We start from the raw sequence: 144179 nt of genomic DNA on the forward strand, positions 1-144179 counted from the left end.
TCAAATTCATTAGCTAAAAGATTCTGATGGCTATTAATTTCTCAAGAAGCAGTTTATACATAAACTAAACAGTAAGCATGAAGATTAATTTCCTCTTCAAACATGAATAACAACTTATGGCTCCCCTAAATTCATATGTTGAAGCCCTAACCTCCAACGCAATAATCTGCAGATGGGGCCTCTGGGAGGTAATTAAGGTTAGATGAGGTGATGAGGGTAGGGCCCTCATAATGGAATTAGTGCCTTTATAAGACAAAACACCAGAGAGTTTATCCTCTCTCTCCCTGCATGCATGCACAAAGAACAGTTTATGTGAGCACACAGCGAAATGGCAGTGCCTATAAGCCAAAAAAGGACTCAGAATGAAACCTACCTTGCTGGCACCTTGATCTTAGACTTCCCAGGCTCCAGAACTGTGAGAAATAAATTTCTATTGTTTAAGCCTCCCAGTTTATGGTATTTTGTTATGGCAGCCAAAGCAGGCTAAGACATAGTGGAAACTAAAAGCAATTCTAATGGCTTGCCCCAATTAGAGCCTGATCCAAACCAATGACTCAGGCCCAATACTTCCAGATTTATACCCATTAATTTTTTTTTAATTTTTTAATTTATTTTTGGCTGCGTTGGGTCTTCATTGCTGCGCGTGGACTTTTTTCTCTAGTTGCAGCAAGTGGGGGTTACTCTTCGTTGTGGTGCGTGGGCTTCTCATTGTGGTGGCTTCTCTTGTTGTGGAGCACTGACTCTAGGCATGTGGGCTTCAGTAGTTGTGGCTCTCAGGCTCTAGGGCGCAGGCTCAATAGTTGTGGCACACAGGCTTAGTTGCTACACGGCATGTGGGTTCTTCCCAGATCAGGGCTCAAACCCATGTCCCCTGCATTGGCAGGCAGATTCTTAACCACTGAGCCACCAGGAAATCCCCCCATTAATTTTTTTTTTTGGCGGTAAGCGGGTCTCTCACTGTTGTGGCCTCTCCCGTTGCAGAGCACAGGCTCCGGACGCGCAGGCTCAGCAGCCATGGCTCACGAACCTAGCTGCTCCGCAGCATGTGGGATCTTCCCAGACCGGGGCACAAACCCGTGTCCCCTGCATCAGGGGATTAAAATAAAATAAATAAACACTTCAATTCTGATTAACATAAATACTTCAATTCTGCATTACCTGTCATCCAGTCTACCTGGATTTATGACTATGACTATGACTATGACTTATTTATGACTATGACTAACCTGATGGAGTGTTAAAGGGTTTACAATTTAATAATGAAAAAATATTGACAGATATTCTATGAAAAGTGGTGTTTTCTGTTTCAAATCTACTAATCAAGCCAGCTTTCAAATCTTAATATTCTAAATGCCTGAAAGAACAGCCTAGTATCTGCTTCTGCAAAGATCTCTTGAGGCTAGCTATCTTGGAAGCAATTTGCTGCTTTCTATATTACCCTAGTCTAATTTCAGAATATTATATTAGGATTATATTAAATTACACTGTTACTCAACAAAAAGATCTACAATTTTAGTGATTCTGGAACAAATTAAGATGGTTAATTCAGAAATCATGCAAAGTCAATAGTGGTTCTATGAATTTGATTCTAATCATTTTCCTCCAAACAGATGTTTACCCCCACCTTAACCTTCTCCTACATAGGTAATATACAATCTTTGGCCAGATGTCTATATGGGATCTTTAAAAGTAATTATAGTTAATAGTATCTCTGGAATTGCTCCACATTTGTTTATTTTAATCAAATTCAAGTTGCATAAAACTGCAAAAGGGGAAAAAATTAAACTTCACAAACTTTTGAAAGATAATAAAATAGCCACAAAGCTACAAAAAATAGGAGGGAAACAGAACCAAAAAAACAGACTAAGAATTTAAGATTCTGTCTTCAGGCCAAATCTTTAGAATACTTCCTGCATTGGCCCAGATTCCTCCAAAAAAAAAATCCCATGTCATTGTTAAACACCAAAAATTACCAAGTTTTCTAATGTCATAATATGAAACATTATAAGCCAAGACCTGGTCATTTTCTGTATTAAAAAGGCTATAGGGACTTCTCTGGTGGCGCAGTGGATAAGATTCCACACTCCCAATGCAGGAGGCCCAGGTTCAATCCCTGGTCAGTGAACTAGTTACCACATGCATGCCGAAACTAAGAGTTCGCATGCCACAACTAAGGAGCCCACGAGCTGCAACTAAGGAGCCCACCTGCCACAACAAAGACCCGGCAAAACCAAATAAATAAATATATTTTTTAAAGGCTATAAACTTAATTATTATCTCCTACATTTCTTCTTGTGCAGTCTGTTATTAAAGTGGTAACAGATATAATTTTCAAGTCCAAACACTCTACAGAACACATTATAAGAAAAAAATTGTAAAGTTAAATAAGGGTTCAAAAAAACCTAATTTTCCAGTTTGTACCTATATAATGAGGAAAACATAGTAAGTTAATAAAAGAAACAAAGGAAGCAGTAGCACTGCCAATTTTGGACAGCTTCTTAGATACCAAGATGAAAAAAATTCATGCAAAACAGGTAAGTAAACCAATGTTCACAGCAGCATTATTTATAATTGGCAAGGTATGGAACCTAAGTGCCCACCAACAGATGAATGGATAAAGAAGATGTGGTATATACATATGTGTGTGTGTATACACACACACACATACACTGCAATACCACTCAGCCATAAAAAAGAATGAAATTTTGCCATTTACAGCAACACAGATGGACTTGGAGGGCATCATGCTAAGTGAAATAAGTCAGACAGAGAAAGACAAATACTGTATGATATCACTTATATGTGGAATCTAAAAAATAGAACAAACTAGTGAATAAAACAAAAAAGAAGCAGATTCACAAATACAGAGAATAAACTAGTTGTTACCAGTGATGTGGGGGAGAAGGGGCAAAATTAGGGTAGTGGGGAAAAAAGGGGGGTATTATGGGATTATATGAAATCGTGTGTGAAACTTTTGAAAACTGTAAAGAACTACAGAATTACAGGGCTTCCCTGGTGGCGCAGTGGTTGAGAATCTGCCTGCCAATGCAGGGACACGGGTTCGAGCCCTGGTCTGGGAAGATCCCACATGCCGCAGAGCAACTGGGCCCGTGAGCCACAACTACTGAGCCTGTGCGTCTAGAGCCTGTGCTCCGCAACAAGAGAGGCCGCGACAGTGAGAGGCCTGTGCACCGTGATGAAGAGTGGCCCCCGCTCGCTGCAACTAGAGAAAGTCCTCACACAGAAACGAAGACCCAACACAGCCAAAAATAAATTAATTAATTTTAAAAAAAGAACTATAGAATTGAAAGAATCTTTCATTCAATAAAAGAAAAACAAAAAACAATGTGTGTGCACGCACACACACACACACACACACACACACACAAATCAGGTAGGTAAAGAAAGGTAAAGCAAATTCATCAATCACCCCTCCCCTCAAAATAAGGCTAGGTTGGTTTAATACTAAGAAACAATGACCAACTGGATATATTTACGTAACACTTTAATGCTTCTATAAATGACTAAACTCAAGAATTTAACACATTTTAAACGATTACAAATGTTTATCTCGAGTATTATAATTAAAGATAGAAAATATATTTCTGAGTAAACCCAGGATTTTCTCTACTAAAAATCTTTTAGGCTGAGGATTTCCTCTATTCAATGGAGAAGCAAAGAGTGATTCAGATCTGTTGTTAAGTGGCTATTTATGCCACAAGGAGAGCACCTAACGTTCAGGGTGCTTCCAAATTACACTCTTTACTACTAGAAGTTCATGGTTACTAACTGGCTTTCATTCTGCCAAGTTACTTTTACCCGATAACTTACTCATCTTCTATGTTTTTCCCGTTTGGGGTAAGACTTCTGTCTCTGTCAGCAAGTGGAAAAAAAAAAATCCATGATGAGGTACAATGAAAGTTTCCTCCTATTAAACACTCCCAGCAAGACATTAGCCTCTAACTTCATGGAGAAAGAATTTTGCCTTTTCAAAAAGAACATTTTGTGGCCGGCTCAGGGATGTAAGTGTGGGAAAGTCTCCAGAAGCAATTACAAAATTTAAAAAATACCCCTTCTTCCCTTTCTCTTGACAGACCATAAAGCCTTCTCTTGGGAAAGAGCACATGATTAGTGTAGTATCCAAACCAAGTGCTTAAATTAATATTTATGTAAAAAAAATACTGTACAAATTATTATTTATGTAAAAAAAAATACTGTGGGACTTCCCTGGTGGTGCAGTGATTAAGAATCCACCTGCCAATGCATCAAACACAGGTTTGATCCCTGGTCCAGGAAGATCCCACGTGCCACAGAGTAACTAAGCCTGTGCGCAACAACTACTGAACCTGCGCTCCAGAGCCCGTGAGACACAACTACTGAGCCCGCGTGCCACATCTACTGAAGCCTGCACGCTCTAGGGCCTGCGTGCCGCAACTGCTGAGCCCACGTGCTGCAACTACTGAAGCCTGCATGCCTAAGTCTGTGCTTGCAACAAGAGAAGCCACCACAATGAGAAGCCTGTGCACCACAACAAACAGTAGCCCTTGCTCACTGCAACTAGAAAAAGCCCATGTGCAGCAACAAAGACCCAATGCAGCCAAAAAAAAAAAAAAGAAACAAACAAACAAAATTGCTTAGAGGTCAACTTTTATTATAACCAGAGCCCCACTACCAGATGAAGTTCATAGGTCTGCAATAGGAGACACAGTCCTGACCCTGTGGAAATATAAATGACTTAATAATAAAGGAAAAAAAAGAACAAGAGAAAAGAGATAGGTTCAAGATGGTGGAGTAGAAGGACATGCACTCACTCCCTCTTGCGAGAGCACTGGAGTCACAGCTAACTGCTGAACAATCATCAACAGGAAGACACTGGAACTCACCAAAAAAGATCCCCACATCCAAAGACAGAGGAGAAGCCGCAATGAAAAGAAAGGAGGGGTGCAATCACAGTAAAATCAAATCCTATAGCTGCTGGGTGGGTGACTCACAAACTGGAGAACACTTATACCATAGAAGTCCATCCACTGGAGTGAAGGTCCTGAGCCCCACGTCAGGCTTCCCAACCTGGGGGTCTGGCAACGGGAGAAGGAATTCCTAGAGAGCCAGACTTTGAAGGCTAGAGGGATTTGATTGCTGGACTTCAACAGGACTGGGGGAAACAGAGACTCCACTCTTAGAGGACACACACAAAATAGTGTGTACATTGGGACCCAGGGGAAGGAGCAGTGACCCCATAGGAGATTGAACCAGACCTACCTGCTAGTGTTGGAGGGCCACCTACAGAGGCAGGGGGTGGCTGTGGCTCACTGTGGGGACAAGGACACTGGCAGCAGAAGTTCTGGGATGTACTCCTTGGTGTGAGCCCTCCCAGAGTCCGCCATTAGCCCACCAAAGAGAAGCAAAGGCTCCAGTGCTAGGTCGCCTCAGGTCAAACAACCAACAAGGAGGGAGCCTAGCCCCACCCATCAGCAGACAAGTGGATAACAGTTTTACTGAGCTCTGCCCACCAGAGCAACACCCAGCCTTATCCACCAAGAGTCCCTTCCATCAGAAGCTTGCACAAGCCTCTTAGATAGCCTCATCCACTAGAGGACAGACAGCAGAAGCAAGAAAAACTACAATTCTGCAGCCTGTGGAAGGAAAACCACATTCACAGAAATACAGACAAAATGAAAAGGCAGAGGACTTTGTACCAGATGAAGGAACAAGATAAAACCCCAGAAAAACAACTAGATGAAGTGGAGATAGGTAACTTCCCAGAAAAAGAATTCAGAAATAATTATAGTGAAGATGATCCAGGACCTCGGAGAAAGAATGGAGACAAAGATCAGGATGCAAGAAATGTTAAACAAACACCTAGAAGAATTAAAGAACAAACACCTAGAAGGATTAAAGAGCAAACAGAGATAAACAATACAATAACAGAAATGAAAAATACACTAGAAGGAATCAATAGCAGAATGACTGAGGCAGAAGAACAGGTAAGTGACCTTGAAGACAGAATGGTGGAATTCACTGCTGTGGAACAGAATAAAGGAAAAAGAATGAAAAGAAATGAAAACAGCCTAAGAGACCTCTGGGACAACATTAAACACAACAACATTTGCCTTATAGGGGTCCCAGAAGGAGAAGAGAGAGAGAAAGGACCCGAGAAAATATCTGAAGAGATTATAGTCGAAAACTTCCCTAACATGGGAAAGGAAATAGCCACCCAAGTCCAGGAAGCACAGAGAGTCCCATACAGGATAAACCCAAGGAGAAACATGCCAAGACACACAGTAATCAAATTGTAAAAAATTAAGGACAAGGAAAAATTACTGAAAGCAGCAAGGGAAAAATGACAAATAACATACAAGGGAACTCCCATAAAGTTAACAGCTGATTTCTCAGCAGAAACTCTACAAGCCAGAAGGGAGTGGCAGGACATATTTAAAGTGATGAAAGGGAAGGACCTACAACCAAGATTACTCTACCCAGCAAGGATCTCATTCAGATTCGACAGAGAAATCAAAAGCTTTACAGACAAGCAAAAGCTAAGAGAATTGAGCACCACCAAACCAGTTCTACAACAAATGCTAAAGGAATATCTCTAAGTGGGAAACACAAGAGAAGAAAAGGACCTCCAAAAACAAACCCATAACAATTGAGAAAATGGTAACAGGAACATACATATTGATAATTACCTTACATGTGAATGGATTAATTGCTCCAACCAAAAGACACAGGCTCGCTGAATGGATACAAAAACAAGACCCATATATATGCTGTCTACAAGAGACCCACTTCAGACCTAGGGACACATACAGACTGAAAAGTGAGGGGATATAAAAAGATATTCCATGCAAATGGAAATCAAAAGATAGCTGGAGTGGCAACAATCATATCAGATAATATAGACTTTAAAATAAAGAATGTTACAAGAGACAAGGAAGGACACTACATAATGATCAAGGGATCAACCCAAGAAGAAGATATAACAATTATAAATATATATGCACCCAACACAGGAGCACCTCTATACAAAAGGCAACTGCTAACAGCTATAAAAGAGGAAATCAACAGTAACACAATAATAGTGGGGGACTTTAACACCTCACTTACACAAGTGGACAGATCATCCAAACAGAAAATTAATAAGGAAACACAAGCTTTAAATGACACAATAGACCAGATAGATTTAATTGATATTTATAGGACATTCCATCCAAAAGCAGCAGATTACACTTCCTTCTCAAATGCACACAGAACATTCTCCAGGATAGATCACATCTTGGGTCACAAATCAAGACTCAGTAAATTTAAGAAAAGTGAAATCATATCAAGCATCTTTTCCGACCATAACACTATGAGATTAGAAATCAATTACAGGGGAAAAAATGTGAAAAACACAAACACACGGAGGCTAAACAATTCATTACTAAAAAGCCAAGAGATCACTGAAGAAATCAAAGAGGAAATCAAAAAATACCTAGACAAAAATTAAAACGAAAACACGATGATCCAAAACCTATGAGATGCAGCAAAAGCAGTTCTAAGAGGGAAGTTTATAGCAATATAAGCCTACCTCAAGAAACAAGAAAAATCTCAAATAAACAACCTAACCTTACACCTAAGCAACTAGAGAAAGAAGAACAAACAAAACCCAAAGTTAGTAGAAGGAAAGAAATCATAAAGATCAGAGCAGAAATAAAAGAAATATAAATCAATGAAATAAAAGCTGGTTCTTTGAGAAGATAAAATTGATAAACCTTTAACCAGACTCATCAAGAAAAAAAGGGAGAGGACTCAAATCAATGAAGTTAGAAATGAAAAAGGAGAAATTACAACTGACACTGCAGAAATACGAAGGATCATAAGAGACTACTACAAGCAACTCTATGCTAATAAAATGGACAACCTGGAAGAAATGGACAAATTCTTAGAAAGGAATAACCTTCCAAGACTGAACCAGGAAGAACCAGAAAATATGAACAGACCAATCACAAGTAATGAAATCAAAACTGTGATTAAAAATCGTCCAACACGGCTTCCCTGGTGGCGCAGTGGTTGAGAGTCCGCCTGCCGATGCAGGGGACACGGGTTCGTGCCCTAGTCCGGGGGGATCCCACGTGCCGCAGAGCGGCTGGGCCTGTGTGCCATGGCTGCTGGGCCTGCGCGTCCAGAGCCTGTGCTCCGCAGCGGGAGAGGCCACAACAATGAGAGGCCCACATACAGCAAAAAAAAAAAAAAGAAAAGAAAAAATCGTCCAACAAACAAAAGTCCAGGACCAGATGGCTTCACAGGTGAATTCTATCAAACATTTAGAGAAGAGCTAATACCCATCCTTCTCAAACTCTTCCAAAAAACTGCAGAGGAAGGAACACTCCCAAACTCATTCTATGAGGCCACCATCACCCTGATACCAAAACCAGACAGAGATACTACAAAAAAAGAAAACTACAGACCAATATCACTGATGAATATGGATGCAAAAATCCTCAACAAAATACTAGCAAACAGAATCCAACAACACATTAAAAGGATCATACACCATGATCAAATGGGATTTACCCCAGGGATGCAAGGATTCTTCAATATACTCAAATCAATCAAAGTGATACACCATATTAACAAATTGAAGAATAAAAACCATATGATCATCTCAATAGATACAGAAACAGCTTTTGACAAAATTCAACACCCATTTATGATAAAAACTCTCCAGAAAGTGGGCATAGAGGGAACCTACCTCAACATAATAAAGGCCATATACGACAAACCCACAGGAAACATCATTCTCAATGGTGAAAAACTGAATGCATTTCCTCTAAGATTAGGAACAAGACAAGGATGTCCACTCTCACCACTATTATTCAACATAGTTTTGGAAGTCCTAGCCACAGCAATCAGAGAAGAAAAAGAAATAAAAGGAATACAAAATGGAAAAGAGGAAGTAAAACTGTCACTGCACATGGCATGATACTACACATAAAGAATCCTAAAGATGCCACCAGAAAACTACTAGAGCTAATCATTGAATTTGGTAAAGTTGCAGGATACAAAATAAAGGCACAGAAATCTCTTGCATTTGTATACACTAACAACGAAAGATCAGAAAGAGAAGTTAAGGAAACAATCCCATCCACCATTGCAACAAAAAGAATACAATACATAGGAATAAACCTACCTAAGGAGGTAAAAGACCTGTACTCCGAAAACTGTAAGACACTGATGAAAGAAATCAAAGGTGACGCAAACAGATGGAGAGATATACCACGTTCTTGGATTGGAAGAATCAATATGGTGAAAATGACTATACTACCCAAAGCAATCTACAGATTCAATGCTATCCCTATCAAATTACCAGTGGCATTTTTTCAGAATTAGAACAAAAAAATCTTAAAATTTGTATGGAGACACAAAAGACCCCAAATAGGGGCTTCCCTGGTGGTGCAGTGGTTGGGAGTCCACCTGCCAATGCAGGCGACACGGGTTCGTGCCCCGATCCGGGAAGATCCCACATGCCGCGGAGCAGCTGGGCCCGTGAGCCATGGCCGCTGAGCCTGCGTGTCTGGAACCTGTGCTCCGCAATGGGAGAGGCCACAACAGTGAGAGGCCCGCATACCATACACACACAAAAAAAAGATCCCAAATATGCAAAGCATTCTTTTTTTTTTTTTTTTTTTTTTGCCAAAGCATTCTTGAGGGAAAAAAGTGGAGCTGCAGGAATCAGACTCCCTGACCTAATACTATACTACAAAGCTACAGTAATCAAGACAATATGGTACTGGCACAAAAAAAAAGAAATATAGATCAATGGAACAGGATAGAAAGCCCAGAGATAAAGCCACACACCTATGGTCAACTAATCTATGACAAAGGAGGCAAGGATATACAATGGAGAAAAGACAGTCTCTTCAATAAGTGGTGCTGGGAAAACTGGACAGCTACACGTAAAAGAATGAAATTAGAACACACCCTAACACCATACACAAAAATAAACTCAAAATGGCTTAGAGACCTAAATGTAAGACCAGACACTATAAAACTCTTAGAGGAGAGCATAGGTAGAACACTCTCTGACATAAACCACAGCAAGATCTTTTTTGATCCACCTCCTAGAGTAATGGAAATAAAAACAAAAATAAACAAATGGGACCTAATGAAACTTAAAAGCTTTTGCAAAGCAAAGAAAACTACAAACAAGACGAAAAGACAGCCCTCAGAATGGGAGAAAATATTTGCAATGAATCAACGGACAAAGGATTAATCTGCAAAATATATAAACAACTCATGCAGCTCAATACTAAAAAAACAAACAACCCAATCCAAAAATGGGCAGAAGACCTAAATAGACATTTCTCCAAAGAAGACATACAGATGGCCAAGAGGCACATGAAAAGCTGCTCAACATCACTAATTATTAGAGAAATGCAAACCAAAACTACAATGAGGTATCACCTCACACCAGTTAGAATGGGCATCATCAGAAAATCTACAAACAACAAATGCTGGAGAGGGTGTGGAGAAAGGAGACCCCTCTTGCACTGCTGGTGGGAATGTAAATTGATACAGCCACTATGGAGAACAGTATGGAGGTTCCTTAAGAAGTAAAAGTAGAATTATCATATGACCCAGCAATCCCACTACTGGGCATTTATCCAGAGAAAACCATATTCCAAAAAGATACATGCACCCCAATGTTCATTGCAGCACTATTTACAATAGCCAGGTCATGGAAGCAACCTAAATGCCCATCGACAGATGAATGGATAAAGAAGATGTGGTACCTATATACAATGGAATATTACCCAGCCATAAAAAGGAACGAAATTGGGTCATTTGTAGAGACATGGATGGATCTAGAGACTGTCATACAGAGTGAAGTAAGTCAGAAAGAGAAAAACAAATATCATATATTAATGCATATATGTGGAACCTAGAAAAATGGTACAGATGAACCTGTTTGCAGGGCAGAAATAGAGATACAGATGTAGAGAACAAACATATGGACACTAAGTGGGGGAGAATGGTGGGAGTGGTGGTGGTGGTGGGATGAATTGGGAAATTGGGATTGCCATATATACACTAATATGTATAAAATAGATAATAAGAACCTGCTATATAAAAAAATAAATTAAATAAAATTCAAAAAGAATGAGAGAAAAGATAAATACTGCACTAGCTATACTAGGTCATAAGACCATTAAAGAACTATTGGAAAGGCTGTAAAATGTACGATGAGAGATAACAGAGTTATAAAAGTTGAGGAAAAGAATATACAAACATATTTAATTATTTGCAGCTTCAAAGCAGAGCACATTTCAGTTATATAGGTGTTCAAAAGAAATACAACTCAGGGACTTCCCTGGTGGTGCAGTGGTTAAGACTCCACTTGCCACTGCATTGAACACGGGTTCGAACCCTGGTCTGGGAAGATCCGACATGCCGCGGAGCAACTAAGCCCGCGCGCCACAACTCCTGAGCCTGGGCTCTAGAGCCAGCAGCCACAACTGCTGAGGCCCATGAGCCTAGAGCCTGTGCTCCGCAACAAGAGAAGCCACCGCAATGAGAAGCCTGCCCACAGCAAAGGAGAGTGGCCCCCGCTCGCCGCAGCTAGAGAAAGCCCGCGTGCAGCAACAAAGATCCAACACAGCCAAAGATAAAAATAAAATAAATAATTAAACTTATAAAAAGAAAAGTAGTATCTTCTATCCATAATAAGGCAAAAACTAGAAACTTCTCAAATCCCTAACAACAGTAGAATGGATAAGCATATTGTGATATATTCAAACACTGGTGTATTCAGCAGGAGTTGGCAAATTTTTCCTATAAAGGGCAGACAGTAAGTATTTTAGGCTTTGCCAATCATCCCGTCTCTATTGCAGTTACTTAATGCTGCCCTTGTAGAGCAAAAGCAACCACACACTTTATTATGGACACTGAAACTTGAATTTCATATAATTTTCGTGTGCCACAAAAAAATTCTTTTTCTTAAACCATTAAAAAAAAAGTAGAAACTATTCTTAGCTCACTGGCTATACAAAAAGAGGCAGGAGACCAGATTTAGCCTATGGGGCATAGTTTAGTGACCCGTCCTCTACAGCAATAAGAATGAATGACTCTACAACTATATGCAATAATGCTGAATCTCATAAACATGTTGAGTGAAAGAAACCAGACACAAAAGTATGTACTATAAGATTCCATTTATATAAAGTTCACAAACAGGCAAAACTAAACTATGGTATTACAAGTTAGGAAAGTGCTTCCCTTGGAGGTGGGTGCCTAGTGACAGGAAGAGGGCATAAGGAGGGCTCCAGAGTGCTAGGAGTATTTGGTTTCTTGATCAGGGTGCTGGTTATATGGGTATGTTCAGTTTGTGAAAATTCATTAAGCTGCACACATGTGATTTGTATACCTTTCTTTATGTATGCTATATTCAATTAACAAGTGTCTAAAAATAAAATTTAAGTGTTCTTTCTAGGGAACTAGCTGAAAAGCCAGAAAAGATACAAAGGTCCACTGACTTTAGGGACAGATAATTAAAGAGATCTAAAGAAGAGTACATCTCATGTATGATATATGTATAGGAGTGGAATCCTCAATAGAAAAATTAAGTCACTTTATATCTCTATACCAAGAAATTTATTATATACCAAGCAAATCTGGATGGTAAAAAAATAACATACTAGGAGATTTCGTTCTAAACATGAAATTTATATAAGATTAATATGTTAACATCTATCACCTTGATTTTAAGTAAAATCTAGTGGTTTTCTTAAAAGAAAATCAAAGATACTAATGACTTAAGATTCATTATCCCAGGGAAGTGTCTGTCATTGACTTTAATGGATCAAAAAAGATTATTAGAGGTGAAGGGGAGGAAGTACATAAAAAATGAATACATTTTCTGCCACCATTCCTTTATGCACATATTCTTGTTTACTGTCAGGAAATCACAGCCCCTCTTCAGTGTAAGGTTCAGGAGGCAGGAAAATTGTCAGTTTGGTTCATTCATATTTCCAGTGCCAGGCACAGGACCTGGGACATAGCAGGTACTCAATAAATGTTTGTTTGAATAAACAAACATATTTTAAATAAATGATAAATGATTTGTAAATGTTTGATTATTTCTTAATTATCAAATATAATATATGCTATGTAATATATGCTCAGGAAAAACATATCGGAAATTTAAGGATTTCATAAATGGTAGCTTCTTTGTATAGAAATAGGTCTATAGGGACTTCCCTGGTGGTCCCTTGGTAAAGAATCCACCTTCCAATGCAGGGGACGCGGGTTCGATCCCTGGTCAGGGAACTAAGATCCCACATGCCACGGGGAAACTAAGCCCGTGAGCCACAACTACTGAGCTCGTGTACCTCAACTACAGAGCCCACACGCTCTGGACACCACATGCCACAATTAGAGAGAATCCCGCACGCTGCAATGAAGAGTCCGTGCGTGGCAACAAAGATCCCAACTAAGTCCCAACTAAGACCCGAAAGGAAGGAAGGAAGGAAGGGAAGGAAGGAAGGGAAGGAAGGAAGGAAGGAAGGAAGGAAGGAAGGAAGGAAGGAAGGGAGGGAGGGAGGGAGGGAGGGAGGGAGGGAGGGAGGGGGCAGGGAGGGGGGAGGGAGGGGGAGGGAGGGGGGAGGGAGGGGGAGGGGGGAGGGAGGGGGAGGGAGGGGGAGGGAGGAGGAGGGAGGGAGGGAGGGAAGGAAGGAAGGAAGGAAGGAAGGAAGGAAGGGAGGAAGGAAGGAAGGGAGGGAGGGAGGAAGGAAGGAAGGGAGGAAGGAAGAACTCTATAGAAAATTGTGGAAGAAATCAGATGTCATGACAGAGGACAGTATCTTTCAGAGATAATCCCATACTGGCATATAAAAACATTAAATTTAATCATGCACACATAACACAACCCATACCAAAATTTCTACAATTTAGTATCATATGGCTTTCTTTTTTTTTTTTTTTTTTTTTTTTGCGGTACGCGGGCCTCTCACTGTTGTGACCCCTCCCATTGCGGAGCACAGCCTCCGGACGCGCAGGCTCAGCGGCCATGGCTCACGGGCCCAGCCGCTCCGTGGTATGTGGGATCCTCCCGGACCGGGGCACGAACCCGTATCCCCTGCATCGGCAGGCGGACTCTCAACCACTGTGCCACCAGGGAAGCCCTATGGCTTTCTTTTTTAAAAAAGGAACTAGTTGAAACATAAATTTTTATTAAAGATGAACCTTAAAGGAAGTTAAAATTTATAAAAATTACATTCTAAATTAAAACAAAGCCAAAAGAAGGAGGTGTTTTATTATGACCAAAAGCCCCTGACTTTTTATATTTCTGTAGTTTATAAGGATTATAAACTAGGATCCATTCTAGCAGAACACATTATTTATGCCTTTCTTAAGGCATTTACCATATAATACAGGATTCTTTAAGACATGGACTATCACATTCACCTTTGTGTACAGAGCAGGGTATAGCACATTAGGGACTCAATAAATACAGTTGTCCCTTGGTGTCCACAGATCACAGATGCTCAAGTCTCTTATATGAAATGGCATAGTACAGTTGTGCTTCTGTATCCTCTGATGCAGAAGCCATGAATAAGCAGGACTGACTGTATTTGATAGGTAAATCAAAGATAGAAATTTTCTTTAAAAATATTCCTACCCAGGAACTCCTTCAACCCAAGTCAAGTTTTCAGACCTAGAATAGTTGCTTTGAGATAGGAGAACCAAAAAAAGGTCTTCAATTAATATGCATTTTACTCTAAACAAAGAAAGAAAGGAAAAAAACTTACAGAACACCTCATTACAGGTCATTTGAACCTATTCACATAATCTGCAAATTCTAGCTGGTAATGTGCAGTTGCTGCTTTATCATGTGATGTCCAGTGACATAAAAAATATAACATCAAATAGTTGTTTGCCAATCCTTCAGAGATCTCATGAGTTATTATCTTAATTCCCAAAAGTGAGGGAGGGGCAAGATAGGGGTTGGGGATTAATAGGTACAAACTATTATGTATAAAATAAATAAGTTACAGGATATATTGTACAACACAGGGAATATAGCCAATATTTTATAATAACTATAAATAGAGTATAACCTTTAAAAATTGTGAATCACTGTGTTGTACACCTGTAACTTATATAATACTGTACATCAACTATATCTCAGTTAAAAATATATTATAAAATTAAATTTTTAAAAATCATCAATGAAATTAGTAAAATTTACTTACACAAAACCTAAAGAACTGTAGCAAAAGGAATCTGTTTACAAAGCTTTAAGTTTTCCAGAAAATGATATTACTAAATTCAGTATATCAAACAAAATATTTAGACTTCTTTTGGATAAGAAATTCTTATTGTTGAGTGGCCAACTTTGTTTTCTGAACTAGAACAATTCAAGAGAAAGAACATTTTAAACATTACGTTGTTTCCAACATATCTTATGAGCGTGACTAGCAAGCCAATATTCTACTGCCATCTAAAGTAGAAAAAGAGAATTACTGCTTATAGTTAAGACAGAAAACAAATGAATCCTGAAAATATGATAGAATAAGTCAAATGTTTTCAGTCTATCCTATTCATGTCTCCTGATCTAAACATTTTAAGACCAGATATTTTGCATCCATTTTTTATACTCAAGTTAATTTCTTATTACTTAATATTTACTGTCCAAAACGTATACAGGTGAAGTTCGTTCTTAAACTGACTCAAGTATCAAAAAGATACTACTTTACATACTTTTCTCCATTTGTAAAGAAAGGCCAATACCAGATTTTAAAATATCTTACACAGTAAAATTTTTTATCATTATATAATAAATCCAAAAACTCTACTTCAGAGACAAGAAAGCTCGATATTTAAAAGCATTATGGCTTTTTCACAACTGGCTTCTCCACTGCGTATATGCCACAAGAGAAATTTCAAAAGAAAAGCTGGTAAAACCATTCTTTGACAACAATAACAAAATCACTAATGGGCAGTGACCTCGAGTCATTTTGTGAACTTGATACCAAATTCACTTTTAAGCCTCTGCTTTTACCATATGTACTTTCCACAAAAGTTTCCAGGTTATTGGGGCTTCCCTGGTGGCACACTGGTTAAGAACCCGCCTGCCAATGCAGGAGACACGGGTTCGAGCCCTGGTCCGGGAAAATCCCAGATGCTGTGGTGCAAATAAGCCCATGCACCACAACTACTGAGCCTGCGCTCTAGAGCCTACGAGCCACAATTACTGAAGCCTGCACCACAACTACTGAAGCCCACACTGCCTAGAGCCCTCACACTGCAACTACTGAGCCCATGCGCCACAACTACTGAAGCCCACGCACTCTAGGGCCCGTGTGTCACAACTACTGAGCCAGTGTGCTGCAACTACTGTATGCCTAGATCCTGTGCTCCACAATAAGAGAAGCCACCGCAATCAGATGCCCGCTCACCACAACGAAGAGTAGCCCACGCTCACTGCCACTAGAGAAAGTCTGTGCGCAGCAGCGAAGACCTAACACAGCCAGAAGAAAAAAATACATTTTCAGAAATATAGAGTCAAATTTTTTAAAAGCCAAATGCAGAAAATTATGTATTGTATGCTCCCCCTTGTTTTTGTTTTTTGTTTTTTGCGGTACGCGGGCCTCTCACTGTTGTGGCCCCTCCCGTTGCGGAGCACAGGCTCCGGATGCGCAGGCTCAGCGGCCATGGCTCACGGGCCCAGCCACTCCGCGGCATGTGGGATCCTCCCGGACCGGAGCACGAACCCGTGCCCCCTGCATCGGCAGGCGGACTCTCAACCACTGCCTCACCAGGGAAGCCCCTCCTCCTTGTATTTTAAAAAAGAGAGGAGAGGCTGATGGTGATGGGGTTGTGGACATTCTACCCCAAATTATGGCACCTTGGCATACTGAGTATCTTAAGGTGAAGTAATTTAAGAAAAGGAAGAGGAGGAAAGTCACCCTGACCTCCTCACCAACCTTCTCCCCAAAATAGGTCATAAAACCCTCATGTGAGAGGTGCCCTCACTATACACAGAGGAATGGAACGTCCATTCTTATCTCGCAAAACAAAGGAATGCCAAGAAGAAGCCTACAAACAGGCCTTGCTAAATTCCCTCAGTTTACTACAATTACTTCATATTCCTTAACCTATCCTATTTCTCCATGAACTGTCCACTCTTCATCAAACATATCATAAAATACTCAGGTCTGTTTCTTTGGGTTTTCATTTCCTCCTGAAGGCTCCCTTGTCACATAAAACTTATATTAAACAAATTTGGACACTTCTCGGGGCTTCCCTGGTGGCACAGTGGTTAAGAATCTGCCTGCCAATGCAGGGGATACGGGTTCTAGCCCTGGTCCGGGAAGATCCCACATGCCACGGAGCAATTAAGCCCGTGCGCCACAACTACTCAGCCTGTGCTATAGAGCCCACAAGCCACAACTACGGAAGCCCACGCACCTAGAGCCCATGCTCTGCAACAAGAGAAGCCACTGCAATGAAAAGCCCGTGCACCGCAACGAAGAGTAGCCCCCACTCACCGCAACTAGAGAAAGCCCACACGTAGCAACAAAGGCAGCCAAAAATAATAAATTAATTAAATAAATTTATTTTTTAAAAAATTTGTACACTTCTCTCCTGTCAATCTGTCTTTGTCAGTTTAAATTTCAGACCTGGCCAGGAATCCCAAGAGAGTCAAGGAAAAACTTCTTCCTTTCCTACATTGGCTAAATATAGGATATTGTCCATATCAAAACAAAACTCTTGGAAATTAAAAACATGATCTAATGAAAAATTCAATTAAAAGGCTAGAAAGGGGACTTCCCTGGCGGTCCAGTGGTTAAGACTCCACGCTTCCACTGCGGGGGGTGTGGGTTCAATCCCTGGCCGGGGAACTAAGATCCTGTATGATGTGTGGTGCAGCCAAAAAAGAAAAGGCTAGAAGGCAAAGTTGAGAAATCTACCAAACAGTAGAAGAAAAAACAAATAAACGAAAAATAGAGAAAATAAAATTTGAGGATTCAGTCTAGAAGGTCTAACATTTGAAAAATCAGAGTGCTAGAAAGAGAATAGAGAAAAAAAGAGATAAGAAAATAACCAACCTAAATGTCCACTGACAGATGAATAGATAAAGAAAATATGGTACATGAAGAAGATATGATACAACGGAATACTACTCAGCCATAAAAAAAGAACAAAATAATGCCATTTGCATCAACATGGATGCAACTAGAGATTATCATACTAAGTGAAGTAAGTCAGAAAGAGAAAGACAAATACCATATGATATCACTTATATGTAGCATCTAATATGACACAAATGAACCTATCTATGAAGCAGAAACACACTCATAGAGAACAGACTTGTGGTTGGCAAGGGGGAGGGGAGGTGGGGGAGGGATGGACTGGGAGTTTGGGGTTAGTAGATGCAAACCATTACATATAGAATGGGTGGATACCAAGGTCCTACTGCATAGCACAGGGAACTATATTCAATGTCCTGGGATAAACCATAATGGAAAAGAATATAAAAGAGAATGTAGGGCTTCCCTCGTGGTGCAGTGGTTAAGAATCCACCTGCCAATGCACAGGACACGGGTTCGAGCCCTCGTCCAGGAAGATCCCACATGCTGCAGAGCAACTAAGCCCGTGCGCCACAACTATGAGCCTGCACTCTAGAGCCCATGAGCCGCAACTACTGGGCCCATGTGCCACAACTACTGAAGCCTACGCACCTAGAGCCCATGCTCTGCAACAAGAGAAGCCACCACAATGAGAAGCACGCACATCGCAATGAAGAGTAGCCCCAGCTCACCACAGCTAGAGAAAGCCCGCGCGCAGCAACGAAGACCCAAAGCAGCTAAAAATAAAATAAATAAATTTATTTTAAAAAAGAATGTATAGGGCTTCCCTGGTGGCGCAGTGGTTGAGAGTCCGCCTGCCGATGCAGGGGACACGGGTTCGTGCCCCGGTCTGGGAAGATCCCACATGCCGCGGAGCGGCTGGGCCCATGAGCCGTGGCCACTGAGCCTGCGCGTCCGGAGCCTGTGCTCCGCAACGGGAGAGGCCACGACAGTGAGAGGCCCGTGTACCACAAAAAAAAAAAAAAAAAAAAAAAAAGAATGTATATATATATACACACACACATATATATGTATGTATAACTGAGTCACTTTGCTGTACAGCAGAAATTAACACAACATTGTAAAACAACTATACTTCAATTTAAGAAAAAGAAAATAAAGTAGAAATACAACTTTTCCCAGAACTAAAGGGTCATGAGTCTCCAGAGTGAAAGGGCACACAGTAGCCCAAAGAATGAAATGAAAATCATACATCAGTGACATTCGAGGAAATAAAGGATAAAGAGAAAATCCTAAAAGCTTCCAGAGAGAGAAAAAGACAAGTCACATTCAATGAAACAATGCCTTCAAAACTGTGACTCAATTATTCACAACCTAGAAATATCTTCTCAGCCAAACTAGCAATTAAGTGTGAGACTAGAATAAATATATCTGTTATGACTTAAAAAGAAAAAAATTACCTCTCATATATCCTTTCTTAAGGAGCTACTTGAGAACATGCTTCAGGATCTGAGAAGAGGCACAGTAAGTAAGCTGAGCCCCAGTGAGAAGTTGGAGCTACTACAGCACACATCTTGGTCTGGTCAAGAGACACTCTGACAGCCAATATGGTCCCAAAGATCAAGGCAAGAAACTGAAAATGAGGTCCCAGAGCAGCCATATACTCATCTAGGAAAGACATTATCATGACTTTCATCAGCCATATTCATGAGAAACCTCAACCTTGGGACCAGGGCTAGACAACTAGGGGAAGTTAGTTCTGTGCTGTTTCTTCTTTTCTTTTTAGTCCACTATATCTAAAAAGTATGACTGGGACTTCCCTGGTTTTCCAATGGTTAAGAATCCGTCTTGCAATGAAGGGGATGCCAGTTCAATCCCTGGTCAGGGAACTAAGATCCCACATACCGCGGGGCAACTAAGCCCACGTGCCACAACTAGAGAGCCCGAGAGCCGCAACTACAGAGCCCACGCACTCTGGACCCCATGTGCCACAACTAGAAAGGAGCCTGCACACCACAACGAAGAGCCCACATGCCACAACTAAGTCCCAATGCAGCCAAAAAATTTTTTAAAGTAGGACTTTTCCCCCCTTTTCTCTTTCTTTGTTCACACTGTCAAGTGGGCTAGGAGCTACTCTAAACTGCCTATAATTTACTTAAGTTGACACAGAGTACTCTGTGACTGCCTTTTCCAAATACCCCTAACCATTAGCTTAATGCCTATATTCTCCTGGAGTTATCTGATCCACTGGGGCAGGGACTACAGCTGTGATGCTTATTGCTGTATCCCAAGCATAGTGCATGGTATATAATTAAGATGCTTAGGGAAGCCAGGTGGTGCCCGGGTTGGGCACCCACCCACCCCCACCCCCATCTCCCAGAGGCCACTGAATCCCATCAAGTCTAAATTTGTTGAAATTTCTTGTTGGCCAATGACCAACTCTTTCCAAGCTGAGTTTTCTTCACTGTTACACAGGCCTAAGTATCTGTACGCTGTCTTTTATTTTACGTTTTAGGAGTCAGGTGAAGTAAATATAGAATATCTTCAATTAGTACCTCTAACAGAATTTCAATTATTTTTTAATACTTGCTGCTTAATGAAGATGGATTTACTACTGCCCACCACGGGCCAAGCATTTCGTGAGGTTCTGGAGGATTTGTAAAAAGGACAACCAAGATGTACTGAAAATTTTACTACACTGGAGGAGTAACGTAAACCATTTAGTTGGTGACGTTCCTTTCGTGGACTTGCTTACCGGCTCTAAATTAAATGAACACATTAAACACAATGGTGAAAATACCAATTAAAAAAGTCTACTCTCGGGCTTCCCTGGTGGTGCAGTGGTTGAGAGTCTGCCTGCCGATGCAGGGGACACGGGTTCATGCCCCGGTCCGGGAAGATCCCACATGCCGCTGAGCGGCTGGGCCTGTGAGCCATGGCCGCTCAGCCTGCGCGTCCAGAGCCTATGCTCCGCAGCGGGAGAGGCCGCAACAGTGAGAGGCCTGCGTACCGAAAAAAAAAAAAAAAAAAGTCTACTCTCCATTAAAAACATATGTATGCTTAATAAATATTTGTTGGATGAATAAATGTACAAAAATATTAATAATGGTCATATCAGCAGATGATAGTGTATGTTTTTACACATTTCAAATTTCTATACTTTCTTTAATAAAGTTAAAAAATATTTACAATACAAATTATTAAGAGAAAGCATATAGGTAGCTGAATGTTTGCAAAATTAAAAATTAAATTAAATCCAGCATACGTCACATGATCTATCCCCATTATAAGATATACAAAAACTGTATTACCACAGGTCTTTCCTTTCCAGTCAATCTAATTCTCAAAAAAATTATAAATTTTCATAGCTTCAAGAGAAGAGACAAAACCAGGTATTTAAAATACAAATATTTCAGGACTTCCGTGGTGGCGCAGTGGTTAAGAATCCTCCTGCCAATGCAGGGGACATGGGTTCGAGCCCTGGCAGAGGACATGGGTTCGAGCCCTGGTTCGAGCCCATGCCGCGAAGCAACTAAGTCCGTGCACCACAACTACTGAGCCTGCGCTCTAGAGCCCATGAGCCACAACTACTGAGACCGCATGCCACAACCACTGAAGCCCGCGTGCCTAGAGCCCGTGCTCCACAACAAGAGAAGCCACTGCAATGATAAGCCCACGCACCACAATGAAGAGTAGCCCCCACTTGCCACAACTAGAGAAAGCCCACGCGGAGCAATGAAGACCCAATGCAGCCAAATATAAATAAAATAAATATTTAAAATAAATAAAATACAAATATTTCTTAGTCTTTTACTACTTTAAATCTTAATATATGTTACTGATATTATTTTCTCAAATAAATTTAAACCAGTTTTCATATGTTGACAGTAAAAACTCGATTCTCAAGTTTACATTAAATTTTATATTTTAAATTATATTAATAAACAAAAATTTTACATCCTCTGAATATGAAGAAAAATTCCAAGTTCAAATTATAACCATGTTTTACCAAGAACACACACTGAGTACTACAGAATTATTAAAGCTTTTTTTTTTTTTTTTTGCGGTACTAGGGCCTCTCACTGCTGTGGCCTCTCCCGTTGCGGAGCACAGGCTCCGGACGCGCAGGCACAGCAGCCATGGCTCACGGGCGCAGCCGCTCCGCGGCATGTGGGATCCTCCGGGACCGGAGCACAAACCCACATCCCCTGCATCGGCAGGCGGACTCTCAACCACTGCGCCACCAGGGAAGCCCAAAGCTTATTTTTAATTTACCACAAACCTCATGAGCATAAAGAACAAACTAGTGAAATTCCTCAAGAGGACATAAGAGCAAATAATCCCTATTTCCTAAATATTCCTATTTTAGATTTGAGTCAAGTAACCAACTTATAATTTACATACAATGTTGTTTGCAAATACCAAACATTATGAATTTAAGAACATTCTGAAACAGGGGTCGGCAAACTTTTTGTGTAAAGGTTCAGACAGTAAATATCTTAGGCTTTGAAGGCCACAAGATCTTTGTCACAACCACTCAACTCTGTTATTATAGTGGTGAAAGCTGTCATAGGCAAGATGAAAATGAATGAGCATGTGGCCATGTTCCAATAAAAATGTATTTATAAAAAACGGAAAAAAAAAAAAAAAAACGGATTGCAGGCCAGATTCTCCCAGGGGCCATAGCTCGCTGACCCCCTGATCATGCCTTCCAGAGTATTATACCTTCCAGCTCTCCCCATACAGAAGTAGTGTTGGTTTTCTCTCTGTGCTTACCTTTTCAATGGCAATCTCCACATTTAAGCACTATCCATTCATTCACATTTTCTACAGATTTTTACTAAGTGCATATCACATGCCAGAAACAGTTTTAGGTGTTAGTGATAAAAAAGGAAAAAATAATAATAAAGTCCTGCCTTCTTAATGCTTACATTATAATAGGGGAGTCAACAAATAAACAAGCTAATAAGTACATAACTTCAGTTAGTGCTAAGTATGAAGATAAGCAAAGCAGGGCAAAAAGAGTGGGGAGGAAGGGTGAGGCTCTTTGTATAGATCAGGGAAGACCTCATAGGAAATCACTTTTAAGTAGAAAATGAATGAAGTAAATGAACAATCCATGTGAATATCTGGGGGAAGAGCACCGCAGGCATATGGACAACTACCTGCAAAGGTCCTAAAGAAATTCAGACAGCACCTACCAGGTTTAAATAAAGACAAGATTAGTGTGGCTGGAATAAGACAATGAGATCAGAGAAATAGGTAAGGGGGAGATCACAAGGACTTGAAGGCTATGGTAAAAGGACTGGATCTTATTTGAAGTTTGAGGTGAAGCCATGAATATGGAATGGTTGAAAGCATGAGAGTTAGTAGGTATGATGTATGTTTTAAAAAGATCACTGGTTTATTTGTCAATTATATCTCAATAAAGTTGGGGGAAAAAAGAGGTTCACTGGTAGCTGTGCTGAGAATAGACTAGGAGGCAGAAGTGGAATAGGAAGGCCAATCCATAGGCTGTCACATGTATTTGTAGACTTCTAAAACAGGATCTAGGGACTTCCCTGGTGGTCCAGTGGGTAAGACTCCACGCTCCCAATGCAGGGGGCCCGGGTTCAATCCCTGGTCAGGGAACTAGATCCCACATGCATGCTGCCACTAAGAATTCACATGTTGCAACTAAAGATCCCGCACGCTGCAATGAAGATCCCGCGTGCTGCAACGAAGACCCGGCACAGCCTAAATAAATAAATAATAAATAAATATAAATAAATAAATAAATAAAATAAGATCTAAACATTTTAAAATTTTAAATTATAGAGAAAATAAAATAAGCAACAAGGATAGATTATACAGCACAGGGAAATACAGCCATTATTTTGTACTAACTTTAAACGGAGTATAATCTATAAAAATATTGAATTGCTATGCTGTATACCTGAAACATATATTGTAAATCAACTATAGTTCAATTAAAAAAAAAAAAGGAGGGCTTCCCTGGTGGCGCACTGGTTAAGAATCCATGGGTTCGATCCCTGGTCTGGGAAGATCCCACATGCTGCGGAGCAACTAAGCCCGTGTGCCACAACTACTGAGCCTGTGCTCTAGAGCCCGCAAGCCACAACTACTGAAGCCTGTGCACCTAGAGCCTGTGTTCCACAACAAGAGAAGCCACCGCAATAAGAAGCCCACGCACTGCAACGAAGAGTAGCCCCTGCTCACTGCAACTAGAAAAAGCCTGCGTGCCAGCAACAAGGACCCAATGCAGCCAAAAGTAAGATAAATAAAATAAAATTTTTAAAAAAGGAAAAAAAATTATAGAGGGAAAGAGAAATGGAAAAATTAACATTTGATTGACAGAACTGAATAAAGAATTATATCAACAATAGACCAAAAAAATTCAATAGAATTTTCATCAAAATTTTTGTTTAGGGACTTCCCTGGTGGTCCAGTAGGTAAGACTCTGCGCTCCCAATACAGGGGCCCGAGTTCGAACCCTGGTCGGGGAACTAGATCCCGCATGCATGTTGCAACTAAAGAGCCCGCATGCCACAACTAAGACCCGGCGGAGCCTAAATAAATAAATAAATTTTTTTAAAAAAATTTTTTGTTTAACATGAGATTTCAGTGATGAAATATAATATCATCACCAACAGAGGGCAGTAGTGAATACAGAACACAAGTGTACGAACTGTGATCCAGCTTCATAGTTAAAGATCCTTCCTAGAATTCTAGTAAACTAGAATTAAGGAGCATACCCGCGAGGTTAACAGCAGGAGCAAGAAATAGAGAGTATGCAAACACATATCTATGAGAAGTTGAAATTACAAATGTGAGCAAAAAAAAATTAGCTAAAAACGGCAGAGTAGGACTTCCCTGGTGGACCAGTGGGTAAGACTTCCAGCTTCCAACGCAGGGGGCCTGGGTTCGATCCCTGGTTGGGGAATTAGATTCCACATGCATGCCACAACTAAAAAGAGCCCACATGCCACAACTAAAGATCCTTCATGCCGCAGCTAAAGATCCCACATGCCGTGATCCCGCAACTAAAGGTCACACGTGCCCCAACTAAAACCTGGCACAGACTAAATAAATAAATAAATTTTTTTAAAAAAAGGCAGAGTATTTATATAGGATGTCATTTCCCTAACTAAACACACCACTCTCAATTCACTGATTTCACTGCTTCACAGGAGATACCAAAAAATAAAACTAAAGCAAGTGAACAGTCATCTTCACGTATCTACGAGCAGATGAAGGCTTTGTCCTTTTGTGATCAACAGGCAAAGCTACAGAGGGTCAATATCCCAGCAAAGTAAGGTAGAAAAGCTCCATTTCAAGTGGAAAACAGGGACCAGTACAAATGTGAGCAATCAGTACACTACACCCAGGCAAGGAACGTGAAGATTAGAGGGAAAGGCTACAGCTCAGGAAGCACCTGAATTTGAAACACGGGCTATGAATAAATGAATGCAGGCAGCTGGCAATAAGGAGATTATTAATGTGTACCCACTGCCCATTCCCTGCCGGGAGTTACACATCCCTCCTTCCCTTTCCTCCTATCCCTGTTGTCCCTTTTCATTTTCATTCTCTTTATAGAACTTGATGGTCTATAGATGATTGAAAGGTATGGCCACCAAATGACAATTGAGGTACTACTCCATTTTTATCCTCAGTTTTTTTCCCTCTGCTTAGACTCCTACATTTTTTTCTTTAGTATTTTTCCTCACTGCTTTTATTCTAGCCTGCATGTTGAATTCAAGACTGTTGAGACTCCACAGACAAAAGAAAAACTGTTTTGACCTGTGCTCTCATCAATACGTAAAAACACATACCCTGCTCACTTCATACTCATTAGTATGACTACTATCAAAACACACACACATACACACACACACACACACAGAAAATAACTGGTAAGGATGTGAAGAAATTGGAATTCTTGTACACTGTTGGTGGGAATGTAAAATGACACAGCTGCTGTTGAAAACAGAATGGCAGTTCCTCAAAAAATTAAAAACAGAATTACCATATGATCCAGCAATCCCACTTCTGGGTATATACCCAAAAGAACTGAAAGCAGGGTTTCAAAGCAGTATTTGTACACCCATGTTCATAGCAACATTATTCACAATAGCTAAAACAAGGAAGCAACCCAAGTGTCCACTGACAGGTGAATGGATAAGCAAAATGTGGTATATACATACAATGGACTATTATTCAGCCTTAAAAAGTAAGGAATTTCTGACATATACCACAACATGGATGAACCTTAAAGGCATTATGCTGGATGAAATAAGACAGTCACCATAAAGACAAATACTGTATGATTCCACCTATATGAGATACTTAGAGTAGTCAAAATCATAGAGACAGAAAGTAGAAGGATAGGGGAGTGGTTTATAGGGAGTCACTGTTTAATGGTACAGAGTTTCAGTTTTACAAGATGAAAAGAGTTATAGATACAGATGGTTGTGATGGATGCACAATATTATGAATGTATTTAATACCAATGAACTGCATACTTTAAAATGGTTAGGGTGATAAATTTTATGTTTTATGTACTTTACCAAAATTTTTTTAATTGAAGGGAAAAAAAATACCCTGCTAAAAATGCAGGAGTAAAGGTTAGTAGGAATAAAAAAGTTGTTTCACTTTTTCTTGCCTCCTACACCAATACTCTACATTGGGTATGGCCATGCATTGGTCAGATTGGGCTATTCACCATTTCTTGAAGCTGCTCCACATTTTCCTGCCCCACCTCAGCTATATTCTTAGCCTAAATGCCCTATGTGGCTGCCCTTCATTTCAGTCTAAAATACTCTACACGTTCTTCAAGCACAACAAAAATGGGTCTTCCCTGGTAGCGCAGTGGTTAAGAATCTGCCTGCCAATGCAGGGGACACGGGTTTGAGCCCTAGTCCGGGAAGATCCCACATACCACAGAGCAACTAAGCCCGTGCGCCACAACTACTGAGCCTGTGCTCTAGAGCCTGCACACCACAAATACTGAAGCCGACTCGCCTAGAGCCCGTACTCCGCAACAAGAGAAGCCACCGCAGCGAGAAGCCCGCGCACCGCAATGAAGCATAGACCCCGCTCACCGCAACTAGAGAAAGCCTGCATGCAGCAACAAAGACCCAATGCAGCTTTAAAAAAATAATTAATTATTTGGGGGAAAAAACCCAACAAAAATGGCATCTCCATCTGCCAGAAGGAACTAATATCTTTTTTCTGTCCACAGCAGTCCACTCAGACCTCTATTTCCAAATGCTACAGCATCCTTGCATCATGTTTATTTGTGTATGTTCTCTTTTATTGCAGCTAGACATTCCATCTCTGCTCAAAGTCTTTTTGTTTAAAAATCATGTTTGCTTTTTATGTTTCCATAAGAATTAGAGAGATGTTTTATCCCTCAGTGTTGCTTATAAGGTAAATGAAGATTGGAACTAGATGTTATCCTGAGCCCATAGTTTCAGCCTTAAGTCGAACAATCAAAGGCTATTTCCCTTGGTACTTCAGACCAGCAGCTGTGCAGAAGCTGTGCTGCCAGGCACAGGCAAATCTTCTTTTCTACTCCCAATACCAAAAGAACCATGCTACTCAAAAACCACTCAGAAAACTTAAGTATTCTAGCCTTGGGCAGAGGACTGAGAATAGTGAGAGCAAGACCTAGATATTATTTAGCAATGTATTTTAAAGAAAATAAGAGAGAGAGTTTCTAGACAATCTTTTCTCACAGTATACTGCAATTTTTATCTCATAACAAAACAAAAGAATCAAAATACGGGCCACCTAGAGAGAAGTAGCCCCCAATATTTAGAAATCCTAAGACATTGCCTACACAAGTGCTGTTCTTACTTTTTGGCCTGCAGTCCCTTATCCTCAACCCCTGTAGACCTAGCAAACACTTCAGAAACTCAGGTAAGATGTCAAATTCTCTAGGAAACCTTTTCTGACCACTCAAAGGGTAATATTTGATAGAAATACAAGGTATTCACTAGTGATTTATGATATCAACTAAAATTACTTAGAATGTCTAGAATCACATATGAGATGCTACTCCTTACATTTCTATGAGACAATCCATTTACTTTCTGTGAAATAATTGCTTTGTTTTTTTGTCCAGATTCAAATCCTCTAAGCAAAAGCAGTCTTAAAAAGAGAAACATAGGGGACTTCCCTGGTGGTCCAGTGGTTAAGACTTCACCTTCTAATGCAGGGGGTGAGGGTTCAATCCCTGGTTAGGAGCTAAGATCCCACATGCCTCGTGGACAAAAAACCAAAACATAAAACAGAAGCAATATTGTAACAAATTAATAACCATAATTCAAAACGAGTCATGTACTACAATGTTCACTGCAGCACTATTTACAATAGCCAGGACATGGAAGCAACCTAAGTGTCCACTGACAGATGAATGGATAAAGTAGATGTGGCACATGTATACAATGGAATATTACTCACCCTTAAAAAAGAAACAAAACTGAGTTATTTGTAGTGAGGTGGATGGACCTAGAATCTGTCATACAGAATGAAGTAAGTCAGAAAGAGAAAAACAAATACTGTATGCTAACACATATATATGGAATCTAAAAAAAAAATTGTTCTGATGAACCTAAGGGCAGGACAGGAATAAAGACGCAGACGTAGAGAATGGACTTGAGGACTAGGGGGTGGGGGGCTGGGGGGAAGGGGAAGCTGGGACAAAGTGAAAGAGTGGCATGGACATATATACACTACCAAATGTAAAATAGCCCGTGGGAAGCAGCCGCATAGTACAGGGAGATCAGCTCGGTGCTTTGTGACCAACTAGAGGGGTGGAATAGGGAGGATGAGGGGGAGGTTCAAGACGGAGGGGATATGGGGATATATGTATACATATAGCTGATTCACTTTGTTATACAGCAGGAACTAACACAGCATTGTAAAGCAATTATACTCCAATAAAGATGTAAAAATATACATATATTGTAACAAATTTAATAAAGACTTTAAAAATGGTCCATAACAACAAAATCTTTAAAAAAAAATAAATAACTGCCTTTTTAAGGTATCATAAGCAATTCTGAAACACAGTAACTGCAAAAGGATAACAGATGAAATATCAACACTGACTTTAATCAAAGTGTAATGCTTAGGCTAAATGCTTAGACTCCTTGAGCCTGTTTCCTAATCTTTAAAATGGGTGTACACCACATAAGGTTTTTGCAAGAAACGAATTAAATAAAATATAACATGTCTAACAGAGTTCCTAACACATAGGAGGCCCACAAAAATAATTTTTACAGGTTATCTCTAGAGTACACTTAATTACTAGATTCAGTCCTATCACTAGTTCTTAGTCTAAACCAGTGTTGTCCAATATGGTAGCCATTAGCCACAAGTGACTGTTGAGCACTTGGAATGTGACTAGTCCAAACTGACATGTGCTTTAAGTGTAAAATACTCACCAGATTTCAAAGACTTAGTGAAAAAAGTAATCTAAAACATCTCATTAATATTTTGTATATTGATTACACGTGAAGAGATAATACTTTGGATATACTAGGTTAAACAAAATGTTAAAATTAATTTCACTTTTTTCTTTTTACTTTTTTAATGTGGCTACTAGAAATGGTAAAAATTGCATGTCTGGCTCTCACTACATTTCTATTGGACAGGCTGAGCTACTCTTTGACTTCAAGCTGGTGAACGTGCTCTCTTAACCATACAGTGGACTGCTTGGCTGGGGTTCACTCCGGCTAACCCACCCCTTATCCGGCATACACATGATCACTTTAACATTATTGAACACTTCCACGGCCTGGGAAAGCTGATAGCTTGATCGCTCTTAATTTTAAAAAGTATGGAGCGCACAGATCCGCCGAGGCAACTCGAAATCGTAACCTACACAAGAGAGAAGTGTCTGGAGACAAAACCCAAGTTTTCTCCGGTGAGTGTCGGTCAGCACTGCTGCGGGGAGCCCTAAGAAAGTGAAAAAAGGGACAGAGCGAGTGCAGGGGATCTGAAGGAATGCAGGGGATCCAGGAGCCCCTAGAGCGGAGGTCTGAGGAGGGAAGCCTTTCAGCTTCTGGGGTGACGAGTCGGAGGGCGGCGGGGAAGAGATTCGACTCCGCGGCGGAGGCTGCAGGGAGTAGCGGTACCTTAAGAATCCCCTTCATTTTCGCCATAAAGGGGCGGAACTCCTCAGGTGGCACTTCCGGATAGAGCTGACTCCGCAGCAGCTCCTCCGTGATGCCCGGGTACCCATGGAAAGCGTCCTGAGCCAGGCCGCTCAGCAACCCGCTCAGCGGCTTAGCACCCTCAAGCTCGCCCGCCATAGTTGGCGGAGGCCCCGCCCCCCAACAGCTGAGCGTGGCCCCCGCCACGGCAGCCGATATGGGCCTAAATAGCTGGACAAAGGCGCGCGAGGAAAGTGGCGGCGGAGTTCCAGCAGGGGTCGGTGTTGACCCCTCCCAGCTCTGCAAAACCCAACCCTTAGGTTTGCCACCGCGGAGCTATCAATCCATTAAGTTCCATACCGCTCACTTTACTTCCGCTAATTTCCTTCATCACTCCAGGGGCTTGTCGAAGAAGAAAATTGCTCAATGGAGATTACTTTAGACGGAGTAGCATCCTATGCGGGTGGCAGTTTAACTTTCGGATGGCTGTATCTCACTGCAAGCTTTGCCAATCCATTAACTGAATAGCATCTATCACTCAAATCTGACCTCTGCCTAATCCTTACCTGTGCACCTTTGTCCACGAAAAATTTAACTATACCCTGGTAATATGTTTTTTTGGGTTGTTAATTGCCTTTTTACATACATGTGTGTTGTCTTTCCAGCTAGATTAGTGGCTCTGATCCAATGTTCCTTTCTATAACATATTTTGTTAACACTTTCTTTACTATCCTAAAATAAAGTGCATAGATAATATAACTTCTTACCCGTATAATTAACAAAAATCAATATATTATTCACCAATAAAAAGGAATGAGTTACTGATACATGCTGCAGCATGGATGAGCCTTAAAAACATGCTAAGTGAAAGAAGACAAACATAAAGGGCCAGATATTGTATGATCCCATTGATATGATATGTGCAGAACAGTCAAATCTATATACACAGAAAGTAGATTAATGGTTGCCAGCAACTGGAGGAGTGGGGAATGGAGAATGACTGTTAATGGGTTTCTTTTGGGGATGATGAAAGTGTTCTAGAATTAGATAGTGGCTATGATTGTACAACTTTGTGAATATACTAAATTCACTGAATTGTACACTTTAAAAGAAAATGAACATCACAGTATGTGAATTATATCTCAATTTAAAAATCAATATAAAGATCTAACTGTAATTTAGGATAAAAATAAAAGGAAAGAAAGTTATAATATATGCATTTCAATGTATAAATGTTACGTTTCAGGCTCAGACGATAATAAAGAGGTAGGTTTTTCACCTATACGAATGTCCCCTGCATGGCAAGATGTCTTGTATCCTTGGTGCCTGTCCAGCCCCGGCCATTCCTCCCCCTCCATTATTGTGACAACTGAAATACCCCTTTCGAAGTAGTGCCACACTGCTGAGAATCACTGATCTAGACTACTTTAACTAATATTTATCCAGCATTTGCCTGAAGTCAGGAGGTATTCTTTATACTAGAAAAGATATAAGATAGTTCTTTCCCTAAAGGAATTAATTTTCTAAAAAGCAAATTCAGAGATGATTTCAGGACTCCAAGAAAAACAAACCTAGAGATAAACTATACATCCTGTTAATTGTGCCTGCAGGAGTTGCAGAGAATGGGCCATGTAAGGGAAAAAGTAAAATAAGGGTGGTGAGTGGATAGAAAGCACTATTAAGTACATGACTTCCAAATTACCCACCAGAAAGGCTGTACTCATTTATTTCCATGAAACCTTACTAACACTGACTGGTATTATTCTTTAGAATCTTTGCTATCTGATACATGAGAAATACAATCTTATTGTTTTAATATGTATTTCTTAAATTTTGAGAGTGAATTTTTTTATTTATATAATTGACAATATAACATTATGTTAGTTTCAAGTGTACAGCATAATGATTCCATATTTGTATATATTGCAAAATGATCGCTACAATAAGTCTAGTTAACATCCATCACCACACAGCTACATTTTTTCCTTGTGGTGACAGCTTTTAAGATTAACTCTCTTAGCAACTTTCAGGAATTCCCTGGCGGTCCGGTGGTTAGGACTCCTCGCTTTCACTGCGAGGGCCTTGGGGAACTAAGATCCCACAAGCCACACAGCTCGGCCAAAAAAAAAAAAGACAATACACTATTATTAACTATAATTAACATGCTGTACATTACATCCCCAGGACTTATTTAAAAATGGAATTTGTACCTTTTGAACTGTTAAAAAAACAAAATTCAACTTTGTAAATTGTAAAGGTCTTATTGGCTTTATTCAACAATTCATGAATAGGGAAGCATTCAATCTCAGCTAGAAAGGTGCTCCAAGGAGCTGTACAAAATGAAAGACTTTTATAGGCAGAAGGGAGTGAGAATAAGGAAGTTGTACCTCAAAACAAAAAAGCAGGTTGGTTATTACAAGGTCACCTTCCTTTAGGGGACGTCAGGGATCTATCAGGCAGATTACCTAACTAGTGCTGATTAGGCGGTTCCTGATTGGCTGGTTTAAGATTCCATTTCTGGGAAAGGTGAAACTGTAATTCTCGGTTTGGTGATGTGGGGCTGGTTTAGCATAAGTGACTCCATTTGGGGCCTGCTGTCTTGTTTTAAACAACCACCTTTACGTGAGGACTTTTTTTTTTTTTTTTTTTTTTTTGCGGTACGCGGGCCTCTCACTGTTGTGGCCTCTCCCGTTGCGGAGCACAGGTTCCGGACACGCAGGCTCAGCGGCCATGGCTCACGGGCCCGGCCGCTCCGCGGCATGTGGGATCTTCCCGGACCGGGGCACAAACCCATGTCCCCTGCATCGGCAGGCGGACTCTCAACCACTGCACCGCCAGGGAAGCCCGACGTGAGGACTTTTTTATATATAGTTATTGACTGCTTGTATTTCTTCCCATTTCCTTGTCCACCTTCTACAGAGGTTTGTCACTTCAGTGATTTCTAACAGCTCTTTACACATTAGTAATATTAATGTTTGTCACTTACATTGCAATGTGTTCCTTAGGTTTATATAGTTGAATCCATCAACCCGCCTAAAAAAAGTCTGGAAAGTTATTTACCAACATGGTTATGAAGTATATCTCTAAGCAGATGGCTTTTATTTGCTTCTTTCTGCTTACCTGATTTTTCTAAATGTCTACAGTGTACATATAATATTGTTGTAATAAAAAGTTATTTAATGAAAAGATAAAGTGCCCATCAGGAGTTGCCTGGTGGCCTAGTGGTTAGGATTCTGGGCTTTCACTGACATGGCCCGGGGTTCAATCCCTGGTGGGGGAACTGAGTGAGATCCCATAAGCCGCACTGCGCAGCCAATAAAAATAAATAAATAAAGTGCCCATCAACAGACAATTGGTTTAAGGAGATGTGGTATATATATGTACATATATATATACATATATATGTATACAGACACACATATTGGAATATTATTGGAATAATGGAATATTACTCAGCCATAAAAAATGAAATATTGCCATTTACAGCAACACAGATGGACCTAGAGAATATCATACTAAGTAAAGTAAGCCAGACAGAGAAAGACAAATATCATATGGTATTGCTTATATGTGAATCTAAAAAAAAAAAAGATACAAATGAACTTATATACAAAACAGAAACAGACCCACAGACATAGAAAACAAACTTATGGTTACCAAAGAGGAAAGGAAGGGAGAGATAAATTAGAAATATAGGATTAACAGGTACAAACTACTATACATAAAATAGATAAGCAACAAAGATTTACTGTATAGCACAGGGAACCATATTCAATATCTCATAATAACCTATAATAGAAAATAATCTGGAAAAATATATATATATATATCTGAATCACTTTGTTATATACCTGAAACTAACACAATACTGTAAATCAACTGTATTTCAGTTTTAAAAAAAGATGTGTGTCCTAAAATCAGAATTCTTTTAATGAAAAGCTTTAAAGAACATGTGTTCTGCATTACTGAGAAAAGCCACACACCTTACATAGTGTTTCATAACCATTTTGATAAAATTAGATGCTTTCAGAATCTTATAGAAGCCTCAGATATTTTCTCCCCAAAATGCAAGTACACACCAAATGTAGTCTACAATATCTAGGGGTTAATTTACCCCTCTGAAGTTTCTGTAAGCCTGCTAGTTTTCCACTGGTTCTAAGAACTTTCTCTTAGTACTCCCAGTTCTAATTAATCCTTACAATAAATAGATTGATCTTTTATTAGAAGCAGGGGGAAATTCTGCATATCACTATCATTATTCAACTTTTATTCCAATGTATGTTATACCTGGACATATCACTTGTTAAAAATAAGGAAGGAGGCCCAAAATGGAGTCACTTACGCTAGGCTCCACATCACCAAACTGAGACTTAATTACCAACTGGGAATCTCCTAATCAACACCAGTTAGGTAAACTGATAGATCCCTGTCATCCGCTAAACGAAGGTGACCTTGTAATAACCAACCTTCTTTTTTGTCTAGTATAACTTCCATGTTCCCGCTCCCTTCTGTCTATAAAAGTCTTTCATTTTGTACAGCTCCTTGGAGCTACTTTCTACTTGCTAGATTGGATGTTGCCTGATTCATGAATCACTGAATAAAGCCAGTAAAATCTTTAAAATTTACTCAGTTGAATTTTGTTTTTTAACACAGGGCCTGCTTGAGCCTACAAGTTTCAAAACACCAAGATGACCAATAAAAAAAATCATCCCTGTGCCACCAGGGGCTGCTATTGCTAACGTAACTGTTCAAGGCTGGTAACAGCCGCATTTTTAGAATGCGTTTCAAACAAAAGGATCAAAGCACAAGCTTTATTTTATTAAATTTCAAAACACAACCTGTTTCGCAGATGATAAACCTGGACGCAAGCCTATTAAAAGAATTGCCTAATTGCTGTGAGACAACAGCAAGGAAAATACCCTGAGCCTTGGCTCAAAGGAAATTATAAGCATCTAACTAGCGGCCCTTCTGCTAAACAGGTTTCCTTTTCATTGTGGTCAGATAGGTTCCCATTCTAAGTCTCATTAAGCAACTAGTCGCTTCCCCTATTAAACTGCTCCTATTATGGCTTACAGGCTGTTTGGTCTCAGGCCAGCAATACATGTTTTTATAAGATTTTCCAGCTCTGCAAAATGTTAAAATTTAAAATGTGAACTGAAATAATGTGGAAATACAGGGGCCCCTAAGTTTTGCAATAAACTCTCCTTGCTCCCTGTCTCTCCTCTGCCTTTTCCAGTTCTACTTTAATCTCCATTCACTCTCCACTCAACAGATATTGGTTGAGAGCTTTGTGCCAATCATTCTGCTAGGCTCCCGGGGATACAGAATGAATAAGACACTCTGCTCTAAAATCTTACATTCTGGTAAAGGAAAATAATATGTAAATGAAGGGTAGCAGAATATGCCACCCCAAAATATACCACGTTGGCATAAGGATTCTTTTGAGCTGAAGGCAACTGAGAATAAGCAGATACAAGGAAAGCTCACAGCCCTTCTCCTATTCACCTAAAAACAGGACATACATTTTCAAAGGTGTCCCTCCTTCCCTGTCTACCAGAAAGTACAAAAACCAATCCCAGAAGACAACTTTAGACCCTTATCAATGGAGAATGCACCGACTTAAATCTGCGATAACTTACTCTTGTTTACCATGCTTTTCCCTGTCATCTCTCCATAAATGAGCTCCTGGACATGGTCCTTTCCTTTGTCTTTGGCTGAAGATGGTAATATAAACAGGTGTTCTAAGCCACTGCTTTGAGTTACTCATTTTTCCCTGGGTATGTCACATGTATACATGAGGTATACACGTTAATAAACCTCTGTTTTTCTCATTAATCTGTCTTTTGATACAGGGGTCCCAGCCAGAACAGAAAAGTGGAAGGGAAAATTAATTTTTCCTCCTCTGTATCAATAAATTATTTAAATGCAATGAACTAAGGGTTGTTACTACTTAGTGCCTAGAAGTAGCTATCAGAATTGGTGGAGAAAGAAAGAAAATAATTATTAACTCAGTTTGAATCAGTCAAAGAAAGGCTTAATGTGAATAGCCAGGTATGTTGCGGGTGAACTAGCACGTCCCTATACATGCAAGCACAAAACATAGTGGTGTGTTGAGGTACACTAGGAACCCAATAGTGTAATGGTAGGATTCAGGACACACTACCCCAAAATATGGCATCTTGGCACACTGAATATTTGAAGGAACCTGAGAAATGACAGGTGCAAGGATTCTCTGACTTCCCCCTTCTCCCTGAAGCAGGTCATAAGACCCTCATGTGAGAGGTACCCTCCCTATACCCAGAGCATTCTTACTTCCAAAGACAGAGAGAAGAACAGGCTTTACTAAGTTTTCCCAGTTGACTACCCTTAGCTCATATCCTTTTGTCCCGTCACATTTTCCCACAACTTTCCACTCTTCATCAAATCACAGCAACACTCAGTTTTAACCACTTCTTCAAAGTCTTAATTTCCTTATCAAGGCTCTCCTGCCACATAAAACTTACATTAAATAAATCTGTATGCTTTTCTCTTGTTATCTATCTTTTGTTACAGAGCCCCAGCCAAGCACCTAGAAGGGTAGAAAGAAAAAGATATAGCTTCCGCCCCTACAGTAGCAAAGTGGAACCAGGATCCTAGGATAATAAACCTGGAAAGATAGACAGGGCCTCGGTCATAGAGATGGAAATTTCCATGTAATGCTGATTTTTATATCTGGTCCTTGAAGAGTCACTGAAAGGTTTTAAGCAGAAGAGTAATAACAAGATCAGATTTGAGCTTTGTGGTAGTGGTGTGGCAATGAACTTAAGGAGCAAAGGAGGCCAAAAGCTAGACTATCACTAGTAATCAAATTGATGATGATGTGGGTCTGATCTAAGGGAGCTGCACTTAGGATGGAGAATATGAGATGGATTTTTGACATAAAGGAGGTAAAATTAGCAGAGTTTGGATGAGGGGAGAGGGAAAGGAATGACTCCCAGGTTTCTGGTTTAGGTGACAGAGTAGATGATGGTTCAGAGCATACGGGTGCTCATTTATTTGTGGGCTACCTCTCTATGTATCTTGTGTGGTATTTTATCCTTTAATGAGCTGTGTTAATCAAGATAACTATCACAGCAAGCATTTGGAATGAAACTGCCACAGAACAAAACTCTCATTCTGCATTTTAAAGTATTTTTAATTCAAATTCAGACTCAAAGATTTAAATGGGATTGAATTTAGAAAGATGGAAAATACATGGAGAAATCTAGTCTTGTTTTCTTTTTGAACAGCCAAACATTTTTAAAAAACATTTTCTCATGGAAAATTTCAAACACATAAAAAGTAAAAACAATAGTATAATGAGCTCCCATGTCCCCATCACCAACTTCAATGAATACCAACACACTGCCTATCTTGTTTCCTTTCTACTCCCATCCACTTCACCCTTCTCTTTTATTTGGAAAATCCCAGATATCATAGCAGTTTATCTGTAAATATTTCAGTATGCTTCTCTTAAAAGATAAAAGCTCTTAAAATAACCATAATACATTTTTCCATATTCTAATTAAAAAAATACTTTCTTAATAATCAATCGTTGAATATCAATCAGTATTCAAATTTCTGATAGTCTTACAAACTTCATATTTTTTAACTGTTTGTCTGAATATTTAAGTAGTTGATTAGTCAGCCAAATGCAATTACCTATAGGTTCCCCTTCCAACTTCATTGTTTTTTGTTTTCATTTTCTTGCAATTCATTTGTAGGTCATTTGTCCTACTGAGTTTCCCACAATTTAGATTTTATTGATTATACCCTCATGGTATCATTTTTTAAAAATATATTCTTCTATCCTTGTATGTCCTACAAATCTGTAAATTAGTAGTTAGATCTAGGAACTTTATTAGACTCAGGTTCAGCTTGTTTCGTGTTCCATCAGGAGGTATCTAGTGTCTGCTGCCTCTCTTTTTGTGTTGTGTCCCTCCACACCCTAGACCTCCAAAATAACAGTCATCAATTTTGTCCACAAATTTGCAACTTCTATGACTCTGGATAGTACTACAATAATTAAATATTAGTTCACTTCTGTTTTTAGATAGGACATCTGGTTACTTGCTTACTTATAATAGATCACAAAACTTCTAAGTTTTCCAGCACCCCCCTTTGGTTTTTCCTTCTCCCATTTTCAGATAGAAATCTTATAAGTGGGAGGGTTAGAAAGTAATAAAAATGTGAACTAGAAAACTTTCAGAGAAAATTAGAAAAATCAAAATGTATTTAAGGAAAACAGGCCCCTGCTTCATGTTAACATATTGCAAGCCAACTTTTAAAAAGAATGATGCAAACAATACGGTTTAGGAAAACAGAGCTTAATGGTGGTCTCAACAACATAAACTGATTCGGAAGAGAAGAAATATGGATAATAAAAATAACAATTAAAAATTGTCTTTGAGATGGAGTGAAAACCTAAGAGAAAAGTTAAACACATTCCTGCCTCCTTTTCCAATCCAAAATGGTGCCTGGCTTGGTCTTATTATTGAGGGCTTAGCACATGGTTCAGCATCCATCCTAGAGAGGAGAACCCTCAATTGGATGGTTGGCCAAATATTATCGTTTTATAAAAACTGTTTTACAAATCATTAGAGAACTTCTATAAGGCTACTGTTATTGCCAACATTCCCACATATGTCTTAACTATGCTTGGATCTGATACAATAGGAATTTTTCCAACATGTCTATCCTTCACTAGCAACAGTGCTTTGTATCTATAAAGTATCCTACAAAAGTTGTATGTTTTAATACTTATTGAAATTCCATTCTTAAAGAGAATTAGTGTACACCAATACTTTTAAGCAATCAAATGTTCAGCATTATTGCTTAATCCTAGGAAGAAAAATAATTCCAATATCAGTTGTCACAGAAAAAGAATATGTATTTATAACTTGAAACCTCTCAGCTAATTAAAGCAATTGTCATACCTATGGAGACTGTCCCCAAAAGCCAATAATGGCATCTTCCAAATTCTGCTTTGTCCTTTCTGGCTGACAGGTCTATTCCTCACACTAATAAAACTAGTAGTTTAATAAGCCTTTAGAAACCATCTAATTCAACCCTCCTATTTAAAGATGAGGAAAATGAGACCCAAAGAACTTAAATGACTCACCCAAGATTACACAGCTAATACGTAGCAGAAGTGGAACTCAAGCCAGAACTTTGAGCCCCCAAATTAATGCTATTTCCATCATCATCACACTTGTTTCCATCATACTACACCAGTTGTTTTAACAAATAATCATAGCATGTTTGTGGGCTGCATAGAAGTAATCTGCTCCTTTAAAGAGAAATCAGCCCTAGATTTACGGATCTCAGAGCACCTAAGAAGCTTCATCTTCTACGGCCAGTAACCTGAGTGAGTGTAAAAGCTCCTAAAGATCACAGGATTAAGTACTATGAACAATTGTCCTTGAACTTATCCCAGGCATCCATCATTTTATGGATGCTAAGTAACTATTTGTGAACAAATATCGAAAGAATCTCACCTGCGTTATTTTCATATTAAAATATAGAAGTAAAAAAAGCCCAGCAGTTTAGCTCATGACCTCTGAAGTCGTTGCTCTATTGGAATACTTCTTCCATCTATTTACAGGTTTACCTTGGGCTTCAGTTCTCTCTGTGCTTCGTTCCCTTATCTCCTACCAAAAAAGATAGACACCTACTTCATAGGATTGTTGAGAGTATTAAATGAGATGAAACGTGTAAAAGGCTTAGCACTGCAACTAGCACATAACTGAACTAAATGATTGTTATGAAAATGTTCAGGCTCCCTAAGAGTCAGTGGCTATGTTATGCAGGAGAAAATACTGTAAAACTAAAGCACTGTACTAACTGGACAGGCAGTCCTGATTTGGTAGGCAATCACAGGTGCAAAACTTTTAAGATTCTCTGGTATTTAACCAGTGTATATTTAAATTTCTAACTACCACCTAGTATCAATCAATATTCAACAACCAACTCCAACATCTAAATCAAAGAAAAGCAGTCACAAGGAAACAAAAGCAAAAATAAACAAATGGGACCTAATTAAACTTAAAAACTTTTTTGCACAGCAAAGGAAACCATTGACAAAATGAAAAGATCTATTGAACGGAAGAAAATATTTGCAAATGATATGATATGACCAATATGGGGTTAATATCAAAAATTATAATATAAATGGCTGATACAATTCAGTACCAAAAAAAAAAAGGAACCCAATTAAAAAATGGGCTGAAGACCTGAATAGAGGACATTCTTCTTGTGAAAAGATGCTCAACATCGCAAATCATCAGAGAAATGCAAATCAAAACCACAATGAGGGCTTCCCTGGTGGCGCAGTGGTTGAGAGTCCGCCTGCCAATGCAGGAGATACGGGTTCGTGCCCCGGTCTGGGAAGATCCCACACGCCGCGGAGCGGCTGGACCCGTGAGCCATGGCCGCTGAGCCTAGGCGTCCGGAGCCTGTGCTCCGAAACGGGAGAGGCCACAACAGTAAGAGGCCCGCGTACCGCAAAAAAAACCCCAAAAAAACCCACAATGAGGTATCACCTCACACCTGTCAGAACGGCTAGCATCAAAAAGAACACAAATATTGGCAGGCATGTTGGTGGGAATGTAAATTGGTGCAGCCACTGTGGAAGGCTGCATTGAGGTTTCTCAAAAGAATAGAACTACCACATGACTCAGCAATTCCATTTCTCCGCATGTATCTGAAGAAAATGAAAACACTAATTCCAAAAGATACATGCACCCCAATGTTCATAGCAGCATTATTTACATTAGTCAAGATATCGGGCTTCCCTGGTGGAACAGTGCTTAAGAATCTGCCTGCCAATGCAGGGGACACAGGTTCTATCCCTGGTCCAGGAAGATCCCACATGCCGCGGAGCAAACAACGTGCGCCACAACTACTGAGTCTGTGCTCTAGAGCCCATGAGCCACAACTACGGACGCCCAGAAGCCCACGCACCTAGAGCCCGTGCTCCGCAACAAGAGAAGCCACTGCAATGGAAGCCGGCGCACCGCAATGAAGAGTAGCCCCAGCTCCCGCAACTAGAGAAAGCCCACGTGGAGCAACGAAGACCCAACATAGCCCAAAAAAATGAAATAAAATAAATGTTCTTAAATATATATATATATATATATATATATATATATATATGGAAGCAACGTAAGTGTCCATCAACAGATGAATGGATTAAGAAGATGTGGTATATACACACAATGGAATACTACCCAGCCATAGAAAGAATGAAATTCTGCCATCTGCAACAACATGCATTGGACCTAGAGGATATTATGCTAAGTAAAATGAGTCAGAGAAAGACAAATACTGTATGTTATCATTTATATGTGGAATCTAAAAATTGAAACAAATGAATGAATATAACAAGAAAAACAGACTCACAGATACATAATTTAAAAAAACTAGTGGGCTTCCCTGGTGGCGCAGTGGTTGAGAATCTCCCTGCCAATGCAGGGGACACGGGTTTGAATCCTGGTCTGGGAAGATCCCACATGCCGCGGAGCAACTAGGCCCGTGAGCCACAACTACTGAGCCTGAGCGTCTGGAGCCTGTGCTCCTCAACAAGAGAGGCCGCGATAGTGAGAGGCCCGCGCACCGCGAAGAGTGGCCCCCGCTTGCTGCAACTAGAGAAAGCCCTCGCACAGAAACGAAGACCCAACACAGCCAAAAATAAATAAATAAATAAATATTTAAAAAAACAAACAAAAAAAACTAGTGTTTACCAGTGGAGACAGGGAAGGGTGGGAGAGGCAAAACAGGGATAGGGGATTAAGAGGCAGAAGCTAGGACATATAAGATAAATAAGCTACAGGGATATATGTATTGTACAGTCCAGGAAATATAGTCAATATTTTATAGTTTTTTTTTTTTTTTTTTTTTTGTCTGCGCCACACGGCTTGCAGGTTCTCAGTTCCCAGAATAGGGATGTAACCCGTGCCCCCTCAAGTGGAAGCACTGCGTCCTAACCACTGGAACACCAGGGAATTCCCTATAATAACTTTAAACGGAGTACAATCCATGAAAAATTTTAATCACTGAGTTGTACACCTGAGACTAATACAATGTTGTAAATCAACTATACCTCAATTAAAACAAGAAAGGGGGGGAAAGAAGTCACCCCTTCCAACCTCTCTTCCAACTCGCTTTCAAAATATATAAAACTGAATAAAATACACGTCTACCGCCAGTAAAAACCGACTCAGCCCTGCCCCACCCACCTAGGAGTAACTCCCGGCTGCTACAACACCTAGCGGACAGGTCCAGCTTGAGTTAACAGAAGGGACCTCAGGGCCAAGGAGATGAGACGTCCCAACTCCAGCCTTTTCAATCGCAGGTGATCCTTTTTGCCTCCCAGGAGCCCGCCCACCGCCCACTGGGCCGCAGGCCAACAGCTCCCAACAGCCCCAAGATCCGCGGCGCGAACCCCGCACCCGGCATGCAGCGGGCAGCCTTCTACGTCACGGCGGCGCCGGGCCTCCAAGGAGGCCCCTTTCCCCGCCTCCTCCTCCCGGCGCCGGCGTAGTTTTCCGGAAGCTTCGAGAAGACGGTGGGCGCTTACCGTTAGTCCCGGGCCAGCCGGAATCCGCGTCCATCCGCCCTCCCAGAGCTCACGCAGACCCGTCCAAGCTTGCCATGCCGGAAAACATAGTCCCCCGGAGCGGGCCGCACGCCGGGGCTGCCGGCGGCCGTGGGAAGAGCGCTTATCAGGACCGCGATAAGCCGGCCCAGATCCGCTTCAGCAACATCTCCGCGGCCAAAGGTATCGCTGCCCGGCCTAAGCCGTGGCCCTCCGGGCTTAGCTGTGCATTCTCACTCCCAGTCTTGGGTGGGCATGATTCGTTTTCTCTTCCTTCGGATGATCCCCTGTGGGCCTCCCATAGAATAAGCTCAGTGCAGGGATCCTCCTGTCTGTTTTCTGCCCATGATTTCCGACCCCGAGTATGGAGGCCTTTGGACTTGCCCTATTCTGCGTCTTAGACGCCCATAGTTTTTCTTGCCAGGCCGTGCTGCATTCATTCATCCTATTTAAGAAAGGGGCCGAGGCCCGCATGCAGCGGTCCACTGGTAGAATGTTTGAACAATACTTTTCAGTTTTCTTGTTCTTATTAAAAAGCTTCTTTCGTTACAGCTATTGAAACGAATTCGGGTAAACTCTCTGCGCCTTAGATTGGGGCGGGGCCCATTGTACTGGGATGTGGGGAACCAACCGACCCATCTTGTTTGAGAATAATTATGAGGCCGCATTGTGCTTTGATGTCCTCTCTGCACGTGCAACGAGCAAATAGAGAACAGTTTGGCCTTTGGTGGAATTTAAGAAGTCCTGGATTTCATTCAGTTACGTTACTTCGTGGCTTTGTGACCTTTAACCAAGGTTTCCTTACTTATAAAATCGGGGAGGGAAAGTTGCCCTTTTTTTCAAAAAGGGAGTTGTGAGGATTAAGATAAGTCGGGTTGAGGTGGAAGAGTCTGGAAGGAAAAGTGAGAACAAATGCTTAGAGATCTTGCTGTTATGTGTATTTGCTACAGTGAGTATTTCATTCGGGTTAGAGCATAAGGTGCATGAAGAAATGAGAGGTGAGATCGGAAAGGTAAAGTCGGTCCGAATCTGGAAGGGCCTGGTGTCTTGGAAAGGGTTTTAAAACAACTCGCGCAGCTACAGATTGTTCTTCAGTGTAGTGAGATAGTACCTAACTTGGAGGGTTGCTGTGAGGATTAAATGAGAAAGCATATGAAGAGCCAGATGTATATAAAGTACAGCCTTACAAATATTTGAGGTTATTTGTCTAGGTGACTGAGGGTGTGATGCTGCTGCTGAAAGAAGCAGGTGCGCTGAAGGGAGGATGGTGGAAGAAGAAAGAATAGGTTCTCGTTTGAGCCTAAATGAGTTGAGGAGGTCAGAATGACCAGATGGGTAAATTTAGGAGTCATTTGGAAGTTCAAGAGAGAATATTTACCTGGAAATAAAAGTTGGTGGATAGTTATCTAGGGAGCATAGTTGAAACTTAGATTTATTACATTAGAAACAAGATGTTAGATAAATTCTGGGGCTGTTGGAGGGGGGTGGGCAAGAATGCTATATAATATGGTAGATTTTCAACGAACAAGGAGGATACAAGATGGGACGTTTACTTTGGTAGCTTTTGAAACATCAGTGCACAGAGAATTAAAACTGGTCGAGGGAGGTATGCATATAGGAAGAAAAGGCCATCTATTTACCTATAAACATGACCCTTACATCTTAAGTGAGGAGAGCTTGTGGAACTAAGGGCCACTCGTAGTCTGTCCAAGTCAGGCAAAACCCTACAAACTGGTTGAGAAAAGCTTTTGCCAGATGCATCTTTAGCATAATTCATGGAGCCAGTTTTTTATTTTGCTAATAACCAAAAAGTATATTAAGTACCATTGGTTGATGATATCAAAACCACACACACAAAAGTAGTAGTGGTCGTTTAGTACTATTCAGCACAAGTCATTTAACATATAATTGTGTACTACAGTGTGTTAAACTTCAAACACTTTCAGAGAGGTAATCAGTCTAGAATTTTTTTATTTTTTGCACAATGTGTGTCTTTCTGGAGTCTTCACATAGATGAATATAAGGACGCATTCTTAAAATGAATTGGTCTGCTTGTAGAATTGTGGCCATGTGGGTCCGCTAAAATCACCTGCAAGGGTAAGGATGGCTGTATAATTAGGAAATGCAGCCCCAAATTATGAAATAATTAAGTAGAATATAATTCTTAAACTATACCAAATATTTTCTCTTACCCTCTTTAAGATTATGTATTTTTTAAATTATTACTATTATTTTTTGTTTTGGATGCATTAGGCCTTCGTTGCTGTGCGCAGGCTTTTCTGGCTTTTCTCTAGTTGCAGCGAGCCAGGGCTACTCGTCATTGCATTGCGCAGGCTTCTCATTGCGGTGGCTTGTCTTTGTTGCAGAGCACGAGCTCTAGGCACGCGGGCTTCAGTAGTTGCGGTGAGCAGGCTCTAGGGTGTGTGGGCTTCAGTTGTTGTGGCGCACGGGCTTAGTTGCTCCGCGGCATGTGGGATCTTGCTGGACCAGGGATAGAACCCATTTACCCTGCATTGGCAGGTGGATTCTTTACCACTGCACCACCAGGGAAGTCCAGATTATGCATTGTTTACACAATGAAGGGGAAGCATTATGCTAGTTGTGGAGTATACAAAAATAGGGCACTATCTTAGCCCTTTGTATATGGGGTGAAATGGTATATGAGAAAGGGGAAGGCAGACTTTCCTGGTGGCGCAGTGGTTAAGAATCCACCTGCCAGTGCAGGGGACATGGGTTGAATCCCTGGTCTGGGAAGATCCCACGTGCTGCGGAGCAACTAAGCCTGTGTGCCACAGCTACTGAGCCCGCGTACCTAGAGCCCATGTGCCGCAACAAAGAGAAGGCACCACAACAAGAAGCCCGCGCACCACAACAAGAAGCCCGCGCACCACAACAAAGTGTGGCCCCCGCTTGCCACAACTAGAGAACCCCACGCGCAGCGATGAAAACCCAAAGTAGCCAAAAATAAATAAAATTAAATCTTTTTTTTAAAAAGGGTGGGGAGATTTAATCGTTTGTCCTGGACCTGTCGCAGTAAAGGGGATCAAGTACATCAATTACAATTTCTCTTAGAAAATAATAAGTGGATCAATAAAATAGAAACATGCTCATGGACACGTAATAAGAAGAATGGAGTGGTAGACTGTATATCCAGAGATGGTTCATAACATAGTAATGATGTCTAAAGACTGATTTTAGGGGCTTCCCTGATGGTCCAGTGGTTAAGATTCTGTGCTCCCACTGCAGGGAGCGCAGGTTCAATCCCTGCTCAGACAACTAAGATCTGCATGCCACACGGTGTGGCCAAAAGTTTTTAAATAAATAAAAATTTTAAAAAATACTATGATTTTAGATTTGGTTTTTTAGTTAAGGTTTTGAGGTTTTGTTTTTTTGTGGGGTTTTTGTTTGATTCGGTTTTGGGTTCAAAGAGGGTTTTTGTTACTGTTTTTTAAACTGTGGTCCATCCATATACCAGCTTCACATTAGTAAACAAAAGTCTTTGCCCTCAGAAATTATACTATAGTTGGGAGAGACAGAGTAAACAAATAAGCAAATTATATAGTTGTCCTATTATCGCGGCTTGTTTTAAGGAATGGAGAAAATAATATAGTCCTCATTCAGAGCGCATAAGTAGGTTATACCATTTTGATACTTAAAGGAAGATTAGGTGAACCCTCAAAATTTATTTTACCACATGCAGAGTACAAGTGCTATGTATAGTGATTTTAACAACAAAAAGTGAAGCGTCGTACAATTAAAGGAGTAAAAAAATCACTCTGTTTTCAGTAGATTATTATTAGACATTGAATTTTCTTCAGTGAACATGGTGAATTGTCCACCATATTCTAATAAGTCCAAAATGATTATTTGAGGGTAGAAATGCTCTTTAAAGGGTCTTGATTTATTTTTTTCTTCTGTTTACAGCCGTTGCTGATGCTATTAGAACAAGCCTTGGACCGAAAGGAATGGATAAAATGGTGAAAGGCTCAATCATTCATTACTTACTGAGTGCTGCTGTTCATACTGCAAGTGCTCTATAGAGGGTTAAGATGTGCTGTTTAAAAAGTAAAGTGTTAGAAAGGCTTTGAGAGTTCAGAAAGGGATAGATTACTTTGGGATGAATGGGACCTAACTATAATTCATATTTTATTTATGATAATGATTCTTTATAATATCGTTTCTATCCCTTTTTTGGTGTCTCAGTTCCTTCACTTTTATGTAGGAAAAAACCCAGCTGTTTCATTTGCAAAGCTGGACTATTACTGTGTTTTCTTAAATCATTATACCAATGTAAGGGAAAACAATTTGAAGTTAAGCACTATGCAAACATAAGTTAACTTCTGTACAAGAAGTGTTCAAATTAGTAGAGCTTTTAGGATTTCACATCAATACTGGATGAAGAAAACAAAATTTTTGAAATATATAACTTTCTTTTAAAAAAACCAAACTTTGTAGATTCAAGATGGAAAAGGTGATGTGACCATTACAAATGATGGTGCCACCATTCTGAAACAAATGCAGGTGTTACATCCAGCAGCCAGAATGGTAAGTATAATTTTTAGGTGAGGGTTTTGTGGGGGTTTTTTAAGTGTATTGTTTGATATTTGGTAAACAGTTAAATTTTTCTTATTTGATCACATGATATTGCTTAAAACATGGTGAAAATTTTTCCTTTTATATGCTAAACAGGCATATTTTTAGGATACATTGTATGTCTAGCATTATATTCTCCATTGCAAGTTGTAATAAAACATGACTGTCCTTGTCTTTGTTCACAGCAGTGTGCCACACATATGAGGAAGGGAGAAAAACATGAAGTTGTACAAATTATTAGTTCAATGGGTATTAACTGAAAGAGAGCAAAATCATTTTAATTGTTTGCAAAATAAATCTTGTGTTTAAACTTGCACTGACATTTATTTTTAAAAACAGTTTCTAATTCAACTACAGATCATAATAGTGATTGCAGTGTCAAGTGAGAAGTCACCATTTCAGCAAAAACAAATTCCTTAGAAGTTCCTATCTGTTAAAAAGTCTCTTTTACTTAGTTAAAGATGACTGAAAATGAATCAGATTATGCTTCATGCAGGGTCAGTTTAGATAAACTTGGCCAGGGATTTCAAACTGACAATATTCTCTCATCTGAATGCTGCATTTCATAGCTTCTGAGTCTACAGGGTACCCATAGTTCTCTTAAGTACTGGGAAGAAAAAATTTACAACCCTTAGTCTGAACTGGAAATCATAATATAGCTTGTTAGAAAGTATGTAAGTAGAATTTTGCATGCCACAACTATATAGGTCGTCATTTTTAAATGAGACCAAGGTGGACAGCGAATCAGAAGTCAAGTATATTGAATCTTACAGTTTTGATAATAATCAAATTCTATATGTGAACCTCATGGTGAAGGTCATTGATGTTATATTTGAATTAGATGTTACTGGGTTCTCATAGTTCTCATTGAGCAATTTGGCATGTTCTGTTCACTTAGCTGGTGGAGCTTTCTAAGGCTCAGGATATAGAAGCAGGAGATGGCACGACATCAGTGGTCATTATTGCTGGCTCTCTCTTAGATTCCTGTACCAAGCTTCTTCAGAAAGGTGGGTAGAACATAGGACATGCTTTATTACTGAATAAAGGCAAAAAAATATTAAGTAATATGAGATTTACAATTTAATTTGGAGCAGAATTTTTTAAGCAGGAATTTTTAGATTAAATTTTGGTACATTTACCATATGAATTAGAAATTTTTTTCTTTTTGCTTCTGGGTTTGGTTTTGGGGGGTGTTGTTTGTTCTTATTTGTTTTTGTTTTGGCTAGGTTTCCTTTTGAATGGAACTTGATAAAATTTTCCTTTTCAAAAATGACTGGTTGGTGGTATACTAAACTTAAGATATAAATGAGAACTGTGATTTAGGAGAAAAAGTATGGGTTCCTGCTTTGGTAAATGGTGCCCAAATGTCATAGTGACTCGCCAGTCACTTATTCTAATTATTATGTAGATTTGTAGAGTTTTGAAAAGTGAAAAATTGGTTTTAGTCTTAAATATCATAGGAGTATGTAATTGATCTATTCCAAATTAAATGGAAACTTAAAAAATATTAGACATATTAGTGGTTAAGGTTATTCAAACCATTATTATTTAAGATTAATTTAAAATTTATGACTACTTTGAAATTTTAATGAACAGAGAAATTTTAAGTTTATCTGTTACAATTAAATAACTCACCTTTCACAAATGGCAGGGATTCATCCCACCATCATTTCTGAGTCATTCCAGAAGGCTTTGGAAAAGGGTATTGAAATCTTGACTGACATGTCTCGACCTGTGGAACTGAGTGACAGAGAAACTTTGTTAAATAGTGCAGCCACTTCATTGAACTCAAAGGTGAGACAAGCACTATGGGATCATTGTAAAATTACAGTTTAAGGTTCATTAAGAAGCACAACTGTGATTTTTATTTTTATTTATTTATTTTGCGTTGGGTTGTCACTGCTGCCTGCTGGCTTTCTCTAGTTGCGGCGAGCAGGGGCTACTCTTCGTTGCAGTGCGTGGGCTTCTTATTACGTTGGCTTCTCTTGTTGAGGAGAGCGGGCTCTAGGCACGTAGGCTTCAATAGTTGCAGCACGTGGGCTCAGTTAACCACTGCGCCACCAGGGAAGTCCCTACACTGTGATTTTTGATGCTGTACAGTTCATAAATGTTAACTCTCAAGAGTGACTAGGTAGCTAATTTGTGTAACTGAATTAGTTCAAGTAAAATTTACTCCTTCAAGGCTTTCAGGTAAGTTGTAGTATCTTCATTTTACAGATGGGAAAAGAGGTCTAGTGAAGTTATATAACTTACCCAAGACCCACTAATAAGAGGTAGAGCTGTGATTTGAACCCAAGATAGGGCTGCCCATCATGGTCCATCTCTTACTAATATCTATGCTGCTTTTCTTACCAAACTTAAAGAAGTGATGTAAGTTTAAATTTCTTGGGAACTCATGTCACCTGTTTTCTGTTATGTTGTGTGTCACACCCCCACCCCGTTCTTTTTCCTTTCCATCAGCATTATTTATATATTAAGTGGAAAGCTAGATAGTATTAGTGATGTTAAGTAATATTATTGATAAATGTCCCCAGAACTAATATAGACAGAATATCATAGTGGTTACAAGCATTGGTCATAGAACCTAGACTGCTTGGGTTTAATGCTGGCTCCACTTAATTAAGCTGTTTCAGGTTTTTCATCTGAAGGTTGAATGAATATATGAATGTACAGTGCTAAAACCACTGCCTGACATATAATACATGCTCAATAAATGTTAACCATTAGCTATTTTTGTCAGCCCCTCAGTAATAGGGGTGCACATATATAACATCTGATCATAAATTCATTTTAGATAGGAAACCTCAGCAGAAAATTAACTTGTTCTTTTGGATTTCCTGTAGAATTACTAGTAATCTAGCCAGTCCTGACTACTATATTAATAAAAGAGGAACACAGGCATATGTTTTTATATGGTGACTGACAAACCTGAGTGGAAAAGACAGTTTATATGGAATGTTTTCTCATATGCTCTCCACCCCAGCCAAAAAAATGATTGAGATTACTTCTTGAATACCTTTATCATTAAAAAATTAGGACTTTTTGTGTTACGACACTGACTTTATTTTCTTTTTTAATAATTCTAGGTTGTCTCTCAATATTCAAGTCTCCTTTCTCCAATGACTGTAAATGCAGTGATGAAAGTGATTGACCCAGCCACAGCTACTAGTGTAGATCTTAGAGATGTTAAAATAGTTAAAAAACTTGGGTAAGCATCTCTAATTATAACTTTAATAAAAATTAATTTTGAAAGTAAACATAAGCTCTTGCCAAAAATAAATAAGTTAAATGAAAAGTACATAGGTGAAAGTCACATACATTTGGTTGTTTTGTTTTCATGACAACTTGTGTTAATGTGGGAATTTCAAGAATTTGTTTATATTCCCTGATGATGGCAGGGCAGTGGTGTGATTGGAGAGGTTCAGGAATGGAGCACTAATAAATGTGAGTGAGGCTGAAGCACATTTTATCAGACTGATGATTTTTAATCTGTTAGTAATCTATTAAACTTGAAGACTTCCGCTCCTTCATAACTATTTCGTTTTCTTTTTTCTTAGTGGGACAATTGATGACTGTGAGTTGGTGGAAGGTCTGGTTCTTACTCAAAAGGTGGCAAATTCTGGTATAACCAGGGTTGAAAAGGCTAAGATTGGGCTTATTCAGTTCTGCTTATCTGCTCCCAAAACAGATGTAAGTAAAACCAAATGAAATGATTCCTTAGGTGTTTGACTTTTTAATAATGAAATTTTTCTTTTTATAAAAATAGAAAATGCTGATACCAGTGATAAAAAGCAAGGATCTAAAAATAATTAGTAAATTTTAGATAAAAGTAGAAAATGTTGGATGCCACACACGATAAATCTATAATCTCAGTTGGCTATTTACTGAAATTGAGCATTCACTTCACAAATGAAGACAAATAATGATAGGGATGTCTATGAAACAATAAAAATAGGTTATGTGAAAGTGATAGTATAAATGGACTTTCCAGATTCTTTCTAGCTTTCTGAGAACAGAAACCTTTACCCATCCTTCCCTAGCAGACAGATCTTTTGTCTTTATGTTTGCACAATGGAACTTTAAAACCAGTTTATTACCCATACTCCGAAAACCACCATTTTTTATTATTCCCATATCTATCAGTCATAAGTACCATCCCCTGAAGGAGTGGTTGATCTTTGTCATCTCATTCAGGTTTGCTCTCATTTTAGATTGTGTTGGCATACAAGTTTCCTGTTGAGTCGTTTGTTTCCCAGATTTTAAGCCACATAAAAACGTTGTTTTGTAGGTCTTTGTATAACAGTATTTGTCCTTCGTAGTTCCTTTCAGCACACCAGTTTTTTTAACAATTCATAGAGTAAAAAGGTTGCAACTGAAATTATTGATATTTCAGTAATGCGTAAATTCATATGAAAAGAACTGACATTCATGAAATAGGATAATCATTCTTATGTTTTATGATCACCAAAAATGGACTTGTAAAAAATAAGACAGCAATTTGTATAGATGAAAGTAAAAAACCTGAGTTAAGTTTTGTGTATACTCCTTTTTCTGAATTTTTTCTGTGCGTGTCTATAATTTCTTGTATGATTTTGGTTGAATTTATACTATACATAATATTTTCATTCAAAGTCTCACTTTTTTGCTTAAGGACTCTTAAAATGCAAATTACTAATACGTCCTTTTCCTGAACAGATGGACAATCAAATAGTAGTTTCTGACTACGTCCAGATGGACCGAGTACTTCGAGAGGAGAGAGCCTATATTCTAAATTTAGTGAAGCAAATTAAGAAAACAGGATGTAATGTTCTTCTCATACAGAAGTCTATTCTAAGGTGTGGGGCTATTTATTTTGTTCACCTCTTAATGATAATTGATTTTGAATCCCTTCTAGCAATTTTTTAAGAAACATTCGAGGTGGGTAAACCACTAGAAATCTGGAATGAATCTGCATTTTAGGGTATTGTTGTATTCTGGTAAATGATCTAAAGTGAGTTCTCTTCCTGTTATGATCATTTAAATGTGGGATATATTATCCTTCTAGACCAAGATCCTCACTCTCAAGTAAAAACCTAACTTTAGTCTAAAATTAATTAGCTAGCTAAAATTTTAGAGGCATTTATTTAAAGGTCCATGCAATAGCTTGCCTTGAAATTTTAGAAGTTCTTTTGGGGGGAATGCTGGATAGTCCATGGATTGGAAGAATTCTCCAAAGTTTGAACTGATCCCTTTTTTGTTTGTTTTCAGTGTTTTCTTGTAATAGGTAGACACATTCTCATGTACTATATTAATATGTTATGCCAGAAAGTATTATGGATGCTCTTGATATAGAAACCTTGATGAAAAGTTGGAATACCTGGTTCTAAATACAAGTTATGTAATAGCTAGTAACCTTGAATAAACTGCTCTCAAAGCTCAGTGTGCTTATTTGGAAAACAAGGATAGTAATATCTGCCCTTCAGTATCAAGGGTTGTCAGGAGGATCATTGCAGGTAATTTGTGTAAAAGTGTATAAATTTGTGGAGTCTTGAATTACATCATACTTAATTTCTAAATTCATAAAGCATCGATTGTTAATTATCAGTTATACTTATTTAGTATTAAGAAAAATGATGACATAATGTTTATTGTGTGTTTTACAAATGGTGTCGTTGGGATATGTTTTAAATATTCATTAGAAATCTTATTTAAGAATTTTGAGGTCATAAACTTGGTAAGCTGTTTAAAGCATCTTCCTTCACAAATAATTTTTTAAATCATTGGCTATTTAAACAACAGTAAAATTACTAAAACCGTAAAAAAGGAGTTGAACAGCAAAGTTTTTTTCTAACCTAGTATTGACATAATCACTGATTTTGTATTTTAGAGATGCTCTTAGTGATCTTGCATTACATTTCCTGAACAAAATGAAGATTATGGTGGTTAAGGATATTGAAAGAGAAGACATTGAATTCATTTGTAAGGTAAAATATTCTTAGTATCTGTATGTGTGAAAATGTTCACTATTCAGACTTCTCAATTTGTGTATACCACTATTTTTCTCAGACTATTGGAACCAAACCAGTTGCTCATGTTGACCAGTTCACTGCTGACATGCTGGGATCGGCTGAGTTAGCTGAGGAGGTCAGCTTAAATGGTTCTGGCAAACTGATCAAGGTAACAATATTAAAATTAAGCTTCTATTTGCCTTTTTTTTTTAATTTGTTTTAATCCTTCAAATACCTAATTAGGAGTTTGTTTACTAAAGATTACAGGCTGTGCAAGCCCTGGAAAAACAGTTACAATCGTTGTTCGTGGTTCTAACAAATTGGTGATTGAAGAAGCTGAGCGTTCCATTCATGATGCCCTATGTGTTATTCGCTGTTTAGTGAAGAAGAGGTAATATTAAATTACTGTGTAACATTTTGAACATAAAAACTTGGGTATTTTTATTATTAAGGTATAAATACTAAGTTATTACTTTTAAAAAATAGCTTTCTGTTGGATAAAATAAGCTAAAAATATATTTGTGAATTTCAGGGCTCTTATTGCAGGAGGTGGTGCTCCAGAAATAGAATTGGCCCTGCGGTTAACTGAATACTCACGGACATTGAGTGGTATGGAATCCTACTGCGTTCGTGCTTTTGCAGATGCTATGGAGGTCATTCCATCTACACTAGCTGAAAATGCTGGCCTGAATCCCATTTCTACAGTAACAGAACTAAGAAACAGGCATGCCCAAGGAGAAAAAACTACAGGCATTAATGTCCGAAAGGTAATAATTTAATCTTTAGTTACTGCAGAAAATGTTGATTATTATAAAATACTAAAAGCTTCATAATTGTCAAATGAAAGGCTTTGTAATTAAAAATAGAGTTAACCTTGGATTTAAGTATAAGACCTGCAGGTTAATTAATGTATGCCATCTAGTGAGAATGAAGATGATGCCTTAAGTGAGAAGTATTGTTCATTAAGTCTGCCAGCTAATGGTTGTACAATTTTTAACAAGTTACGTAGTCTGTGCTTCAGTTTTCTTGGTTGTAAAAACAGGGACTATTAATAGTTCCCTCATAGGCCTGTGAGGATTAAATGGATTACTAATTAGAAAGTTCTTACAAAGATGCCTGGTGTGTAGTCAACCATTGCTGCTGTTGTGAGCACCAGCCTAGTGTAGTTGTATAGGGTAAACACATAGAACAATAATAATTTCCCCTTTTGTATTAATGTTTTATGTCTCCTTTTATTGAGATGACAAATAATATGTAATGGAAAAAAATTGACAACCCAAGATGATATTTTTGGAATGGTTACAGAACTCAAAGGAGGGCACTACCTGGTTAGGGAAAGTTTCATGAAGCTGCAGCCTTGGTTGGTAGGGAATGAAAAAGTTTCAGATGGGGAAGCAGTGGTTTACAGGTAAGAGGGACCAAGAAGTTACTCATTTTGTCTAGAGCAGAGGTTATATGATGGTCATACAGTGGACTTTAAGATTGGAAAGATCAGATAAAAGCTAGAATGAGGAGTCCTTTAAGTTGTTGAGACAGGCGTGGGTGTTCGTGTTTTTTTGTGTTTTAATTCCAGTAGTTGGGAGCCACTAAAGTTTTTTTAACCAAGAGGCTAAGGTGCTGAAAAGAGTATTTTAAGGAGGGAAGAATGGGGAGATAGGTTCACCTGTTAGGACCATCACCAGTAATCCTAGGATAAAGGTGACTAGGATAGTGGCAGTAGGAATCTAAAAGTGGGAAGTGAGAATGACGTAAAAGCAGGGTGTAGAGCAGATATGGCCAAATTCAGAATTGGGAATCAGATAATTTAAAATCTTATAACTTTTTTCTTTAACTGAAATATAGTTGATTTATAATATTGTGATTCAGGTGTACAGCAAACAAATCTCATAATTTTTAATAATTATGATCATCTACGTAATTTTTGCCAGGATACTCTATTTTTTTATATTTTAATACATTTTTTTAAGATGTTGGGGGTAGGAGTTTATTTATTTATTTTTGCTGTGTTGGGTCTTCGTTTCTGTGCGAGGGCTTTCTCTAGTTGTGGCAAGTGGGGGCCACTCTTCATCGCGGTGCGCGGGCCTCTCACTATCATGACCTCTCCTGTTGCGGAGCACAGGCTCCAGATGCGCAGGCTCAGTAGTTGTGGCTCACGGGCCCAGTTGCTCCGCGGCACGTGGGATCCTCCCAGACCAGGGCTTGAACCCGTGTCCCCTGCATTAGCAGGCAGATTCTCAACCACTGTGCCACCAGGGAAGCCCCTATTTTTTATTTATTTATTTTTGGCTGTGTTGGGTCTTCATTGCTGCATGTGGGCGTTCTCTAGTTGTGGCGAGTGAAGGCTATTCTTTGTTGCAGTGCGCAGGCTCATTGTGGTGGCTTTTCATTGCAGAGCATGGGCTCTAGGCGCGCGGGCCTGAGCAGTTGCAGCACATGGGCTCAGTAGTTGTGGCTCGCAGGCTCTAGAGCGCAGGCTCAGTAGTTGTAGTGCGCGGGCCAGCACGTGGGATCTTTCTGGACCAGGGATTGAACCCATGTCCCCGGCAATGGCAGGCAGATTCTTAACCACTGCGCCACCAGGGAAGGCCCTTTGCCAGGGTATTTTTAACTAAAAGATGCTTACAAGGAATTGTTTTGGAGTTAGGCTTGGAATTCAATTTTTCCAAATTTTAGTTGAAATACAAGCTACAGTGTAGAGAAGAGCTTAGTAGAGAGTATCTTACTCTTGACTAGACTAAGGGAAAACTAAGTTTGAGAGGCCTTGAGGTTTACTGGTAACTGTAGTTGGTGATATGGATCAGTTACAAACACTAATAGCAACTTGTACTGGTTTGCAGGGTGGTATTTCCAACATACTGGAGGAACTGGTTGTCCAGCCTCTGCTGGTTTCAGTCAGTGCACTGACTCTAGCAACTGAAACTGTCCGGAGCATTCTGAAAATTGATGATGTGGTAAGTATATACAGGTCGTGAATTTCCCTACAAGGTCAAAAAGGCATATTTTTGAAGAGTTGGGGTAGGGGGCAGTAAATGTTGTTAGTGTGCTAGTCTGGGTGAAAACAGTTCATACTTCTAGTCTTTTTTCACCTATAAAAATAGGGAGATTTGGATAACCACCTTAAACATCTTCCATCCTTAAAATTCTGTCCTTACAGGTTTTGAAATCTGAGTTTTTCTCTTCTCAGGTAAACAGTCGGTAACATGGATAACACTGGCTGACTGGCACCATCATGGCCACTAATAGCGCAGCTGGAGTGGAAGAGCACCTTGGCATTCCTTGTTGTTTGGAAGATTGTTTCCTTTATGAATTTCTGGGCCTGGTTTTCCAGCTGGCATTTGCTTCAAATTGTATTGACACAGTTTGATGAAAACATTAAAAATATGGTTTCAAAGGGCAGATTAATTGATTGTGCTCCTGCATTACCCCCACTGCCCTGCCCTCACAACCTCTGTTACCTCTGATCCTCTTGAGAAATCTGTATAGGAAGGGAAAGAAGACTTCGCACTTACCTGTTAACTTCCTTATGGGCTTAATCCTGGGTACTTTTAAGTTTTCTGTTAGTTTTTTAACAGAAGTATTGAGAAGGAAAAATGGCCCAGTATGCTCATCACCCTGATAAATCCCTGCTTACAATAATATATATGCTGATTGAAAAGTTAACAATACAGAAGAAAAGTGAAAAATGAAAGTCTTTCTCATGCTAATCCCTTTCTCCAAGAATAACCACTGTTGTGTTAATTGGGATTCCTTCTAAAAATAAAAATGTAGCAGATCTTACTTGTACAAGAAGGATTCATAACTAGTAAGTCTTTTTCCAGTGGTTTAAAACATCTTTATTGCCTCTACCCTGATCAACAAGCATTGTCTTGCACCATGAGTGGTGTAAAATCTAACTAGTGTCCATCCTTGCTTTAGCCACCTTCCAGTCAATTCTGCATACACTATATATATAGCTAGTGATCTTTTTAAACTTGTCAGGCACTCCTTTATAAAAGCTTTCATGACTTCTGATTGCCTTTGGAGGAAGGCCAAACCCTTAAGGTGGACCACAAATTGGGCCTCTGTAATCTTGTATCACACTCAACCATCTTTCTTTTGTGTATTTCACAAAAGTGTTATGAAAGCAGCTGGGGGGAGCTCCTTCACATCTGGAGAAAGAACTTCAGCAGACCAGCCTGAAGCTTGGTTGTGTCTGACAACTCCGGTAGTTAATTAAAATGACTAACTTGGTAAATGGTAAATTCAGATAAGTCTTTGGATAGTCTGGAATTTAATAATTCAATGATTATCATTTTAGTGGGTATTAGGAGCTTGCTGTTAAAAAAATCATAGCTACCATAAAACAACTGAATTATGTATATGCTAAATACTTTTATTTTTGGCTGTGTTGGGTCTTCGTTGCTGCACGCAGGCTTTCTCTAGTTGCAGCGAGTGGGGGCTACTCTTCGTCGTGGTGCGCGGGCTTCTAATTGTGGTGGCTTCTGGTTGCGGAGCACGGGCTCTGAGCATGCGGGCTTCAGTAGTTGTGGCTCACAGGCTGTAGAATGCAGGCTCATTAGTTGTGGCGCATGGGGTTAGTTGCTCCGCAGCATGTGGGATCTTCCCAGACCCGGGATCGAACCTGTGTCCCCTGCATTGGCAGGTGGATTCTTAACCACTGTGCCACCCCGGAAGCCCTATCCTAAATACTCTTAAGTGAAAATACTTTAACCAAAATTATTTATATTGGAACTTTTAATTGAGTTATTCAGCATCCTTATGTGTATCTGTGTCTTAGGGTATACCTATATATCTAAATATATGAGTAGTTTATTTTTTTTTATTTTTATTTTTTTTTGAGTAGTTTATATTTAAAGCCTTGTAAAGGGAACTCTAACGAGACAAACATTTCCTAGTCATTTATTCTGTTAAGTTTGATATAAATTAAGCCACTAACTATTTAGGGTTTGACTCGGGTTTTACGACAGTTTATAAAATAAGTTATGTTTTAGGGAAGGGAAGCCCAAGTGACAAAATTCAAAATAGTTGTTTGATACAGTTAAATAATTCTAAAGTAATGAAAGGGAAATGTATCCTGTTAAATATTTAAAAGGTATGCTTTTAACAATGAGGAAGGATGACTATCCTAATGAGGCAAAGGTTTTGCATACTTTTTTCCTCTTGAGTACTATTTATTCCTCACCCTCAGTTTTTCTTTCCTTTTTTTTTTTGTCTTTTTTTTTTTTTTTTTGGCCACACGCAGCAAGGCTTGCAGGATGTTAGTTCCCTGACCAGGGATTGAACCCCGGGCCTAGGCAGTGAAAGCACCAAGTTCTGACCACTGGACCACTAGGGAATTCCCACCCTCAGCTTTTCATTAAAATGAAAAAATTTTAATACAGTGAAGTTCAAAGAATAGTATGAACACCGTATACCCTCCACCTAAATTTAACTACTTCGGCATATTCCCATAAAGTCAGTTCTATAACATGTATAACTAAAAATCATGGTGTGCAAAATGATGCAATAGAAATCACAGGGCTTACAGAAATGCGGTTGAGGCACAACCCCAAAACTTAATCAGCAACGCAAAAGGAACCTGATAAAACAGTTCTACAGATGCTAAAATGGTTAACAACTGCATAGTATATTAAATATGCCACTTGGAAACACCTCAAGTTGTGGAAGTAGCTGTCGGAAGTAGGAGCTACTGTCATTGCAAAGTAATAGAAGGAGGGTTATCTGAAACGTGACAAAGTTGTAATAACTGATGTGATGAATGTGGCTCATAAAAGTTAGTTGATGTATCAGTATTTTGAGGTATAAGTGTGTGGTTTTGTGTGTTATTGGGCAGTTTGATTCAGGTGGATTCATTTTTCTGTCTTTGCTTTTTTAAAATTGTCATTTAATTTTTTTTTTAATTTATTTATTTAGGTTGTGCCAGTTCTTAGTCATGGCACGTGGGATCTTTAGTTGCAGGATTGCGGCATGCATGTGGGATCTAGTTCCCCAACCAGTAATCAAACCCAAGCCCTGTGCATTGGGAGCACAGAGTTTTACCCACTGGACCACCAGGGAAGTAAGTCCCTGTGTTTGCTTTCTTCTTTTGAGGAAATGACACAAATGTGAAACGGATTTTGCTCACATTGTTCACTTGCTACTTAAAGATTCTTCGTATTTTGACAGTTTGACTATCGTGTTTTAAGTTTGGTCCCCTTCAGTTTTCTTGAGGTTTTTAGTGGTACAGATTAATATTTCTTCCATCGGTTTTGTTGAATTGAGTTAGGGATCAAAGTTCCAAAAGACTGAGTTGGACTAGAAGTTGTGGGATGAAGTACTAGAAAACAGGAAGCTTTACAGAAATAGTTCCCAGACGTGTAGAGGTGTAGCCTTGAGTATTTGGCTGAGTACTTATTTCTGTGTCGGGGGTAAAACTAGAGTTCAAGGAACAACCAATGAAAAGTAGCAGACTGAAGTTTACAACAGGCTAGGAATAGTTTAAATTCTCATTAGCCAAATTGGAGAAACCTTGCAATATACAAGGACTGAATAGAGCCTTCAGAAGGGTTCTGCCTTAGTAGCAAGGCTAAATTTGCCATAGAGTAGAGATTGCTGTGGACTCTTCATAGAAAAGGATTTCTTTAAAGGATCAAACCAATCCCAAGCAACATACCTGTGCATCTGAACAAAGCTTAAAACTCTTAAAGGATACAATAATATAAAATTCACAATGTCTGGTATTAAATAAAAAATCATCAGTAATGTGAATGGATAAAGAAGATGTATATGTATACAATGGAATACTACTCAGCCATTTAAAAAGGATGAAATTTTGCCATTTGCAGCAACATGGATAGACTTGGCATTATACTAAGTGAAATAAGTCCGAAAGACAAACACTGTCTGATGTCACTTATATGTGGAATCGACAATGCAACAAACCAGTGAGTATAACAAAAAAGAAACAGTCACAGAACAAACCAGTGGTTACCGGTGGGGAGAGAGAAGAAGGGGGGGCAATATAGAGGTAGGGGAGTAAGAGGTACAAACTATTAGGTATAAAATAAGCTACAAAGGTGTATTGTACAACACAGGGAATACAGCCAATATTTTATAATAACTAAATGGAGTATAGCCTTTATAAAGATTTGTGAATCACTATATTGTACACATGTAATATAATATGGTATAGCAACTACATCTCAATTTTAAAAAGAAAGGGCATCAAAACGAAAAAAAATCAGTCATGCAAGTGAAAGCACAATAGAGTAACTCAAAGCCATATGGAGAAATATAAAGATCTCAAAGGTAATTACATGGGCAATGTAAAAGCTAGTGTTTTTGTAACAGTTTCTACTTTTTGTCTTCTATATGATTTAAGAGAGTGATATATTTAAAGACAAAAGTTAGTCTAGGGGCTTCCCTGGTGGCGCAGTGGTTGAGAGCCCGCCTGCTGATGCAGGGGACACGGGTTCGTGCCCCGGTCCGGGAAGATCCCACATGCTGCGGAGCGGCTAAGCCCGTGAGCCATGGCCGCTGGGCCTGCGCGTCCGGAGCCTGTGCTCCGCAACGGGAGAGGCCACAACAGTGAGAGGCCCGCGGACTGCAAAAAAAAAAAAAATTAGTCTTAAGTTTTACAAACTTTGGTTTGTAACTTCGAATCTTGTTTTCTACATCGTTTAAGAGAGTAATGCACTTAAGAGAATTATTAGTTTATGTTTTGGGGCACATAGTCTATAAAGATGAAATTTTGTGACCTCAAATGAAAGCAGTATGAACAAAGCTATAAAGTAGCAGTTTTTGTATGCTGTTGAAGTTAGTTAAGCTGCTATAAATTCAAATTAGAGGGTTATAACTTTAGGATATTAAATGTTATCCCCGTGGTAACCACACGCACACACAAACTATAGAATATATACAAAAGGGAGTGAGAAAAGAATTTAAACAATTCGCTACAAAAAATTAAACACAAAAGACAGTAAATCACAAAATGAGGGATGAAAAAACCTATAAGTCATATAGAAAAGAAATAGGAAAAAGACAGTTGTAAGTTCCTCCTAACCAGTAATTAAATGTAAATAGATTAAACTCATCAAAACAGAGATTGGCAGAATGGATATAAACACATGATCCAACTATATGCTGTCTATAAAGACTAGATCCAAAGACAAGTATATTGAAAGTGGAATGATGGAAAAAATATATTCCACGCACATAGTAACCAAAAGAAAGGAGTGGCTCTACTGATAACAGACAAAATAGAACCTAAAAAAAGTCAAAAGAAACAAAAGACACTGTGGAGATATAACAATTAGAAATGTTCATGCACCCAATGACAGGACATCAAAATACTGTGAAGCAAAAATCATCAGTCATGCAAGTGAAAGGACAGTAGACAGTAACTTGAGGCTGTGTGGAGAAATAAAGATCTCAATAAAGGTAAATACATAAGCAGCATTACTGGCAATTGAAGGGAGATATAAAATTATAGTTGGAGACTTAAGTACCTCACTCACAATAATGGACAAAACAATCAAGAAAGGAAATAGAAGACAGCACAATAAACCAACTAGATATAACAGACATACAGAACACTGCTCCACAATAAGCATACATATTCTTCTCAAGTACACATGGGACATTTTTCAGGATATGCCATATGTTAAGCCACAAATCGTTTCAATAGATTTTAAAAGGTAGATAGCATACAAAGTATCTTCTCTGACCACAACAGGATGAAGTTAGAAATCAATAACGGAGGGAAGAGTGGAAAATTCAAAAAATTGTGGAAACTAAACACACTTTTCAATAACCAATGGGTCAAAGAAGAAATCATAAATTAGAAAATACCTAGAGTTGAATGCAAATGAAAACACAACATACCAAAACTTATGGGACACAGCAAAAGCAGTGCTAAGAAGGAAATTTATAACTATAAAACGCTTACTTTAAAAAATAAAAACTCAAAACAACCTAACTGTACAACTTTAACTAGAAATAGAAAAAGAACAAATTAAATCCAAAGCTAGCAGAAGGAAGGAAATAAAGATTAGAACAGAGAGAAATGAAATAGAGGATAGAAAACAATAAAGAAAATTGATGAAACTAAAAGATGTTTGTTGGAAAAGAATAAAATTAACTTTTTAGCTAGATGGATTAAGAAAAAAAATTACTAAAATCTACAAGAAATTAGAAAATACTTAGAGATGAATGCGTATGAAAACACAACATACCAAAACTATGGGACACAGCAAAAGCAGTGCTAAGAAAGTGAGGACATTACTGCCGATTTTCCAGACGTGAAAAGCATTATAAGAAAATACAATGAACAATTTGTATGCTCACAAGTTAGATAACCTGGATCGAATGGACAAATCCTAGAAACACAAAACCTACCAAGTCTAAATCATGAAGAAACAGAAAATCTGAATATACCTATAGCCAGTAAGGACACTGAATCAATAATCAAAATCTCCCAACAAAGAAAAGCCCTGGACTCGACCCAGTGGCTTTACTGGTGAATTAAACCAAACATTTAAAGAACTAATACCGGGCCTCCTCAAACTTTTCAAAAAATTGGAGAGGAAGGAACACTTTCTAATTCATTCTATAAGGCCAGCATTACCCTGATACCAAAGCCAGACAAAGACACTACAAGAAAACTACAGACCAAATATTCCTTATGAACAATGATACAAAAATTCTCACTAGTAGCAAACCAAATTTAGCAGCATAGTAAAAGTATTATGCACCATGACCAAGTGAAATTTTATTCCTAGACTGCAAGGATGTTTCAACATGTGAAAATTAATCAATGCAATATATCATTAAATTAATCAATGCAAAAGAAATTAAGTGAAAAACACCTACATGGGACTTCCCTGGTGGTGCAGTGGTTAAGAATCTGCCTGCCAATGCAGGGAACATGGGTTCGAGCCCTGGTCTGGGAAGATCACACATGCCATGGAGGAGCTAAGCCCATGTGTCACAACTACTGACCCTGCACTCTAGAGCCCATGAGCCACAACTACTGAGCCCTCATGCCACAACTACTGAAGCCTGCGTGCCTAGAGCCTGTGCCCTGCAACAAGAGAAGCCACCACAATGAGAAGTCCGCGCACAGCAACGAAGGCGCAATGCAGCCAAAAATAAATAAATAAATTTATTTTTAAAAAAACAAAAGAGGGGCCTTCCCTGGTGGGCCAGTGGTTAAGAATCCGCCTCCAATGCAGGGGACGCAGGTTCGAGCCCTGGTCAGGGAACTTAGGATCCCACATGCCGCAGGGCAACTAAGCCTGCACAACGCAACTAAGACCCGATGCAGCCAAATAAACAAATTAAAAAAAAAAACAAAAAACCTACATGATCATCTCAATTTATGCAGAAAAAGCATTTGACAAATTGCAACAATTTCATGATAAAAAAAAAAAGGAATAGAAGCGAACTACCTCAACATAATGAAAAGCCATATATGAAAAACCCAAAACAAACATCAGACTCAATGGTGAAAGACTGAAAACTTTTTCTTTAAAAAAGCCAAGGATGCCCACTTTTACCACTTCTATTCAACATAGTATGGACGTTCTAGCCAGAGCAATTAGGCAAGATAAAGAAAGTAGAGGCATACAAATTGGAAAGGAAGACGTAAAATTACATTTGCAAATGATATGATCTTACATGTAAAAAGCCCCAAAGATTACACACACACACACACACACACACACACAAAGCTGTTAGAATAAATGGTTTCAGCAAAGTAACAGGATACAAAGTCAACACACAAAAATCATTTGCATTTTTATACACTAACAAGAATCTGAAAAGGAAATTACAAAAACAATTCAATTCATAATAGCATCAAAAATAAATAAAATATTTAGAAATTAACTTAACCAAGGAAAAGAAAGATTTGCTCAGTGAAAATTACAAAACATTGTTGAAAGAAATTAAAGAAGACAAATAAATGGAAAAAGATCCCATGTTCATGGATTCAAAGACTGAATATTGTTAAAATGTCAATATATCCAAAGTGATCTACAGATTCCATGTAATCCCTATCAAAATACCAATGGCATTATTCACAGAACTGGAACGAATATCCTAAAATTTGTATGGAACTACAAAAGACCTTGAATGTCCAAAGCAATGTTAAGAAGAACAAAGCTGGAGGTATTATGCACCCTGATTTCAAGCTATACAGCAAGCTACGGTAATCAAAACAGTGTGGCACTGGCATAAAGACCCACATTTAGACCAGTGAAATAGAATAAATAAACACAAATATGTTCAAATGAGTTTTGACAAGCAAGCCAAGACCACTCAATGTGGAAAGGTCAGTCTTTTCAACAAATACTGCTGGGAAAAGTGGATGTCCACATGCAAAAGAATGAGGTTAGACCCTTACCTAACACCATATACGAAAATTAACTGAAAGTGGATCAAAGACCTAAGACAATAACACTCTTAGAAGAAAACATAGAACAAAATCTTCACAATATTGGATTTGGCAATGTCACTTCATAGATATGACATAAAAGACACAGAAAACAAAAGAAAAAATAGACAAATTGGACTTCATGAATATTTTAAAGTTTTGTACATCAAAAGACACTATCAACAGAGGAAAAAGCAACCCACAGAAAGGGAAAAAAAAATCTGCAAATCCCATATCTAATAGGGATTAGTACCTAGAATATATAGAGAGAACTACTAAAACTCAACAACAAAATAACAAACAACCCAATTTAAAAATGGGCAAAGAAAAAAAAAAGGGCAAATAACTTGAATAGATATTTCTTCAAAGAAGATATACAAATGGCCAATAAGCACATGAAAAGATGCTCAACATCACTAATAATTAGGGAAATGCAAATCAAAACTACAGGATATCACCTCATACCCTTTAGGATGGCTACTATCAGAAAAACAAAACAACGGGAATGCCCTGGTGGTCCAGCAGTTAGGACTCTGCACTTCCACTGCAGGGGGCATGGGTTCGATCCCTGACTGGGGAACTAAGATCTCGCAAGCCACGTGGCACAGCAAAACAAAAAAAAAAAAAGAAAAGAGGGACTTCCCTGGTGGTGCAGTGGTTAAGAATCCGCCTGCCAATGCAGGGGACACGGATTTGATCCCCGGTCCGGGAAGATCCCACATGCCACAAAGCAACTAAGCCCATGCACCACAACTACTGACCCTGTGCTCTAGGCCCCGTGTGCCACAACTACTGAGCCCACGTGCTGCAACTACTGAAACCCATGTGCCTAGAGCCCGTGCTCTGCAACAAGAGAAGTCACTGCAAATGAGAAGCCCGTGCACCACAATGAAGAGTAGTCCCCACTAGCAGCAATTAGAGAAAGCCTGAGTGCAGCAACAAAGACCCAACGCAGCGAACAAAAAAAAAGAAAGAAAGAAAAGAAAAACAAAACAAGATACTGGAACCCGTGGGTATTGTTGGTAGGAATGTAAAATGCTACAGCTGCTGTTGAAAACAGGATGACAGTTCCTCAAAAATTAAATTACCACTTGATCCAGCAATTCCACTTCTGGGTATATACCCAAAAGAATTGAAAGCAGGGTCTCAAATAGGTATTTTGACACCCATGTTCGTAGCAACATTATTCACAATAGCTAAGATGTGGAGGCAACCCAAGTGTCCACTGATGGATGAATGGATCAGCAAAATGTGATATATATATATATATATATATATATATATATATATACACACATACACAATGGACTATTATTCAGCCTTTAAAAGAAAGGAATTTCTGGCATATGCCGCAACATAAACAAACCTTGAGGACATTATGCTAAGTGAAATAAGTCAGTCACAAAAAAAAGACAAATACTATATGATTCTCCTTATATGAGGCACTGAGAGTAGTCAAAATCATAGAGACAGAAAGTAGAATGGTGGCTAATTAAACTTAAAAGCTTTTGCTTTTAAGCACAGGAAATCACCACCAAAACGAAAAGACAACCTACAGAATGGGAGAAAATATCTGCAAATGATATGGTCGTTAAGGGGTTAATGATGGTGGTGTCATGGGCTACGTGAGCTGAGGAGAAGTGAGGTGTGAGAGAAGGAAAACCGTGCCTTCTGGTGGGTGGTGGGGAGGGACTTCTCTAAAAGGGAAAATCTCTTTCTGGCACTTCTGTGGTGATAGAGAGGCATTCTGAATTGCCACCTGCCTACCTCACCATTTCTCATGTAGGACTTCTGGGTCTATCATCACCATCATCATCTGAGGAGGAGCTGGTTTTGTCGTCTGATTTGGTGTCTCTGCTGCATAGAAAATGCAGCAGCCATTTTGCCACCTTTGTCCTCTGATTCAGACAACTCTACTTTTCTAGATGAGGGAGCCTCTTTTCTCAGTACTTTCTTTTTCTGTTTTATTTTCTACAATTTTTTAAAAAATATTTATTTATTTATTTGGCTGCGCCGGGTCTTAGTTGTGGCATGCGGGATCATTTAGTTGTGGCATGTGCATTCTTGTTATGAACTCTTATTTGCGGCTTGTGGGATCTAGTTCCCTGACCAGGGATCGAACCTGGGCCCCCTGCACTGGGAGCATGGAGTCTTAGCCACTGGCCCACCCGGGAAGTCCCTATTTTATACAATTTTTAAAGGTTACTTTCCATTTACAGTTATTACAAAATATTGGCTATATTCGCCATGTTGTGCAACACATCCTTGAGCCTATCTTACACCCAATAGCTTGTATCTTCTACTCCCCTACCCCTACATTGCCCCTCCTTCCCCCACTGGTAACCACTAGTTTGTTCTCTCTATCTGTGTCTACTTCTTTTTTGTTATATTCATTACTTTGTTGGTTTTTTAAGATTCTTTTTTATGGCTGAGTAGTATTCTATTTTATTCTCAGTACTTTTATCACTTTTTGTCACTTCTATCACTTTTTGTCATTTTACCTGAAGTTCTCCCTGGAGAAACAGAAATACAACTTTTTCTTGTAGGGCTTTGCAGCTGGGTGCTGGGGAATGATGAATTTCTGGTGGTAGAGTTGCTGTAGGTGATGTTTGGTGCTTTTGCCTTGGAGGACTTGAAGGAGATAACCTGCTGAAACCATGCAACTCAGATCGGGACTTGAACCCACGGTCTTTTAACTGAGATCACACACCTGGTCTCAGGACTTAATGAAGCTCAGGTTCTTGATGTCTTGCTGCAGAAAGAATTCTGTGAGAGACAAAGTGATAGGTAAGAAGTGGATTTATTTAGAGAGAAACACATTCCACAGATGGAGTGTAGGCCATCTCAGAAGGCAAGAGTGGCATCAGGGTATGGGGGTGTCAGTTTTTATAGGGGTGGGTAATTTCGTAGGCTAATGAGTGGGAGGAGTGGTCCAGCTATTTTGGGGAAGGGGTGGGGATATCCAGGAATTGGGCCACCTCCCATTCTTTGACCATTATGGTTGGCCTTGGAACTGTCATGGCACCTGTGGGTGTGTCATTTAGCTTGCTGATGTGTTACAATGAGCGTATACTGAGGCTCAAGGTCTAGTGGAAGTCGACTCATCCACCATCTTGGACCTATTTGGTTCTAATCAGTTTATGTCACGTCCTCGGGCTATGCCGTTCTTTTAAAGGTTGTGTCCTGCCTCCTTCCCTCCTGTTTCATTACCAGTTTTTCAAGGGGGCTGAAGGTCCTCTTGGGAGACTTCTTTGTCAGTGACCCGACACAAGACAAAGTGGACAATGAACTACTCCTAGACAAGAATGCTGATGAGTGCCTTTTTCATCTCACTGGAGATCTGCTCCGTCTATCCTTTGGTGGAGTTCTTCCTCCAGGTGATGGCTGCCTCCTTGGGCTTAGCTGTCTTCTAGGTGAATATGATCTTGATGGGATCTGTAGTGCCAGCAAGATCAAGTATGAGAAGAAGCGTGAGATTTTGGTTGATTCTTCTCCTTTTCCTTTTGTTTTTTGGAATTTTTTTTTTTTTTCCAGAGAATGTCCTTTAGCTTTGGTACAGTTTCAGGCTGGGGAAATTTCAGGATATCACTAAGTGTCAGAAGTGGTCACTTGTACTGAAGGTTCCGGGAGTGCTGGAGTGTTCTTTTCTGGAGCAGAGGAAGGACTCTGGCTCTCGGTTCTTTGATGAGAAGGCTGAACATGATTGTGCTTTCTCTCTGTCCTGACTGGGCAGGATTGTCTTTTAGGGTAGGAGATCTGGACTGGAGTCTTCTTAGACTTCAAGATCTCTACCTTTTCTCTCTACTGCTTTCTTTTTCTTCTTTATCTCTCTTTTCTTTGTCTTGCTTTTTTCATAGGTGGCAATTTTTCTTCAATCTGTCTATTTCCTTTCTTCTTTCTTCAGGTCTAGGAAAGTGAAAGGGATTCCAGTGATATTTTCTTGTGGAGGGGCCACAGTTCTCCCATAAACTCTGTAGAATTTTTTTTTTTCATTCAAAACGCCAGTTTGGTTGATTCGCATCATTTTAGAGCCTGGATTCTCCAAAAACAGCCAAGAGAATTGGGCCAGAGCCACACTGGGTCACTCTGTTGTGACCTAATAAGGTGATGGTACTACACTTCAGATGCAAAGAATAATTTCCATCTTGGTTCAGCCCTTCACTTCCAGTTGGTTGACTAAACTCAGTCATAACATTCTCCTTATTTTTTAAAAAATAAATTTATTTTTGGCTGCGTTGGGTTTTCATTGTTGCAGCTAGTGGGGGCTACTGTTTGTTGCAGTGCGTGGGCTTCTCATTGCGGTGGCTTCTCTTGTTGCGGAGCATGGGCTCTAGGAGTGTGGGCTTCAGTAGTTGCAGCGCATGTACTCAGTAGTGGTGCGCGGGCTTTAGAGCGCAGGCTCAGTAGTTGTGGTGCGTGGGCTTAGTTGCTCCGCAGCATGTGGGATCTTCCTGGGCCAGGGCTCGAACCCATGTCCCCTGCATTGGCAGGTGGATTCTTAACCACTGCACCACCAAGGAAGTCCCATAACATTCTCTTTAAACCCAAGGATTTCTGTAACTCATTTGGTTATCCAAAGCTTTTGAACCTCAAAATTTATTTTTCTCATGTCTGCCTTATTTTTCTAAGCATTCTGCACATTTCAGCTACTTCAGTAGTTTGTTTGTTGCTGAACCAATGATCTTATCCTGCACTTGTTCTGTGGAAGAATCCAGGAGTCATATTGCTCTGAGAACACTCCCTATCCCAAGGTGCATGGGAGATTATGTGTATATATATATATATATATATATATATATATATACACACACACACACACACACACATACATATATATATTTAATACATTTTAAGTGGTTTGAAGCCACCTGTATTATAATTATATTATAAAATTATATGTTAATTTATACATTATATAAATATATGTTACATATAATATATATTTTATGTAATATTATTTTTTATTTTATTATTTTAAAAAATCTACTAATATTTTATTGGGTCATTCAATCCCAGGACATCAAGAATGTAGAAGAAAGGGAAATGAGACAGCAAAAGATGGAAAACAAATACAAAGGTATGAATTAATAAGCTGGCCATTTCTTTAAAAAAAAAAAAGATCGGTTTCTTGTCATCAGTGACTTGCCCAGACAGTCTCCATAGAATCATCCTGCCTTAGAAGAGTCTATCAGGTAAAGGAAGGGAAAGAAATATATTTGCCAGTTTCACATCTCTCACTGGTCAAAGCTTATCCTAGCACGTTGATCCTTGCCCAGTGCCTCCAGTCAGCTGCTGGGGAAGCGCAAAAGCTCAGTGCTTCATCTGAGTCTGGAAGTGGTGTAAGTAGCGAGAGCCTCTGTGGGTGTAGGCAGTATTGCTTTAGTGCAAGAGATGCTACTTTGCTACTACAGCAGCGAGCCAGAGGACCAGAGAGCAAATGGAACTGAGCAAATAGTTAGGTATCCTAGAGAAGAATTAGAGCCTTGGTTCTCCAACCTGTAAAAGATTAGAGTCATCTGAAGAATTTTGGAAGCTATCTGATAATCCAGTGTTCAAATTATCTATTTCTGCATTAAAAAAATTACTCCAGGGAATTCCCTGGCGGTCTGGTGGTTAGGACTCTGTGCTCTCACTGCGGAGGGTTCCAGTTTGATCCCTGGTTGGGAAACGAAGATCCCACAGCCCATGCAGAGCAGCCCTCCCCCGCAAAAAATTACTCTAACACATGGCTTAAAAACCACTTAAAATATTTTATTAAATATATTAATATACTTTCACAAATGAATATAATTATATAATATTACATTTTGTATATTAATATGTAAATTTAAATATAATTAATATATGGTTTCTATTTAATATATTTAAGTGGTTTCTAAGGAACATATTAATAAATATATTTATTCCATATATAATTTACGTATATATACTTACTATATATTTTATAATTTCTGTCATTAATTCTTCTGTGACCCATAAATTGTTTTTTAGAAGTATTTTAGAGTTTCCAAACTGAAAGCCTTTTCTAGTTTTTAAAAAAAAATTAATGTCTAACTTAATTGCATTAAGTGATCAGAGAATGTTAACTGTATAATATTAATCCTTTGAAGTCTGTTGAGGCTAGCTTTATGGCTGAGAGCTGTGGTTTCTTTTTATAATGTTCCTAAGATAATATATATTCTCCAATTGTTATATATATATTTATATAAATTTATTTCTATAATATAATATATAAAATATATTTATATACATATTAGAAAAAATATATTTTCTAATAGACATATGTTACGTAATTATAATTGTGCTGTTCAAATCTTCTGTATCCCTCCACGTATACACAAATGTATCAAAGACACTTACAGGACTGTTCATAACTGCTTTATTCACAATAGCAAATGTGGCAGTCAACTAGCTGACCTGCTTAGATCTCCTTTAAAGACAGGCTCTGCTGTGAGGAGTGCAGTCAATTGACACAGCAGTGTGCGTGCAGGGGCCTGTTAGTACTGGCTTTAAAGACCTGACTGTAAAAATTTCAGGGTATTCGCAAACTGTTTGTTAAACACAGCCATTATTAAAAATTAAGTTTTGCTAAATTGTAATTAAATAAATTATATTCAAAACAAAGATAATTTCTCAAAACTCTTCACTTCCTCTTCTGTTACTACATTTTACTTATACTTAGGCTCTCAAGATTATTTGCATCTACTCTATCTGTATGGTGGAAAAACTATATAATGGTGTCCTATTGGGCATCATTCCCCAAGTTCATGTTCAGTGATGTCACACTGGTTACTTGAAATTGGCCTTGGTGAGGGTACTGACATGGAAATCAGTGAGTGCTACAGGTTGGCTTTTAAACTTAAAACAATGAGGAAAATGCTAATAATACAGAAAAAACTTAGTGTGTGGTGTCTGTAGCTGTCACATTGTGAACAGCACAAAAATTTAAGGAAAATTCTTTTAGTATTAGAAAAGTATTTATTCTAGCAAAAAAGTTACAACATTGGCAGACAAGTGAAATTCTGACATACATGTTGGTTGTTTCACTTTCATCTTAGTCATTAATATAAACAAAAATATCAACCAGCATTCATGCTGGAACTACATTCACCAGTTGCAACCATAGGTTGGCTATAGATACAAGAGTTCAGCAAAAACCAATGAAAGTACTCTGGGAGAATCAATTGTGAGGGATTTACAGTAAAGAGTATGTTTTATTTATGAGTGTGTGCTACAATTCTTTATATTACTAAAATTTATAAGTACAATCACATACACACACACTTTCTCCCAGAGAGCCAGTCATCAAACATTTACCAGCATAACGCTGGCTAACAGCCGGCAACCACAGCACTTCAGGGTTTTCTCATTTGAGAACTTGCCCTTCAGAGGGAGTGCTAGCCAATGATTCAGATGGCAGGGCTGGTAGGGTCTGGCCATGTCTGTTCTATGAGCAATCTTTGTGCTGGAGTTCTCTTTTTACCTGGCTGAGACTTTCTCAGACCTTCACTGTAGTTTCAACCTTCACCTACACAATTATTCTCCTTTCCCTCTCTTTTCTAAGGTGTCAGAATATATCTTGTCCTGAAAACATTCCTACTCCTGTCCCTTTATCTTTCACAGGAACTTCCCCCAATAACTCTCTTTCACTTCTAACTCCTTCCTGGTATCATCTTCCTGAAGGACCCAAACTGACAGCTGAAAAAATGGAAACAATAGATGAGTGAATAAACTTAAGAAAGTGATAAAGACAATGTTAATGGCACGGATTAAATTTAAGAGTATGCCTTGACTGTAACTGTTACATTATGAATAGCACAAAATAATGAGGAAAATTCTTCCAGTATTGGAAAACTATTATCTCAGCAAAGAATACTATTCAGCAATTAAAAAGGAACAGACTACTCATATATACAACATGGATGAATCCCCAAAAGACAGTATGCTGATCAAAAGAAGTTAAGAGCAAAAGGAGTACATACAGTACGATTCCATTTATATGAAGTTCTATAACAGTCAAGGGAATGTGGAATGGGGAACAGACTGGGAAGGGGCACAAGGGATCTTTCCAGGATGACTGAAATGTTCTGTCTCTTAATATGATTTCATGAGTGTACGCATTTGTCAAAACGCATCCAGCTATATATTTTTTTGTACACTTAAAAAAATATCTATTTATTTGGCTGTGCTGGGTGCGGCACACGGGATCTTCCTTGTGGCATGTGGGATCTTCAGTTGTGGCATGTGAACTCTTAGTTGCAGCATGTGGGATCTAGTTCCTTGACTAGGGATCAAACTGGGCCCCCTGCATTAGAAGCACAGAGTCTTAGCCACTGAACGTCCAGGGAGGTTTCCCAACTATACATTTAAGATCTATTCATTGCACTGTGTATGTTACATCTCAATACAAAAGTGCAAAAATAATTCTTCCTATGATGACGTAAGATTTGTCATTTTCTTCTTGTAGATCTGTCCATTTCTGCTGTATATATTTTGAGGCTATATCATTAGATAACTGCAAATTTATGTACATATAACTGAATGACTGCTGTACATCTGAAACGAACACAACATTGTGAATCAACTATATTTCAATTAAAACAATTTTTAAAATATATCTGCAAATTTAGAATATTGCTGATGAGTGGAAGCTTTTCTGCTCTTCTATAAACACATACAATGTGTCCTCCACACTCATTCCTTCTATCCTATTCTAGCCTAATCTTCCATTTGCAGTGCTTCAGCACGTAGACCTGTCTTGCTGGTTTTGGGTCGGACTTAAAACGAATCCCAAGAGGGGGACGTGCAGCCACAGAACTAGCTGCATGCAAATGACTGGAAGTCCCTTCTCCGGTCACTTGGGTCATCCATACCTCATGGGCTTCCAACTCTGGCTTCTGCTCAGAATCTAGCCAGCATCTGTTCCAGTGGTCGAAGCAAATGCTCAGTCAAAACAAAGAGCAGCCTGAAGAAGGTGAGGGAATAGGGGATTTTGCAAGTGCTCACACTCCAGACCAGCGAACAAGAAAGACTTGGTATAAAGGGCTCTGATCTCAGAGAAGGGTTCTAGACATCGCTCGCTGCATACTCTACTTTTGTGGTGGCGGTGTCAGGTTGTAGGGCAGGGAGCGGGAGGAAGCTGAAGAATAGGGAGGGGAAAGTTGCTGCAGCCTCAGCCTCAGGAGGTAGGGACTTTAGGTAGCAGGTGGCTGGACTGCACCACGCCTGCTATTTTAAGGCTAGGCCTCTCTTCCAGGCCGTGGTGTAGAGGGAAGGCATCATTTGAAGCACCCACATCCCAGGTGGGAGATGTTAATGGGGGTGAGATGGAGATGACACTTGTCTGTGGCTACTGCTGGGCGCTCTCGCCCTCCGACCCCCACCACTATAAAGCTGAGGAACCCAAGGAGCAAACACGCGGTCCATACACTTGCACTTTCACTCACTGGTGGGTGGACCAGGCTCCGCCCAACTCTGGGCTTTTATTGGTCAGCCGAGAAGGGATAGCTGGCAGCCTCCTCCGGATTGGTCGATTTCTGCTAGCTCTCAAGTCAATCAGAGTAGAAGGTACTGGACTCCCATTCTCTGGCTTCCGGGGGAGCCATGTTGGGTAGCGGCATGCAAACCTTCCAGTCCTGAGGCCGTAACGTAATAATATCCCCAGCTTTCCTCTGCCGCCGCCGTCTCCTCCTAACAGGTTATTTCAATGAATAAAAATGCGCTTTTTCACTCACAAAACGTGTCGTTTCATTAGTATAATGTGAGAAGCCTGCGTTTAGGCAGTGAAGCGCGAAGGAGGGGAAGAGGTGCCCTATTCTGCCCACCAGCCCTCTAAACCAGCAAAGATTCAATACTGATTCCCGCTATCCAGGAGGCCCCCACTTCGGGCCTCCCGCAGCGGGCGCCGGTTTTGAGTGACTTTTGGCCCCTTGCGGCAGCTGTAGCGTCCCTAGTTACCGGACCCCTAGTAACCACCTCCCCAAGCAAGGAGCCATCGGGCGCCTACTGCCGCGCCGGCTTCCACGCCCCGGGCCAGCGCGGGCGCTCAGGCCTCGGTGGCGTGGTGATGGCCGCCTCGCACGGAGCAGCGAAGCTGGCGGCCAGCAGTCTCCCAACCCCGGTCAATCCCAGCACCGGAGCGCGGGTCACCCATTACGAACGCAAAGACCCCGTAGAGTCCCTGTCGGCGGCGGCAGCGGCCTTGGAGGAGGAGGAAGAGGAGGAGGAAGAGGCAGCGGGGCTGGCGCGGGCGCCGGTAATGCAGGGGCGGGAAGTGGGCTGGGGCTAGGCCCCGGGTGGTGCACCTGGAGGCTGGTCGGCGACCTCGCTGGTGAGGCGCGGGCTGGGAAACGCGCGCCCTGTCCAGATCCCTCCCTACCGGTGAGCCTGGCCCACCACGTTCTCTGTGCTCCCACGGAAAATACTCAAAACCAAGGCGTTGAAAAGTCTTTTAACTTTAACTAAAGAGATTGTTGTAAAAATTTCTTGGAGAGCATTTACGTTAGTCTGTTTCCAGAGAGTGAAAAGTACAGAACTTTATTCCTTATGCCCCAGCATCTGTTGCGAGTAGATATTTGCTTTTCTTTTTCTTTTCAACTTGAGGAAAACTGTTCTATCCATAGAGGATAACCCATAAAATGCAAGTGAATCAGCTGTGCTGTCAGGTGTGTTTTGTTGTCATCTTGATGTCTTGGTTATTAGTGCATTTTAATACAGAACATGAGAGATGATGTTTAAAACCAGCAAGAGTTCGCTGGGTAAATCAGACAGATATAGTTAAGCCTCCAGAGAAACAAATTACTGAGGTTCCAATGTTTCCACTCGGCTCTTAAGGGTGGGGTGAGACAGCTTTTTCACTGATCAATTTTCAGTGTCAAATGTGTTGTGACCACCTGTCTACCAGGTAGAGAGTCAAGTCTGCCATCGGCTCTATTCACTTAAAAGATGGGAACCTTGAATTTTAACTAGCAATCTGCAGACATAAATCTCCTTAACCCCAGTTAAAGATTCTTAATACCATTTGTCCAAAGCTTCTCAGATTCAAATCATTGTGGTCTAGGGCTAATAGAAATTACTGGATATTTTGGAATTCTAATCTCTTTACACTAAAACTGTTAATGAGAAAATCTGTAGCAACACCTTTTATGGGCAGTATTTTACCAACAGATAAAACTACTTGAGGTTATCCAGAGTAAGGCAGATTGAGACCCTGAACATAAACCAGGGTCAGTGACCTAGGACCAGATTCATTCATGGTAAAGCTTCCCCTCAACACAAATTTCAGGAGCCAACGAAGGAGGCAAACTGATGTTGGAAAAAGATTTGAATGGAGAAAAAGGATTTGGAGTCCTGGGCTAGGATCTGTTCATTTGCTAGTTGATATTCAGAAGTAACTTCCTTCAATCTCAGTTTCCTTATCTGTAAAAGAACTATAATAACTGTCTCTCTTTCTTGTCTCACTGGGCTACTATGATAACCAAATGAGAGAGTATGTTATAGCTAAAGGACAGTTTGTATAAATTAGTAATAATAATAACAACTGCCAGTGGGACTGTTATTTGAACAACTCTTGCAAAGATTAAGTTCTACTTTGGCTTGCTGTGGTGGAGGAAGCAGTCAGTTCTGTAGTCACAGGTATACTTCCAGAGTGTCCTGGTAAGCTGCAGATCTGTATGAGGAACGTCACCTTAGGAGAGGTTAGTTTAATGAGCTAATTTCCAAGGGGCATGGTCCTACTGAAAAAAAAAAAAAAAAAGAAATCTAAGTTTGGAGTTTGACACTGTTTTGAGACCACTGTACTTGAAGGATCCAAAAGCAAATCTGGATAAGCTGCCACTGTAGAAGGCCTGATGGTCAGAGGACATGGGGTTGGCAGACAAAGCCCTGAAAAGCCAAGGAGAGTGCAGGAGCCAAGGTTTGCCTTCTTCACAGTTTGGCTTGGTCTCCACCTTGGGTTTTTTATATTTATTTGTTTTATTTATTTATTTATTTTGGCTGCATTGGGTCTTTGTTGCAGTGTGCAGGCTTCTCGTGGTGTCTTCTCTTGTTGCAGAGCACAGGCTCTAGGTGCGCGGGTTTCAGTAGTTGCAGCACATGGGCTCAGTAGTTGTGGCCAACGGGCTTAGTTGCTCTGCAGCATGTGGGATCTTCCTGGACCAGGGCTCGAACCCGTGTCCCCTGCATTGGGAGCACAGAGTCTTAACCACTGCACCACCAGGGAAGTCCCTCCACCTTGGTTTTTTAAAGGTTAGTTTATCTCAACTTCGTCATCTATAAGATGGAGTAAACTCAGCTTACCAGAATCACCACACAAAATTGATTAGAGAACCAACTGTCACAGTAGGCCCCTTTAAGTCCTTTGGTTTGCCAAAGCAACCCCTGCCCCACTGCCGGCTCCATGCACACCCCTTGCAGGACTCTGTGCCCATATAGGGCACTAAGTCATATTTCTTGAATCTAGCCTCAGTTGGAGATATCAGTTCATAGACCTTTATGGGGTTGATGATGACATGGGTAAAGCACTATTCTATAATTCACAGTTAAAATTTCACTGACTTTCCTAATGGGATGGCCTTCTATTTTTCAACAAATATTGAGCGTTTATTAAGTGCGAGTCACAGACTATTCAGTAGTGATTGAAGGAGACATAGCTCATGTCGTAACAGTGCTTCCATTCTGATGGGGAAGTTAGACAATAAAAAATGAACAGTCAAATGATTATAAGACAGGAAATGTTGGGAAAGAAATGAACAGGTTACTATAATTTAAAAAAGAAATAGGAAGGAACATATTTCAGTGAGTTAACATTTAAGCCAATGCCTGATCGATGAGAAAGAGCAGCCATTTGAAGAGTGGGGGAGGGAAAAGCATTCCAGGCAGAGGGAGTGGCATATGCAGAGGCCCAAAGATAGGAAGAGAGAGAGTTTTGTGTGATTAAGGATCTGAAAGAAAGCCAATGGGACTGGAGAAGAGAGAGGGGGAGAGGGGAGGGGATGAGGTTGGAGAGGTAAGGAGGGTCTTGTAGACCAAGGTAAGGAGTTTAGTGTTTATTGCAGGTGCAGTGAGAGGTCCTTGAAGACTTTTAAGAGATCTGACTTGTTCCTATTTACATTTTAAAATGATGACTCTGATGGCTTTGTGGAGAATGATTGGAGGGTTTGACAAAGAAAGGAGACTGGGTAGGAGGCTTTTGCAGTAATTCAGGTGCCAGAAGTGGTGGCTTGGACCTAGAGCCCAGGGGAGATGGCAAGAAATGGACAGATTGCATAGGACTTAGATTAGATTGGATGTGAAGGCCAAGGAAGAAGTCAAGAATGCTCATTCCCACGTTTCTGGTTTGACCAGCTGCACAGAAGATAACGTCATTTACTGAATTGTGGGTAACTTGGGGAGGAATAGATTCAGGGGCTGGGTGGGAATCAAGGTTTCAGTTTTGAACATGGTAAATTTGAGATACCTGTGAAACTACCAAGTGGAAAGATGAGATACCTGTGAAACTACCAAGTGGGCCTATGAAACTGTAATCCTGTTGGGTGTGGGATGGAGAATCTCCATCTGGGAGTTTTCAGCATTTTTGAAACACTGGATTAAGTCACTTAAGGGGAGACTTCAGAGAAGGAAGAGAAGGGGCCTAGTGTAGAACTCTTAAAACCCTTGACATTTAACAGGTAGAGAAAAGGGGGGCAAAAGAGATTAAGACCAGCTACAGTGGTAGAAGAATTATTGCAGGGTTGTGGAAGTTTCCAATTCATTTGTTTCAATGCTAAGGGAAAGGGGCAAATGCTGCTAAGAGAAGGACATTTCATCCCCGAAGCAGGAGGGAAGGAGCAAAGGGGCACAAAGGCAGGCAGTTTTGTAGATGGGAAGATGAGGGAACTTCCCTCTGACGGTTTTTTTTTTTTACTGAAGAAATAAAGGAATTATCATGGGCAGTTGGGAGTCGGGGTGGGAGCAGGTAGAAGAGCAAGGGACAGGTAGGCAGGATCTCTGGGGCAGTGTGAGAGCCACTTCCAGAAGGAGCATGGGAGGTACCAGGCAGACCAAGTAGCCATGAGAAATTGTTCATTTTTAAATTTAGTATTAATATTCACAAAACATTCTTTTTTTTTAAGTTACATTTTAATTATAGAAGTAATACATGAACACATTCTCCTTTTAAAATTTCAAATGTTATATCGTGCTTGCTTTGGCAGCACATATACTAAAATTGGAACGATACGGAGAAGATTAGCACGGCTCCTGCGCAAGGATGACACGCAAATTAGTGAAGTGTTCCATATTTTTATAAAGATGTTAAAAAAATGTTATAAATAAGGCTTAGGCCCTTTTAACACTTCTCCCCTCAAAAAGAAAATCTGGTTCCCCCTCCCTCCTCATCACTAGCCACTGTTTTGAAGCTGATATATATTCTGGGCTTTTTCCTGTCTCCTGTGTACATAATATTTTAATATATGGTAGCATTTTATAGATACATATTGTTCTGCCACTTGCTTTTTTCTCTTATGTACATTTAGATCTGCCTCATTCCTTACAAATCCCTTTAATGCAAAAAACTTTTAAAATAAAAATTCCATAATTGTAGATGATAGTAGATCGACTATAACACAAATAATTATGAGTGCTGATTACTAATGAAGCAACATGTGTTGGAAGGAGACATCATCTAACTGGGTCAAGCCAATCTAGGGAAGATTATCCTCTAATCTAGTGGCTGCATGTACAACAACATTCCACAGAAAGCTCAACAATTAAAGGGAAAGGGTGCTATTTTAGGCTCTTGGAAAATAATATCCTTGGCCTAGATTGTTTGAACTACTAAATGTTTCCTTCTGTGTGGAGACAATTTGAGATGAAATTAGAGTTGGAAGTTGCTTACTAACCATTTATCTGTTTTGGGTAAAACACTGTGATATCAGTTTATCCGAAAAGTTCAGGCTAGTGTTACCAGTATTAAGCTGAAATGGAATGGATACTGTGCAAAAGTCAGCGCATAATTATCATTTGCCGCATCTCTTCAGAAGCTACTCATCCTTCTATATCTTTTTCAAACAGTTTTTCCAGGTTCAAATAAACTTCATCCTTTCTGTGAAAATGATTGTTATAAGGCCTTGTTTTAAGGAATGTTCTAAAAGAATGAATGGAGAGCACGTGGATGCTTTTGCCTAAAAGCGAGTCTTTGGAATATCCACTCTGTTTCAATGGTAGTTTTTGGAAAATAAGCCCTTTCCTTAATACTCAGTAGGATATCACTCTTGAGCAGCCAATATTTCTTTGATTCAGTCTTTATGAGGGAATACCTGTCCTCTTCCCTTGGGAGAAACTTAATATTGTTTTAGCTGGACATTCGCTCATCCAACAAATACTTATTGAGCATCTGCCATTGGCCAGGCACTTTTCTAGGCACTGGGGACACAACTGAACGAAGCACACAAACGCTTGCTTTTGTGATGCTCACTTTTTGGTGGGGGCAGGCATCTAGTACACAAATCAGCAGAGATATCAGTTGGTGGTGAGTACTTATTGAGAGAAAGCAGCAAAGGGAGGCTGACAGTGAGTCAGGGGAGAGGCTGTCATTTCAAACAGGGTAGTCAATGAAGGCCTTGCTGAGAAGATGACATTTTGAGTGAAGGTCTGAAGGAGTGAGCAGGTGGGCTGTTCAGATATCTGGAGGCAGGGAGAGGGAACAGTAAGCCCTTGAAGTGATCTTGCTGATTCTGTGAGCTTCGGAAAAACTGCAAACCGGAATCGGCCGCTTCTACTAGTATGAGCTCCTGCCGCCAGGATGGACGAGGAACCCTGCTGGGGCGGTACAAGCGGATTAGCAGATGGAGAACTAACAGGAAGGAATAAGTCCCTGCTTCCTCCTCCAGCTTTGCAGTCTCCCTGTAGCCCCACTGTTAGAGTCTAGCGGGAAGCAGCTGGCAAAGCGGAAATGTGGTTTGCAGAGTCCCAAGCCCAGCATCACATAGCACGGCTTTGGAGCCGAGACACCGGTTTAACACCTGGCTCACATACTTTATGTATTGTAAAGCTGAAGTTCAAAAGGCTAGGGCCCACGTCACATGGCTAAGAAGTGCAGAACCTAGGCATGAATGAGAATGCTGACACCACGTCTGTAATCTTTTCCCCACGCCACGAGAACGCTCCAAACTGAAAAGTTACTTAACTTTCATCAAACCCTTTCAGCTTTGAAGGGTTGTAAAGGGGCTGAAACCAGGTGACCCGTGAGTGGTCAGGAGCCAGTGGTAGACAAGAAACAGAAACCACCGCCTGCTTGCCCTAACTTCCCTTTCCAGACTTGCTTCCCAAAATTGCTTTATGCATTTTTACTTTCCTTTTAGCCTGCAGCTGTGTGCACGTTGCTTTCCACCACGCACCACCGCCCCCATCCCCAACACTTTTGCTAACGTCATTTCCTTTGGAGTACCTGTTCCCTCTTTCCCCATATATAGTACTTTCTATGATCCTCCAGATTCTTCCATTCGTTGACTCAGCCCAAATATCACCTCCTCTAGGAAGCCTTCCCTTATCTTCCAAACTCAAACCAAACCAAAGCCCCCTTCTTTTAAATACCCTTATCGCTTTGTTGCTGAACTCAAGTTTGTGTGCCCAATGCACAGTGAAGCTAAACAAACCAAAATAGTGGAGTTTGGAGCAGAGAAAGTTTTACTGCAGCCCCAAGCAAGGAGAATAGGCAGCTTGTGCTCAAAAAGCCCAAACTCCCCTGATGGGGAAGAGTTTTTATAGGCAGAATTAGGGGGAGGGCTGCAGGGTGTGTAACCTTTCTCTGATTGGTTAATGGGGAGGTAACAGGGTGGTGTTCCAGGAATCTCAGTCATCAGCCTTCTGGTTCCAGCCAGTCTGGGGCCATGTGCTTAGGCTCAGCCTAAAGTTACCATCCTCCATCTGGGTGGGGGTCTTAGTTCCTGTTGAAGAACTCAGAGATTCGTATCAGATTGTTATGTATATCCCTTGAGGAGGAACCAGGACCCTCCGCTTTCCTCCACTACTGTTTCTTGACTTTTTCCTTTGTTTCTGCATTCCCTCACTCCTCGAATTAGTAACTGTTTGAATCTGCCCTTTGAAATGGGGACACAGAAAGACTTCTGTGCCGAGGAGGACCCCACAGGGTTCTGCTCAGTTTCAACTAGATCGTTGTATCTCTCATGACCACTGTCCATTTCATGTTAGTCCTCCTGTCACTGCTTATTTAGATGCTGGTGTTTGCCAACATTTCCATCCTCAGGTTCTTGCCTCTCATTGCCCACAGGCAGCCTTATCCACACCCAAGGATGCACCTACACTTCTGTGTGCATTGCTGGCTCCCATATCTCCATCTCCAGCCCAGCCTTCTTACCAGGTCTCCAGACCTATTTTCCCCCCTGTTTCCTATACATTTGGCTGCCCTACTATCCTCTCACACTTAGTGTGTCTAAAACAGAGATCAGTTTCCTTTCCCTAAAATACTCTTCCTCCCTGTATTCCCTATATTCATGAATGGAAGCCCCATCATCTACCTAGACATACAGCACTCCAAACAGAAACCTTTTCAATTTCTTGCCCACAGTCCAGGCTATTATCAAGTTGATGATTCAGCTTCTTAAATCTCCCAAGGTAGCCTCCTTTCTTGTGTTCCTGGTGCTGTTACCTAATTCTGCCCTTAATACCTCTAACTCGGACGCTTGCAGTAGCCCATGAACTGCCGTCAACCTTGCTTCTCTTCACTCCACCTCACTTGCTACCAGAGAGTCCTTCTGAGTGTTACTGACCATGTCTCTCCTCTGTTCACATCCTTTAAGGCTCCTGTTGCCTGTGGCTTGGCCCCCTAGACTCTTGGTACTCTTGGTTGGGCTTTTTTTTTTTTTTTTAATATTTATTTATTTTTGGCTGTGTCAGGTCTTTGTTGCAGCACTCAGGATCTTTTGTTGCAGTGCACAGGCTCTTCGTTGTGGCACGTGGGCTTCTCTCTAGTTGTAGTGCAGCACAGGCTCAGTAGTTGTGGCATGTGGGCTCACTAGTTGTGGTGCCCAGGCTTAGTTGCCCCATGGCATGTGGGATCTTAGTTCGACCAGGGATCGAACCCACATCCCCTGCATTGGAAGGCAGATTCTCAACCACTGGACCACCAAGGAGGTCCCTTGGTTGGGGCTCTTGACATGCCTTTTTCACCTTGCTTCCCATCCTCCTGTGCTCCATATGCCCTATTCCCTATCCCCACTCAGACTATATACCTCTCTCTGAGCACAGCATGCCTGTTCCTTCCTCTTGTGGCTAAAAACCCTCCTGCCCTTGGGAGGAGTGTGGTGTGTCTTTGGAGCCTAATAGACTTGGGATTGGATCCCAGCTCTACTTACTAGCTGTGTGATTGTAGGCAGGTCACCTAACTCCTCTGAGCCTCAGTTTCCTCACCGAGGACAGAGTACCTGCCAGTTGCATCGTCATGAAGTAACATGATGAATGTTCTAGCACTGTGCCTCAGTTTCTCTGTTTTTCACTGTTTCCCTGCTCTGGCAAACTTTGTCCTTATCCAGCCTTATGTCTCCAGTCTGGCTCACCTCTGCAAATTTTGTCTCTTCTTTCCCCCAGTCAGAATTAGGTATTCCTTCTGTGAGCTCTCATGGTCTCTGATATTGTAACATACATGGTCACTCATCTGTCTACGTGCTCAGCTGGGAGCAACTCGTGGGCAGGAATCAGGAGTTCTGTCTCATCCAGAGTCTGCTATCAATTATTTATCTACATGTCCTGTCCTAAACTAGCTGGAAGCTTCTCGAAGGTGGAGTTTTCATCTGATTTGTATCTTTCAGCAGCTAGCTGAGTGCTGGGTGTGTCTAAATATTGAATGAATGACAAAATTAACAAGCTAAGAAGGTAATGGTGTTCCCACACTAAAGAAGGTAATGGTGAAGAACACATACAGGAACAGCAAAAGATATCAGAAAATTCTCTTAATTGAGTTGTATGACTCATAAAGCAATTCTCCAATTTATTTGGCAATAAATTTCTGCACACTGTTTCTACTGAAGGTAACTTGTTTTCCTTCATTTGTTTTCTCTAAGTTATCCCAAGTGGTAAAACACTGGCCTCCTGTACACTGTTTTTAGCCCATTAAAATATTATATCGGGCTTCCCTGGTGGCGCAGTGGTTGAGAGTCTGTCTGCTGATGCAGGGGACACGGGTTCGTGCCCCGGTCCGGGAAGATCCCACATGCCGCGGAGCGGCTGGGCCCGTGAGCCATGGCCGCTGAGCCTGCGCATCCGGAGCCTATGCTCCGCAACGGGAGAGGCTACAACAGTGAGAGGCCCGCGTACCGCAAAAAAATAAAATAAAATAAAAATAAATTTAAAAAAAATATTATATCTATAAATATTATATACAACTGACTCTTCTGAATTTTCCTGTCAGGAGACACTACTCAGATTTATTTTCTAGAGTCTTACCAGATTGGATCTCTAATTTTCCATTGGCAAATATGCTTTTTCCATTTTGAGTCTATTTCAGGCACTAAGCTAAATTTAACGCTATGGTCAGCAGCCTTTTATGCATAGTATCATAAATAATTTCAGTTGTTTCTCACCTGAGAAAATATAAAAATTTTTTATTTGTGGAGAATATGGGGTTTTACCTCTTTCGTTGCCTCAGTTAAAAGAACTTTGAAAGGTATGCGAAAGGAATGAGGGGAAAAGATCAGTCATGCCCTTCTAGGCATGTATATAGAATACCCACCGTATGTGTTCTTGTTCTGTTGTCACCCCACAGTCCCCGTCACCGTGGGAGCTACTGCTCTTGGTGCCCACGGGAGCGGCTATTCCGGAAGTCCCTCCCACCTCCTCCCAGGCCCTCCTACTCCCTCCTGAGGTACCCGCCCTCCCCACCCCGCCTCCCGCACCGTACCCCTGCGGACATCCTGGAGGGCTTTTCCCTGGCTCCATGATGAGCCCCTGAGAACCTTGTTCCCTCCATTCCTGCATTCCCCTGACTTTTCTGTTCCCCGCTCTTTCTCCATTGGAACACCCACCCTGGGGGCCCACAGTGCAGAGCCCAGCTGTGGGCTACGGTTGCTTGGTTTGCAGCCCGGGGAATTATGTTCTTCATCTCAGGTAAACCTACACTCAGAAGGAGGTGTGTTTTTTTTTTAACACCTTTATTGGAGTATAATTGCTTTACAATGGTGTGTTAGTTTCTGCTTTATAACAAACTGAATCAGTTATACATATACATATGTTCCCATATCTCTTCCCTCTTGCGTCTCCCTCCCTCCCACCCTCCCTATCCCACCACTCTAGGTGGTCACATAGCGCCAAGCTGATCTCCCTGTGCTATGCGGCTGCTTCCCACTAGCTATCTATTTTACGTTTGGTAGTGTATATATGTCCATGCCCCACTCTCACTTTGTCACAGCCTACCCTTCCCCCTCCCCATATCCTCAAGTCCATTCTCTAGTAGGTCTGTGTCTTTATTGCTGTCTTGCCCCTAGGTTCTTCATGACCTTTTTTTTTTTCTTAGATTCCATATATATGTGTTAGCATACGGTATTTCTTTTTCTCCTTCTGACTTACTTCACTCTGTATGACAGTCTCTAGGTCCATCCACCTCACTACAAATAACTGAATTTCATTTCTTTTTATGGCTGAGTAATATTCCATTGTATATATGTGCCACATCTTCTTTATCCATTCATCTGTTGATGGACACTTAGGTTGCTTCCATGTCCTGGCTATTGTAAATAGAGCTGCAATGAACATTTTGGTACATGACTCTTTTTGAATTATGGTTTTCTCAGTGTATATGCCCAGTAGTGGGATTGCTGGGTTGTATGGTAGCTCTACTTTTAGTTTTTGTTTTGTTTTGTTTTGTTTTGCGGTACGTGGGCCTCTCACTGTTGTGGCCTCTCCCATTGTGGAGCACAGGCTCTGGGCGCGCAGGCTCAGCGGCCATGGCTAACGGGCCCACTGCTCCGCGGCATGTGGGATCCTCCTGGACCTGGGCACGAACCCGCATCCCCTGCATCGGCAGGCGGACTCTCAACCACTGCACCGCCAGGGAAGCCCCTGAGGGTTGTCTTTTTGTCTTGTTTATGGTTTCCTTTGCTGTGCAAAAGCTTCATTAGGTCCCATTTGTTTATTTTTGTTTTTATTTCCATTTCTCTAGGAGGTGGATCAAAAAGGATCTTGCTGTGATTTATGTCATAGAGTGTTCTGCCTATGTTTTCCTCTAAGAGTTTGATAGTGTCTGGCCTTACATTTAGGTCTTTAATCCATTTTATTTTTGTGTATGGTGTTAGGGAGTGTTCTAATTTCATACTTTTACATGTACCTGTCCAGTTTTCCCAACACCACTTATTGAAGAGGCTGTCTTTTCTCCACTGTATATTCTTGTCTCCTTTATCAAAGATAAGGTGAACATATGTGCATGGGTTTATCTCTGGGCTTTGTATCCTGTTGCATTGACCTATATTTCTGTTTTTGTGCCAGTACCATACTGTCTTGATTACTGTAGCTTTGTACTATAGTCTGAAGACAGGGAGTCTGATTCCTCCAGCTCCATTTTTCTTTCTCAAGATTGCTTTGGCTATTCGAGGTCTTTTGTGTTTCCATACAAATTGTGAAATTTTTTCTTCTAGTTCTGTGAAAAATGCCAGTGGTAGTTTGATAGGGATTGCACTGAATCTGTAGATTGCTTTGGGTAGTAGAGTCATTTTTACAATGTTTATTCTTCCAATCCAAGAACATGGTATATCTCTCCATCTATTTGTATCATCCTTAATTTCCTTCATCAGTGTCTTATAATTTTCTGCATACAGGTCTTTTGTCTCCTTAGATAGGTTTATTCCTAGATATTTTATTCTTTTTGTTGCAGTGGTAAATGGGAGTGTTTCCTTAATTTCACTTTCAGATATTTCATCATTAGTGTATAGGAATGCTAGAGATTTCTGTGCATTAATTTTGTATCCTGCTACTTTACCAAATTCATTGATTAGCTCTAGTAGTTTTCTGGTAGCTTTTCTGGGATTCTCTATGTATAGTATCATGTCATCTGCAAACAGTGACAGCTTTACTTCTTCTTTTCTGATTTGTATTCCTTTTATTTCTTTTTCTTCTCTGATTGCTGTGGCTAAAACTTCCAAAACTATGTTGAATAATAGTGGTGAGAGTGGGCAACCGTGTCTTGTTTGTTCCTGATCTTAGTGGAAATGGTTTCAGTTTTTCACCACTGAGGACGATGTTGGCTGTGGGTTTGTCATATATGGCCTTTATTATGTTGAGGAAAGTTCCATCTATGCCTACTTTCTGCAGGGTTTTTATCATAAATGGGTGTTGAATTTTGTCAAAGCTTTTTCTGCGTCTATTGAGATGATCATATGGTTTTTCTCCTTCAATTTGTTAATATGGTATATCACATTGACTGCTTTACGTATATTGAAGAATCCTTGCATTCCTGGAATAAACCCCACTTGATCATGGTATATGATCCTTTTAATGTACTGTTGGATTCTGTTTGCTAGTATTTTGTTGAGGATTTTTCATCTATGTTCATAAGCGATATTGGCCTGTAGTTTTCTTTCTTTGTGACATCTTTGTCTGGTTTTGGTATCAGGGTGATGGTGGCCTCATAGAATGAGTTTGGGAGTGTTCCTCCCTCTGCTATATTTTGGAAGAGTTTGAGAAGGATAGGTGTTAGCTCTTCTCTAAATGTTTGATTGAATTCACCTGTGAATCCATCTGGTCCTAGGCTTTTGTTTGTTGGAAGATTTTTAATCACAGTTTCAATTTCAATGCTTGTGATTGGACTGTTTATATTTTCTATCTCTTCCTGGTTCAGTCTCAGAAGGTTATACGTTTCTAAGAATTTGTCCATTTCTTCCAGGTTGTCCATTTTATTGGCATAGAGTTGCTTGTAGTAATCTCTCATGATCCTTTGTATTTCTGCAGTGTCAGTTGTTATTTCTCCTTTTTCATTTCTAATTCTATTGATTTGAGTCTTCTCCCTTTTTTTCTTGATGAGTCTGGCTAATGGTTTATCAATTTTGTTTATCTTCTCAAAGAACCAGCTTTTAGTTTTATTGATCTTTGCTATCATTTCCTTCATTTCTTTTTATTTCTGATCTGATCTTTATGATATCTTTTCTTCTGCTAAATTTGGGGGTTTTTTGTTCTTCTTTCTCTTATTGCTTTAGGTGTAAGGTTAGGTTGTTTATTTGAGTCGTTTCTTGTTTCTTAAGGTAGGACTGTATTGCTATAAACTTCCCTCTTAGAACTGCTTTTGCTGCATCCCAAAGGTTTTGGGTCGTCGTGTTTTCATTGTCATTTGCTTCTAGGTATTTTTGATTTCCTCTTTGATTTCTTCAGTGATCTCTTGGTTATTAAGTAGTGTATTGTTTAGCCTCCATGTGTTTGTATTTTTTACAGATTTCTTCCTGTAATTGATATCTAGCCTCATAGCGTTGTGGTCGGAAAAGATGCTTGATATGATTTCAATTTTCTTAAATTTACCAAGGCTTGATTTGTGACCCAAGATATGACCTATCCTGGAGAATGTTCCATGAGCACTTGAGAAGAATGTGTATTCTGTTGTTTTCGGATGGAATATCCTATAAATATCAATTAAGTTCATCTTGTTTAATGTATAATTTAAAGCTTGTGTTTCCTTATTTATTTTCAATTTGGATGATCTGTCCATGGGTGAAAGTGGGGTGTTAAAGTCCCCTACTATGATTGTGTTACTGTTGATTTCCCCTTTTATGGCCGTTAGTATTTGCCTTATGTATTGAGGCGCTCCTATGTTGGGTGCATAAATATTTACAATTGTTACATCTTCTTCTTGGATCAATCCCTTCATCATTATGTAGTGTCCTTCTTTGTCTCTTGTAATAGTCTTTGTTTTAAAGTCTATTTTGTCAGATATGAGAATTGCAACTCCAGGGTCTTTTGATTTCAATTTGCATGGAATATCCTTTTCCATCCCCTCACTTTCAGTCTGTATGTGTCCCTAGGTCTGAAGTGGGTCTCTTGTAGACAGCATATATACGGGTCTTGTTTTTGTATCCATTCAGCCAGTCTATGTCTTTTGGTTGGAAAATTTAATCCATTTACATTTAAGGTAATTATCGATATGTATGTTCCTATTCCCATTTTCTTAATTGTTTTGGGTTTGTTATTGTAGGTGTTTTCCTTCTCTTGTGTTTCCTTCCTGGAGAAGTTCCTTTAGCACTTGTTGTAAAGCTGGTTTGGTGGTGCTGAATTCTCTTAGCTTTTGCTTGTCTGTAAAGGTTTTAATTTCTCCATCAAATCTAAATGAGGGGGCTTCCCTGGTGGCGCAGTGGTTGGGAGTCCACCTGCCGATGCAGGGGACATGGGTTCATGCCCCAGTCCAGGAGGATCCCACATGCCGTGGAGTGGCTGGGCCTGTGAGTCATGGCCACTGAGCCTGCACGTCTGGAGCCTGTGCTCCACAACGGGAGAGGCCATAGCAGTGAGAGGCCCGTGTACCGCAAAAAGAAAAAAAAAAAAAGTTTGAAATCTGAATGAGATCCTTGCTGGGTAGAATAATCTTGGTTGTAGGTTTTTCTCCTTCATCACTTTATACATGTCCTGCCACTCCCTTCTGGCTTGCAGAGTTTCTGCTGAAAGATCAGCTGTTAACCTTATGGGGCTTCCCTTGTGTGTTATTTGTTGTTTTTCCTTGCTGCTTTTAATATTTTTTCTTTGTATTTAATTTTTGATAGTTTGATTAATATGTGTCTCGGCATGTTTATCCTGTATGGGACTCTCTGTGCCTCCTGGACTTGATTAACTATTTCATTTCCCATATTAGGGAAATTTTCAACTATAATCTCTTCAAATATTTTCTCAGTCCCTTTCTTTTTCTCTTTTTCTTCTGAGACCCCTGTAATTTGAATATTGGTGCATTTAATGTTGTCCCAGAGGTCTCTAAGACTGTCTTCAATTATTTTCATTCTTTTTTCTTCATTCTGCTCTGCAGTAGTTATTTCCACTATTTTATCTTCCAGGTCACTTATCCGTTCTTCTGCCTCAGTTATTCTGCTATCGATCCCATCTAGAGAATTTTTAATTTCATTTATTGTGTTGTTCATCACTGTTTGTTTGCTCTTTAGTTCTTCTAGGTCCTTGTTAAACATATCTTGTAATTTCTCTATTCTATTTCCAAGATTTTGGATCATCTTTACTATCATTATTCTGAATTCCTTTTTAGGTAGACTGCCTATTTCCTCTTCATTTGTTAGGTCTGGTGGGGTTTTTGCCTTGCTCCCTCATCTGCTGTGTATTTTTCTGTCTTCTCATTTTGCTTACCTTACTGTGTTTGGGGTCTCCTTCTCGCAGGCTGCAGGCTCGTAGTTCCTGTTGTTTTTGGTGTCTGTCCCCAGTGGCTAAGGTTGCTTCAGTGGGTTGTGTAGGCTTTCTGGTGGAGGGGACTAGTGCCTGTGTTCTGGTGGTTGAGGCTGGATCTTGTCTTTCTGGTGGGCAGGTCCACGTCTGGTGGTGTGTTTTGGGGTGTCTGTAGCCTTATTTTGATTTTAGGCAGACTCTCTGCTAATGGATGGGGTTGTGTTCCTGCCTTGCTAGTTGTTTGGCATCGGGTGTCCAGCACTGTAGCTTGCTGGTCGTTGAGTGAAGCTGGGTCTTGGTGTTGAGATGGAGATCTCTGGGAGATTTTTGCCATTTGATATTATGTGGAACTGGGAGGTATCTTGTGGACCAGTGTCCTGAACTTGGCTCTCCCACCTCAGAGGCACAGCCCTGATGCCTGGCTGGAGCACCAAGAGCCTTCCATCCATATGGCTCAGAATAAAAGGGAGAAAAAGTAGAAAGAAAGAGAGAAAGAAGATAAAATAAAATAAAGTTATTAAAATAAAAAATAATTATTAAGAAAAAAAATTTTTTAAGTAATTTTAAAAAAACACAAAAAATGGAGAGACAGAACCCTAGGACAAATGGTAAAAGTAAAGCTATAAAGACAAAATCACACACAGAAGCATACACATACACACTCACAAAAAGAGAAAAAGGTTAAAATATATATATATCTTTGCTCCCAAAAGCCACCTCCTCAATTTGGGATGATTCGTTGTCTATTCAGGTATTCCACAGATGCAGGGTACATCAAGTTGATTGTGGAGATTTAATCCGCTGCTCCTGAGGCTGCTGGGAGAAATTTCCCTTTCTCTTCTTTGTTCGCGCAGCTCCCGGGGTTCAGCTTTGGATTTGGCCCCGCCTCTGCGTGTAGGTCACCTGAGGGCGCCTGTTCTTCCCTCAGACAGGACGGGGTTAAAGAAGGAGCTGCTTCGGGGGCTCTGGCTCACTCAGGCCGGGGGGAGGGAGGGGTACGGAGTGCGGGGCGAGCCTGCGGCGGCAGAGGCCGGCGTGACATTGCAGCAGCCCGAGGCGCGCCGTGCGTTCTCCCGGGGAAGTTGTCCCTGGATCATGGGACCCTGGCCGTGGCGAGCTGCACAGGTTCCCGGGAGGGGAGGCGTGGATAGTAACCTGTTCTTGCACACAGGCTTCTTGGTGGCTGCAGCAGCAGCCTTAGCGTCTCATGCTCGTCTCTGGGGTCTGTGCTCAGAGCGTGGCTCGCGCCCGTCTCTGGAGCTCCTTTAAGCGGCGCTCTTAATCCCCTCTCCTCATGCACCAGGAAACAAAGAGGCAAGAAAAAGTCTCTTGCCTCTTCGGCAGGTCCAGACTTTTTCCCCAGACTCCCTCGCGGCTAGCTGTGGCGCACTAACCCCTTCCGGCTGTGTTCACGCCGCCAACCCTAGTCCTCTCCCTGGGATCTGACCTCGGAAGCCCGAGCCTCAGCTCCCAGCCCCACCCGCCCCGGCGGGTGAGCAGACAAGCCTCTCGGGCTGGTGAATGCTGGTCGGCACTGGTTCTCTGTGCAGGAATCTCTCCGCTTTGCCCTCCGCACCCCTGTTACTGCGCTCTCCTCCGTGGCTCCGAAGCTTACCCCTCCGCCACCCGCAGTCTCCGCCCGCGAAGGGCCTTACTAGTGTGTGGATACCTTTCCTCCTTCACAGCTCCCTCCCACTGGTGCAGGTCCCATTCCTATTTTTTGTCTCTGTTTTTTCTTTTTTCTTTTGCCCTACCCAGGTACATGGGGAGTTTCTTGCCTTTTGGGAGGTCTGAGGTTTTCTGCCAGCGTTCAGTAGGTGTTCTGTAGGAGCTGTTCCACATGTAGATGTATTTCTGATGTATTTGTGGAGAGAAAGGTGATCTCCGCGTCTTACTCTTCTGCCATCTTGAAGCTTCTCCAGAAGGAGGCTCTTTACAAAGGGTGGTTTGGCTTGATCCTACTATAGTGTATGGGTTAGTACATGATCTGGGAATCTAACCATCCTTTATAAAATGGATTAAACATTTATTTTCTGGCAACTTGGTCTCTCTCTCTTGTTCTTAATAAAATGTCATTAGGAGAAAATGTGCATAGGCCACAAGTAACTTATAATCTGTTATATGTACATAGTCCACAAGTAGCATATAACCTATTTAAGTGGACTCTTTTTAAAAAGCAGCATTGGGAACCAGTGTCAACTTAATTTGTCTTTCAGTTCTAGACATCATATAACAGGTTTTTTCCTCCTACCAGGCTGATTTTAACACCAACATTTCTGTGGTAAATGAACAAAAACGTATAAGCTGTGAGGATTTTGTGGACCTTTCTGATATTTACCACTCTAATGAAGAGTACTTCAGGAAACTAGAAGAGCTGAAGGCAGCCCACATGGAAACTATGGCAAAGTTAGAGAAAATGTACCAGAATAAATTAAATTTAAAGGAAGTTCAGCTAGCGATCACCATGGAAGAAGCTGCTAGTGTCTCTTCCAGGTAAGTTTGTACATAATGTTATTTGTGGACTGTAAAGTAAAATGTATACTTAAAAGTGCAGAACAAAATTATTTCAGAATATTTTCTTTCAAATATCCCTTTGTGCTTTTAATGATATACAGAGGTGAGATTTTATTCAGATTGTTTGATGGCTTATCAACCTATTAGGTGGCTTCTTGCCTTGTGGGTCATTTGGTGGCCCTTTGTTCTTTTCTCTCTGACCCACCATTCTTAGACATGTATCAGAATATTTAGTCTGGGCCATTTTCAAATGATGAATATTAAAATTTAACTTTAAAATCCCTTTTTTTAATAATATGTGGATTAATATGAGCTCAGTAAAGATATAGTACAGAAAGTTCAGAGCTAAGACATAGATCTGATTTAAGTTTTCAAAATAGTCATTTTTGCCATAAACTGGCTTCTTTTGAAACTTGAGTTGGTCAGCTCTGATTGTGCATCTCCTGTGTGCCAGACCTTGTCTGGGCACCGAGGAGTCAAAATCAAGATGCCTTCAAGGAGGTCAAAGACTAGCTGAGATCTAAACACACAACATGGTGTAACAGAGTGTCATGGAGACAGAAGAAGAGCAGTTGATCATGTCAAGGTGTCAGTGGAGGGATACAGGCACATCGAGTGTTGTATCTGAGTTCAGTCTTGAAGGAGAAATAGCTGAAGCAGATGTAGGAAGCAAGGAGTGGCCTTCTAGGCAGCAGGAACCATGTGTGCCAAGGCATGGTGCCGTGAGAAATCACCGTGTGTGTGTGAGGAACTTCCCATGATTGGATCTTTTTTTTTTTCCTTGTGTTGGGTCTCTGTTGTGGCGCACAGGTTCTTCTTCGTGGCAGGTGTGCGGGCTTCTCTAGGTATGGCGCGAGGGCTCCAGAGCCCGCGAGCTCAGTAGTTGCGGTGCACGGGTTCCCTAGTTGCAGTGCGTAGGCTTAGTTGCCCCGAGGCATGTGGGATCTTAGTTACCCCACCAGGGATCAAACTTGCGTCCCCCTGTATTGGAAGGCAGATTCTTAACCCCTGGACCACCAGGGAAGTGGCCTGTGATTGGATTTTTTTTTTTTTTTTGGCTGCATTGGGTCTTCGTTGCTGCGCACAGGCTTTCTCTAGTTGTGGCGAGTGGGGGCTACTCTTCATTGTGGCGCACAGGCTTCTCATTGCAGTGGCTTCTCTTGTTTCGGAGCACAGTCTCTAGGTGTGCAGGCTTCAGTAGTTGTGGCTCACGGGCTCTAGAGCGCAAGCTCAGTAGTTGTGGTGCACAGGCTTAGTTGCTCCGTGGCATGTGGGGTCTTCCCAGACCAAGGCTCAAACCCGTGTCTCCTGCACTGGCAGGTGGATTCTTAACCACCAGGAAAGCCCCCTGTGATTGGATCTCACTTAAGAATGGTGACGGGGTAGGGAGAGGCAAGAGGTGAAACTGGAAAGGAAAGCAGGGGCTAGTCTTGAAGGGCTTTAAAATCTAGACTTTTCTTTTTCCAATTAAAAAACAATTTGGGGGGGCTGCATTGGGTCTTCGTTGCTACACACAGGCTTTCTCTAGTTGCAGCGAGAGGGGGCTGGTCTTCGTTGCGGTGCACGGGCTTCTCATTGCAGTGGCTTCTCTTGTTGTGGAGCACGGGCTCTAGGGCATGTGGGCTTCAGTAGTTGTGGCACGTGTGCTCAGTAGTTGTGACTCGTGGGCTCTAGAGCACAGGCTCAGTAGTTGCGGCACACAGGCTTCAGTAGCTGTGGCACACGGGCTTCAGTAGTTGTCGCGCACGGGCTTAGTTGCTCCATGGCATATGGGATCTTCCCGGACCAGGGCTCGAACCCGTGTCCCCTGCATTGGCAGGCGGATTCTTAACCACTGCGCCACCAGGGAAGTCCCTATAATCTAGACTTTGTAACAATGACAAATCATGGGAAAGTTTCAGGAAGGAGAGTGATGTGATCAGATGTATGTTTTAAGATGGTGACTCTGGAAAATGTGTGGAGAATTCAATAGTGATTAGACCCAAGGAGCCTCTGCTGTCTTAGGTTCCTGCCCTGGTAAATGAGGGAGTAAAACTAGATCATTTATCGGCATCGCCCAGGCTCTGTTCTAAAAAAAAAATTGATAATTTTCACAAGCCCTATCCAGCTCCTATTTTCTAACTGATTTTGCCTTGATCTTAGAAATTATGTAGTTCTTAATTTTTATATTTGGTCACATGCAGCTGAAAGAGTAACCTAATTATTCTTCTCATTTACTTAGGTCTGTATCAGAAAAGAGCTCCCATCATCCTGTTTCATTAATGACATCAATTTCAGAGCCTGATTTAGGTCAGTCTTCCTCCTTGATTGTGTCTTCCTCTGAAGATGAGTTGCCCAACGTAGAAAAAGAGTATTCTGAGAAAAGCAGAATGATGACCTATGCTAAGGAGCTCATCAACAACATGTGGACAAACTTCTCTGTTGAAGATTATATTCAGTTTGAAGATGCTGACTTGCCAGCGCTCGAAAAAAAAAAAAAGAAGCCAAAAGAATGGGTGCCAAAGATTACAGTACCTGAGCCTTTTCAAATGATGATTAGAGAGCAGAAGAAAAAAGAAGAGAACATGAAATCTAAATCAGATATTGAAATGGCACGCAAACTGCTCAAGAAACAAGAAGAAGAATCAGAGTGTAAGAAAAAATTCCGAGCCAACCCAGTTCCTGCGTTCGTCTTTCTCCCCCTTTATCATGATATAGTCAAGCAAAATGAAGAACGGAGGAGGTCTATGAAGGAGAAAAACAAAGAAGCTCTTTTGGCCTCGCAAAAGCCGTTCAAGTTTATTGCAAGGGAGGAACAGAAGCAAATTCGGGAAAAGCAGCTGAAAGACTTTTTTAAGTCTAAAAAGAAAACAAACCAATTTAAAGCCAGACCGATACCTCGATCTACTTATGGTTCAACTGTCAATGACAAGTTAACAGAAAAAGAGCTCTATAGAAACATTAGGATGCAGCAGAGAACCCAAGACTTTTTACAGAATTCATCCCCTCTGCCTTGTAGTCCAGCTCGCAGAAGTTATGCTACAAGGAAGCCCAAGGCTGAAAAGTCCAAGTGTAAACACAAGGTTAGGTGCCAGACTGCTGATACTGAAGACCTTCCTGAGAGATATCAGAAACATCACTCAGAACAGAAGTGTCCAAAACCCCTGAGAGTCTGTGAACCATCTGACCTTAATGCAGCCTCACATGCATCCACTGAAAGAGAGAAAATCTTGGCAGATATTGAAGCAGATGAAGAAAATTTAAAAGAAACACGTTGGCCTTATTTGTCTCCAAGGCGCAGGTCACCAGTAAGAAGTAGAAATGCAAAACCTGTGCCTTGTAGCTGCAACCCTCCCATGCCCACGGTGTCCTCCAGGGGAAGAGAACAAGCCACAAGGTAAATAACTGATACAGCACTGATTGACTCATGGTTGCTCCATTGATTTTGTATTGGGGAATTTGAAAATATGACGTTATTTTATCTGGTAACATATTTTACTATATAATATAGAACATTTTGCCAGAGGGTGTTCTTCTAAGAAATGAATGTATTTTCCATTTTATGAATCTTTGGGGATAGAAAAGGTTACAGTCACCCTATTGATTTTCTAATTACAACTCAGATCCTTCTCAGAAGGTTGCCCCTTGTTTTCAACCGTTGAATTATCCCGTGTTGTCTTTGCTAAACAACATTCTCCTTGGCTTAAAGTGAATTAAGCCTTAGTTTGTTGCCCTCAGGAGATCACTTGAGGAAAAGAAAATGTTGGAAGAAGAGAGAAATCGGATCCTAACTAAGCAGAAGCAAAGAATGAAAGAATTGCAGAAACTCTTGACAACCCGGGCTAAGGCTTATGACTCACATCAGAGTTTAGCTCAAATGTCTAAATCCAGAGTAAAATCTCTCAGGTATCATGAGAGAATCCTGACCCTCCAGATCATTGGTTTTCAAACTTTTTTTGAATCAGTGGACCCCCAATATATGAACAAATTAAGAATAGTATCAGTATTTCAGTTTCTGGATTCAAGTTACTATCAGTTACTTATAGTTAACTTACACACACACACACACACACACACACACTCTCTCTCTGTCTCTCTCTCTCTCTGTCTCTCTCTCTCTGTCTCTCTGTCTCTCTGTCTCTCTGTCTCTCTCTCTCATACTCACTCACTCACTTCGTGGTGAGAACCAACATGTATACTGACTCCAGGACCACGACGCCATGTTGATGAACAGAAAAACATATTGTGGCCATAGTTCACAGTTGTAATCTTACATCAGCATCTAAACTTTTTCTTTATATTATTTTTTATTGCACAGTGCAATATTGAGAAAAATCTTGATTCACACAGATAAAGCTCTTTTTAACAGCTTGCCGTGTAATCTCAGGATATTCTTCAATAAACAGATATGTCAGAGAGCTTTGTTCTAAGGTCTGCATGAAATCTGACAGCACAAATTAACACATTGATGTTAACATCAGTTATGTGGTGTGTCAGTTAACACGTGTGTTAAGGTTTAGTAGTATGTATTACATGCTGCAATTCTGCAGTACAAAGTTTGAAAATCAGTGTTCCAGAGGAACATTTTTATGTTGCGACATAAAAATGTTCATGTTTAAGTAGTAAAATATCTCCCTCAAAGCTGGGTAAGTAATATGATTTATTAATTTTTAATCTGATTTATAAGTACCCCCAAATCTATATTTGCTTTTAATTATGAGTGTTCCTTTTAAAATGTATATTATGTATAATAATTATTATATTCCTTTGTAACAGATGTTATGTATACATTCCTTATAATGTGTATCAATGTAATTCATTGATAAAAGGAGCTTGATTTGATGAACTTGAGCAAAATATTTGTTAGAAATATACTGGTCATCCTTAGAAAGTAAACGGGATTTTCCATAATGCTAAATTGTGTATAGTTAAGCATAATTATCATTTTATGGTATAATTATTTTTTCTAATCCATGAAGTCTTATGATCTTGGTAGAATTAGTGTATTTTATATAGAGAAAGTAGCATGATTTAATTTATTATAGGATCTGGTTCAAATAGTAAGTATACTTACTGTGAATTTATGTATTTTGGTTCCTGTTCCTCTCTATGTGGTATTCCCATACTCCCCATTTCTCCCCTGCCCTGCTCCCATTTAATTAACTGTGCCATCAACCTATAGGAGATATCATTTAGGGGAAAAAAGAAGAGCAACGTCTTGTTTTCAGAAGAAATTCCTTAAAGAGAAGATACCAAATTTGGACCAAACTTTTTTGGTTTATAAATACTTATAAATGAGATAAGAGGGCATTCATTTATCTCCTCAGGCCAGTTTGAAGCCACTGAATCCATTATGCTTTGAAGATTTCAGGAACCTCAAAGTACCCAGACTGTTCCCGGGATGTAAAACTCGTGCTCTCAGAACCTAGAATTTTTATCCTGCATTCCATAAAAATTTACCAGTCTGGGAAAGAAATTGTGATAAACTGTGCTCATGACTTAATTTCTGATTTGTCATCTACGCTAAATGTTATATGTGCAAATTCTTATTTCTTTTAAAAATTCCATTCCTTTCATTTGATTTTAGAAAGAGTGAAAAAGAAAGGCTGAGAGAATACCGACGAGAACTAGAAGAAAGAGAAGAAAAATTAAAAAACAGGCCGCTGCTATTTGAAAGAGTTGCTCAGGTTGTGTTTGTTGGAATTTGAGAGCTATTGTCAGCTTTTTTTCTTTTTTTTTTAACATCTCTATCTCCTAATTTTTATGGTCCATTTCTCTTATGTGTTATATAATTTACTGAGACAGTATTATTTCTGTGACAGCTTCATCACATCAGTCAAGTAAGTAGTTTTGCTTAAATCTGAGCATTGAATCTTGATGAGGCTCGTAAGCTTGATAAAGAACATGCTGCTAATCCAATCATTTTCAAAATAATAGTTTCACAACCTGTTTTTAATGGCTCGTACCAACTTGGCCAAATATTAAGGTGAGTTTTGGAAGTCTTTGAAAAATTAAAAAATGAAACAAAATGGCTAATTGAATCAGATTTATTCCTGCCAGTTTTTTTTGTTTGTTTTCTTGGGATAAAATTGACATATAGCAGGTATAAGTTTAAGGTATACAGCATAATGACATATGTATATTAGGAAATGATTACAACAATACGTTTAGTTAACATCTATCATCTCGTATTGTTACCAAAAAAATTTTTTTTCCTTGTGACGAGAACTTTTAGGACCTACTCTCTTAGCAGCTTTCAAATATGCCACACAGCAGTGTTAGCTGTAGTCACCATGCTGTACGTCACACCCCCAGTACTTATTTATCTTATAACTAGAAGTTTGTACCTTTTGACACCATCCAATTCCTCCAGTAACCACAAATCTGATCTCCTTTTCTATGAGTTGTGTGTGTGTGTATTTAGATTCCACGCATAAATCAGATCATATAGTATTTGTCCTTCTCTGTCTGACTTACTTCCCTTAGCATAATGCCCTCAAGGTCCATCTGTATTGTCACAAATGGCAGGATTTCCTTTTTTATGGCCGAATAATATTCCAGTGTGTGTGTGTGTGTGTGTATGTGTGTGTGTGTGTGTGTGTATATCACATTTTTTTTATCCATTCGTCTTTTGGTGGCCATTTGGGTTGTTGCCACGTCTTAACTATTGTCTATAATGCTTCAGTGAATCGACATAGTGATTTCATTTTCTTTAGATAAATACCTGGGAGTGGAATTGCTGGATTGTGTAGTAGTTCTATTTTTAAGTTTTTGAGGAACCTCTATACTGTTTTCCATAATGGCTGCACCAATTTACTTTCCCACGAACAGCACACAAGGGTTCCCTTTTCTCTACATCCTGACCAGCATTTGTTATGTCTTGTCTTTTTGAGACTAGCCATTGAAACAGGTATGAGGTGATATCTCATTGTGGTTTTGATTTCATTTCCCTAATGATTAGTGATGTTGAGCACCTTTTCACGTGCCTGTTGGTCATTTAAATAGCCTCTTTGGAAAAATGTCTTTTCAGATCTGTTGCCCATTTTTAAATTTGATTATTTGGTTTTTGCTAATCACTTGTATGAGTTCTTTATGTATTTTGGATAGTAACCCTTTATCAGGTAGATGATTTGCAAATATTTTTTCCCATTCAGTAGGTTGCCTTTTCATTTTAAAATTTTTGCCTTTTCATTTTGTTGATCAGTTTTTTTAAGTGAGTCTATAATTTTTAGTCTTATCTACAATTACCGAAAGGACTTCCTTTTTTTAAAAATTGAAGTATAGTTGATTTACAATGTGGTATTAGTTTCTGGTATATAGCAAAGTGATTCAGTTGTATATGTGTGTGTATATGTATATTCTTTTTCAGATTCTTTTCCATTATAGGTTATTATAAGATACTGAATATAGTTCCCTGTGCTGTACAGTAGGACCTTGTTGTTTATCTGTTTTATATAAAGTAGTGTGCATCTGTTAATCCCACCTCCTAATTTATCCCTCCTCCCCCAATTTGGTAACCATAAGTTTGTTTTCTACGTCTGTGAGAAGCACTTCCTTTTTATCAGAAAAAATACTTTGATCCTATGGACGATGAATTCTGATTTTACTAGATTTATACTCAGTTTTACAGTCTTTCCCTTAAGAGAAATTTGTCAATTTCAGATGATCTTCCCCTTTGTGTCCATGAGGGAGGGGCTCCTATGGGCGACATGGTTTAACAATGGACAAAATCACTGGAGGTTACGGGTACTGTGTTGTGAATTTCAAGCTGTTACATTTGGAGCTTCCTGCCAGCAAGTGTCTGGGACAGATGAGTGTCCTTATAGGACTGCCCGTGTCAGTGACTCACTGAGGACAAAGGACGTGTGTTATGGGTAAATCTACATATTACAGCCTCTCCAAGTTATGGGAACCCTTTACTGACTGATTTGGATATAATTTTATGTAATGCTTTTCATTTTAAGGGATGGTGTTTTTTTTCCACATCTCAGTTTCAACTTTAGGGGAAAAAATTTATCTTAAGCCGTTCTGTGTTACTCAGCATAAAGTGATTGACTTTCGCCTCAAATTACTTATCTCCAGCTCCCAACTGCAGGCTTTTTTTTTTTTTTTTTTGCGCGGTACGCGGGCCTGTCACCGTTGTGGCCTCTCCCGTTGCGGAGCACAGGCTCCGGACACGCAGGCTCAGCGGCCATGGCTCACGGGCCCAGCCGCTCCGCGGCATGTGGGATCTTCCCGGACCGGGGCACGAACCTGTGTCCCCTGCATCGGCAGGCGGACTCTCAACCACTGCGCCACCAGGAAAGCCCTCTTTTTTTTTTTTTTTTTTTTTAAAGTAAGTATTTTAGTCTTTTTATTTATTTATTTTTGGCTGCGTTGGGTCTTTGTTGCTGTGTGTGGGCTTTCTCTAGTTGTGGTGAGCAGGTGCTGCTCTTTGTTGTGGTGTGCAGGCTTCTCATTGCGGTGGCTTCTCGTTGCAGAGCACGGGCTCCAGGTGCGCAGGCTTCAGTAGTTGTGGCTCGCAGGCTCAGTAGTTGTGGCACACAGACTTAGTGGATCCGCAGCATGTGGGATCTTCCTGGACCAGGGATTAAACCTGTGTCCCCTGCATTGGCAGGCAGATTCTTAACCACTGCGCCACCAGGGAAGTCCTCCTCTGTGTTCTTTTATTACTCTTTTGTGCATCTCTGTCTTTGCTCCTGCATGTTGTGTGGAAATTATCTGTTCAATGCCCTCTTCTCTTTCAGCTAGTTACTTTTAAAGGTGTTGGTCAAATCTTTGTATTCCTAGCACTTAGCACCTAAGACAATGTATGGCACAAAGGGGATGTTAAGAAACATTTGTTGAACCCAAACTGAACTGTTTCTTCCTGGGATTAGTCCAGGCTGAGAGCACTACCCTGACAATACTAGTGATGAGCCTCAGTATTAACAAGCAGTTTTACCATGCTGTGAATTCCCACTCTTTCTAAGCACCAGAGAAAATGTGGTAAAATAAGTGGTGTGTGTGAAATTAAACCCATAAAGAAATGTTAAATATTGAAAACATAAGTTAGTTTCACAAATGATATTTCTTCCACCACCCTTGGTCCACACATATGCTGTTCTCTATCCCCATATAGCCTCTACCTCCCGTGAGGGCTTGTCACAAAATAAGTATTCAGTTATTATTAAATAAAGGAAAGAATTACTATAAACTAAACTTAGGTTCATAAAAATTAAGTATTTTTCCCCTTCAAACTAGGGCAGTGATTGTAGACAAACTTTCATCATTCCTCATTATTTTGGTTTCCTCAAGAAACAAAGTTAATTTGTTTTTTTTGCAGTCTTAGATAGAAAAACAAAATAACCATACAGTTATTTTAACTACTTTTATTTCATGGTCTTTACAATTCTTTTGCATTGTGAAATTCAAGGGGGAAATGTTTGTTTCAATTAGGAACAATTATACACTATTCATCTTGATATAAAATATTAAAAGGTAATAAATTCTATATACAGGGTGACTGAGGGTGACTCACCATTGTTTTGGTTTTGTTAACATAAATTAGAACTTCTTTTTTTCTTGAAGTGACTATTGCTGCTAATTAACAGCTGTTATTTAATAAATTCACTCACAACTTTATGCATTACCCGTTTATAAGTGTTAATTGTGGTCTTGCTGCTGTTGAGTTATCCCCTAGCAGAGTAAGCCTGTGATCTAGGACAGAGCAAACCATGTTTTCCTGTTTCTTGAAAATCACAGGATTTATTAACTGAATAGATGTTAAATTGGATTTTAAGCCAAATTCAGATGAAGGCTTACAAGCACTAACATTGATTAGTATCATTTAAATCTTTTATATTTCATTTGCTTAAAATTAGAACATATTTTTCTTAATACATTGGGTTACGTTTGGGCTTTCTTTATTCTGCTTTACAGTCTTTGGGGCATAGTCCTCATCTCACTTTGCTGTGCCTTTCAGTTCCCCAAGTCTTGTCTGTTTGTGTTCATAGCCTCTGGTTGCATTTTTACTTACTTTTCTGAAAATTATTATTATTCACAGTGGGTGCATTTTAGCAGCAGCTTGAGTGCTTCTTTTTTCAGTTTTCTAGCATGTCAGGAAATGCACTGGTGATAGTTTTATCCATTGTAATCAGTCTTTGCCATTTTGGTTTCTCCCATGGGACACTAGACTCCATGGTCCTTCCTTATGCTGGAATCCCTGGGTTAGGAAAATATCTGACACCGATTTGCTGAAGTCAGACTTTAGGCTACCTTCAAACTCCAGGATAACCACTTCCACTTAGAAAGCAGCATGGTGGAGTGGAGAAGACTCAGGAAAGGATTAAGAGACTTGGTTTTCCCTCTCACTATATCCTGTGACCTTAAGCAAACCGCATAACCTCAGCAAGAGTGGAGGGAGTATCTTACTTATTTGTTAAATTTGGGGTGAGACTGGGTGCTCTTCCACACCCTTTCCAGGATGGGATGCCATTGGTGCATTGGGGCTGGGCCATTCCTCGGGCCTTTCCTTTAGTTTGAGGTCCAGATGACGATTTTTGGCCCTATACTAGTTCATGTCCACTCATAGGAGATAAAATTGGAGTAAAGCCAAGGCACTAATGAGAACCCCAGTCATCTTATGTCTCTGTATATTCTGTGGCCTCAGGAACTGTGACAACTGACTTGCTTTAGGTATGAGAGTGTCATCACAACTCCCACAAAGCCAGGAAGTAACATTCTGGAGAGTTGAACCCAGTTCTAAATTCATGTTTTTCTTGCTGTATCTCTTGCTTCCTCTACAGAATTAAGGTAACAACATTGATGATTTTATCATCTTTGGTGGATTAGAGGTATGGCTTGTAAAGAGTAAAATTTACAGTAGGCACATAAAGAACTCTCTGACAACTATCACAGGAACTTATTTTCTTACTGATTTTTTGCAGATATCCTTGAACAGTCATGAAACAGTATAAAGAATAATTATAGATCAAAACTCATGTGGCCACTACCCAGGTTAAAAGCATTAGAGCACTGCCAGTACCCCAGAAACCCTGTGTGCCCCTCCCAGATCAAAACCCTCTCACCTAGAGGTAGCCACCCTTCTAACTTTTGACATAAGCATTTCCTTGTTTTTCTTTACAGTTTTACCACTGTTGTACCTATCCCTAAACAACATAGTTTAGTTTTGCCTGTTTTTGGACTTTATGTAAATGAATCATACTACGTGTACTCTTTTGTGGTATGCTGCTTGTGAGATCCGTCCATGTTGTGGCATATAGCTAGAGTTCATTTTCGTTGCTTTATTTTAGTCTGTGACATGAATACGTCACAATTTATTTATCCATCCTACTGCTGATAGATATTTAGGTTGTTTCCAGTTTGGGATTGTTACAAACAGTACTGTTCTGAACATTTTGGTATGCCTCCTTGGGCAGATATGTAGGAGTTTCTCTGGGCATATACCTAGGAGTGGAATTGCTGGTCAGAGGGTATGCATAATTTTCAACCAACTGTGATTATTGAATTTAATTTTCACAGAAGCTTTTAACCCGTACATTTGTAATGGAAACTTAAAGTCTTTTGTTCTTATCTAAAAAGGTTTGTCTTTCCTATAGAAAAATGCAAGAATGGCAGCAGAAAAGCATTATTCTAACACCTTAAAAGCACTAGGAATATCTGATGAGTTTGTTTCAAAGAAAGGCCAAAGTGGAAAAATATTTGAGTACTTCAGCAATCAAGAGATGAAAAGTTTCACTGAAGATAAAGAAAGGTAACATATATAAGATGTCTGAATGGTTTACCTTTGAAAAAATTCCTACTTGCAGGAAAGCTAAAATTCTGTTCTTTGATATTTTAAAACGTCTTTTACCTAATGGAATACATGTGAACTACTGTAAAATATACTGACATTTTAACATGTTTGACACTTCAAAATATTACACGATGATGAAGTATTTTGTTTTTAAAGTAAAATAATTTAAATTTCTGACATAAATAATGAAAATAATAACATGCTTTCAAATGAAGTTTGAGTCAATCAAGTTTTGAAATAAATTACTTCTCAGAAGAATATCTACTTTCCCAATTGGTACTTTTATAGACTTCTCTTGATAAATCGGAGCTTATACACTTGAGGAAGACTAACTGCAGGATGGCATACATTACAGAAGGTTTGTTTACCTTTAAACCAGATTATTTTTCCTTTGAAAGATTGATAAATTTCTTCCTCTAGCTTTAATGAAGAAAAAATAGAAGAAAGAGAGAATGGGGAAGAAAATTATCTTACTGATACCAACAGCCAAGATTCTTGCAAGGAAACAGGTAAAGCTGATGAAGAGAGTGGAGAAGAGAATTGTGTTGAAGAATAAAACTGAATCAGTCGACAGGGTCTCCTCTCTGTTCCCCTGATGTTGTTGGCAGCATTGGGTGTCAGAAGCCGCGCGTGTGGTGTTAAGGACATCCATGGGAACCCGTCTGATAACGTGCAGGTCTCTTTTTGTTCCGGACGCGCAGGCTCAGCGGCCATGGCTCACGGGCCCAGCCACTCCGCGGCATGTGGGATCTTCCCGGACCGGGGCACGAACCCTTGTCCCCTGCATCGGCAGGCGGACTCTCAACCACTGTGCCACCAGGGAAGCCCCGTGCAGGTCTCTTGAGCAAAGTCCTCGTGTAGCCTGAAAAGGCCGAATCCAGCTGATGGGTCATTTGGTCAGTTAGAGTCAGGCTTTGCCTATTCAGTTTTTTAAATTACTACATATGGTCTGTTTGCAACTTTGATCGTACTTCTATTTTTAAAAAGTGTTTGAGAATCACAGCTGTCACAAACTGATTAGGTATAAAAATATACATAATTTTATCATTTTGGGTGGAAAAAATTGCTTAGCATTGAGAGCAGAGGGGAGTATTGGCCTTTGGTTTGAAAAAAAAGTTCTGGAAAGCATGAATCAATAAATATTTTTAAATTATACTACTTGCTCCTTTTTCTCTGCAATACATCTCACAAAATGAATTCTCAAACTTATTTTACTAGGTATTTTAAATTTCTTATCTGAGCCATTTTTAAAAAGTAATAAAACAGGAAAAAATAGATAACTTGCACATTTACATTCATTTATGCACTGAGAGTTACTGGTTTTTTTTTTGAAAAATCCAAGTCTATTTCGTATGCCCTTAGGGAGCTGCCATTAAGCTAAATAACGGAGGATGTCAGAATATAGAGGCCAACGAATAAAACTCAAGAGTTTTCAAATGTAAAAATAAAAAAGAAAAGGAAGAAAAGTTGTTATTTGGGTAAGTTTAACATCAAATTGAATGTGGATAAATATACACCTGAAGGCTTCTAAAAGTTTGATGGGACTGGACTGCTAAAGAAACTCTAAGCCTGGTCTGCAACCCTTAAAGCAACACCAGACCTGCTGCACCAGTCAGAAGCCAGTTGTGAAAGGTATGCAGAACCCAGGGAGGGCACATGCTTCAAAGTCCGTTTTATTATTTATTTATTTAGGCCACGCTGTGCAGCATGTAGGATCTTAGTTCCCCGACCAGGGATTGAACTCATGCCCCCTGCATTGGGAGGGTAGAGTCCTAACCATTGGACTGCCAGGGAAGTCCCAAAGCCCATTTTAAAATGGAGAAAAATTAATCTCCAAGTGGCAATTCCAAGGCCAAAGAGAGAGTTACTGTTAAATTAGCCACACCATCATCACTTTTTCTCTTTTATCCCTACTTTTATTCCAATTTATTTTTGATACATAAATTATTAGAAAAGCTTTTATACTAGTTTTTTTAACCCTGTGTATTAAGACAGGTGGAAATAATTATAGCATCTGCGTTTTAACCTTAATTGGAATTAAATATCACCCCTGTTTTATATATGATGAAATTGTGTGTAATAACTTTTTCAAGGCAAGTCTCCAGAATAATTCAGATTTGACCCTTTAATACGGGACCCAGTTGTGCTCAACTCTTTACACATTATTGCAGACATGCTTGTCTTTCTGTGCATGATGTTAATTTGATTATATGAATCCATCACTTTGCTCTTTGAGCAAATTTTTGTTTTAAAAACCCAAACCAGTCATAAAGATGTGATTGGGTAAGAGTTCTCTTTTCCTAGAAACAATAAACCTTTAAAAACGATGAACTAATAAAGGTGTATATAATAGCAGTGTCTTCTAACTGGCAGTTTATGCCTTAAATTTAAACACGAGGTGATTTTTCTCAATTAAGAGCAAATGTTCACTCATAAACTCCTTTCCTAAGTTTGTGTTAAACTGTTTGTCACTGTCATTAGATTGTAAACTCCTTGTGAGTTGGCACAACTTAAAAATTCATCTTTCTATTCCTTAATATTTTGCACAGGATTGTACATACAGTAGGTATTTAATAAAGACTTGGATGAGTAAGTAGATGAATATGGTTTTTAATTTTACTTATAATTACTTCAAAATGAGTACACATGGATTAAAAACATTTCTCTTCCAATTCATTGAGAACCTGTGAAACACAATCCACAAATTGTAACGTTCAAAACGTAACTTGCTTCCTAAGGATTTACTCCCCATTCTGTTTCTTCTCAGTTTCATGGGCAGTGTGTGGGACTTGCTTTCAGGACCAATCTTCAGTTTTCTTTAAAAATGGGAATAGTACCTACCTTGGGTGGCTGTAGGAAGAACCGGTGTAATCGTATATGGAAAGTCTCTTTGTAAACTAGGGTATTCAAGTGATAGTGTCAGAGGACAGGATATTACTCAAGAAACTTTTAACTTTAAACATTCTTTTATTTAAGTGAGATATGAAATGGTTTAAATATTATTTTGTTAGAAATAATATTTGAACTACTTATTTACTACTTATATTACTACTAATTTATTATTTTTAAAATTATAGTCGATTTACAATATTACATTCATTTCAGGTATACAATGTAATGATTCAATATTTTTATAGATTCTACTCCATTTAAAGTTATTACAAAATAATGGCTATATTTCCCTGTGCTATACAGTATATCCTTGTTGCTTATTTATTTAATAAATTTATTTATTTTTGGCTGCGTTGGGTCTTCATTGCTGCACGCGGGCTTTCTCTAGTTGCAGCGAGCCGGGGTCACTCTTCGTTGCGGTGTGCAGGCTTTTTATTGTGGTGGCTTCTCTTGTTGCGGAGCACGGGCTCTAGGCATGTGGGCTTCAGTAGCTGTGACGTGCGGGCTCAGTAGTTGTGGCTCGTGGGCTCTAGAGCGCAGGCTCAGTAGTTGTGGTGCACGGGCTTAGTTGCTTTGCGGCATGTGGGATCTTCCGGGACCAGGACTCTAACCCGTGTCCCCTGCATTGGCAGGTGGATTCTTAACCACTGTACCACCAGGGAGGTCCCTCCAATTCTTTTCTATTTCTCACATTTTCCTCATTTTAAGACATTATTTGTTGTATTTATTCACTCTAGTCTTCATTTTTGAGATGACTTTTTCTTTCTGATGTTTCCTAGGTTTTTTGCTCCTCTTTTAAAATCTTTTTTCAGTCACTTTATTTCAGAGTTTTTCACACTGTAATTTACATTTCCCTTTACAGTTTTTATCATTTTCTTTTAGCTAATTCTGAAGTATTATGATAGCTATAGTTTTCTTTCCTTTTGTGGGTATGTTTTTCTGATATGGTTTCATTGTCCAAACAGATATTATTCTTCTCTGGTTCTCCTATTTAAAAAACAAAATGAAACAAACAAGAAAAACACTTTGAATGAGATTCAATTGTGATCCTTTTTCTTTGCTCATATTTTAAGTGGAATGAGTTGTACTGTACTCCTACAAGGGAGATTTTCTAAATTCTGTCAAGAACTGTGCAGGGTCTAGGATTTTACCATATTTATAAGTTAACAAGTTAGCATGCCACAGTTTCATGGATGTTGACAGAAGACATGAGACTCCTATATCAAAGACAAAGGACTTTGTTACTAATGGTAAAAGCAGTAGTTGAAGTGTCAGCATGCTCTTCATTTGTGCTGGCTCCAAGTTCCTTGGGGGAGATGCAGAGGGACCCCCGTGGATGCCTTCACACCCAGTGGGCTATGTTATAGGAGGGAAACACTGAGCTTGGGGGAGTCCCCACTTTCATAGTATTTGGGAACAAGACTGTAATTTGGGGTGGAGGTGGGGAAGACATTACTTCACCCCTCAAGGTTGTTTGCTGCAAACAAAACCCTGAGAAAATGGCCCAGGTAAAGAGTGGTCAGTACATTGCCTTCTGGCCTACCTAGCAAGAATGTGCATGGGTCAGGGCCTGGGTCAGATGGCCTCCCCCAACAGCTTTCAACTCTGTTGTTTGTATGATGTGATTTTTTAAAAATATGGACTTGAACTTTCTGAGATTTTCTATGTTGCTCACCCACCACCTTTTTTCTGGATCTATTATCTTTGCCTCTGCTGTCCCTACTCATAGAAGTTTCTCCTCAATGTGGGACTTTTCTTTTTTTATATTTATTTTATTTATTTATTTTTATTTTTTGGCTGTGTCGGGTGTTAGTTGTGGTACGTGGGATCTTCATTGCAGCACGCAGGATCTTTCATTGCGGCACGCAGGCTTCTCTCTAGTTGTGGTGTGTGGGTTTTCTCTCTCTAGTTGTGTGCAGGCTCTGGAGTGTGTTGCACACAGACTCTCTAGTTGAGGCATGTGGCTCAGTAGTCGTGGTGCGTGGGCTTAGTTGCCCCGTAGCAATGTGGGATCTTAGTTCGCGGACCAGGTATCAAACCTGCATTCCCCTGCATTGGAAGGTGGATTCTTTACCACTGGACCACCAGGGAAGGTGGGACTTTTTTGGGAGGAGGGTGCTTTGGTCATTTCAGGGCCCCCAGACCACTTCAGCATTATCAGACCTTTCTGTAGTCTCATCATACTCAGCTGCATATTGGAGCCTGCAGAGTCTGTCTTGATTTCTGCTGCTGTTCTCAGAACAGCCTGCTCAATTGTCAATTCTCAGAACATCTGATGGTAGGTTTAGGGTTCTCGGATTCCCAGGGCCTTCAAAATTGCCTTTGGCTTCTGTACTTCCTTTCATATTCTTCCTGACACCACGAGGGTCTTGTTTTCTCATTTTGGAATCTGTGGCTCTTTATATCGCCTGATTTTATTATAGATGTTAGCTGAGGGTTTTGAGTTTTGTTCTTGTCATTAAATGGGAGGATACAGGATGATTCAAACACTAGACTGCTACCATTACCATCTTCCCAGAAAATTCTCAAGACTTAGTTTTCCTGTGTACTTTTTGAACTGTTTGAATTTTTTTTTTTACCATATTACTTAGAAAAATAATTTAAAAGAAAATATTGGACTAGGAGTAAAGATTTTACCCCCCTTCTACCACCAAAATGAAATGAAATAAAAAGATGGTGGTGATAAATGCAGCTGATAAAGAAAATTAAGGGAGATGAGGGAAAGCTTGTGCTGCTAATTTAAAGGACCTTGTTAGAAAAGGTGACCTTCAAAAAAGCCCTGAAAGGGTGAGGGGTGGGCCCTGTGGATATCAGGGGGGAAGGGCTACAGGCAGAGAAGAGCCAGTGCTGAGTTCTCGGCTGGGGCGGTGGGGCGGGGGAAGGGGGGCGAAGTGTGCTCAGATGTTTGAGAAACAGCAAGGAGGCCAGGGTGGCTGGAAGAGAGAGAAGAGGAGGAAAAGACACAGGAATGAGGTCAGAAAGACATGGCGGGGGGAGGTGGGTACAGAGAAGGAGAGGATCTTGGAGGCCATTGTAAGGATTTTGGCTTCTTTGACTGAGATGGGGAGCCACTGGGGGTTTTGAGAAGGGTGACGTGATCTGACATCATTTAGTGTTCTTTCTGCAGCTGGGTGAGAATGGTCTGTAAATGGCAAGGGCAGAAACAGGCAGGTCACTTCAGAGACTTTTTTTTTTTTTTTTTGCGGTACGCTGGCCTCACACTGTTGTGGTCTCTCCCGTTGCAGGGCACAGGCTCTGGACGCGCAGGCTCAGCAGCCACGGCTCACGGGCCCAGCCACTCCGCAGCATGTGGGATCCTCCCGGACCCGGGCACGAACCCATGTCCCCTGCATTGGCAGGTGGACTCTCAACCACTGCGCCACCAGGGAAGCCCCTCAGAGACTTTTTTAATTACCCATATTGCAAATACAGGTGTGTCTAATTTCAAAGCCAGTTCTCCTACCACTATACCTTATGCACTGAAGTGGTCATAAGGGTGATTTACTTCTAATGTATGGGTAGTTATTTTTTCCCCAAAACTGCTGTATTACAAATGAGCTGTGAAAATATACTTAAAAAAAATCATCTTAAGACCCACTCACTACAGTTTTGCATATGTAGTGTCTTAAGTTCTTTTATTTTTCCATTAGAAGCTATTCCCCCAAGAGAAGAAAAACTGACTAGCTTTAGTAATACAATAGCATTGAGAAATTCAAACCAGCACTTATGACTCAGTCCGTTAGGGACTGAAAGCAGCAGTGGGGCAATTTTGTAAAGGTTCTTCTTTATTGATCTTATAATTAAGAAATAACCATTGGGTTGCAGACATGATCTTGAAATAAAGTAATATTTTTCCAAGAAAAGGATGTGGTAGAGACTGCCAGTTGTTTGACCAGTAACTATTTTTCTTTTCTTCCTTCCTGCTTTTGCTGGAGGTGGCAATATACCCAGCTGGAAACAAAAACAAAAACCTGTATTTCCCCATTTCCTTGCAGCTAGGAGGTCACGTGATACCATCCTGGCCAGAGAGAAGTCAATGGGGTTTTCAGGAAAGGTCTTTAGAAGGGAAAGATTTGGCTGGCTTGGCCTTTTGGTCTTTGCCTTTTCTCTTTTCCTCCTTCCTGGAACTTGAATGTGATGGTTAGAGTCACAGCATTCATCTTATAATCATGAGAGAAAGGCCAAGAAAAATCTGAGAAACTTTGGCCCTCACACCTTTGAGCCACAGAAATAATACTAGAAACTGCCAACCTCCAGACTCAGTGTTATCTTGTTTAAGCCTCAGCCATTTGAGTTGTTATTAAATGTAGGAAAACGCAGTTTCTAATTCAAGAGATCTATGCAACCCATCATTAAACATAGTTTGGAAAGAAGTAACATTTCTGAATTTTCACAGACTACATGTGCCTGTTATGCTAAACATGTACACTGAGGTCTATCTTTTACTTGTCTTTGAAGAATGCTCACTTTTTCCAAGAAGAAAAATATTCCTTGTATTTATCTGTGAGGAAGGAAATGCAAGATAGGAAATTAACATTCTAAAGAAAAACAACAGTGGCGCTCTACTCAAACAAATAACAATATTTCTGTTCATCTTGAATTATTAACAAAAAGAAGCATGGTACATTTTATTATGAAAATAAGTGATATTGTGGCATCATAATCATGTTCAGATGGATAGGGTGTGGTACAGTATCCTTTTGCCAACCTTAAAAGTTATGTTCCTGAAAACCATGCCAAGAGAACATGTGGCTGACAAACTGAAACACTTCATGAGGAATGTGGAGGCAGGAACAAAAATATGGCAGGATGGAGCCGAAAAAAGTACATTTAAAAAAAAATTATTTATTTATTTTATTTTTGGCTGCGTTGGGTCTTCGTTGCAGTGTGCAGGCTTCTCCTTGTGGTGGCTTCTCTTGTTGCCGAGCATGGGCTCTAGAGCACAGGCTCAGTAGTTGTGGCGCATGGGCTTACTTGCTCTGTGGCATGTGGGATCTTCCCGGACCAGGGATCGAACCCGTGTCCCCTGCGTTGGCAGGCAGATTCTTAACCACTGTGCCACCAGGGAAGCTCAAAAAAGTACATTTTAAAAAATGTTCACTAATATAAAACAGCCTGTAACAGAGAAGAACAAACCTGACTTCGTATTGGACCTATTCCTTTGGTTCTAACCCTGGTGCTCTGTTGCCTGTGCTTAGTCATGCTGGCTCTGCACCTTTGTAAAAGAATGTTGCCTATAGCTGGAAATGGTAGCCCATTCTCAAGGCTCTGACCTTTAAAGGTATAACACTTTTTCCATCATTTCAAGATAAAAAGTTGCAGAACAGAGAATAACATTTGTCTTGTTAGAGGTTTATAGGAACATTGTGACCAGGCCTACATGGACAGATGCAAGAACAAAGGATTCCAGCACCAAGAGGTTTACAACAAACAGCCACACCCTCCCCTTCTAGTATAAAAGGTGCATGAATTCTAAGTCAAGTAAGATGGTTCTTTGGGACACTAGTCCACCATCTTCTTGGTCTGCTGTCTTTCCGAATAAGGGCACTACCCCTTGCCCCAGCACCTCATCTCTTGGTTTATTGGCCTGTTGTGGGGTGAGCAGTATGAGCTTGGACTCTGTAACAAGCTCACTAAATAAAGGTGATATCAATGGCATTATGGACATACATATACATAATTAATAATGAGTGCCGTACAATTCATTTTCTTTGTTATTCCTTACTCACCAAGAAATTTTCAGAACTTGTCTCTCATTGTTTTAATGAGATCTTGTAAATTTGTTTTACTCTTATGGGAGTGAAGAGAAATTGCATTTTGCCTCAGTTTTTCTTTCTCTCACAAGGAGACTCTGAACCAATATTTCCTTGTTAGTTCTTCTGTGCTCCGCTGTTAGTTCTACCTCTCTCTAACTTCCCCAGTTTCTTATCTCAGACCAACTGGGTAGCTGGACTAGCTCAGAAGGCTCTCTGACCTGCCATCACTTCTGGAACCATTAGGAAAGTATGAATTTTAAGAAAAGGGGAAAGGAGGAGAGTTTAAAAGCAGCAAATAAAAATAAGATCCTTGAAGGCAGAACTTTCTTTTTTTAAGCTATTGCATTATTTATTTATTTATTTTTGGCTGTGTTGGGTCTTTGTTGCTGCACGCAGACGTTCTCTAGTTGCAGTGAGCAGGGGCTACTCTTCATTGCCGTGCGCGGGCTTCTCATTGCGGTGGCTTCTCTTGTTGTGGAGCACATGCTCTAGGCATGTGGGCTCAGTAGTTGTGGCTCACGGCTTCTAGAGTATGGGCTCAGTAGTTGTGGCACATGGGCTTAGTTGCTCCGTGGCATGTGGGATCTTCCCGGACCAGGCATCAAACCCGTTTCCTGCATCGGCAGGCAGATTCTTAACCACTGGGCCACCAGGGAAGTCCCTTCTTTCAACTGTCGATCCCCAGGGCTGGCCCAGCACCCAACATACAGGAAAGGCTCAGTCTGTGTTTTTGAATGACTGATTAATGAATAGATCTATAATCATAGAGCACAATATGTTTCAATAAACAATCTCCACTGTATGACTCTAAGAATAACATTTTTCTAATATTGTTACACTAATCTTTATATGAGCATAGCTCAAGAGTTTTCACTACCATCTTCTTAAAGTATGGGATTTAAGCATTCTTCTTTAAATATGCGATGTTTTACTGGAAGCTTTTGATTCTTTTAATTTAACCAGAGATCTAACCTATAAATAATCCATACAAAATAATCAGAATGCCCCATAATACATAGTAATTTATTCAGTCAGCAAGAGCTTAATCTAGGTACTGAGAACATATCAGCAAACAAAAAAGAGTCCCTGCTCTCCTGGAACTTACATTCTAGTGGGAGGTGATAAAAACTTACATTCTAGTGGGAGGTGATAAAAATTATATGTCAGCTGATGAATAAAGAAAAATAAAGCAAGGTAGGGCAGTAAAGAGTGACTGGGGAGAATTTGCATAATTCGAGTCAAGGAAGGCTTTTCCAATAAGAGGACACTTGAGCAAAGACATGAAGAAAGTAAGGGCTATAGGTGTGTGGATAACTGGGAAGGGCATCTCAGATATAGGAACAGCAAGTACAGTGGCCCTGATGTGGGAGTGAGCCTGGGGTTTTGAAGAACTACAAGGAAACCACTGAGGCCAGAGCAATGAGAGACAGGGAGAGTTGTAAGATGTGAGGTTAGGAAAATAGCAGGGGCCAGATTCCATGGAACTCTCTGGGCCATAGTAAGGACTTTGGTACTTTATTCTAAATGAGATGGGGAGCTCTGGGAATGCTGAGAACTGAAGAGGGACTTGAGCTTGAAATGGTCACTCTGGCTGCTGCATAGGAGACCAGTGAAGGTGGTTTCAATGACCCAGTAATCCAAGAGAGAGATGATGGACCAGTGTTATAGTAGATGGGATAATGAGAAATACTCAGATTCTGGATATATTTTAAAGGTGACATTAAAAGGATTTTAAGGTGGAGTGTGAAAGAAATTGATGAGTCCAAGGATGAAGTTTCTAACTTGAGTCACTAGAAGATGGAGTTGCCACTTGCTGAACTGGGGAAGATTTGGGAAGAAATGGGTTTAGGGAGTTAGCAGAAGCTATTGATGCGCTGTCCCGCCTCCCCTGGGCATACTTCTGAGCTTACTTACAAGCCTGGCCTCCTTGTAAGTAGCAGTGGACAGTTCCCATGCACTCTGACACCTTCCACCCCGTGCTTATCCTCATCCCTCTACTTCCCTGCCTCAGGAATCTCTCCATTGCTGGGGAACTTGTTCAGCTTGGCTGCAGAGCAGCCCCAAAGTGCTGGGGACCTAAATACTCCAGGAATCCCTCTACCAGTGAGAAATGGGGGAGGGAGTTATTGGATAAATAACCCAGCTTCTCTCCCTGGGTGGGACAGTCCTGAGATGCCTTCTACAACATTCCTCAGAGGGTATCCAGTACGAAGGAACTTCAATTCCCACAGTAGTGACCCGCTCCTTAAAACACCCTTTGTTAACTTTTCTCCCTTCTCTTTCTTTCTCCCCGTTTCCTCACTTGTACTTCCTGGGGTAACCTCCTGCATAAATTAGCTTTTGCTGCATAACAAACCGCTCCAAAATTTAGTGGCTTAAAACAACTACTATTTTTGCTCATGATTCTGTGGGTTAGCAATTTGGGCTGGATTCAGCTGGGTGACTCTTCTGCTGGTCTTGCCTGGGGTCACTTGGCTACAACCATCTGGCAGCTTGACTGGTGGTGGATGGTTTATGAGAACCTCTGCGGATAAGATGGTAGAGGCTAGCTGTCAGCTGGCTGATTTAAGAGGCTTCAGATGGGAGGGCTCATCTGCTCCCCATGCTCTCTCATCCTCCACTAGGCTAGACTGGGACTCATCACATGGCAGTCCTCAGGGTAGTGTTCTCAGGGCACAAAGGGAAACACAAAGCCACCAAAGCATCATGAGGCCTGGAGTCAGAAGTCTCACAGTGTCACTTCTATGCACTCTTTTGGTCAAAGCAAGTCATAACCCCAGGCCAGATTCAAAGGGTGAAAGAAATTCCACTTCTTCATGGGAGTGATGCCCAAGTCACACTGCAGGCACACAGGAAGGGAAGAATGTTGAGGACATCTTTGCAAACAATCTCCCCATCTCCCTGACTCCCCAAGGTAACTACTGGTCTAAGTCCTTGTTTTAGAGTCTGCTTTGGGGGAGTCCAAACTAAGATGGGGGTGGCTGGGAATCAAGGCTCTGGTTTGGACATGCAAAGTCTGAGTTGCTTATTGGAGAAATCCAAGGAGGGATTTTGAATTAGCAGTGGGATAGAAGATTGCAATTCAGAACCGAGGTCTGGGCTAGAGATACTCCATTTGGGAGCCGGGGAGATATACCTAGGTATGTAAAGTAGTAAGTGTGGATCCGAGCACATAGGGAATGGATGTGGAGAGAGAAGAGGTCAGAAGCCTGAGCTCTGGCCCACTCTAGTGCTGAGAGGTCAAGGAGAGGAAGAGGAGCCAGCAAAGGACACTGACAAGGAGCAGCCAGTGCAGTCCTGGGGTGACCGTGGTGTCCTGGAGACCAAGAGTGATAAACTGACAGGAAAGAGCATTCCTTATACTCTCCAGGTAAAGTGATGTGGAGATCATTGCTTCATATGTGCCAGCATTTTGTAATCATCTTCATTGTTTTCTCATTAATTCACTTGTAAGAATTATTTTACAACTCAAGGGCAGAGGTAAGTAAAACATTTACTGTTGGGTGAGTCTTTTAACATGGAAGATGCTGAGAAGGAAGCCAAGGAGAGGCAACGGCCCTCAGATTCAGCACACTAACAAGGTTAACCAGTCTCTGCAGCCCTGGGGAGTTTTCACGATTTTTATACAGTTTAGAACTGGATATGGGAGTTACCATGGTTCTTACAAAGGAACTAGAGGATCAGCCATTTATAAATTCATATTTAATGGGACTTCTCTTATGGTCCAGTGGTTAAGACTCCACGCTCCCACTGAAGGGGGCACAGGTTCGATCCCTGGTTGGGGAGCTAAGATCCCACATGCCACACAGCGTGGCCAAAAAAAAAAAAAAAAAAAAAAAAATTATTTTAAAGGAAGTCAACATGATATTGTTTATTTACAATTAGCTTGTGATCAGGCATTATCCAGCCTCCCGCCCACCCCATCTATTCTGTTGTGCTCTTCACGCCTTTTTTTTTTTTTTTTTTGGCAGCACCTCGGGGCTTGCAGGATCTTAGAACCCAGCCTGGCAGTGAAAGTGCCAATCCTAACCACTGGACTACCAGGATATTCCCTTTCATGCCTCATTTTAATGGTTTGGTCCCCTCCCCTCCCCCAGGAGTAACAACTAACCTTTCCCCTCCAAGCCTTCCTGAACTTTTACTTGTCATGCATCCCAAGTATAGTAATGCTATAATTTCCTGGATAGTACATCCTATGCCTAAAAGAAAGAAAAAGAGCCTACCTTAAAACCTGGGTTCCACTCATAACTAGAAAATTTTTTCCATTCCCTGTAAATAATTACTAAGAAGCTTTAAATATGTTTACTGTTAATAACTAAAATCTCAAAATACTTCTTTTGAAAAGATAAGGCAATTTTCCTTTTCTCTCCATGCAGTGGTTGCCAGATGGCAACTGCCCCCCTCCTTCAGTGAGCATCCTGAGAAGGGTTACCGGGTCTGTTACAGGAAAGGCAAGTGTTCAACGGCACTTCTTCTCTTCTCCAGCAGGTGGCAATGAGTAAGTGACAAAACCCCAAGGAGAACCATTCAGAGCCAAAGCCAGAAGGGCACTGAATATTTAAAATGCTTAATTAAATGCCAACTTTTAAAATATTTAAATTTCGTTTAAATTGGCATAAAACGAAAGGCCTACAAAAGGTTCTCAGGATTACAAACAATTGTGAGAAATTCCCTGGCGGTCCAGTGGTTAGAACTCTGAGTTCTCACTACGGAGGGCCTGGGTTCAATCCCTGGTCGGGGAATTAAGATCCCACCGCGCGGCCAAAAACAATAAAAATAAAAACAAACAATTGTGGCAGAAGCAGGCATTTTTAATGAAAACAGAGCCCTAAATTCTGTGTCTTTTTATGTAAAAATATGATGTCAGACCAGTACCAGGGGTGAAATAGAATAGTCTGCAGATGACCCCAGGAGATCACTCTGGGTTGCCTGGACAATGCACCAGCTGTGACCAACAGCCTCCCTATTTCTTCCAAATTCCCCTTTCTTTGGCACAGGTGGCTTCCTCCCTCCCATCAGGAGGGGTTGCAACTTCCCAATGGACACACAAGGAGTCCTGATACAGGCAGCTGACTCTCTCAGATAATTCTTTTTAAAAAAAAAAAAAAAAAAATTTTATTTATTTATTTAGGCTGCTTTGGGTCTTTGTTGCTGTGCACGGGCTTTCTCTAGTTGCAGTGAGCGGGGGCTACTCTTCGTTGTGGTGCGGGCTTCTCATTGTGGTGGCTTCCCTTGTTGTGGAGCACAGGCTCTAGGCTCGCGGGCTTCAGTGGTTGCAGCACATGAGCTCAGTAGTTGTGGCTTGCAGGCTCTAGAGCGCAGGTTCAGTAGTTGTGGCGGTACACGGGCTTAGTTGCTCTGCGGCATGTGGGATCTTCCTGGACCAGGGCTCGAACCCTTGTCCACTGTGTTGGCAGGCGGATTCTTAACCACTGTGCCACCAGGAAGCCCCCCCTCAGATAATTCTTGACAGTTGACATCTAAACAGTCTGATACCAAGTAATCTGTGTGAACCCCACTGACAAGGATGTTTACAACTTCGGTCTTGAATAAGAGAGAGCAGGAGAAGAAGAGAGAGAATGCCCCTTCCCTGGAATGCTCACTTATGACATGTCCAACAGAGAACCCTGCCCCTTGTGCGACCCCTGTGCCGTCTCTTGCAGACTCTTGGCTCGTAAAGTTCCTAGCTAAGCCCATTCCTTTGTCTACGACGTTGTGAATTTGCCCGAGCTCTGTTGCATGAAAACCTATGCTTTAAGTTGCTTTCCAGATGATGAGCACTCCTTATGCCTTCCATAGTCTCACCATTGTGATCTCTCTGGGGATCAAGAAAGTATAGAGTGAGACAGCAATTTTCCTACTTAGAAGAAGGCAAGTAAAACCATGATCTGTTTTCTAGGGGACTGTCTCTAAAGGGCTTACAAAGCACTGTTAGGATTTGGAATGAGACTTAAGAAATTTATAATTCTCATTTCTCTGTTTTTATTTTTGGCACTGTCGGTTTCATTGATTTGTAAAATTTACCCTGACATTTTCTGCCCCACATGTCTATGGAAACATCCAGTGTACTGAACATCCTTTTTTCTGTGGATTGCTCTGATGGAGGTATTGTGGCTGAGGTCAACTGGAGGAAAGGAAGCTCTCCACTGTTAAATCCACTTTTTACTTTTCCATGCTTCAAAATTAATGCATAAAAGACTTGATCACACATACAACAACAAACTAAGTCTCATGATTTCACAATTCCTTGTGATATGTTTGTATGAGCAAAATCTGTTATCTTTGGCCTACCCAATTCATGACTGAAAAATGAAGAGAGAACAGCTCTCTAAAGCTGAATTATGGAAATCCCTATTGCACCAACATGCAAAAATCATTACTCTCTTGAATGTGATTAAAATATTGTGTTTGTGAGGGCTTGAGGGTTCAACTTTTTTTTTGTCACATCATGCAACAAAATTCCATAAGTTGATGCTGAGAATCTTAACATGTAAAATTACACAAAATCTTTACAAGTTATTTTTTTCACTCTCTAAAACCCATCATACTATAAGTTTACTTAATCACTTTTTCAGAACAAGAAATTAGAATTTCAAACAGAGCAATCATGGCGAACAGTTCCAAAGATGAATAAAGATAACCTTGTAATTAAATAAGAAAAGATCATGCCAATGATACAGAAACTAAAACAATTCAACCTATGAATTTCAGTAATAATTTTATGAAGTAAAGTAATAGCTATCTATTTGCATATGTCAAGGTAATGGTTTTCTTTTCTTTATTGACATTATTTGACTTACAAATGGAACCATACTGTTTTATAACTAGCCTTTTCTGCTTAATATATCTTGGACATCTTTCTATCTCATTCTTTCAAAAGACTGTGTAATATCCCAATACACGAATATCATTATGCTAACCAATTCCGTATGTATAAATATCTGCATTGTTTTCAATCTTTTGCTATTATGAACAACGCTGCAGTAAATATCCTGTACACATATCCTTTTTTTTTTTTATATATCCTTTTAACCTTGAGTGATTACTTGTATAGGATCAATTGCTAGAGGAAGATCGCTGAGTCACACAGTATGAATGCTTAAATTTTAACAGATAGTGCCAAGTAGTCCTTCCAAAATGTCGAACCACTATATGTTCTTGTATAAACACTGTATCAGGATAGGGCAGTGATTTTCAGACTTTTGTTGCATGGGAACTCTTTCTTTGAAAGAAATCTTTTTCAGAATTCAGAATGTAAATCAGAAAATGAGCTTCATTTTGGCAGAAGCTGATAACAGAGGTAGGAAGCCTGCAGCTCTGCTTACCTTAGCCTCTGTGGCACCTCCATGTGGCCTCCTGGAACACAAAACAATACAATACAGACAGTTTTTTCTTTGTCCTCAAATATTATTTGGCTGAAAGTAGGACTAACATGATATAAGACCTAAAAATTATTATAAAATCCCTAATTATACCTCAATTTCAGACACAATTTTCAGTAATTTAGTCCCAGCACTCTATAAGGGTTCTTTCATTGGTTTCTTTTCCTTTATAATGCACATCTGATTGTGGCTAAGTTCTGGTCCTTTTAGATAGTCAAATAATTTCCATCTTTGTCTAAATTGTGCTAAGTGTATGAAACCTAAATTTGCTCTCACTGGAATCAGCGCATTCATTTTCGGATTCTCCTCATTTTAATAAAAATAAATAAATATTCAAATATTTGACTTTCAATATTCAATATTTGAATACCAAACATTCAAATAATTACATAAACAAACTCATCAACGAAGGTAGTGGCTTCCAAAACTGAACTGAAACTCTTGGCTCTATTACCATATATTTCAAAATGTTAATTCATTAACTGATATAGAAAAACTTGAACTGAGGGAAAGGTGGGTTGAGGTGTGAGTAGAAGGGCAGGTGGTAAAGATATGAAGAACCACCTAGAATCACTGCAATCAGTGACCATGTTCAGTGGTTTAGAAGCCTATTTGCAATTTTTTCTTAGTAGTTTTATCAGACTTTAACAAGCCTACTGTTTCCAGGAAAACAATTGAAAGAAGAGTGCACCAGGTAAAGAATACATAAATGTCCACTACGGCTGGGGAGCCACTTCAGATCTAAGCTTCTGTGAGATTCTTCTTCACGGAGGCCTCTTCTTCCCCTGATTTTCCAGGAGAATGCTAATCTCTCTTTTTTTACCCCGAAACCTTTTCACTTTTATTCTGATTTTTGTCAGATTGAAGAGAAATCATCCAAGGTTTATTTCAAGTTGCTTCACATAGGCATAATTAGGCTTATTATTTTTAGCCAACCAGCTATTGTCCCCCTTCTTATCACTATATAATGCTTCTTAAAAGCATCCAGAAATCCTGGCCTTTAGAGACAAGGCTGGAACACATTCAACTCTCTAAAAGGAGCAGATCTTCAGCCTCAGTCAGATGCTTATTGTGAAGGAAGAAGCTGCTCAGTAGAGAATACACAGAATACTAGAATGATTTTATTCATTGACTCCACAAATGTATGAGTCCCTAAGAAGCAATGTGCTAGTTGCTAAGGGGGTACAAAATGCATAAACCGTGATCACTACTTGGAGTTTATGATATCACCAGGACTCACACACCAAAAAAGTTACATGATAATTTAAGTAGTTTACAAATAAAATATGAAATGTGTGGTACAGGTTATAGTTGCTATAGAAGACCCACTCTTTCATATTCTCTGTTCATTAACCCCCTTATAGCTTCACGTGCCCTTGTACCCACTCTAGACTTTATGCCCAGCCATTGTAATTACATCATTACCTTAGAATCCTTTATCCACTTGATTTTTCATATATGCCTTATCAATCTTCAATCCTAGGTAAACTCTGCTCTCTGCTTTCTCAATTTACTCTCCCAGAGTGCTACACACAGCTGGAGAGAGTTATATTCTTTGCTCTGCCTGATTCTGTTTGTGCTATCTCACAGTAGCTCTTCCCATTTTTCCTACTCTCCTGGAGCTCCTGGTCCCAGAGGGTCCTTCATCTCAGAGGGTGAGCTGACCCCCTTTGCTGCAGGAATCAAGGACATCCGGCTTGATTTCACCTTCCATCCTTCCAATCTGAATTTTTTTCTGATCCTCATTCTTCCTTTCCAAAAATAACTTCTCCACCCTTTCCTAAGGATCCTCTCCCCTATGTACATCTTCCAGAATTTGACCTAGCCATGATTTCCCCTCTCCTGTGGAATCTGCAGTCGCTCAGTCTCCATTGGCTACTTCTTCTCAACCTGCAAACATGTTTAAGACTCTTCTGTTTTGACACCTCCTGCATCAGTTATCTATTACTGCATAACAAATTACCTCAAAATTTAACAGATTAAAACAACAAACATTATCTCACAGTTTCTATAGGTCAGGAATATAAGATCAGCCACTTAGCTGGTGGTCATTCTGGCCCTGGGCGTCTCAGGAGACTGCAATCAAGATGTCAACCAGAACTTGGCTGGGGCTGCAGAATCCATTTCCAAGGTTGAGTTCCCTCACAGCACACCAGGGGGCTTCCCCCAGAGTAAGTGCTCCCAGAAGGTAAGAGATCTGAGAAGGAAGCCAATGCCTTTTATGACCTAATCTCAGAAGTGGCAGACTATCACTTCTGCCTAATTCTGTTTGCTAGAATCAAGTCACTAAATCTAGCCCACACTCAAAGGAGCAGATTTAGTCTCCACCTCTTTTTTATTTTATTTTTTTGAAGTATAGTTGATTTACAATATTATGTTAGTTTCAGGTGTTCAGCAAAGTGATTTGTTTATACATATATATATCTATATGCTTTTTTCTATTCTTTTCCATTATTGTTTATTACAAGATATTGAATATAGTTCCCTGTGCTATACAGTAAATCCGTATTGTTTATCTATTTTATATATGGTAGTATACATCTACTAATCCCAAAGTCCTAATTTATCCCTTCCCCTGCCCCTTTCCCCTTTGGTAACCGTTAGTTTGTTTTCTATGTCTGTAAGTCTGTTTCAGTTTTGTAAATAAGTTCATTTGTACTATTTTTTAGATTCCACATATAAGTGATATCATATATTTGTCTTTGTCTGACTTACTTTACTTAGTATGATAATCTCTATGTCCATCCATGTTGCTGCAAATGGCATTACTTCATTCTCTTTTATTGAGCAATATTCCATTGTGTATCTACACCACATCTACTTTATCCATTCATCTGTCGATAGGCATTTAGGTTGCTTCCATGTCTTGGCTATTGTAAACAGTGTTGCTATGAACATTTTGGTGCACATATATTTCCAAATTAGTATTCGTCTTTTCTGGATATATGCCCAGGAATGGGATTGGTAGATCATATGGCAACTCTATTTTTAGTTTTTTAAGGAAACTCCATACTGTTTTCCACAGTGGCTGCACCAATTTACATTCCCACCAACAGTGTAGGAGGGTTCCCTTTTCTCCACACCCTCTCCAGCATTTATTATTTGTAGACTGATGATGGCCATTCTGACTGGTGTGAGTTGATATCTCCTTGTAGTTTTGATTTTCATTTCTCTAATAATTAGTGATGTTGGGCATCTTTTCATGTGCCTGTTAGCCACCTGTATGTCTTCTTTGGAGAAGTGTATATTTAGGTCTTCTACCCATTTTTTGACTGTGTTTTTGTTGTTGTTATTGAGTCATATGAGCTGTTTGTATATTTTGGAAATGAAGCCCTTGTCAATCGCATCGTTTGCAAATATTTTCTCCCATTCCATAGGGTGTCTTTTCATTTTGTTCATGGTTTCCTTTGCTGTGCAAGAGCTTATAAGTTTGATTAGGTCCCATCTGTTTACTTTTGCTTTAATTTCTATTGCCGAGTGTCCACCTCGTAAAGAAAGGAATTTCAAAAAAAATTGTGAACATGTTTTAAAGCTACTATATCTCTCAAACCATTTTTTAGCCTGCTAGTTCTTCAAACTGTTTTGCTGTTCTTACTCCATTCAGTGCCGCTCTTCTCAAAATAATGATCTATTCCCTTCCTTACTTTCTCATTACCCAATATTCAACTATTGTTGATAGTACAGATTATTATCGCCCAAATGAACACTACTGCTATTGAGCGTAAAATCCAAATTAGCATGGCATTCAAGGCCCTACAAAAGCTACCTTTTCATTTGCAGCCTACCTTTTCATTTTACCTCCCTGTTTCATTTACACTTCAGTCAGTTGGACTTATCATTCCCCAAATATGCCCTCTGCTTTCCCACCTCTGTGCCCTTGCTCAGATGGTTTCCCACATCAGTAAGACCCTCTCCTTACTTTCTCATTGGTCGAGATCCAGTTCAAATGCCATTTCATCCAGGAAGATTTCCTTGATCTTCCTAACTAGAAACATTCCCCTCCTCCTCTGCACACCAAAGCACACTGTCAGCTTTACTGCAGTCACTTAATCTTATACCATAGTGTGTTGTATACATCTTTGTATTTCTTTCAGCACTCCAACAATACCTTGCTCATAATGTCTGTCATCTTTTTCAAATGAATACATTTACCTAAATCATTAAAATCTAATTTTACTCTTATCAAAAGGCAAATTAAAGTCCTTATAATCTCTAACTCTATTAGACTAATATATTGAGCTAAGGGAAATTGCAGAATGGTCTCTGCTAAAGAAAAAAAGTCTTCTTTTCTATTATTTGAACAATTTTAATCGAGTGACTCAAATTAACTCACAATTATTCTCCAAAAATGTTTGCTTCCGAGACATGTTTGCATATAGTATTTTTACAATTCCTGGTCAACATGAAATTTCCATGGAAACAGATCACACATACTGGAGAAGAAAGGAATTGAATTGTGTTTGAGCTGCATTTTGTCATCTCCATGGAGCTATTTGTGCTAAACATTTGAGTGCACAGGGAAAGTATAATTTAAAACCACCTAAGTAAAGGTGTAATATTTAATGTTCTTCAAAATGACAATATCTGCTATGAGTTTTAAAGATTTTTATTAATATGTGAAGATAATATAAAGTTCGAATATAGCTTGACTCATACATTAGTATCAGCAAGTAAAATACCCCCTTTGCCTCTTTGCTAGTACATAAAAGGGAAAGAAATTAAATGCTCAGCATGGAAAGGGTGATGATGTTGTTTTTGTCCTCTGGATAAAATGACATCTTCTGGATATCATTCAACTGTTTGTACAAAAAAGGTTCTAGTCTAGATTCATTGTCTAGCAATGAGCTATTTAACAATTTTGATTTTAAATATGACTAATCAAATAGGGACAGTTTGTTTAACTCAAGGATGAAAATATTTTTTACCCACTAAATAGTGCTGTAAATCTTTCTGATTTACGATTTGAGAAATGTATTCTTTTCCTAAGCACTGTAAAAATTTACCCTTACTTAAACTTACTTAAAATCACTAGAAAGACTGTATCTTAAAGATTATGTATTTCTAATCTGCCTTTGTAATATTAATCTATCTTTGTAAATCAAAATTCTTAGGCATTTTTTCAAACAACTCAAAATGTTCAAGAGGTACCAGCAGCACTTTAGGATTTTCTTTAAATTCTCATGTACTATGCATCAATTGTTGACTTTTATTTTTACATTTCAATAAATGTAATCAGAACAAACATAACATAGAAAAAAGGAAAAGAATGACAAAAGCGGGCTTCCCTGGTGGCGCAGTGGTTGTGAGTCCGCCTGCCAATGGAGGGAACACGGGTTCGTGCACCGGTCCGGGAAGATCCCACATGCCGCGCAGCGGCTGGGACCGTGAGTCATAGCCGCTGAGCCTGCGCGTCCACAGCCTGTGCTCCGCAACGGGAGAGGCCACAACAGTGAGAGGTCAGCGTACCGCAAAAAAAAAAAAAAAGAATGACAAAAGCTGTATACTGTGTTCATTGAAAATGTGCACATAGGCTATTAATATAAATAAGTTACATCACACTGGTATTATTTGTTCTACAACGATACAATTGTTGGTTTTTAATATTAATGAAAGAAGGCATGGGTAACAGCAATTTAAATGTATTAGTAACATACTTAGCTTATTCTTTATAGACCAACTCTCTATACCAAAATTTATCTTGCAAAAAAGGACATCTTTTACTCTGCCAGGGCAAAAAGTGTTAAAAAACAAGAAGGTGAAAGTAAAAACAAAACCAAAATGAAAAAACAAAAAAAACAGCAGAAAGCTGCCAATGGAGTATCACTTCCATTTGGCCAATTTTAATTTTTTCTGATAGTTCCCCTGCAGTGGAAATTTGAATGAAGCTTCTACCTAGTTGGGCAGAATAAGGCTGAGTGATAACAACCCCCTCAGATAGGTTTGCCACATGCTCGCTTTCTCCAGTTGGGGGAGGGCCGCCTCATAGTGCTATGCTTCTGTTTCCTCACAGGTCTTTGCAGGGCTGCCTATACCTTCAACTAAAGTACAGGCATAAAGTACAGGCAACCATGCTTAAAGGAGTTAAGAGTTCCAGTTACTGGCTTTGTCCCACTTATAGGAACAAGCTTTCCTTTTCTGGGGCAGCTGTGGCTATCATCGAAATAAATGGCACCTCAGAGGCTGAGATGATTACACTTTGACCCTTCCACAGGGTATGTGACTTTGATAGACAGAGGGCCATATGCCCTCCAAAAAGGGAAGTCTAAAATCCAAGATGTGACTGATGACAGAGGCAAAATAAAGGTTGAAAAAGCTGAAATACTCAGGTCTGGAAAGTGATACTTTGATTAAATTTAATGAAAATTTACACACCATAGATAATCTATTTCCCCTTCAGATTCATTCTCCAGCCTACTTTATGCTCAGAGAGGCTGACCTATTTGGACTGCATCACTGGACCCCATTGCCCTCTGGCTTCCACTTGGTTTCAGCCAATGTGAAAGGGGCTGATACTGGTAGGAAATTGGTAAGAGAGAGAAGAAGAGATATTTTTCCTGGCTCCCTCCCTACCACACAGCCATAGGTTGGCTCTTTCCCTCTTTCAAATTTCCACTCCTGTCAGGTGGCCCTCATAACATAGTTCTCCCTCAAGGGTTTAGAAACCATTTCCTCCCCTAACCCCTTCAAGTAATAGCTCTCTGCTATTCCTGGCACGGGGGTCCACACCATCTCTCCTTATTTTTTCTAAACCTTGCCTTTGTTAAACTCTCCTTAATTACCCAGTCTGTAGTACCATCTGTCTCCTGGATCCTGACAGATACAGATGGTATTGATTTCGAACAAGAAATCTCAGAAACATAATTCTACATTGCAATTCGACTACACAATAACATTCATGTTATGGAGGTATTTCCTTGTTCATGGCATATTTTATAACTAAAACCTTCCCAATCCTCAAGCCTATCCTGGAGGTGCACTGTTTTCTCTCTCTGCACTTCCGTCCTGTGGATAAACTGAGATGCTGGGCTATTATGAAAAATGAGTCTGAGGACTTCACTGGTGGGACAGTGGTTAAGAATCTGCCTGCCAATGCAGGAAACACAGGTTCGAGCCCTGGTCTGGGAAGATCCCACATGCTGCGGAGCAACCAAGCCCATGAGCCACAACTACCAAGCCTGCGTGCCGCAACTACTGAAGCCCTCATGCCTAGAGCCCATGCTCCCCAACAAGAGAAGCCATCGCAATGAGAAGCCCATGCAACACAATGAAGAGTAGAAAGCCCATGGGCAGCAAAGAAGACCCAACGCAGCCAAAAATAAATAAATTTATTAAAAAAAAAAAAAGAGTCTGTAGTTTTCTTTCAAATTGTAGCCAATCAGTCTGACTAACCTTCAGTCCTGGTTACTGGTTTTCAAATTTGGCTCCCTGCTGACGCTGGAGCCTGACCTTGAACCCCAGACTTGTAAATCTTGCCAATACTTTCTCCAGAGATTTTTTTTCCCCGTTGTCTTTCAGTGACCTGTTGCTTCCTATGTCACTAGGAGGGACTTCCTTGTCACCATATCTCTGGCCTGTTCCTAAACCTGAAAGCTATCTGTCTCAAAAATCCCTTCTATTAACTACCCTTGTTCCTCGATTGGAATCATTCACTGAGTCTCCTGGGATTTTCTGTTTGGACTGCTAGCCCCTCCTTGGAGGTTATGCCTATAGGATGACTCATAAGATGATTTATCCCCCAGCTCCCATGCCTCCTACATGAGCTACTGACATTGGGATTTTGGAATACTTTGTGACGAAGATTACATCACTCATGATCGATGTAAACAGAAGGGAATGGAATACAGTGTTTAAAATAAAGAAACAGAAAGCAAGAATCACTTAATGTGCTTTCAGCAAAATACTAAGGATAATGCATTCTAAGCAACCAATACAAGTATTTCTCAATTTATTAATGAATTGGCATAATGTTTTGGGATTTAAAAGCCTGAAAATCAAGATCCTGAAAAAGGGAGCAATAATAATTCTTGGACTCCAGCGTAAAGACTCTGCCAAGAAACAATCATAAATGTCTAAAATTAGGAGAAAGATTAAAATTATGGTATTAATAATGGCTACTTTGTTGGGCACCTACCATGTATCAGGTATTTTACACATATCACTTTATTAACTCTAACACTCCTGAAAATTTGGCGTTTTACTATGACTGAGGCTGAGAAAAATTACCTACCTCTAGTCACACTGCTGGTATTTGGGGAACTAGAGTTTGAATTCAGTCTTGTTTAAAAAGCTCACATTCTTCTTGCTATATTATGCTGCTGTATCAATATGATAAAACATTAGGCAGCCCTTAAAATGATAAATATGATGACTCAATCACTTTAGATGAAAATGTATATGAATAATGAAATATAATATAAAAACATAAATATTCAATGATCCTAAAATCATTTATGTAATGGAACTGAAATTAAAATAGTTGCTACTTTAGAGCAATAAGACTATGTATTGATAAATTTATACCTAAATATTTCACTTTTTTGAGCTATTATATTATTTAAAAATTTTGGGGGCTTCCCTGGTGGCGCAGTGGTTGAGAGTCCGCCTGCCGATGCAGGGGACGCGGGTTCGTGCCCCGGACCGGGAGGATCCCACATGCCGCGGAGCGGCTGGGCCCGTGAGCCATGGCCGCTGAGCCTGCGCGTCCGGAGCCTGTGCTCCGCAACAGGAGAGGCCACAACAGTGAGAGGCCCGTGTACCACAAAAAATAAAAAAATAAAAAAAATAAAAAAATAAAATTTTTGGTTTTTCAATTCATTATTAATGTATAGAAATACAACTGTTTTTTTGTGTCTTGACCTTGTAACCTTGCTAAACTCACTTACTAGTTCTAGCAGATTTGGTGGGGGGGTAGAGTCCTTGGGATTTTCTTTGTATACAATCATCTTCAAATTTCTTCCTTTCCAATCTGTACACCTTTTATTTATTTTTCTTGTTTCCACTGGCTAGTATTTCCAGTACGATGTTGAACAGGAGTAGTGAGAGAGACAGCCTTGCCTTGTTCTTGATCTTAGGGGGAAGCAGCAAGCCTTTCTTTATTAAGTATGATGTCAGCTGTACGTTTTTTGAAGATGCTCTTTATCATGTTGAGGAAAGTCCCTTTTATCCCTAGTTTGCTGAGAGGTTTTTTAAAATCATGAATTGACATTTAGTTTTTTCAAAATATTTTTCTGCCTCAATTAAACAGTCATGTTGTTTTTCTTCTTTAGACTAGTAAGTTGGTAGATTACATTAATTTTTCAATACTGAACCAGCCCTGCATTCCCAGAATAAACCCTGCTTGGTCATGATGCATTATTCTTTTTTCATATGACTGAAGTCAATTTGTAAATATTTTGTTGAGGATTTTTCTGTCTAAGTTCATGAGGGACATTGATCTGTAGTTTCCGTTTCTTGTAATGCCTTTGGTTTTAGCATCAGGGTAATGATGCCCTCATAAAATGAGTTCAGGCTTGTTCCTTTTTCGTCCTTCTCTATATTTTCTTGGATGAGTTTTGGTAGTATTTGGTTTTTGAGGAATTGGTACAGTCCATCAAAGTTGTTGAGTTTATGTGTATAGAGTTGTTCATATTATTCTCTTATTATCCTTTTAATGTTTGTAGAGTCTGTAGACTCTTTCAGTCTGGATCTTGGTAACTTGTGTCATCTCTTGTCAGTCTTGCTAAAGTTTTATCAATTTTATTGATTGTTTCAAAGAAACAGCTTTTTGATTATTGATTTTCTCTATTTTTCTGTTTTCAATTTAATTGATTTTTATCCTCCTATCTTTATTTTTTCCTTCTTTCTTTTTGCTTTGGGCTTATTTTGCTTTTCTTTTTCTAAAAGCCATTCCAATTTTCTTCCAATTTTCTTTTGATTAGAGTTTTTAAAATGTATCTTTCATTCTCATTAATGAATCTCTAAATCATATTTGAAACGAGTTTCTCATATACAGCATGTGTTGGGTCATAACTTTTTTTTTTGGTCCATTTTGACAACCTCTGTCTTTAAGTTGGTATATATAGGTCATTTACATGTGATGTAATTACTGATATATTTAAGTTTAGGTCAACCATTTTATTATTTGCTTTCTGTTTGATTCCTTTGTTTTTCATTCCTTTGTTCCCCTTGTCCTTCCTCTTTTGCTCTTTATTTGTACATTTTTTAGTGTTTCATTTTAATGTTTTGAGATTTTTTTTACTATATTTATTTGTCCAGATTTTTAGTGGTTGCTCTAGGGATTATAATATACATACTTTTCACTGCCTACATAAAATCAATACATTACTACTATAAGTGGACTATAAAAACATTACTATCATATAACCTCAATTGTATGTTGTAGTTGTCTTATGTATAAAACCCCTATACAATGAAAACCCCATCAGATATTGTTATAATTTTTGCTCTCAACCATTAAACATGTTTTAAAGAACACAAGAGGAGAAGAGTAATTTTATATCTACCATTTCTGTTGCTCTTCCTTCATTCCCAAGGTTCTAAGTTACCTTTTAGTATCATTTTCCTTTGCCTGAAAAACTTGCTTTAGCAATTCTTTTAGAGCAAGTCTGCTAGAAACAAATTCTCTTCATTTTCATTTACCTGAGAATTTTTTTTTTTAACCTTAATCCTAATGGATTTTTTAGCTGGATATAGAATTCTGAGTTGAATTTGTTTTTTCTTTCAGCACTTTAAAAATGTTCAACTTCCTCTAGCTTTTATGTTTTTTAATGAAAAATCCACCATCATCTGAATAATTGTTCCCCTATATAATGCATGTCACCCCCCCCCACACACACACACTTCTGGATTTCTGGACAAAAATCTCTTTCAAGAGCTTTTCTTTGCCTTTAGTTTCAAGAAGTTTGATTATGATGTGTCTCAGTGTAGGTTTCTTTGGGTTTATCCTTTTTATCCTTTTTTCTCTCTGTTGTTTAGATCATTAATTTTTATTGCTCTTCCTTCAAGGTCACTGACTGTTTCTTCTGCCATCTCCATTCTGTCCTTGAAGCCATCTGGTGAGCTTTTAAATTTGGTTATTGTGTTTTTCAGTTTTTTGGTTATTGTGTTTTTCTCCAGTTTCCACAAGTGGAATTCTTCTATTTCTTTGCTGAGACTTGCTATCTTTCCATTCATTTCAAGAGTGTCTTTGGGACATTTTTACAATAGCTACTTTAAAGTCTTTGTCAGATTATTCCAACATCTGTGTCATTTTATCATTGGTGTCTCTTGATTGTCTTTTCCCAGTTTAGATTTTCCTAGTTTTTTGAAGGCTGGATTTTAGATTGTACCTTGGATATTTTGAATACTAAGCTATGAGACTCTGAGTCCTATAAAAATGTTGATATTTTTATTTTAGTAGGCAATTCATCGGCTGGGATTAGACTGTATGTTCCAAGCCGAATTTCTAGGTCATGATTTCAATAACAGTTGTCTTTGCAAAGATGTTACAGTATTACTTGCATCTGTCCTGTATGTTTGCCACCCAGTAGCCAGTCAAATTACTGGGCAGTGCTCTATCTTGTAGTTTAGTTCTCAAAGCATTTGATATGATGCTGAGGGTCAGATTCACACATGCACAGCTTGGAGGTTAGCCCAGAAGTCATAAACAACTTCTGCTCTCCTGAGCTCCTCTCTCTCTCTACTCAATCTCCTTGGTTCTTTCCAGTTCTATGGGACTCCCTATTACAATACTTTGATCAGAAAGCTAGGGTTTTATATACCTCATTTTGCTCTTTACTTCCTATGACAGTGCCTGTATCTGGCCTAAGCAGTGGGGGAACAGAGGTTTTTAAAAAGGCAAAGGTTTTGTCCTACTTCAGAGTTTTGGGAGCACATCTCCTCTGACCAGAGAGGAAGGTTCTCTTCCCTGAGTTTGAGACGCCCTTTATTATTATTATATTTTTGGCTTCACTGGGTCTTCATTGCTGCTCTCAGGCTTTCTCTAGTTGTGGCGAGCGGGGGCTATTCTTCATTGCAGTGCACGGGCTTCTCATTGCAGTGGCTTCTCTTGTTGCAGCAAGAGAAGCACGGGCTCTAGGCACACGGGCTCAGTAGTTGTGGCTCACGAGCTTAGTTGCTCCACGGCATGTGGGATCTTCCTGGACCAGGGCTTGAACCCATGTCCTGTGCATTGGCAGGTGGATTCTTACCCACTGCGCCACCAGAGAGATTTCTGGGCACAAGTATTAGTATCATAATTTGAACTACTGGATCCATAATTGTCTCTTATAGTAATTGGAGGGTTTATGCCTCCAACATTCAATGTATTAGAAGAAAAATATATTCATGCTCATCCCTCCATTTTTTGTGTGTTTCTGTTTGCAATGTAACACATTTGCTAGTATTTCTCATTTATCCCATCAAAAATAAAAATAAAGTAACTCAGAACTTTGGTGTGGAATTCACTTATGATTCTTAAGTCACACGCAGAATTTGACTTACAAGGGAACACACGGTGAAACATATGTAAGGTTTAGTGTTAGTTAGGATTTGGCTTAGCAATGAATGACAAAACCAAAAGTAACAGTAAGCTACATAATATGTATCTATTTTGCTCTCGCATAAAGTAGAAAGTAAAGGGTTCAAAGTTGATATGGTGGTTCACTGTGTCAGGAATTCAGGTTCCTTCTTTCGTGATGCTCTGCCATGCATGACTTTGATTACTTCATGATTATCTCATGATTATTAGCTCATTTTGACAGCTCCAGCCATCACAGGAATAAGGGAAGGTAAAGGAGAAGGCACATGGCTCCTCTCTTTTAAGGACACTTCCTGAAAATTGCACACAGCACTTCAGTTTATACCTCTCAGGACAGAATATAGTCACAGGGCCACACTTCGTCAGAAGAAAAGTTGGGAAATATAGTTATATTCTGGGCAGCTATACCCACCTAGAAATTGAGAGTTATTATCATTGAAAGGGGAAGAATGAATACTGAGGGCCAACAAGCATTCTTTGACAGGACTGTATCCTTAAGAAAACTTTATGTTGTAAGAAACAGAAACTAAATTCAAATTAGCATAAATAATAAAAGAGATATAGGGCTTCCCTGGTGGTGCAGTGGTTGATGGCGCTTGCCGATGCAGGGGACACGGGTTCGTGCCCTGGTCCGGGAAGATCCCACATGCCGTGGAGCGGCTGGGCCCGTGAGCCATGGCCGCTGAGCCTGCGTGTCGGAGCCTGTGCTCCGCAGCGGAAAAGGCCACAACAGTGAGAGGCTCGCGTACCGAAAAAAAAAGAGATATAGGCTTATATAACTGGAAAGACCAGAGGTAGAGGGAGCTTTAGAGTTTGATTCAGGAGAATTTTGATGTCATGATGGGCTCAACTTCCTTCCCTTTTTCTGGTTAGCTTCCTTCTCTGTTAACTTCATTATAAGGTTAGCTTATTTATGGCAAAATGTCTTCAGAAGTTATAAGCTTCACATCCTCATGCCACATTGCTCAGAAGGAAAGAAAGCATTGTCCTCTGGTAACTACAGTGACTAACTGTCACAGTTTATTCAGGACTATAGTAAATACTTAACATAAATTTATAAATTTAAAGCAATTTAAATTATCTATTATAACCCCAACAATTTCATTCTATTCTCTGTAATACTATTATAAAGTTTGAAATGAAAGTGTAAAAATATTTTTAACATCTGGTCACTTGAAGAAAGAGAATATCAACAAATAAACCTCCTTCAATTCTTTTCCAGACTCACAAGGAAAATGATTCTAATGGATCCCACATCACATTATGAGTTTATTTAAAGATTCCTGTGTATCTGCTTAGAGATTCTGATTCAGAAGATATTTAGAAACTACTATATTACATGACTGTGAGTCACTAGTGTAAATTGAATATATATGTTTCATCCTCAACCTTCAAGCTGTATTTGTCTCTTTCAAGTACTAGTTAGGAAATTTTGAAAGCTTGATGCTATGGGCTGACTATTTGTGTCCCACAAATTTCATGTTGAAGCTCTAATCCCCGATGCAATGTTATTTGGAGATGGGCCTTTGGGAGGTAATTACGTTTAGATGAGATTATGAGGGTGGAGCCACCATGGTGGAATTAGTGTTCAGTCTTGTAGAACTGAGTCCTTGACCTCTGGGATCAGATGCTATCTCTGGGTAGTTTCAGAATTGAGTTGAATTGTAGGATACCCAGCTGGTATCCAGGAATCGATGGTGGTATGGAAATCCCCCCCAGCAGTTTGGAATTGGGAGCAGAACCATTATTCCCAGCTACCTCCTTAAAATTACTGAATCCAGGGGTGAAGCACAGGAGTATCTTTTTTTTAATTAATAGACTTTATTTCTTAGAACTGTTTTAGAATTATAGAAAAACTGAGCCAATAGTACAGATAGGTCCCATATCCTACCCTTCCCCCTACACAGTTTCCATTATTATTAACATCTTATATTAGTATGGGACATTCATTACAATTAATCAGCCAATATCGTTACATTACTATTAACTAAAGTCCACAGTTTATTCAAATTTCCTTAGTTTTTACCAAATGTCCTTTTTATGTTCAAGGATCCCATCTGGAATGCCTTGTTACATTTAGATGGTGTGTCATCTTGGGCTCCTCTTAGCTGTGACATTTTCTCAGACTTGCCTTCTTTTTGATGACCTTCACAGTATTAAGGAATATTGGTCAGGTATATTGTATCATTCACCTCTACTGGAATTTGTCTGACTTTTTCTCATGATTAGACTGGGGTTATAAGTTTTTGAGGGAGGTTCACAGAGGTAAAGTGAGAATAAGCATTTTTAACAGGTACCCTGGTGATTTTTATTTATAGACTATAGTTAGGCCTTGATGTTAAGATATGTATGTCTAGTAATTGTGACTTTGGGTGCAGCTTTAAGTATTATACTACTATACTGATATTTTCAAGGACAGAAAACATGTGTTACTTATCTTTGGATTCTTACGGTTCAGCATAGGGCTTATCACATAGTACACATTACAATTCTATTTATATCAGAAAAGGAAACTAATATAAACTAAAAATAATTATTTCTGTGAAAATGAAAATGAAAGGGAATCACCAAAAATAACTTATATGAACTAAATGTTTGTGTGGTGACAAATGTTTGTGGGGTACCAAATTCATATGTCGAAGTCTCAGCCACCAATGTGACTATGTTTGGAGATAGGGCTTTCACAGAGGCAATTAAGGTTCAGTGAGGTCATAAGGATGGGGGCCCTGATCCAGTAGGAGTAGTGTCCTTATAAGAAAAGCAAGAGACACCAGAGAGCTCTCTCTCTCTCTCTCTCTCTCTCTCTCCCCCCCCACCATGTGAGAACATAACAAAAAGGCTGCCATCTGCACACCAGGAAGAGTTCTCACCAGAAACTTACTACGCTGGTTCCCTGATCTAGGACTTCCAGCCTGATCTATTTCCTCCAGTGAGAAAATAAATTTTTGTTAAGCCACCCAGTTTGTAGTATTGTGCTATGGCAGCCCAAGCAAACTAATACAGACTTTGATACAAAGAAGTGGGCTGCTGCTTTTGTACCAAATACCTAAATATGTGGAAGTGGCTTTGGAACTGGATGATGGGTAGAGGCTGGAAGAGTTTTGAGGTACATATTACAAAAACCCTGGACTGTCATGAAGGAATTGCTGGTAGAAATACAGAGATTAAAGACGATTATAGTGAGAGCTCAGAGAGATAAAAAAGAGAGCTGGAAAGAAAGTCTCCATTTTCTTAGAGAATATATAAATAGTCATGAACAGAATGTTCATAGAAATCTGAACATAAAAGGTCATTCTGGTGAGGTCTCAGAAGGAAATGAGGAACAGTTATTGAAAAATGGAGAAAAGGCAATCCCTGTCATAAAGTGGCAAAGAACTTGGTTGAATTGTGTCCTCATGTTTTGTGGAAGACAGAATTTGTGAACAATGAAATTGGATATTTAGCTGAGGAGATTTCTAGACAAAATGTTGAAGGTGCAGCCTGGGTCCTCCTGACTACTAATAGTGAAATTCAAAAGGAGACATATGAATTGAATAAGGAATTGTTAAAAAGGAAGTAGAACTTAAAAATTTGGAAAATTCTCAGCCTATCCATATTGCAAAAGATGAAAAAACTTGTTCTAAATAGAACACTAAGGGTGTGGCTGAACAACCATTTGGTAAAGAGATTAATATGGGTGTGAACCATGAATTTAATCAGCCACCTCAGCAGAAGCCAGGAATAGAGATGGGACTCTACCAGCAAAGACAAGGTCAGTTAGAATGAAAGGGGACAGAGAAAACGAGAGGAAATGAAGGAAGGCTGCTGGACTTACTGGATTTTACAGACCTGGGTGAAAGAGCTATGCTGCAGCAAACATGTTTTATCCTTCAAGAAAAGGGAAGAATGACCCTGAAGGTGGTTCAGAGATCATCAGGGCTGCCACTCCCTTCACAAGCCCAGGGTACAAGCTTGCTTCCTCCTTGATTTCACAGACTGGTGTCCTTGTAGAGCATTGGACCCAAGCCTTAAGATCTAATGGAATTATATATAGTTATATAATAATTATATGTAAATGGAATATATATATTATATATAATATGTATTATATGCATATTATATATATAATGTATTATATTATAAATAAGTCCTGGTTGTAATGTACAGCATGGTGACTATAGTTAATACTATACTGTATATTTGAAAGTTGCTAAGAAAGTAGACCTTAAAAGTTCTCATCACAGGAAAAAAAATTTGTAACTAAGTGTGGTGATGAATGGTAACTAAACTTATTGTGGTTATCATTTCACAATATATACTTAAATTATTATGTTGTACACCTAAAACTAATACAATGTCAATTACATCTCCATTTTTTTTTAATTAAAAAAAAAAGATTTAATGGGATTTGCCTTGCTAAGTTTTAGACTTGCTTGAGACCGCTCATTCCCCTTTCTTCTTTTCTATTTCTCCCTTTTGGAATGGGAATGTCTATCTTATAACTGTCCCACTACTGTATTTTGGAAGCACATGACAGCTTGGTTTGTCAAGTTCCCAGCTGGAGAGGAATTTTGCCTCAGGACGAATCATACCTCAAGTCTCATCCATGTCTGAGTTAGATGATATTTAGATAAGACTGTGGAATTTAGATTTTAGAGTTAATGCTGGAACAAGATAAGACTTTTGGGGTTGTTGGGATGGAATGAATGTATTTTGCATGTAAGACATGAATTTGGGGGGCAGAAGGCAGACTAATACAATGACTATACATTAGGTTAGGGCAAGAGAAGTTTAAAAGATGAAAATAAATTTAAAAGAAGAAAACAGGGCTTCCCTGGTGGCGCAGTGGTTGAGAGTCCGCCTGCCGATGCAGGGTACATGGGTTCGTGCCCCGGTCTGGGAGGATCCCACATGCCGCGGAGCGGCTGGGCCTGTGAGCCATGGCCGCTGAGCCCGCACGTCCGGAGCCTGTGCTCCGCAACGGGAGAGGCCACAGCAGTGAGAGGCCCACATACCGCAAAAAAAAAAAAAAAAAAGAAGAAAACAGTCGTAGAAATTTAGAATTCTACACTCATTGCTCTGTGAGTATCCTTAAGTTCTTCACATGAAAAAAAATGAACACTTGCAACAATAGGCAATGTGTTATGTGTATGGTTTATAGAGGTTATCTGAGGAACTCCAACCAGAACCCAAATTCAAAAAGTCTTGGGCCTACATCAAAGTATTAGAAGATAATTATTCAGACATCTTAAGTTAAAATGTTTAAGTATACATCTGTCAATTAGAATTTGCACTTGACTACTAATGTCCAAGATCCACACTTATTGTGTAATAAGTCACACAAGGTCTTATTTTCTCACTGAAAGGAAGGCCTGAGATAGGGAGAGTTTGGCAGCAAAGTTATCAGCAATCAGGCTCCTTTTATGCCATCTCCAGTGGCGTATAAGATGGCTGCCAGGGCTCTGACCATCATAAATGAATTCCAGATAGGAAGCAAGAGGAAAGGGAGAAGAATGAAAAAGTTATTTCCCAGAAGTCACACTCAACAGAATCCACTTATATCTCATTGACCAGCTCTAACTGCAGAGGAGGCTGAGAAATGTCTTTTGGTTAGTACACTGCCTATGCAGAATGAAACCTCAGTTTTATTGGTAAGGATGAAGGGAAGAATGAAAATTATTTAGGCAGCTAACAGGCCCTGCCAGTGTATATAATTTTGTAATGATTTCCTGAGTTAGTGACTTAAAATTAATTAACCAGCCCTAATGGCATCAGAGAAGAGAGCATCTACTCTACAGCCTATTCAAGTGGGATACTGGAAAGCTGTTTGGATTTGGGTTTTTTACTCATGTGGCATATAAAAGGTATAAAATCAGCTAAAATCTGAAAATATGAGACTTGAAGGTTGGTCAGAGTTTAATCGTGTGACATGACAGCCTGTTGGATGAACTCATAGAAGGGTAGAAAGAAAAAGAAAGTCTAGGACATCAGCTCAGATAATCATAGTTAAAGAAGAGTGAAGAATGTTAAAATAAAAAAATTAGATAGAATATTATATCATGAAGATGAAGGGTGAAAAAAGTGGGTGATCAGCATCAAATGAGATAAAAAGGTGAATGTGGACTAATTAAGCCTTTGGGTTTAATGGCAGTCACTGGAAATATTCAAAGGAATAGTTTCGGACCTCAGTATTTATCTTGGAGGCTTTCTTTAAATGTCTAGTGATCCTTGGCTTTCCATTCATAATTAAAGGGTAAGTTGATTGGACTATCTGTTTATGTGGGCATTTTATTAATTAAAGGACTTTACTGTCAACTTGGGGAGGGCACTAAGGGACCTAACCATTTTGTTGAGGGTACTCCCAAAATATCACCTTGAGGTTATTTCCTCTGAGACCTCAAGATTTATTTAGAGAAAAATCTCCTTCATGGGGTGTACACACATGGCTATCAGTGCTCTGAGAGCAAAGAGTGGAAAGGGGCAGGGGTGGGTCTCACTATTCAGTACAGAGACTTTCATTTAGTCTGGTTTTTTTGCTTGACATGAGGTCCCTGAATCTGGGTCTCCTCTGGTTCAAACTCTCTGCCAACTAATCCTCGTATTTCACAGAAGTGACTAGGGGTGAGCTAGTAACTTGGCTACGTGTACTAAGGATAGTGACCTAGACCTAGAAGTCTAACTACTTTGTACAGATTTTCAATCAATCCTCTGGTCTTTCCTTCCACACCTTCCCATTGATGAGGTACTTCCAGTTTATGAGGCTGTGGTACAATAAGACATATATTTGGTCTTTGTCCCCAGTTCCTGACACAGAGCTCCTAAAACCTTTGGAATTTCCTGATAGTATCTTTTGTTACTCAGAAGGTGCCCCTTTTGAGCACACATTTTATGCTAATGAGGTGACTTAGGGGAGAGCTCCTAGATGGCCTCAGGATGGGGCTGGTCACCAGAAAGACCAGGTGATTAGAGGGCTGGAACTTTCAGCCCCAACCACAGATTGCCAGGAAAGGGAGAGGGGGACTAGAGATTAAGCTCTATAAAAAATTCTTAAACAGGAGATTTGGTGAGCTTCTGGGTTAGTGAACACGTGGAGGTTCTGGGAGGGTGGTGCACAAAGAGAGGGCATGGAAACTGTGCCCCTTCTCCCTACCTTGCCATCTGCATCTCTTCCATGTGGCTGTTACAGAGTGTATCCTTTCATAGTAAATCAACCAACGTAAGTAAATATTTCCCTGAGTTCTGGGAGCCATTCTAGCAAATTCTTGAACCTGAGGAAGGACTCATGGGAAGGTCAATTTATAGCTGGTTGGTCAGAAGTAGAGGTCGCAACCTGGACTTGTAATTGGCACCTGAAATGGGGGTAGTCTTGAGTCAGGGTTCTCCAGAGAAACTGAACCAATAGTATATAGATAGATATAAGAGGAGTTTTATGACAGGAATTGGCTCACATGGCTATGGAAGCCAAGAAGTCCCATACACTGCTTGCTGTCTGCAAGCTGGAAAAACAGGAAAGCTGGTAGTATAATTCAGCTTGATTCCAAATACCTGAGAACAAGGAGCACCACTGTGTGAGGGCAGAAGATAGACACCCCAGCTCAAGAAGAGAGAATCTGCCTTTCCTTTGCCTTTTTGTTCCACTGGGGCTCCCAACAGATTGGATGATGACCACCCACATCGGTGAGGGCAGATCTCTTCTCAGTCTGGTGAGTCAAACGCTAATCTCTTCCAGAAACACCCTCACAGACACATCCAGAAATAATGTTTTACCAGCTAACTGGGCATCCCTTAGGCTAGTCAAGTTGACACATAAAATGAGCCATAACATTTTAACCTCTGCGATCTGATGCTATCTCCAGGGGGACAGTGTCAGAATTCAGTTAAATGTGTAGGACAGCTAGTCAGCGTCTGTCAAGAATTGGAGAACTGCTTGGTGTGAGATAAACCCCCACATACCTAGTGTCAGAAGTACTGAGAATAGAAGAGAAAAATAAAATTTCCCTTTACAGAGCCTTTCTGGAGTACTGAAGTATGAATTACAAGTTTCCCTCCCCCACTATCTGAAAGGAGAGCATTCCCATGAAACCTTTCCTAAACCGAAATGGTATAAAGCGAAGACACAATTACCTTGGGGACACATCTTGCTAACAGATGCACAAAATAAATCGAGATGCTCAAAGACACAGTTCAAAGCTATGGCAGCTTGATGCTGAGATGCTCTGTACAGCTCTTACAACAGAACACACTAACACCTCTCGTTCTCTATTGTCTCTTCAGCACTCTTTGTGGGTTTTACATTTTCTTATTTCAGTGGGGTTTCACAGGGAAACAAAATAACACGTTTCACCTCTCAAATTAAATCAAAAGTCACTTTGTGGAATATGTTTCCAAAATTATGAACTTTAAAAATCAGTGATGAAGTTTTCAATTTCTTTGTTTTTTTCTGATTAGAAAAGTAATGCTTGCTCACTATAATAATCCAAATAATACAGAAATATCTAACAAAGAAAGTCTCTAATAGTCCTAACCCTAGACAAAGTCACAGGTTGGTTTCTATCAAATAAACTGTTTAGTGATTCTATGCTTATAAAACATATGATAGAAGAAAACAAAGATATTAAAATATTAACAACAGTTAACTCTGGATAGTGGGATTAATGGATTTTCCCCTTCTTTTTGTTTATCTGTATTTTCTAATATGCCCAAAGAAACATCTAATTTTTTTTTGGAACGTTTTTTATTTAAAAAAACTTATAATGTTAAACTATAAGTATCTTCCTTAAAATGTGTAATTATATACAAAGTCTTCTTTTTGCAGTTTTTTGAAATGAAAATTTTCACTTAAAACAATATTCCAAGAATAAAATAGTAAAAGGCTCTCATATCTACAAATTAAGAGAAATTTAAAATTATAATTAATAGTAGCCAACGAGTCAGTATAACCTACCATAAAGTTTCCATCACTTAGTTTTGTAACTCAGTTTTGTAATTTGTTTTAAGATAAACAGGTACTTAAGCCTGAAGAGTTTCACAGATGAGCACACTCTCAATTCTTCCTTTAAACGTCCTTCACCAGATCGTCTGGAAATCTGGAAGCCTTACTCATCTGCCAGGTCTCCCATGGAGGTATTACTCTCTCGAAACATTATGTGATTCTTGTCCACTCTCTGGGGGGTCCAAACGACTTTTGCCAAAGCTACTCATTCATCACCATAAGTTAGATAACAGCCAAAGTGAACGGAATGAATTGTACAACGCCATTTACCGCCTGTTTTTAGTATTATAAAGACACAAATCAGTATTATAAAGACACAAATCAGGGAACCACTTTCCACAGGCAATTCACAAAGACTGCCTTAAAAGACCTCACGTCAACATTTCTACCCAAATGTCCTATTCATACCCTAAACCCAATGGCCATTTATCTTGAATGACAGTCGTTCAAAAATTGGTTATCAACCCCCACCCCAAACACAAGCTTAGTCAGGTCTATCTAGCTCCCAGTAACCAGGACGGTGACCCTCACGAGTTAACGCGAGGGTGTGAGCCTGCTCATCTGCCGGGCCCCTCACCTCCTAAGTCTACTCTCTCGTATCAGCTTCGCTGTATCAGTGCGGTCTAGCGGGTGGGGGCGGGAGGGGGGGGTTCGGGGCAGTGGGCCCCTCCACTCCCGCTTTCCCGCCCAGGTCTTCCCCGCCCTTCGCTACGCAGGCAGCGGCCCGCACCTGACCCGACCTTTTGGCCTGGGCCTCGCCTCTCCCTCCTCCTCTGCAGTTCCTCGCCTGCACTGGGCCCGGCCTCGGAGGAAAGCCTCGATTGACTCACGCGCCCGGCTAGTTACGCGTGTGAGAAAGATTAACCGCCTACATTCTCGAGGCCAGGCCTTCATAACTTCCCTCGCTCCGCCCAGTTCCCCGACTGGAGCACCCACACTGGCACCGGGGAGACCGGCAGGGGCGCGAGGACGCCTCTCCGCACGCGCGCCGCGCCGCCCCGCCCCGCCCTTCCATCGGCCTGAGGAACCGGGGGCCAGTCAGAGCGTGCCTCGCCTCCGAGCCCGGCGCTTCGTCGCGCACCTTCCACCTTTCCGGGCGGCATTAGCACACAATAGTCGGCTCGCGGCATTTAAGCTTGCCTTGTTCCTGCAAGTTGTCACCCGTAGAAACAGCCTTCCCCGGGGCGGCCTCGAAGCTCCTGCGGAGTGACGGGAAGAGGCTGGTGGAGGGGAGGGGGAGACAAGGAAGACTTTAATTTTAAAGAAAGACTTTCGCCCTTGCGACCTCCCCCGCACTCATCTCAGGATAGAAACGCCCCTTGACTGAGCTAATGGTGTTGTGTTAAAGGAAAGAGATGGTTTTTCTTTTAAATGTAACAGTTTCTTCCTTGTGAGGTAACGCGGGGCCCGTGCGTACCCAGAATTCCCGAGGTCTCGCGTGGCGTGTTTCCGGTTACTGTGTTCCCGCGGCAGCGGCAGGGCGAGGCTCGGACGACTGGCGTCCGCTTCTCTCAGCCCCCGCTGTGGCGGGCTCGTCACCCGTTACCCGTTTCTCTCAGCAAATTAACAGTTTCCTAGTATTTTGTGATTGTAAGAAGAACACTGCTTTTTAAAAAAATGCCTACTCCCTGCAACTGTCCAGTAGTAAGTACATAAACCTGTATGAAAGAAACTTAAACTCACCCACGATCTCGTCACCCAGAAATAACCGTATTAACATAGTGCTGTATAAACTTGGAGACTTTTCCATATATACACGTAAAGCTTTTTTTAAAATAGGAAAATGTGAGCATGTTATATTCTCCAAATGTCTCATATCTTTCCAGATAAAGTAGGTTACGTAATCATTTTTAATGGCTATGTGTATGTAACGGCATTTAATGGCTATATGGTTATAATATGTACAACCAACCCCTAAATTGTTGGACTTTTAGGGTATTTACAGTTTTTTACTTGTGCAAGCAAAACTAGATGAGTGTTCTTACACATAAACTGTACATATCCCTGATAATTTCCGTACTATAAATTCATACAAATATAATTACTGGATCAAAGGGAATGCACGTTTGTAAGATTCTAGATGTTGTTACCAGACTCTTCCCTTGAAAAGTATTGAATACTTTTCCACCAACATAGTGGCTAGTGAATGACAGCTGGGTCTTCCTCTCTTTGCCAGTCGAGTATTG

At 40.0% G+C, this 144179-nt stretch overlaps 3 protein-coding genes and 1 non-coding gene across 5 annotated transcripts in view; 3 read left to right on the plus strand and 1 right to left on the minus strand.

The window, feature by feature from the left end:
- The window catches only part of COMMD1 (copper metabolism domain containing 1), a 159043-nt gene extending 128628 nt beyond the window's left edge, over nt 1–30415 (minus strand). Inside the window, exon 1 of the mRNA XM_065891384.1 lies at nt 30215–30415. Within this exon, the coding sequence (XP_065747456.1) occupies nt 30215–30391 (177 nt within the window). The 5' untranslated portion in view covers nt 30392–30415. The remainder of the gene's footprint in view (nt 1–30214) is intronic.
- Nucleotides 30416–42757: 12342 nt separating this feature from the next.
- CCT4 (chaperonin containing TCP1 subunit 4) lies at nt 42758–56816 on the plus strand. Its single transcript, XM_065890785.1, has 14 exons — nt 42758–43028; nt 46770–46822; nt 47301–47390; nt 48337–48445; nt 49090–49232; nt 50525–50646; nt 50996–51128; nt 52134–52273; nt 53305–53401; nt 53484–53594; nt 53686–53816; nt 53958–54192; nt 56263–56376; nt 56610–56816. Exons 1-14 carry the CDS (start codon nt 42902–42904, stop codon nt 56622–56624), a joined length of 1620 nt encoding a protein of 539 aa, XP_065746857.1. The 5' UTR covers nt 42758–42901; the 3' UTR covers nt 56625–56816.
- Nucleotides 56817–74904: 18088 nt separating this feature from the next.
- Nucleotides 74905–105031, plus strand: FAM161A (FAM161 centrosomal protein A). 2 transcript variants are annotated; one of them, XM_065891637.1, is made up of 7 exons: nt 74905–75093; nt 92440–92678; nt 94921–96075; nt 96417–96584; nt 98266–98365; nt 104279–104433; nt 104896–105031. In XM_065891637.1, exons 1-7 carry the CDS (start codon nt 74905–74907, stop codon nt 105029–105031), a joined length of 2142 nt encoding a protein of 713 aa, XP_065747709.1. The 2 variants fall into 2 exon arrangements, with proteins under 2 accessions (XP_065747709.1, XP_065747710.1); XM_065891638.1 differs by lacking the exon at nt 96417–96584.
- On the plus strand, nt 79015–79121 carry LOC136134264 (U6 spliceosomal RNA). The gene has a single exon (XR_010656546.1). It is a non-coding gene; the product is annotated as a U6 spliceosomal RNA (small nuclear RNA).
- Nucleotides 105032–144179: the final 39148 nt, after the last annotated feature.

The sequence above is a fragment of the Phocoena phocoena genome, chromosome 14 (genome assembly GCF_963924675.1).
Source record: "Phocoena phocoena chromosome 14, mPhoPho1.1, whole genome shotgun sequence".
Classification (NCBI taxonomy): domain Eukaryota; kingdom Metazoa; phylum Chordata; class Mammalia; order Artiodactyla; family Phocoenidae; genus Phocoena; species Phocoena phocoena.

Excerpts from the sequence above, each read along its gene's own strand:
- CCT4 (XM_065890785.1), top strand. The coding sequence starts at position 42,902 with ATGCCGGAAAACATAGTCCCCCGGAGCGGGCCGCACGCCGGGGCTGCC. Across the intron at positions 52,274-53,304 it reads ATACAGAAGTCTATTCTAAG|AGATGCTCTTAGTGATCTTG; the intron begins GTGTGGGGCTAT and ends TTTGTATTTTAG. Across the intron at positions 54,193-56,262 it reads CAGGCATTAATGTCCGAAAG|GGTGGTATTTCCAACATACT; the intron begins GTAATAATTTAA and ends ACTGGTTTGCAG.
- FAM161A (XM_065891637.1), top strand. The coding sequence starts at position 74,905 with ATGGCCGCCTCGCACGGAGCAGCGAAGCTGGCGGCCAGCAGTCTCCCA. Across the intron at positions 92,679-94,920 it reads GCTGCTAGTGTCTCTTCCAG|GTCTGTATCAGAAAAGAGCT; the intron begins GTAAGTTTGTAC and ends TCATTTACTTAG. Across the intron at positions 98,366-104,278 it reads TATTTGAAAGAGTTGCTCAG|AAAAATGCAAGAATGGCAGC; the intron begins GTTGTGTTTGTT and ends TCTTTCCTATAG.